A 119,127-nucleotide genomic window follows, 5' to 3' on the forward strand; every position below is an offset into this window, starting at 1 on the left:
TGAGAGCCAATCTAGCACAGTGATTTGAGTGTTGGATTAGGACTCTAAAAACTAGGATTTGAATCCCTACTTGACCATTAAAAACCCCTGGGTGAACTTGAGCAAGTCACACTCTCTTAGCCTCCCAGAAGATGAAAATAGCAAAAGTTCCAAACAACTCTTGCCAAGGATCCCCATGACAGATTCATTTTAGGATTGCCTTAATTTATAGACAATCTGATGATATACAACCACACTGATTCCAATCCTTCTCCTTTCATGTTAAGTGTGTGGGCTTTTAAATTGCACATCTCTTCCATTTGTACAACTCAGCTGAATTTTAAGTATCACACAACATATTGTGCTGCTTAAGTAAATCCCACCAGGTTTATGGAACCAGTCCCAGTAAGTATATATTACTCTTATGTAAATGTGTATGCAAATGCAGCTATAATTACAAAGTATTCTTAAAGGTGTTAATGTCAGGTTGTCACATGGGATGGTGACTCCCTTTGAGTTTTTGCTAATTTCAGTTTCTTGTCAGTTGCACCTTAGCTACCTTTAGTCTTGAATTTTCCAGTCTAAGACTGAAATTAGGCAGTAAATAAATAGTAAAGCATTTATGTCTCCTACAGTCAGCATGTGTTGATGACCATGCTATAATTCCCTTAAAAATGGAAGAGAGATTGTTCTCTTGCTGCCTCCAGACAAGTTGTGATTGATGACCTCATCACACTAGCGTTTTAAAAGAGTAAGGAAAGCATCTGCGCCCGCTTTCAATCCTGTAGCTGCCTCCTTCCTGCAGAATTCTGGAGCTTGTAGTTTAGGGCAGGGCCTTTGGAATTCATAGAATCATAGAATCATAGAATCAAAGAGTTGGAAGAGACCTCATGGGCCATCTAGTCCAACCCCCTGCCAAGAAGCCTTTGGAATTCTCAGCCTTTGGAATTCTCAGCCAGAATTCTGGGGCTTGTAGTTTAGGGACCTCCCTAAACTACAAGCCCCAGAATTCTGCAGGAAGGAGGCATCCACAGGATTGAAAGCAGGCGCAAAAGATTTACCTACTCTTTAAAATGCTAGTGTGATGAGGTCCCAGTTGTGATTATTAAAATTTTCATGATAGCTGTAGTACTGATAAAAGGCATTTTGTAAATATGATTCTAACTTAGAACAATCTAATATGTGGACATCTACCCTTAACAAATACAAAGTTGTTGAGCAATTTTCTGCTACTTATAACAAGGAAATAAAAACATTTTTGTGATCAAAGTGCTCCTGTAACAATAAATTGTGTTCGCCTGTTTCTAGTTTTTATACTTTCTAGTAGTCATTGCTTTGCTTTTATACCCCATGAAAAACCTGTTAGGAATATCAGCATTCTAGTGAGAGCCATCTCTTTCTACAGTTGCATTTTTTACAAAAGTGCATAAAAACGAACAGTTGCAACAAGTCTCTAAAGCAAGGAACTTCCACTGGATAATCTGCTCGAAGTTGACACTTTTCTAGGCATCACTATCATCTCTAGAGTGATTCTATGACACTCAAAGCTCTCTGCATATAAGTGAAACAGCATTCAACAAGTTGTGCATTACAAATTGGCATAATGTAATGCACTGTATAAAATATCATGTAGGCGCCTGTAAGCATAAGCTGTGTATTTCCCACATTTTAAAAAGAAAGGTTAATCTGATTAAAGCAGTTTCACTATCAATCAATGGAAAGACAACTAGCCATCCTACTGCAGACTGAAAATGTACTGCCATATTCATACAGTGACTACGAAGTTAATAAGATAACATAATCTGTAAATAAAATTCAGATCATTAAAAGTGAAAAGAGATCTATATTATTTTACATCAGCTTCAATTTAGATTTTTACATATACAAAGGAAATGGAAGAAAAATTCAGTAAGTGCAACAGGTACTGACAGTTAATGGAGGTACTTTAATTTGTTGAAGTCAAAATATTACAAGGGAACTTCTTTATATAATTAACCAAGTGACTAATTTTATGCAACGCATTTTAATAAAAAGTATTACTAACATTAAATGACACAAAGGACAATCTCCCCCCTCCCTTTGGTTTCTTTTAAACATATACCATTTTGTATATCCTGTAAAACCAGCAGTTAACAAGTATCAGTTTCCATAGATTTCTTTCTCCAAAGTTCGATCAAATTCTACATTAACAGTATATTCAAAGTCTGTCAAGACAAAAATCATGGGGACAATCCAGTTCTTCTCTGCACTATGTTGCTGCAAATATGAGGTATTTGGAGAATGACTGGATTGTCGCCTATGATCTTACCTTAAAAATACTTTTTTTCATGTTCCAAGAACATGCCAGTGTAATTAGTCTGTGTGCAAGTCTTAGAACAAAACTAGAACAGTTTGTTGTTTTACTGGATGCTTATAAACAAGTATCCTGAAGTAAGAAAGTGCTTATTTAATTTACTCTCATGGGGCCAAGAAGAAGAAAAAAGCATCACCAATAAGTATTTTCAAAATTCAACTACAGCTGTTTATATGCAGTCATCCTCTTGGCACTTGGATCTATCTAAACAAAGGTAACGTTTAGAAAGATGTGAAATAAAAAATCAAATAGAAATACTAGAATTCATTGTGCATAGTTGAAATTCAGTGTACTCTGAAACCACTGATTGTTCTTCCACTGAGTTTAAAAAAGACATCCATATCATCTTTGAAGCTCAAGAATACAGCACAAAGAACTTTTATGATGCTCAGTCAGGCACACAATTATCCTAACTTCTTTAGGCCAAAGAATGACATCAGAAAGGATTGTTATCATTCACTCAAAATAATGTTTGAACAGAATTCCCAAAGAAATCAAGAAGCTAAAAATAAACATGTCTTTAGAAAACACAATGTAGTCTATGCAAGGATGTTTCAAGTATCAGCAGTGCATGCAGCTGATTGACTATCACAATTCCCAAATCTCCTAAAATAAAGGTTTGGGAATATCTCAAGTATCCATTGTTGGGAAGCTAGTATCCATTTGTTTCATTAAAAATGTTTCTTCCTTATCATGCAACATAGTGATACTGATTAGGGTTATCTTTGTCTCTCTCCATATATTCTCTGTCTATGAGAGATTCAATCCGCTTTTTCAAATCTCCAGGCTGTTAAAAAGAGAATACATCATCACTGTGTTTAGCAATTCGGGGACAAAAGAAAGATAATACAGTATACTGTACCTATAGAAAATATCTAAATATGCTAATTTAACTGTAGCAACAAAACTTTACAATTGTCATATGCTTAAATTTCTATTTAATCTGACTTTGTCTTTGGGTGTGGGTTTACTGGCTTGGTTGAGAAAAAAAATCTGAACATTTCACTTACCTTCACTGGAAATTTTAGTTGATTATATAACTCTGAAACAAGAAGATTGTGCCCAAGGGTTTTCCTCATTTTCATTATACGAACGATGGCAGCATCAATCTGATACTGTCTGTCTTGAAAAACTCTTTCAGTTGTGCTAACTTGTTCCTCAACCTAAAGAGCAAGAATGCAAGATTATACAGTACCTTTCATTTCTTTTTCTGATGAGTCCACATGCATCCATATGTACACACACAAACATACCCCTAATGCCTTTGGTTGCTTACTTACTATACAATTATAATGCAGAGATAAACAATAACAACTCTACAGCTATGGTTAAAGAATTTATTTTCTAGAGTAAAGGCCATATAGAAACTTAACTGATTCCATTTTGTACAAATAACTGGAAAAACATGAGTTATCATAAAAATGTTTGGAATTTATATTCCTATTTAACAGCAGTCTGTATTGTACACATACTAAGACCCAGATTATATTTTAAGAATGACCCAAAGTAAAATGAGGTTTTATCTGTACTTTATTTATTTATTCTTTTTTATTCTTTTTTTATTCATCAATGTGAACAAACTATTTGCCTAATAAAATACAGTTTTAATTAAAAGTTTTCTGAATAACATTGGCTTAATATGGTGTTTATTTCACTCACAAATATGGTGAGTATTGGCTTAATATGGTGTTTATTTCACTCACAAAGCAACACCTATCTGGCTTTTTGTATTTAATGTTTTCAACATATAATTTGTATTAAGGAAAATTAACAACGTGTATCTAAATATGTTGCAATCATGACAAACCTATTAAGAGGAAGAATAGGAATGAACAGTCATAAAAATATGTATGGTCTGCATCAATCAAGCAAACATCACAAGTACATCTTCTAATTAGTTCCTCCTCAATGACAAAGATCTAACTATATTACATTATACTGTAGTTTATAAAGGATAATTGTACCCATGTTGTGATGAGGAACTTGACATTTACATTATTTTTACAGTTTGGCTTCCTAAATGATTGAGGTGACTATCACATGATTCAAGTGCTGGGTTGTGCTATACCTTGCACTCTGTTATGAGTGGTGAGGTGAAGATGAGATAGATGGGAAGGCGGTGTGTGTAATAGTATCATAGGCCAAAGGTTTGCAACATTCACATTTTAACAGGTAACGGAAATGTGACTACTTCAGTTACTTTTTAGAATCTTGAAAATAAAATCTGTCAATTACAATGTCAACTAACTACTTGAGAAAACTTGTTATTTGGGACTAGAAAGATCATAGTTTACAAATAACTTTGTAATGTTTACTCTATGCCAGTGATAAGTGTTTGATGCGTTCATACAAAAAGTGCATGCTTTGTGAATTGTTGCATTTTTACTTTATTTTGATATATATCCTGCCTTGTTCTTGCATAGAATTTAAGGAGGCTTAAAAGAAATATAAAATAAAAAGCTAAACTCTTACAAATACAAAAGTTTTTAAATCAAATAAACGAAACATATTAAAACCACAAAAATGGAACTTATCTTGCTGTGTCTATATGGCAAACATGCACTGTGCCTACTAACAGGTTTGAAATTGTATTGCTTCAATTTGCAAGCAAAATTCTGTCTTATGAATTAAGAAATATTTCTTGTACAAATCATCCCTGAACTTTAAGAGGCAAGTTTTGCATAAGAAAGACGAAAGTGTTCTGCTTTAAAACTGAAAACACCACAATTTTGTTCTATCAGGATACAGAGCAAACCAAAATTGCTCTCTATACACACAAATACACTAGAAATGCCATTATTGAATACATACTGTTTCCTTCATCTGGATTTGATTGATCTTTATTCTGAACAATTTATGCTTGAAATCAGCATTAAAGGTGAATTTGTCCCCGTCTTCAACATCCTTGCCTCTTGGACTTTTATTCAACACTCTCGCTTTACCACAAGCCAGAGACTGCAAGGTTCTTTTCAATTCACTTTCCTCTGTATAACGGGATTAAATAGTACACATATGATGTAGACACATTTATAATTACCATAGCAATTAGAGAAGCCAGGCATTCAGTTTTTAAAGAATCACAAATATATCATTGTATTTCTAGGATATTGCGAAATAAGCATATGGGTTTAGAATTTGTCTCATGGAGACAAATGTTACAGTCAAGACTGGTATCTCAAGAGCAACATACACACAATTGTGCAAATGAATTGGAGTGGTAAGATAATGCATCTATTGGGTTTAATGCCCCAAACAACCAGACAGCAATGTTTTATGAGCTGGAGAATTAATGAATATTCTTGGAAGTTTGAAATATTTCAACAATGCAAAAAAAAAAAGTTTGAGAGTTTTAAAAACTTAATTTACCACATTTACTCAACTCTAATCTGTACCTTTTTTTGGCTAAATTATATAGCTAAAATTGAGGTCTGTCTTAGAATTGCAAATGTAAACCTGCCTGCGCTCCTCCACCAGACTGGCCTCCTTCTTAAGGCCTTCAGAATTGAGGGGGTTGTTTTGAAGGCCTTGTGAAGGAGGCCATTTGGGAAGCTGCACCCCTCCATCAGGCTGAGGCTGGCAAGTCTGCCAACTTTAGTCTGATGGAGGGCACATCTTCCTATTGTCTATTGCCTGTTCTGAAGCAGAATGTGCAGGAGCTTCCCAACTGGCCTCCTTTAGGAGGCCTTCAGAACCTCCCCCTCAGTTTTTAAGGCCTAGTGAAACAGGCCAGTTGAGAAACCGTGCCCCTCCAGCAGGCTGAGGCTGGCCAACTTGCAAGCCTTGGTTTGAAGGTGAGAAAGAACATCCCCTTTCCTGTCAGCCATTTTGAAGCAAACTTGAACCTTGCCTATACCACTGGCCCTGTCTTCAGGGCGGGAGGCAGCAGAACAGCCAATGGGGAAGGAGGAACCATTCCTTTCTGCAGTCCCTAACTTGAGCACATTACATTCAACAAATCTTTTTTTTTTTTTTGGTCATGTGCACCTTCAAAATTGAGGTGTGCATTATATTCGAGAAAATACGGTAAATAAGGAAACAGGTCTTATACATATCTGGGATAGAAGAACAGCTTATACGAGGGGATAGACTAAAATTGAACTAAAAGCATCCAGAACAAAAACAAAGTTTGAATAGGCCTGTGGCAATGGTGGTACTCATTGTACCACAGAATGGAGCATTCTTGTTTCCACTATGCTACTAACCCACCCCTGTGGGTGAGTATACCCAACCCACTCACCCTTGGCTTGCAGCAGCACCTAATTCATTCTAGTGAGCAAGTGAGTCTTAGCAACCCAAGTCCATGTGAACAACCCTAGACATCTTTCCTCTGGATGATTCATGGAAGTGTATTTTGTCTGTTTGTTTGCTTTGTTCTGTTAGAAATGTAATATAATTGACTGGTTGCCCTGACACGACAAATAAATAAATAAAATAAATGGAAGTGGTGGTGGAAGAAATGCCTTACTGTCACTTGACTGGAGAAAAGGAGAGCGTGGCCCTGTTGCCACACATTTCCTGGATACCCAGCTCACATGCTGCTGCTACTATAGTGGTGGGTGGGAGCTTTGGGTGCAATCCACCCTAGAGCCAGGTTGAGCCGAATAAGGAGCAGGACAGAGATCAGCCGGCTGGTGGCCCTCCAAGTGCTGTTCATTTGCTTACTCCCCTGGCCGTTGAGCTCAATTCTGTGCAGTGGATACCTTGCTCCAGAGCTGAAGTACTACCTACCTATACCAGTGGCCATTTTAATTTCTTCAAAACTGAACTCATCTCCATCATTGAACATCAGAAACACCAATGTTTGAAAAAGTGACACCTGAAACTCCTTTTTCCCCTAAAATAGAAAAACAAACAAACATCATAATGTAATAATCCAACACATAAGGTATCTTCAAACATATAAGTTTAGTAGTATGGTAGATCCATTGAGTAATTGTTGTCACTACTTCCGCTCTTTCCATCTCTCCTCCTACACCCCCCCCCCCGGTTTATATTTTATGTGATAGAAATTAGGGTACATGAAGCTGGTTTGTATCCGGTAAGACCAGTGATTGATCAATTGACATATTATACTGACACTGACTGGCAGAAGCCCTCAGGTTTTCCAGCCTTGACCCTTTAGAAGCCAGGTATTTAACCTAGAACCTTCTGCATGCCTAACGTGCTCTACCACTACCATACATCGTCTTTTTATTAATTCATAAAGATCTCTAGGACTTTTTTTCAGATAGAAAAAAATGCCAGTGGCTAGAACTGTCACTTTTTTTACTACAACTTTCAGCAGTCATGCTGGCTGGGGACTCTGGGAGTTGTTGTCCAAAATAGTCATGTTTCCAAGCTTTTATTTCCTTTCTATGTTTACTGTTTGAAATAACAGTAGTTACAACAACAACAACAACAATTTATTACACGCCTGTCCTTGTGGCCGAGGCAGAGTGCAACATGGTTAAAACAGTGAGATAAAACAAAGCACTATTACAATACATATAACAAATATACACAGGTAAAATACAGATTAAAATTCCTGGATAAAATGCAGGTTAAAATTGACTGGATAAACCTGACGGAAGAGATAGGTCTTAAATCAACTCATATTATAATACTTGATAGCATACTGAGCATAAGGGGAGCTCTCTTCCTCAGAATTCAAAAGAATAAATCCTTTTGTCAATGCCATCTCATGTGACAGCATCCAAAGTGATACCAGTCCACTGGAAATAAAAAATCTTAATAAACAGAAATGTTCCAAATCCAGTCTGATGATCAGCCTCTGCAGCCTATGAATGGAGCAAGCTGAATCAAAGTCTAAAATCCAAATCCTGACTCGTGGGGAGGCTCTGCATTTTGCACAATACCTAGAGTACAGAGTCCTCATATTTCTAGAAACTGAAAAAGAAATGAAGGAAGAGCTGCTCTCTTTCTCTTTATGGAAAACGATTCACTGCAAATTATTTTAGGTTCTTGACTATGGTAATCCTTTTACAGCTTACATACTCAAATGTTTTCCACTGGTTGGCAAGATCATGCGTTGATCATGATCAAGATCATGAAATCTTTGTATATGAAGAAAGTAAAAAGTCGCTGATCTATGTTTTTTGTTGTCTAAAATAAGAATAACACACCTCTTTAAATTCTGCTTTCAGGACAGCATGTCCTAAACTTGTCTGCCACTGTAGCTTTCGACCACTGTGCTTTCCAAGATAAAAGGTTTTAAATACTTCTTGCAGTTTAACCATCTGTAATAACAGGCAGAAGGAAGGGAGAAATAAATAAGGCAATACAGTCAAAGACTTGTGTCTGTGTGAATGCACTTACACACCATTGTAAGGTTTAGATCTTTACACTAAAATGATATATAAATGGGCTATCAACCACCTCCCTTTCTACACGACAATCAATGAACAAACAAGCAACTAGACAATGCAAAACAAACAAGTAAGAGAATAAATGTCTGTTTAATCTTAATTCTTTATTATGTTTCAGATGATAGATATGAATAGAATTCAATGCTTTGTGCTTCAAGATAATGTGGTAACACGAGGCAACGGGGCTCTGAAGCGCCTGTCTGGTTGTGGAAATGGTACAGACACAACGCTGGGATTGCTGAGATAGTCATAAGACAAAGTCCAAAACAAATATTGTCAAACCTTTATTAGGCCAGCCAAAAGGCATGGAAATTTCTGTGCAAGTAATGCAAGCTACATGTCTGAATGCTCCCGCACAGCAAAACCTTTCATATCAGGATGAATGTTAGGCTTTCTTCATAATACAGTATGGACTACAATGTTAAATGCTCTTGCAAAGAAACATGCATGTTTAGAACAACCGGGCCACCCCCACAAGGCTTAAAGTATCAATCTTTCTGTACACACCTATATAATTGACAATGTTTTCCAAAGAGATGAACCCTTCCCCTTTTCGGCCAAAAAAATATATGAGATGTTGTGCGCCATTATGTACATACATGACTGTAGAGACTATAACAAATGAACAATCGTATCTTGTGATGTCCCAAAAGTTCTTCTTGAATGCTTACCTCTGGAGGCAAAAGGACATCCATGGGGGTATAAGTTGGCCAGTATCCCATAGTAAGTATATTTACTGTTAAGTCTATATTGCCTGGGTCACTCTGATTCTGCATATACTAAATAAATGAAGAGGAAACAAAAAGAATGGATATTATTCTAATATGTATAATAAAAATATAATTAGAACTCATCTATTTTTTATACCTAAAGTTCAATTTCATGTTATGAAACTATTACTTTTATCAAGTACAGCAAAACTGAATTCTCAATCATCTTTTTAAAAAGCCCTGAGTAAAATATAGCATATTTACTTTTGCTTAGCAAATACTGGCATTGGTAATCCATATCATTCTTTAAACAATGTTTCAAATCCCCTATTCATTGAAGGTACATGGAGTTCTTACAGGGGAAGTGTTCTCTGCTTCACACTTCACCATTTTCATATATTGGAAAAATAATACTACAAAGAATATATACACTATTTTAAAACTACTACCATAGTAGCATTTCTGTTAAGACATTTAAGGTGAATGCAAATGATTGCCATTTTGTAGCAGCAATACAAATGTTGATGAAATAGTCTTTTTTTTTTTTTTACTGTTCAAAGCTTGATATCAAACTTATGGTGGTCATAGAATGAGCATGTCATCATTACCACAAGAGCACTTATCAAGGGACATCATTCATGACAGGGCCTGCAACATTGTTCTAGAATCTAGATAGTCAGCCAAGTAAAGGCACTGAGTGCTATTCAGAACTCTTCCGGAGAGGAATAAATTTCAACTGTGGGAAATCTGTGAAAAGACACTACTCCCGCTTTCAGAGATACTGTGCTACATAGGACTAGAGTATTTTAGTGGTGGAGTATTTTATAAGAATATGTGTAGCAACACCCCAACTGTGGGACTCCTTTCCTAAGGGATTTAGGAGCTACTGGCTAAAACAATGCTGATCCGCATGGCCTTTAATGTTTGAAGTGTGTGTTCTTTTACTGTTTTAACATTATATTTAAAATGGTTTTTGATTTTTTAAATATTTTACTATTTTAATTGTTTTTGTCACCTGGACATCCCTTGTGAGTTAGGAGATGATATATAAATATCTTAAACAGACTAACCAACAATGAGGGGTCAAGGAAAATGAGTCCCTTCACTATCAGAAACCAAGAAAGTCAACTTCCTTTCTTTGCTTGCCTTCCTTCCTTCCCTCCTTCTTTCTCCAGTAACTTGAGATTCTGTGCCTCATGCCTTTCTGAATCACAGACCTGACTGACAGGAAATCATGCTTCTACAGAGTTGTGCTGTAGGATTTCGTAAATTTATGCATTCCTGTCAGAAAGTTTTGGCATTGGTGTGTGTACTTTTAAATGACATCTTTTCATAAACCTATGCAAAATTATTTTCAAAGTGTAGTAGATTAGGTGGCCCAGGAAGCTGAGACCCAAAAGAAAATGAAACAAGATTTGAATTGTAGCCTGGGGCAAAACACTCCACCCACCCAAGTCAGTAAAACAAAACAAAACAAAAAAAACCTCCTATTAAATTCTAATTATAACAGTACTTTGTTATGTCCTTGGCTTCACTCCCAATTTCTTTTTCACAGAACTCAATAGCTCAACTAGGCTGATTTGGTCATAACTATATCATTCCTTCATTTTATTTTTTGAAGTCAATAAAAGTCATACATTTTGATAAGGAAGAAGATATTACATATAACAAGCATGTTGCTAATAAGATAATATCTAGGCAATTTCCTGTATGATGAAACTGAAGTTAAAACGTACCTGTTTAAACTGAATCATAATATCTTTGGAGAGTTCCATATCCTTAAACATTCCTTCAAGTTTACTGGTGAAAGCAGCTCCACATTCTAGTATATAAACATGGAGGGAGAGATGCTAAGTATACACTGACTTTATTTAGCATTCATGCACATTATGAAGTCATCAAATAGTTCAGAAGCATGAAAAAAATCCTGAAACATAATCATCCGATTTACTTTTAAAAAGCATATCTAGTAATTCAGACTTAGGCAACCCGTGACAATGAACTGACCCAGACTTGGTTTTGGTTTTTTAACTGGCATGTTTAATTAATTGTTTTTAAGTAACTCTTTTAATGTTTTCCAATGTATCTGTTGAATGTTTTATGATGGTGATGGTATTGTATGGTGTTTGTTGTGAGACCACCCTGAGCACACACACACGCACACCCAGGAGTGAGAAGGGCAGGGTACAAATATAGGAAATAAATAAATAAATAAATAATCATATATGTGACATTTCGAATAAATGTTATTTGCTTCTATAAAGGCTCAGGTATAAAATTAAGGGGAAATGTTTGCTTACCATGCTTAAGCTTAGATAACATAGATTTCTCAGCATCTACTGAAGCACTTTTTCCAACCAGAAGCCTTTTGGCCAAGTCTTTTTTATAAAATGCTTCAAATACATCTTTACCTATTGGAAACAAGCCAAAATACTAGAAGTGAAATTTGAGAATTATCAACTCTAAACCACAACAGGAAAAAAAAAATCACAGTTTGCTCAATTTTTTATGTGTATAATGATTACCAAAGCAGGAATTGTGCAAAATGACTGGAAGGTTTTCTTCACTTCTTGACATTATGAAGTAACTCCTGCCTGCCCCTATTTACGTAACTGATGCTTCCTTCCTTCCTGTCTGTGATACTCGAAGTACATGTATATTTTGCTCTGCTATGGAGCAGTGACTTGACTTCTTATCTTTCATAAAAGGAACCAAATACTTCTCAGGATATGCCTGCTCAGCATTCTGCAAATCTCTAATTCATGCCAATGGAAGTGAATATTTGAAATACATTTTGGCAATACATGTCCCATTATAATGGTTTTTATCATTTTAATACAAGATTGGAAGGGGGCATGCAAAAAAATAAAACCGCAAACACATGCATGAAAACAGCTGATAAGGCACAATTTATCAGCTGTTTAAAAATGCAGAATTTAAAATACTTAAAAGACAGTAAAATTTTAAAATGTGTGGAGACATAAAACAGTGTTTTTGTGGTGACCCAAAGACATCAAGGCTAGGCATAACCACGGGGAGGGTATGCTAGAATACATCAAGCATTGGCATTCTAGGCAGCGTATAAAAACATTAGCTATTTAATTAATATTTAACTTAGCAGCAGTAGAACAGTGACCGAAGGGCAGGATGGAAAATGTCTGCAAGGAGGGCAGGGCTCTCTCCACTGGGAAGGAACGCAGAAAACCCCTTTGAAGTAGCACAACAAGCCTTTCTGAAATGTTATTTTCATATCTGGTGATGTAAATAGCTTTTCCTAAGCTTGGCAAAAATGTTTTACTTCATGCAGTATCAAGCCAGATATGACACTTTCATAAAATGTAGCCACTGCCTTAAAAATGCAAGACCTTAGGATCCAGTACCAACTTGACTCATTTTGCTCCCACTGGTTAGAGGAGTTAGAAGAGTGAAGGTTTATGTTTGTGGGGGCAATATCCTTCTAATCAGGGAAACCGATAACAGCCAAAAACTAATCATGTAACACTTCCTTCTATATGGATCCTCATTCAGAATACTGCAATAAAGGTTCACATAATAATTCCTGTACTGTATAGGCAGTCTCCAACTTACAAACAATATAAGTTCTGTAGGTTTGTTTGTAAGTCAAAACAGTTGAATTTGTTTGTAAGTCAAAACAGGTACATTTTTAAAGTGTAACTCCAGCCAAAATATATATTTGTTTAGCTTTGGATCACATAGGGAACGGTTAACAACTCATAGTGTTTGTGTTGCTGTGTGTGTCCCTGTTCAAAAGATTTCTGTCTCTGTGATAATTGTTGTAGAAACAAGGACTGGTGAAAATGCTTCAGTGGAGACACCTTTTCCCCATGATAACTCTTTCAAGAGTGAATTTCCCTTCCGAGGGATAGATTTCTCTCACTTCCTGTTGTCTTACTCCGTTCTTAAATATTACTCATTTGTAAGTAGGGTGCTTGTAACTCAAGGACTGCTTGTATTTTGATGTAATGTGAATATAACAAAAAAAAAAAAAACCACCTGAAAGCATTATGTTAAACCATTAATGGGCTCTCTTAGTCTCTCTCTACAAGCCCTTAGGACACATATAAATCAGGAATTTCTATAGGACATATATGTCAAATATCCTTTGTGTATACAAATTCAATAGTAGAGACAAATAATGTATATGTTATGAAAATGTTCAAAAATATGCTACTTACCATGGATAAATCTAAATATTATCATTATTTTGTCAAGGATTCTTTCCAGTTCTTCATCGGTTGCCTCTTTATTGCCTGCTCTCAGTTTTGAATCCACATACTTTGCTAAAAGTAATTAAAAATTAAAAAACTTAAAAGTAATTCTCAAATAAATCCACACATTGAATGAATAGTTTTACAACTAAATCAAACATTTTACAAAAGCTGAAAACACTCCATGCCAAAACTCACCATCTACTAAAATATGACACCTGAACAAACAGAGGAGATCCTGACAATCAAAGTTAAAAAGCTGGCAGAGGAAGGCTGTCTATATGTATTTGAATTCCATGACAACAATATGGCCTATCTTCAGAGTTTAAAAATTCAAATTATTGTCAGACTAAAGAAAAACAATGCAAGATAGAGGGAAATGAGGAAAAAAAACTTGATGAAAGCATAACAAATATTAAAGAGGTTAAATGTCCAGAAATATTTGAGAGATGATAATGAAGAAATCTGAAGTGTAGATAGAAAGAAGAGTTCAAACAGCTAAAAACAAAGCCACATATGACATGTGCATGTTTGTAAATAAACAAAAGAAGCTGGAAATATATTTGGGAACAATCAGATAGCCATTAGGGAGGCAAAGGACAGCAAAATTATACAAGCAGCTGAACTGAGAGCAAAGCCAGGCTTTTCAATGTGAAGTAACTGTTTAAAAAATCATTGCCAGGTTAAGTACAGCAATAGATAGCAATTAAGTAGCAGCCAAAGAAAAAGGAACAGATGTGAAAAGGAAAAGTGCTTGATGAAGGGGACAATATGTGGTGAAATTACAGTTCAATAGTTAGTATTCTTCAGTAGTATTATACGTTTGAAAAATATTGTAGTTTTCTTTTTTATGCCTTGAAATTAATATGTTAAAGCACAATGTATGAAGAAATGTTTGAGAAATTATGCTAATTAACGTGATGCATTAATTAAACACATGTTTTTCTCCTCCCTTCCTTCTTTGAACACCAGCTATGATATCTTTAAGCTTAAAGCATTCCAAAGTGTCTGGCTTGGCAGCCAAAACCAAGATTAAACCATGAATCTAAACTGAAGACGTAAATAAAAGCCACCCCCTTTGACTAGAACCAAACAAAAAGTCTTTTATATAAGAGAGGGATGAAAAGGGAATTTTAACAAGTAAGAAATACAGAGCTCACAAACTGATGTGGTCAGTGCCTTTCTTTGCTTGAGGTTTGAGATGGCCACCATACAAGTTAAAAACAAACCCAATGTTTTGTGACACAGGGAAACAATGTTAAATATATTAATTGAATTTTCATAAATTATACAAAATCCCTGAATGCATGGGGAAGGGCAATTATGTTATATCATGGCTTTGTGGCAGTTAATAAACAAGCTAACACCAACCTGCCAAGTTAGTGGAGGATTTAATTGTAGAATATGGTTAAAGAACAAATTGTTCCTAATCTGATTGGGTTTCCCCCCTGTAGGCTATCTTAAAGGAGTTGATAGGTAGGATTGGGCTCCAATCACGTCTCATCTAGATTGGGACTTCCGCAACATCAGTGTCTGTCAGCAACCAACTGTATCTTACTTTTTAAACCCTATTCAAGAGAGGCAGTGTTGAACTGGTGTCTGGGATCAGTCACACATAAGACGGGGACCAGTAAACTGAAGCTCATTCCTGTCAAAGTAGACAAACAGTTGGTGGATGATTTATCTAATCAGACAGAAAGTATTCAACCACTTCTAAATGGAGCAGCATTCCCTCAAGAGTACTGCTTCATAAACTGTGGGTCCTGACCTCAAATGGGTTCCCTTTAGCTCAACAACAAGAATAACAATAACAATAATTTATTTATACCCCGGCCCATCTCCCCGAAGGAACTCGGGGGGGGGGGGGGGCTCACAAAAGCATTCAAGGTGCTACACAGAAGAATAAAATTACATAGCACCAGAACAATACATAAATTAACTGAATACAAACAATGAGAAACATGAATTGATAAAATTAAGTTTAAAATGTCTAAAACACAGTCAAGCCTGTGAGTCATTGGGCTTCTTCAATCACGAACTAAAGTGCTAAGCAACAATGGTTGACGTCATCACATCACATACTCTATATGTGGGGTCAAGAAAAAAATGGCAACAGTAAAGGGTTTAGGAATGTCACCTAGTGCTTGTTTTAGACATTTACACAAATCTGTTAGCAACAACATGCAGTGTTTACACTTGACTGCAGAAAATGCTTCAGCTGTACTCCACAATAAGGAAAATCATCTTGTTTAGCAAGCCTTGCAAATGCTGACTTATTATAAGTAAATATTTGATTTTATACCTGTTTTATTATATACCTATATACCTGGGGTCACATAAAATTTCTCAGTTCAAAAGATGTCACAAATGGAAAAGGTTTAAGAAGCCCTCATTTAGAGGAAGATCTGAGAGCTGAATACAACTTTTGAAACTTTTCTCTTTGGTCAGCTATCAGTCAATATAGATAGTTACTGTTGTTATTGTCAGTGATAACCATAGATAGGAAGGTATTTAAATGTATTCAAACTATTAATACTCTGTACAAAACTGGGATGGACTGTGAAGACAGCTGTTGTATGAAACCAAGTGGAATGCTTGCTGGGAAAATGTCAGGAATATAGCAAGGCTTACATCTAGCTTTGCCCCAGCCATTGCTAAAATGCAAAACTTCTCCTAAGTTATGTATTAGCCCTATGCATTCAAAGATTCCCCATCCCAATATTCCTGTTTGACAATACTGGTAAACACTAACATAGAAATAAAAATGTTTTCATGGCCAATGTACTTTTCATGAAATGAAATTCTATTCTAGCTGCAATCCCTTCAGGGTAGAGATAACCTGGTCACTGCTGTCAAAGCTGTGACAATCCTCCCCAAATCATCTATCATTTTAAAAAACTGGGTTTGGAAGACTTCTTTGAAATACCACCTAGTCCAAAATACAACTACTTGAATACCAAATGGGATAGACCAAAAGAAGCCCATCCTTTCTTGTCACTTCAGAAACAAAGGCAACCAGAGAAATGACCTGTGGTATCCTATCTTGGGAAGGGTGACACCAAGGATATTCGCCTTTTCCCCACCTGCGTACTCACGTTTAATGCTCACCTTGGGGGGAGGGGGGGGGGCTAAATTACATTGCCAAAATTGAGGTGCAAGTTAAATTAGATGGTGCATTAGAATCAGACATGCAGAATCAGACATGTAAACCCATCTGTGTGAAAAGGCCTGGAGATACCCGGAACCTGCGGGCCTCGTGATCTCTTCTGTTGCTCCCTCTCCAGTTCAGTCCTATGCGGTTCACAACTGGTTTAATTGACAAGGCCTTCAAAACCTTACCCTTGGTTTTGAAGGGCCCATGAATGTGGCCAGTTGGGAACATTGTGGGGCTGGCCACTTTGCCAGGCTTGGCCTGATTGAGTAATGTGGCTTCCCAAATGGTCTCATTCATGCTGCCTGCCTCTCTGATATGCTATCCCTGATATACTATGCCTGTGTTGAGCATTACATTCAAGGGCAAATCCATACACACTTTAAAATTGCTCTGTGCATTACACTCGATGGTGCTTTATACCTGAGTAAATACCGTATATTCATTCAGAAATAAAATCTGTTATTTTTGGTTTCCCAAAATTTTTCAATGACTTTGTTATTATTTTGGTATGTTATATTGGTTTAACGGCCACCCAAAATGTATGCCATCAAATAAAGCACACCATGAAAAATCAGGGTCCAAATTTTGAAAATAATATCCAACACAGTAAGATCTGAACAAGAAAGGTGGATTAAATCATTAGATGTTTCCACTTCCTACTTTCCCCTGACCTCAGTTTCTTCCACAATATCACGATATGAGCCATAATTTTCAAAGCTTTGCATCAACATGACTATATTAATGAGTGAAGGCAAGGTGGTCACCATGTAAAACTATTACTATAGAAATGGATGGTGAACTGACTGTCCAGAATAAGACCCACCATAAGTAATGTGTCCTTGCATCAGAGACCTGAGAAGAGTTGTTTTATATATTTTCCCACAAACACCAACTTCTCTATCAAACTTTACCTGTAAATAAAAATCTACCACTGTTTATGACATTCTCTTCTTGTCAAATTACACAGAAGAACCTTTCTCTCTCCCCTGCTCTATCTCACACACATACATTTAGTGGGACAATTGATATGATCTTCTCTAGATATGTAGTGATTGGAACAGATGTCTCCCTTTTTCTCTTCCACGTGATTAACCCCAATAAAAGCAATAGAACTTAAGTCACCTCTGCCTCTTTTCAGCTTCCTTGAATAGGATTACATCATAACAGCACTGTTTCTTCCATGTGGTTTTCTAGGCAAGCGACACTGTAATCAGTCAGAATAAAAGCAAGCACAGATGCACAAGGAGCAGGAAGAAACATGCGTCTTAAGTATGCAGCTCACCTCCACATCAGAGCACACAGAGAAACAAAACTTAGGATGGAACAGGTTTTATATTGCCGTACTCCAATATATTTTAGCTTAACACCCATAACTATGGGGTTTAGAAATAATATGTTTACAGAAAAATATTGATACCTATCAGTTCTGCTGGTTTATTTGGTCTCTTGTTGATAAATGTTTCAAAAGATTCCTTCATCAAGTTTATACATTTCTCATTTTTCTGAAAACACACTTCTATGATATGATCCACTTTGTCCTTAAAATCTAGCAGCTCTTGCACCATATCCTTGTCTTTTTCAGGATTTACCACTATTGTTGTCCCAAAGTTCTGCAAAACAAACACTTTTGATAATCAAATGTCAGCAGTACTTACCTCTCGTATTTCTTAATGTTCCCCACCCTTGGAGGATTTACTGATAATAAAATTCAGTTCATCACAGTTGCTTTAATGCAACTGAAACTTTAGAAACAATTAAACATGATGAACTGTGCCTTATTTTAAGATAAAAGAACATTTAAATAGATTTATGAAAACCAAAACATACTTTTCTATTGAATGGTTCTAATTAAATGTAAAGGAGTGTTTCAGATGCAATGCTAAACCATGGTTGAACTTTTTGAGAAGGAACTCCGTTTGCTTTCACATGTCAGCATGACTGAGATACAGATTGGAAAGTTTGATTTCTGCTCAACCAAAAGCAGAATGTCATCCTAGACAATGGTTTAAATCTTAATGTGTTTAATCTTAATGTAGTTAAAAGAGTCCATCTCATAATTTATGGGCTTGTTTCCATTAATTATAGTTTAAAGTTTGAACAACGTATTTAACTGTAGTTACTCTAAAAGAGAACAGAAGTTTCCTATCTCTTCTCCCACATCTGAAAAAGAGAGAAGTATAGTCTTATGAACTTGGGGAAAGGGCAAGTTTACTCAAGTTTAGCACTGCATCCAAATGCAACCATCACTTGTAAACAACACAGTGAATATAGAAAATATGTATGTAAAAAATTAGAATAATGGCACACTTTGGATGATTTCTAAACAGATTTTACAGCAACGGACATTTTAAAAAAATTCGCCTCCTAGAGCCTAAATCCTTGTCAGTTCAAAACGTTCCGTTCAGTTTCTAGAGAAGAAAAATGCATAAAAGGAGCAATTGCAAAAATGTAACCTAAATTACTAGAACATAGTAACTATGACCAGTGGGAGCTTTAAGAAAATCTTACTATGTATCTGTTTAGGGTTCCAGCCAGGATCAACAACAGGATGCTATGAACTATAAGGACCTAAATCAATGCACCCAATTTCCACACTTTTTTTTTTCCATTGTGACTACTGAGTGTGAAGGACTCTTGCTGGGCTATTGGGAGTAAGAGTATTTATGGCATTTTAAGAGATTTTTAATATCAGAATTCACCCAGATATGCCAATCATCCATAGTGGCCTCATTCTGTCTTTCCTTCTAGGCGCACTACCATATCTGTTTGCTACTAGAGGGAGCAGAATAATTTAACCACCCCCCCCCCCCCCACAAATATAGCTTTTATTATATTGTCTCAACATACTCCACCAATTACAATAATTTCCAGTCTTGCACCTCAGACTAATTTGTTAGTGTGAACTGCCATTTATATAAAGGTAAAGGTTTCCCCTTGACATTAAGTCTAGTCATGTCCAACTCTGGGGGGTGGTGCTCACCTCGATTTCTAAGCTGAAGAGCCAGCATTGTCTGTAGACATTTCCAAGGTCATGTGGCCAGCATGACTGAATGGAGCGCCATTACTTATATACAGAGTTCTTTATATTTAATTTTAAATACTGAACTGCATGGCATGAAAAGCAGGTTTCTTTCTGGTCACCCTCCAGAAATATTCTCCACCTATAAAATGGAAAGCCATTTTCGTCTCTAACCTATAATGCTAATACTCTAGCGCCACTGCAATAAAATTTTATTACTTATACCCTCTTCCCAAAAGCTCTATGTGTCACCTGAAAACTAATTCTGGACAGTTTCTCAGCTGAACATTTTTTGGTTGCACAGGGGGTTACAGTAAGAAGCAGCTCCACTAGCAGAGTTATCCCTATGACCTGGCATTTTTCTTCTTGAAAGCAAGACAAAAGGCCAAATTGTGGATATAATGAAACCATTTGGGTCTTCATTGGTCACAGACCTGACTGTTACATCATCTGAAATAATCCAATAAGTCTATACAACTTCTTAAGGTTTCAAACTCTTTGTCCTTTTTTAAATTACCATATATACTTGAGTATAAATTAAGTTTTTCAGTCCCCTTTTTAGGCTGAAAAAGTCCCCCTCAGCTTATACTCAATTCAAGGTTATTTATTATTTTACTCTGTTGTTGTTATTATTATTATTATTACATTTATTATTTTACTCTATTAGTATTGCATTTACATTATTTTACTCTATTATTATGTTATTACATTTATTATTACCTTTATTATTTTACTCTATTTATTATTACATGTATTATTTTTCTCTACTATTGTTATTATTACAGTTATTATTTTACTCTATTATTACTGTTATTACTACACTTCCATTATTTAATCTATTATTATTATTTTTATTAATTTATTATTTTACTCTATTATTATTGGAAGGATACGTGAACACATTTACATTGAAGAAGGTTAGAATAATGGTTTAATCAGAGTTGGACAGTCTTATCTTAAATTACAGCTTTATGTAAATATTCAAACACATTTAACATACTGATGCCTCAACTAATGTAATTTCTTTGGTATCTATTTTTATTTTGAAATGTACCAGTAGCTGCTGCATTTCCCACCCTCGGTTTATACTCATGTCAATACATTTTCCTGGTTTTTTGTAATAAAATTAGGGGCCTCGGCTTATATTTGGGTTGGCTTATACTCGAGTATATACATGCTCAGCATTTCTTGGCCTTTTTGGATTTGATATTACAAAGAGCTCTGCAATTATGGATTTGTTCAAATTTAAACTTATTTGGTATCTAAAGCAAAATAATGGAAGATTTTAAATACCTTGATGTATTCACTCCAGTACTGTAGTAGGAGCTGTTGCCCACCTTTTACACGGCTGAAAAGCTGGCACATCTGGGTCAGATCTGCTATTCTGTTTTCATCAAGCAGATTATCAAGTCCTAAAATAAGTGACACTGATTTTGTTTGGGAGAAACTTGGTTTTTTGTGTGTAAAGGATTATGCGCATGCATGTATCACACAGATGATATACATATGTTTGTTCTATTAATTTAAAAAAATGAAGAAAGGAGTTAAATAAGAATTGATATGCAAATAACCCCTAAAATGTTAGACTACTACTGGGAAAAATCCAAGATACTGATACTCAGGCCGTTCTGAGTCCCCTTTGTGGGGAGAAGGGCGAGGTAGAAATGAATGAAATAAATAAATATCCCACATTTCCTTAATAGCAGCTGTTTTGCAAACAACATGAAGGATTTTGATAGGAAAAATAACCAAGTGGAGCACTCCTTCCATATCCACCCATGTCCTCCTTTCATTAATAAAACTTATACATATGGAAAATTTTAAACTATCACTGTCCTACACAAGACATTGAAAATATTTAATGAAATATAAATAAGAAATAAATAAACTGGATCTGGCTATGACTCTTTAACCCAGTGCTGGTCAGACTATTTGATGTGTGGAATTAGTAATCTCTTCCCTTCCACCCCCTGCCATATGCCAGGGAGCAACAATCATTTGTTCCCATTGGCTATAACTGTTTCTTTCTTTCCTGGAAGTCTGCCATGGACCAGCAGCTGACAGCTCACCACCACTGTGAATAGCAATGGCTTAGCCTACTAATGCTGTTTTCCTTCTCTCTTTCTCTCAGCTCCCTCTGTCCTCATGAGCCTATAAATCATTCTCCTGGTCCAGATTTTATGCATCAAAAAGATTTATTTATTTATTTAATATGAATATGTAACACCGTTTTTCTGACAATTAATGTCTTTCATAACAGTTTTTTCTTAGCTCTTTCCATTTTGCTATCCATATAAGAATTATGTCCATCCTATGATTAAAATTACAAATATCTATCCTTTCAACCAAAAATCTGTCCTGTGTAATAATCCTAGGCTTTAGAGTTAGAACATTGCATTGGAGAAACAGTTACAGTTCTATACAGACATTAGATTTTGGAAGTGGTACTTCAGAATTTTTACTGGGATGCTACTTTTTTTAATACTCTAATTATATCAGTTGTTTCACACACAAAAATTAGCAATGGAAAAATAGTAAACATGTTTATGAAGCAGCAGCTTAATTTCTTGACATTTTTTATAATGTTAGAATGTGGTTGACAAAGATTGCCATTTAATTTCCTCCTGATCTCACTGCTTTAAAGAAAATGATCATATAGCAGTTGGGAAGTTTTTTCCCTTAAAATCAGGAAGGTTTCTATTCATCACAAAGCAGTGCCTAAGTGCAACTGTTGAACTAACATGAATAGGCAACCCACTTTTCTCCAGAAGTTTTGGACTACAACTCCTGCAACCCTGACCACTGCCATTGCTGTGAGAGCTTACAGAAAATCTAGTTCAAATTATTTGGGGAACACCAGGTTGTCTACCCATGCTGTAAAGCATCAACCACAAATTGGAATGTTGTTCCAAAGAAACAGCCTGAGGAACACACACCTTCTCTCTGTTCCAGGACAATAGAAATTTGTGTTAATTTCAGTAGTAGTTTTCACAAGATTGCATATGAAACAACACTGCTGGCAACGTGTTTACAGTTCCTAGGTTTACTGCTTTCATTAATCATCATGTTTTATGAGCAGTATCGATTTCATGCATAATCTTTTTTGTCACTAAGCAAAAGTGGCAATTTGTGTTCAGCCACCCGTTAGGGCAAGTAGAGTACCAGCTGCTAGCTAAAAAAACAAAGAAAAGTACCTTTTTGCAAAATAGCTGTTAAATGTTCTCCCAACAGCTGCCTTTCCACACAAGCAATTAGTGGCTTCCTGTTTAAGGCAAGAAAAAGAACATATGGATGCCCGTACATTGGGAGAAAGACTCTTTTGCAGGTGTGCATCCTCTTGGTTACATATCCAAGGGAGGGAAAGGCACTATACTTTTGGGTAGATATATACAACTCATAGGTATATATCACTTCTATGTTAAGCCAAAAATGCAGAGCAATGATACATTAGGCCTAAAATACTAACAAAACCACCAAACCATTAAAATATGGAATCGTGACTATTTATTTTAGTGAGGTTGTACCCATTCAAACCAGAAACATAAGCAACCTTAAATAAGCCATTTTATTGTTATGTTTTGATTCTAAAGTATTTAATACTTAGATTGATATAGATACCAGATTTAGTATTGTACACTGATCCTCTACACAAGCAAACACTCAAACTATTTTACTGTGTTTTTCTATAACAGTTATAATGTGTCCTTATATCAGAAAAATGAGTTGAAGAGAAACAAATGAATATCTGTGATTCCGGGGGTATGAGCCTATACTAGCAGAATATAAGGGGAAATCCTTATTTTTCCATGTAGTAGTAATGTTTTTAACCTTTAAAATATCCAAATACAGCTAGCAATTTTCCTTGATTGGGGGTGGCCATATTTTGCTGTTTTACTTATTGGCAAAGAACTCTTGTTTACAAAGGTTTTCATGGCCGGAATCACTGTGAGTTGCTGTGAGTTTTTTTGGGCTGAATGCCCATGTTCCAGGAGCATTCTCTCCTGGCATTTCACCCACATTTATGGCAGGCATCCTCAGAATGTCCCACTCTGGACATTCCACAGATATATAAACCTCACTTGCCTCGTTTCCAATAGACCTCACAGCCTCTGAGGATGCCTGCCTTAGATGTGGCTTTGAGAGTTTGTGACTTCCTCAATAGGTTTACATGGCAAAGTGGGGATATTGAGCCCTGGACTCCCAAAGTATTAATCCAAGACTCAAACCATTATGCCACAACACCTCTGAAAATGGTTATCTCTCTCCATATACTATGAACTGACAGACAGTAACTTATGCTCCTATACCTAGACAAGAATGTTTTTTAAAAAACCACATTTTTAAATATGAATTTATAAAGTGGTTTCACTAATGTTGCTTTCTGATATATCACTAACATTTCTACAATGTTCTACATAACCAATTTTTTAGAGAAACAAAAACCTTGTACTCACTGTGTGCTATGGTCTAAATATGTTACTACCCTATCTGCTTCTTCTTCCAAACGTTTGTTAACGTGGTGGAGATATTCTGGTATCTGTAAAAAAATAAAAATTTGGAATAGAAATTCTTAAAAAGGGGGAGGGGGTGCAGCATATTAAAAAGATACCCTTTTTGAGCCTGAACTATAAATAGTAAAACCACATGTGCCAAGTTCTCAACCATTGTTATCTTATGAAGGCATGTAAATAATAGGTCCTGATCACTCTCGTCATTAACATATTATCTACATTAAATCTTAACAGATTTTCCAATCACAACTGAACGCAGGAAGACTATCAACAATATAAGGAAAGGTAAAATTGTTACAATATAAATGTTTTGTTACTAGTAGTTCATGTACCAATGACAGCAACAAGCAGACTCAAAACACAGAAACAGCAAATTACATCAGAATTCCACAGCACTTCTCCATTTCAATAAGGCTAAAGACAGAGTCAACATTTTTTGTAATAAAGAATCAGAATTATCCACCAGGCAAATTCAGGCCAAACAACCTCATCTTCAGGGCTGAATCCCACCCCTTAACAAATCCCTACAAGTTTGCCCAAGCTGAATCCCACCCCTTAACAAATCCCTACAGTGTTGCTTATTCACAACACTGATTAGATGGCATTTGTAATGCCAACAAAAATAATATGTTTTGTTTTCTGTATTTCTTCAATAATTAGATCCATTTCAAGTTCAACCACACTCAAGAGAACTGATACATATTATACTTTTCTTAACTGAGGGTGCAGTTTGACGGCTTAGTAATCCTAATGTTGATTTGGAATGGGCTATTCCAGATTGGTATCAGGGGCAACTTCACTGCTGACTGCCACGATGGCTCTGGAACTACATAGCAGCCACACTACATCTCACTGCACAGTGGCTGCATGGGTAAACGGTAAAAAATCTGGCCCACAATTAATTAATTAATTAATTAATTTACTGTATTTGTATACCGTCCCTCTCAGCCTTCCAGTGACTTGAGGCAGTTTACAATGCCACCAAAAACACAATTACAAGATAAAAACGTTAACATCAATAAAATCATAACACTGTAATAAAATATAATTCAATAAATACTCATTAAAACAATGTCCAGTCCCATCATGTAGTTGTTCCATTCTTATGTCCGTTACTCAGTATTCGCAAATGCCACTCTAACCTTGCCCCCCCCCCCCCGGCACCAAAATTGACACTTTCCTCGAAGCCTGGAAAGACGATGTTATCCAGCACAATAGGGAGATGGGGAAAGGGAAAGTGGAGGAATCTCTCCCCCCCCCCACTCCCATCTCCTTGGTTCACTGCATAGTGTCATTCTGGGTGCCAAGGAAAGTCTACCTCCAATCTGCTGCTTGGTGAGAGCACTGCTGAGGAAAGTTAGAGGGGCCAAGGCAGTGCCTGGAGATGGCATCTAATCAACAGTGTTGTTTCCTAAATATGAAGAGGCACAGTTGATTAGATAGGACCAAAGTTGCTGGATAATCTGGAGCTTTGAGAAAACTCCAAATTATCAAGCAACTTCAGTTAGCACGTGTCCAGGCTGTTTGAAGCCATCTTGGCCCAAGTTACTGCCAGATCAGGGTGACGCCCCTGGTGATGCAATGCATTAAAACTCTTGTGCCAGGAGGACTGCTGACCTAAAGGTCAGCGGTTCTAATCTGGGAAGTGGGGTGAGCTCCCATCTGTCAGCTCCAGCTTCTCATACAGGGACATGAGAGAAGCCTTCCATAGGATGGTAAAATATCCAAGCATCCCCTGGGCAACATCTTCACAAATGGCCAGTTCTCTCACACCAGAAGCAACTTGCAGTTTCTCAAGTTGCTTCTGCCACAAAAAAATCTCTATGCTTCCTATAGTGACCAATGGAGCTAATCCAGCTCTTCCACGAGTTAAAGGGCATGTAAAGATGCACCCAGAGAGGTTTTACTGGTAGACAGAGAGATGAAAAGATGGAAAACTGTACATGATGTGGAAACAAAATTATTCTAGTTGTTTATATAACTTTTATACAACCTGATTTCCTTCTGACAGAATCACCCAAACATCATGAAAAATCTTTTAAATATTCCCAGCATATATATAAAAGTTATAGTTGTAATACAATAACTTGTCAGCAGACACTTCACATGTGTACAGATGTTTAAGTGATTCTGACTCAAGGGATAGCAGCTTCACTTAGACTTTATGTAACAAAGAGATCAGGCTCCTTAAAATTACTTCTCAAAAGAAATTCATACCTCTCTTTCTTGCATCAACCTTTGGCCTTCTGCAGTATATAGTCGGTTTGTATCTTCTAAAAACCTTGGCTCAAATGAGTCTTTGTAAACCTATTTAATGAAGACAGTTTATTAAATTACTATCTAGTCATAGCAGCAACAGATATCAAGCAATTTCTATAGATTTCTATAGGTTCCTTCAATATGTTAGTTTATCATCTTTCATTCATTCTGAAAAAATCTATGTCTTAAGAAATAGTCCTAATTAGAGCAAATGTCAGTTGAAGTTTACAATGACTGGGCTTGTTCATAATGTACATACACTTCAAGGACTTCCCCTTTTCTTTATAGAGTGTAGCCAAAAAGAGGAAACCAGAAGAAGTCTCAAGTTAGTTTGTTTTCTCTAAATTATTTTTTAAACCAGTTATTAGCCCACATTTCAATAAAAGGGCCAATTAAGTGAACTAAAATGCATTATACTTACTTGTAAATCAGACAGCATACTCAACAGACTTCGTAATAAGCTTCTATCTACAGCTTCACCATTCCGTTCTCGTTCAATCAACAATAAAATTCCATCAATAGTTTTAGTTTGTACTAGTTTATCACTAATAATATGGGATCTGAAAAGTTCTAGCCCCATATCCCTGTAAAAACATAAAAGATTTGTTAGTGTTCAACTTAGTAGTAAGGTGCTTCGTCTGTAAACATCTTTATTATATTGATAAACATTAGATACATATCTTACATTATGCTTGTGTTCCACACATTAGTTAATAATTCACTCAATTATAATTTTATCTTTAGCTGTCTGCTGGTTTGGGGGTGTGTTACTTCGGTAACTACATGTTCCTTAGACACTTTCATTGAAATTGTGCTTGGGACCAAAACATTGAAGTGTTTACTACTGGGTAGTAGAGAGTACTCTAAAGGGGCTAAAGTGTACTCCATAACACACAAGTTTCACAAGTTTCACTAGTGACTTGATAGACTGCTCAACATCTTACCCAGACATGTAAAAAAAAAACTTCAGTCCCCAATATTTAAAATATTGGGCAATACAAGGAAGAACGCTAATTAGATAATAGTTAAGATACGGAGACAAAAACAAAGATGAATCTTTAGTAATTAATTTGACAGTTATTTTCTTACCATTGTCATAACATAAATGTTATGGAGATATGGATAGGATCCATTCTGGGGACTGCTGTATCCCACTCCCCAAAAATGTGGGATATCAAGAAATTTGAGGTGATGCTTCAGGCTCCAGCCTAGCTGCCACATATCCCAGTGGAGGAAATGACCTCCATTTTGATACCTGCCCAGTAGTTTCAAGATGAGGTCATAAACTAAAAAGCAGATAACCAATGACTGAACCCTAATATAAATCTGTGTAAACTGTAGACACTGAAGGTTGTACTTCGTTTTAATCTGTCGTCAGCAATGCCCCTCTGAGCTACTTCCTAATTGGCATAGGTGCAAACAAATTCAGATACTGTACCTACCATATAGAAGGTAGCATTGAATTCTGAAGGACATAAGTACGATCCAAAAATAGAAAAATACTTCTAATCATGATCTGCAAACAAAAATTTGAAACAGAATAAGTTCCCTTTTTATTTACTCTGTTTATGTTATACATGGATAATATGCATTTCCTGATTTTCTATGCATTATCAATATTCATAATTATTCTTCATTCAGAATGCATCTCAAAGTAATTTGCGCTTTTAAATAAAACAAGAAGTATCATGGTATCATAGCAATTGTCTCTTCTTTAGAAACCTTATATTTTTAATGCACCTTAGATAATGTGCTTTATATTGTGCTTTCTGATTTCTGTCTGGAAGCTGCAGCTGGTGTACAATGTGGAGTCTGGATGCTGTGAGTTTGCTGAAAGCTGGGTAAAAATAACATCACTGTAAAATCACCTGCCCTGACTGTCTATTAATCACTAATTCAAGTTTGAGGTCTGTTTACTAGTATATGAGACTTAAATTTAGGGCCAAGTTCCTTCATCTCCTTCCCAAATACAAATCTCTAAAGTTACAAAGCTCCCCAAAGACTGGTTGTATGGGGACATATGGCAAATTTCATCTGGCAGCAACTTGATAGCAGGCTCTTACTATAGTTTTAATGTAAACAACATTCATTTGAATGGTTCTATGAAGAAATTCATGAATCGCAGCAATAAAAACTATATAAATAGAAAATGCGTTACAAGTTACAAGTAGATACATTTTCTGAAAATAAACAATGTTGGACTACGAAGAATATCAATTGGTATGTATTTTTGGTGTTGAATAAACCTCTGCATTTTTGTTTACAGGTGTAATAAAAGAAATATCAAGCACTGCAAAATGAATAAATTGAATTGGGATGTTTTAATTTTCTTGAGTATTCTGTTGGCTACCTATAATTCAAACAGTAAGTACCACAGTCTATATCTATAATTACCCAACAATGATAAAGAATCATATCCTTTTCAGCTTGTTACTACTTTCATTCTTGCTTTTAAGCATCAGTAGAAGCAGGCTTTCCTTACAGTGGCATCTATTCTGCGAAATGACATCACCAAGACAGTTGTGACATGGTTTAAGAAACCTATTAAGAAATTTATCTTCACCCAGGTTTTCCTAGACTAATGATGCTGAGCAGCTGTTGAATTTTGTGCTGTTTTACAGTAAATGTAACGGATGACGACTTATATATATGACTACATTTTCTAAATCTTTTGCATCTTCTATGGAATCTTGATCTGCTAATGTAAATTATTTAGTATTTTTTTTAGATAGTGTAAATACTCAATGCATTGCTTAATTAAATGCTTATACTGTAATTTATAAATATTTCACTACAGATATCAGCATCTTTTCTGCCATCTTTCTGTATTAGAGTGGATTTGTCAAATCATCTTCAGATTTGTGGTCTATTATGGGAATCTGAAAAAGTTTGTTCTTTGTGCACCACAATGGCAAGACTTCTGTATAACACTGTCCCAGACTGCTCTTTCCCATTGAATTCTTATTTGCCACACACTCCATCATCTTCTGTTACCAACAAGCAAAGGAGGCTGAAAGGAAATACTGACTTGCTACATTAGACCCCAGAGTCCCCTTGGACTCTGCCGTTTGCAGTATCTACTAGATTCTATACTATTATACCTATTTACTTGGAAGTCCCGATTGTTTTGATAGTGTTTTCTTCCAAGTATTTAGATTCAGGATGTCTAACAGAAGGACACAAAATTTATTTTAATCAAAAACAAAAATGACACACTGTGTCTTGATTTGTTGATTTGTTTATGTGTTTTGGTCAGCAAAGGAAAGAAATTAAAATTTTCCTAGTATAATCACTGTCTTTTGCAGTTCAGGATGAATATTCAGCTCAATCTTCTGTGAGCCAAGAAGAAAATATATACCCAATATGGTTTCCTTCCTACTTCTCTGCCCCATATAGCACATTTTCCTCCAGGTTCTAGCAGAAAACATTTGTTTTCCCTGTACATACCCATCTTCTGTTCTGAGAAAGTAGGTATATAACAACAGAACCAAAGGTTTCGCAAAAATAATGAGTTCATACACCATACACGTCACATTTGAACTCGGTACTTTTTGGCAATCTTATTAAAACAATACTGCTTGAGAAGGAAAAAAACTTTAATTGAGTTGGGTTTTTTTAGTGGACAAAAACAACTTTAATTCAAACCCTTAAGGAGACTTCACACATTTCCTATCAGCAAATAGCTAGTTGTTAATGAGCTGCAATAATGTGCAACTGAGTTCTGAAGCCAACTTGCTGGAGTCTACACCACACTGTTATGTAATCTCTTATTTGTAAAGTAAGGTGACAGCTCAAGAACTCTGTTTAGAAAACTGGCTGCAGTTATGGGAAATTGGACACAGCCGACTTAAACCGAAGTAAATGAAAATCAAGTTACTGCTGCCCTTATGTGCCTTGAGATCAGCTTTGACTTATGACTGCCCTATCATATTCAGAAACTTACCACTGTCTTCCTCATTGGCTGAGAGAACATGACTTGCTTAAGATAACCCAGTGAGTTTCCATGCTGAACATGGGTATGGGCACTAGTTTACAAGAGTCCCAGACCAACACTTGTTGCATTGGTCATGATTAAATATAACTATGAATCTAGCTCACAGTAAAAGTAAGACACTGAAACACTGAAAAAATTTGGAGTTCAACACTGATTAAACACCATGGCTTAATGCTATGGAATTCCTAAGAGTTATAGTTTGGTGAGGCATCAACACTCCTGGGCAGAGGAAGCTAAAGATCTTATAAAACTACATTTCCCAGGATTCATAGAATCATAGCGTTGGAAGAGACCTCATGGGCCATCCAGTCCAACCCCCTGCCAAGAAGCAGAAATATTGCATTCAAAGACAGATTGCCATCTAGCCTCTGTTTAAAAACCTCCAAAGTATTGAAGCATTGAAATTAATGTGGCTCCAACTGTATTAGCACTGGGATTGTGGTGCAGCTGGCTGAGTGTCAGCTGCATTAAGATCACTCTGACCAAAAAGTCATGAGTTCGAAGCCAGCCCGGGTTGGAGTGGGTTTCCAACCAATTGTGTAGCCCGTTGTCAACCTTTGCAACCCGAAAGACAGTTGCATCTGTCAAGCAGGAAAATAAGGTACCACCTTAAAGTGTGGAGAGGCTAAATTAACTGATTTATGAGGCCATAAAGACTTCAGCAAAAGCATGCGGGGAATGAGGAAGTACTTCATCAGTGTCGCAGATGGACGATGAAAGCGACAGCTCCCCTGGCGGCCAGAAAAAAGTTAAATATCCTCTGTCTGTCTGTATATGTCGTATGTCAAAATTGGCATTGAATGTTTGCCATATATGTGTACACTGTAATTCGCCCTGAGTCCCCTGCGGGGTGAGAAGGGCGGAATATAAAAGCTGTAAATAAATAAATAAATATAAATAAATATCAATTCTACAGAGTAGATGCAGCCATGAGTGAGAAACTGAACTAAATGTTAAGACTGTAAGGAAGTGAACTCAATGCACAGTTGTGCAAAGCACAGAAAACCCAATCATTCCTCTATCAATAATGCTACAGGCTTTTTCTTAAGTATCTACTTAATTACACAAGGACTGTAATAGACTGAATTAAGGCATTAGTACAGCTTTCCCTTTACCTCAAAACTATAGAATAACAGCAAAGAACTACAAAGGTCAAAGTTGATTAACCAGTTTCATATAATATTACAGCTAACATCAATTTCCATGTTTAATCTTTGTCCACCCTTGTTTGATAGTCACACATTGAATTGAACTGCCCAAAATGTCAAGCCAAGTTAATGGACATTGGCCGTGAACTGAGGAGAAGCAAATCTTCAATATGACTGAACTTTGGATTATTTTTTAAAGAACACACAATGCACATGACCTACCATTTGCCTGCAGTGATCTTGCCAGCATTTGTTTATTTTCTTTAAGGACAGAACACTATCAAGAGAATCTGTGCTGAATATATTAAGAAAAACTATTTTGAGACAAGGTATCAGTAATCATGTTTGCTCAGTGAAACACTACATAGATTTGAAAAAGAAGTTATAATTGCAACTCAAATTCTGAACTATAATTTCAAACTGATCTCTCTCAAACTAGAAGGAAGAATACCTATATTTGCACTGCAATATCTCTATAAAAAGAGACCACAGTTAAATTAAAATTCAGAGCCTGATATAGACTTGTATAAGTGCTATAAAAAGAAGAAAATAGTTGTTTCTGAGCAAGGGAAACCACAGCATCTATAGATGAGCAAGAGAAACTACAGAACTCAAAATTGTTCCACATTTTCAGATTGACAGATTGGTCTGCACTTTGGAACACAATATAATGCCAACTAAGCCAATTCCTATTGACCTTATGTGAAGATCCAACAATATGTGGAGAAAACTGTCTCACTTCAACAGTTTTGCAAAAAGAGGCTACATTCTGTAAATGATAATGCACACATCTAAATTTTATAAACAAATGAATTATGTGTATTTGATATACCAGAAATTCTGGATAATACTTCATGTATCTGATGAAGTTGGATATAGACCAAAGAAGTTGATGCTATAATGAACTTGTTAGTCTTTGTGACACAAGACTCTGACACTCTCTGTGTTTAGATATAAAAGGATATTCCCTAAATAGAAGTATTTGTGCTTTCACATGATCCTCACAAACTTGTCTTAACTGTCGGTACAGTGTAGGCGATGCTTTGTAAGAACAGACATTTTCAACGGCCTGGAAAACATAAACAACATAACAGTAAGTTAAAGAAAATTAATGCAGTCTGAATAAATCATAATTCTAGAAATATAATTAAAATGGGACATTGTATCTCCCCAAGCCACTATAACAAAAATATTCATCTTGTTAATATATTTTCTTTAAAACAGCTTTTAACTCTTACTTGGTAAAGCTCTTCAAGATTATATTTAATAGATGTGCTAGTCTGAATTGCTCTGACTGCTTCATGAAGTTTCTGCCATGTTTCTCGAGTATAATTATCAGGCAAAGTGGGTCGCTCTGCAAAACAGACACAGAACTACTTTAACACATACAATAGTTTTCCAGTTTTATATTTTAAGAAATGACCATAATAATTCAGATTTAGTTGTTTGTAATACTGTACAATATTTTGATTTTCATAGAGAACTGTGAGCTTCTGGGAAATGCAAAATAAGGATAGAGCTTTAATATTGGGAGTACCTGTACAGTATTATATATATTTGATAAGTGATTTGATTGCGTGTGCCTGAAAATTTAAAAATATAACTGAATTAGTTAAGAACATACACAATTTAAACTTCATATAATAAAGTTAATATAAATCAGAAGCATTGTTCCATGCAATTACCCTGAAAAATCATCACCTGACTTCCTAAAGCATCACTTCCAACCATGTGCTTGAAAGGCATATAAATTAATAAGTGCTCTTTAATGTGCACAATCTGTATCAAACATATTTTGCAACAGTGTATTATAATCTCTTTCAAAGGCTTACGTCCTACTCATTTGCTTGAAATTAACTCTACTAAATGCAGAGGGATGTAATCCCAAATAAACATGTACAGGATTAGTATACACGTGTAGAGCTGATATATATGTGTGGTTGGCACTTTATCCCATTTCTTGAACACTTATGTTATAATCATTATCTCATTAAAGAGATAACAGGTATAGCTTTCCAGAATAAATCTGGGCCAGAATTTCCCCCCAAAACACCAGACCCAGGGAAAATACTGGTTGATTTTGGAAGCTAAGAAGTGTCAGCCCTGATTAATACTTGGATAGGAGATCACCTATAATCACATTGACTAAGAAACCCGTATGAATTTCATTGGGTTCTTATTAATTGACAGGTGCTGCACACAACCAGCACTTCATCCTACTCCTTCATAACTTTGAGCCATTTTCCCATTTAAAAGATGTTTAAGATGTTTTGTGCATCTGTCTCCTCATTCACAACCACATGTTGTATCATCTACAACGTTTCTCAAACTCTGCTCCTCCAGATGTTTTGGAGTTCACTTCCCATAAATCCCAGCGGTTTACCAGCTGTTCGGAATTGTGAGAGCTGAAGTCCAAAACTTCTGGGGGAGCACAGTTTGAGAAACTCTTATCTACAGAAACCACTGTTAAATTTTCAGTCCAAACATTTGCATGGTTCTGCATAATTAAGTCCCAATATATTCAATGGGATTTGCTCACCAACTTGTACAGGGTTGCATTCTATTCTTTTATGCCTTGTTCTGCATGGTTAATTTCATTAGATTTCAAACCAATAATCCCCTTTCTATATGTGATTATTTGTTTGAAAAATAGGGACAGATTCCTAATTGTCAGGCCCTTTAAAGAGAGAGAGAGAGAGAGAGAGCTTGATATAGTCTTGGTGATGTATGGTAATAAATAACCCTGTCCAACTGCTTATTTTGATTTCTGGGAGGTGAACTCCAAAACATCTGGAGGAGCAGAGTTTGAGAAACATTGTTGTAGATGATATAACCAAAACATGATTATATATCCTTTAACTTATTTCTAATATGACAAGACACCAAAGGGGGAGGGGACAGGGAGGTGTTTTTCTTTCTTCCTAAAATTAAAGAAATCTTGTTTTATTAAAAATTTTGCAAAGCCAAAATTCAGAGAAGTGAAATATCTTGTTTGGATTTTTATCTAGAAAGATTAGGCCAAGGCTGCGGTGACAGGTGTTAATTCATGTACACTTTAAGTTTACATGGCTAAGTTCCTCCTGGGAATATTTTAAACTCTCATACATCAGACGGTGTCCATTATTTCTAATCTGTTAATGACTAAAAGTATGAAACCACTGGGTTCCATTTAGAGTGAATGAACTAATATATAACACAAGGATATGACATTACACATTGTGACTGTAACAGCTGTTGGCACATGGTAGATATAGTACTCAAAGGCAATTTACCAAGACATGAGTAACAGGGGAACTAAAGATAGAACCCAAAATCTGCCAGAACAGCAATGCAAACTACTATAATTTTGAAAGGCAGTGAGAGTGCACCATTTGAAGCCTTGCTATATGTTTCTACACTTGGGGGGAGGGGTTGAAAAAGGCCACTGAAAACCACTTAAAGGCTGAGATTCAAAGGTAGAGAGACAGAGCCATTTGTGTAGCAGCAACCCACTTGAGGAAATCTTATTGCAAGTCACTTAGAGAAGTTCCTGTTTTAATGTACGGTACTTTATAAAACTGATGAAGGCAGTACTTCTCTGCCAGGTTTTCATATTACTCTCTGGTTTTGAGTTCTGTTTTTATGTAATCAGGTTTTCTTGTATATTTAGGGCTGCTGGGTTTGTTTTGTAGTATGATGCAGTTGTATCCTATTATTCTTAACTGTACATTGCCTCAAGTGCTCAATGACTGGATGGGCATCCAAAAATATACTAAATAAATAAATAAAGGGAGGAAAGGGCAGCAAATGTCACATGTCATCGAACAGAGAGGCCTGTGCTCTGTCAGGTGCTGATCTGACCTAGGCACACTGCCAAGCACCTTCTCTTTCATTCCTGTATGTTAGGCCAGGGGAAGTTGCTAAGAATCCTTGATCCACCTAACAAAGAACATGTCCTCATGACACTATGTGTCTCTATTACTCCTTGCAGTGAGGCATATTTGAAAGTCTGGATTCAGCGATGCACACAAATGTAGGTGACAGATCAACAATGTAAGAATAATGTGCACATCTAAGTTGTGACTCAAGTAAGTCAACAAAACTGCCTTTTGCAAAAGAGGCAAACCTCCTGATAGACATGTTTTCACAAATCCGTTTCAGCATTTACATCTTCAATCCACATATAAAACCAACTTTCCAGAATGTAGTGTATTTCTATCCAATGTAGTTGAAAGTGTTCATTTTGGTTTTTGTCTTGGAACAGAATGCTGGATACTCAAATTGTGAAAATTGTAAAGGCTGTCTACGGTGACATTAGTAGAGTGTCACCAAGTTGTGACAAATTATTTTATCATTTATTGAGTTTTTGATTTGTTTATATGTTTATTGTGCGCATTGAATGTTTGCCACTGTGTATTTTGTTGTAAGCCGCCCTGAGTCGCTTTGGGGAGATAGGGCGAGCTATAAATAAAGTTTCATTCATTCATTCATTCATTCATTCACAAAATTGTAATGACATCCATAAGAATGTAATTGGAAGGAATGGACAAGGATTTACTATTTCTCTTCTATTACTATTAATAGAACTTCATCTCAATCAATGAAGTGCTATTAAGGCTGCTGGCACAGAGAGATAAATACATACTAGAATTACAGTGTCACTGTAAGAATACAACTGGAGACACTGGAGAAGAATTGGTATTTTTGCTCTCAACCAATGAAATGCTAATAAGACTTGACATACTACAAGATCACCTGGTAGGTGGCAACTTCATAACTAACAGATTTATTTTGGTGGATGCGTCCTGAGCTTGAACTGTCTATCCCAAAATATAGTTTGAGCATTTACCTTATCTGAAAAGCCGAAATGTTCCAAAATTGTTCATATTTTGGCTAAAATAGTAACATTTTTTGCTTTCTGACACATTATTTTATGTATAAATTAAGTAATGAGGTGGATATGAAAGAAACAAATATAATGTTTAGTCTCGGATCCCATCCCTAAACTATGTCATTATATATGTTTATGTAAACACAGATGCAATAGGCTCTCAGCTAACTGGCTCCTGTAGGGATTGGTAGATGCTGGAAAAAGAAGTTTCTGGTTGTTTGAGAGTTACTAGTAAAAATAGGTCTAGCGAGAATATCAAGGCAGGAAATCCCACATTATCTGAGTGTGGACTCAGATAACCCAGTTCAAAGCAGATATTGTGGGATTTTTTGCCTTGATATTCTTGAATATAGGGCTATGTGGAAGGGCTTGGGTGTGGACTCAGATAACCCAGGCCCTCTACAAAAGCCTATATCCCATAATATCAAGCCAAAAGATCCCACGATATCTTTGTGACTTCATGGACCAGCCCACGCCAGAGCTCCCTGTCAGTCGTCACCACCCCCAGCTCCTTCAAGGTCAATCCAGTCACTTCAAGGATACCATCTATCTTGCCCTTGTTCGGCCCCTCTTCCTTTTTCCTTCCATTTCCCCCAGCATCATACCCTTCTCTAAGCTTTCCTTTCTTCTCGTTATGTGGCCAAAGTACTTCATCTTGGCATCTACTATTCTTCCCTCCAATCAAGTCAGGCTTTATTTCTTGAAGTATGGACTGGTTGGATCTTCTTGCTGTCCAAGGCACTCAGCACTTTCCTCCAACACCACAGTTCAAAAGCATCTATCTTCCTTCGCTCAGCCTTCCCTGTGGTCCAGCTCTCACATCCGTAGGTGACTATGGGGAATACCATTGCTTTAACTATGCGGATCTTTGTTGCCAGTGTGATGTCTCTTCACTATTTTATCAAGATTGGTCATTGCTCTCCTCCCAAGAAGTGAGTGTCTCCTGATTTTCTGGCTGCAGTCTGCGTCAGCAAGAATACTGGGGTGGTTTGCCATTGCCTTCCCCAGGGAACACGCTTGGTCTGACCTCTCTGCCACGACTGTCCCATCTTGGGCGGGGTTTCACTCGTGACATCATTGAGGTGCTCAAGCTCCAGCGCCACGACAAGGCGGTGATCCTTTGCTGGAGCCACATAGCCATATATCCCAGAAAATCCCACATTATCCGCTTTGAACTGGAATATATGGCAGGGTGGACTCTGATAACCCAGTTCAAGGAAGATATTGTGGGATTTTCTGCCTTGATACTCTGGGTTATATGGCTGTGCAGAAAGGCCCTCAGATAATGTGGGATTTTCTGCCTTGATATTCTGGGATAAAGGGCTGTGTGGAAGGGCCCTGAGTCTATACTGCCATATATTCCAGTTCAAAGCAGATATTGTGAGATTTTTCTTCCTAGTTGTTGTTGTATTGTTTAATTATGATTTTTAAATTATTGAATTGATGTTGTGTATTTTATGTTTTACTAGCTGTGCCCTGCCACGCGTTGCTATGGCCTATAGTAAAACTTATCAAAGTTGAGGTAGATATCTGGACTATTATGAAAGAGAGGTACCTACCTATTCCTTCCCCCTTTTCCTCCCCCTTTCTCCTTTCTTCCTTCTCTACCTCTTTCTTTCTTTCCTTCTTTCGCTCCTTGGTTTCATCCTTCTCCCTTTCCTTCATTCCCTCCCCCTTTCTTCCTTTGCCTTTCTTCCCTCCCTGTTTGCTTCCTTCTTTCTCTTTTTATTTCCTTTTATTTCACCACCATCATAACAATAACAATAATGCATTGCATTGCCTCTGGGACCTGACACCTCTCCCATTCTCCCAGGGTCTAATAGGAATAATAGCATAATAGTAATAGAAATAACAACCTTTACCCGCCACGTGTTGCTGTGGCCAACTTTCCCTCTTTCTCTCCTTCTTTCCTTCCTTCCTTCCCTCCCATCTTTCCTTCTCCTCTTCCTTCTCTATCTCTTTCCTTCCTTCCCCCTTTTTCTTTCTCTTCTGGTCTCTTTTCTTCCTTCTCTCTTTCCTTCTTTCCTTTCCTCCCTCTTTCTCTACATCTTCCCCCTTCCTTCACTCCCTCTTTCCTTCCTTCATTCCCTTTTTTCTTTCCTTCTCTCCTTCCTTCCTTCCCCCTTTTTCTTTCTCTTCTGGTCTCTTTTCTTCCTTCTCTCTTTCCTTCTTTCCTTCCCTCCCTCTTTCTCTACATCTTCCCCCTTCCTTCACTCCCTCTTTCCTTCCTTCATTCCCTTTTTTCTTCTCTCCTTCCTTCCTTCCCCCTTTTTCTTTCTCTTCTGATCTCTTATCTTCCTTCTCTCTTTCCTTCTTTCCTTCCCTCCCTCTTTCTCTACATCTTCCCCCTTCCTTCACTCCCTCTTTCCTTCCTTCATTCCCTTTTTTCTTTCCTTCTCTCCTTCCTTCCTTCCCCCTTTTTCTTTCCCTCCGTCTCTCATTTCTTCCTTCTCTACGTCTTTCCTTCCTTCCCCCTTTTTCTTTCTCTTCTGCTGTCTCTCTTTTCTTTCCTTCCATCTTTCCTTTTCTTTCCTTTTCTTCTTCCTTCTTTCTCTAACTTTCCTTCCTTCCCCCTTTTTCTTTACCTCCTTTTCTCTTTCTTCCTTCTTTCCTTCCTTCCTGTCTTTCCTGGATTTTGACAGGGCGGGAAGGGGCGGGGTGGGGTTTGGAGGTGGCGTGAAGTAAAAGGAGGTAAGATTGGGGCAGGGGAGTGATGGAGCGTGGGGTTGTGTGTGTGTGTGCGGCAACGGGAGGAGTGATGGAGCGTGGGGTTGCGTGTGTGTGTGCGGCGGTGGGGGGAGTGATGGAGCGTGGGGTTGCGTATGTGTGTGCGGCGGCAGGAGAGTGATGGAGCGTGGGTTTGTGTGTGCGGCGGCGGGGGGAGTGGGGTTGCGTGTGTGTGTGCGGCTGCGGGGGGAGTGATGGAGCGTGGGGTCGTGTGTGTGTGTGCGGCGGCGGGGGGAGTGATGGAGCGTGGGGTTGCGTGTGCGTGTGCGGCGGCTGGGGGAGTGGGGTTGCGTGTGTGTGTGCGGAGGCGGGGGGAGTGATGGAGCGTGGGGTTGCGTGTGTGTGTGCGGCAGCGGGGGGGGGTTGCGTGTGTGTGTGTGCGGCTGCCGGGGGAGTGATGGAGCGTGGGGTTGTGTGTGTGTGTGCGGCTGCCGGGGGAGTGATGGAGCGTGGGGTTGCGTGTGTGTGTGCGGCTCCCGGGGCAGTGATGGAGCGTGGGGTTGCGTGTGTGTGTGCGGCGGCGGGGGGAGTGATGGAGCGTGTGGTTGTGTGTGTGCATGCGGCAGGGGATGTGTGTGTGCGGGAAGCGGCGCGCCGGTGCTTGGAGTGGGCATGGCTTCTGCAGAGGGAACGTTGGCCGGAAGGCTGTGTGCATGCCCAAGGAACTTGCGGCTGGGCGCCAATGCGCATGCTCAGTTGTTTTGCCATATTGTGAGTGTGTTGTTGTGTTGTTTTTCATTTTGAGTAGATATGTTTGTACCTTGTTGGTTGTGTTATGGGCATGGGAATTTTGGTTAAGTTTTGTTGGGTTTTTTTAGTTTTGTTGTTTTGCCGTTTTGTGAGTGTGTTGTTGTGTTGTTTTTCATTTTGAGTAGATATGTTTGTACCTTGTGGGTTGTGTTATCGGCATGGGAATTTTGGTTAAGTTCCGCTGGGGGGTTGTGGAGTTTTGTTGTTTTGCCGTTTTGTGAGTGTGTTGTTTTTCATTTTGAGTAGATATGTTTGTACCTTGTGGGTTGTGTTATGGGCATGGGAATTTTGGTTAAGTTTCATTGGGTTTTTTTAGTTTTGTTGTTTTGCCGTTTTGTGAGTGTGTTGTTGTGTTGTTTTTCATTTTGAGTAGATATGTTTGTACCTTGTGGGTTGTGTTATGGGCATGGGAATTTTGGTTAAGTTTCGTTGGGGTTTTTTTGAGTTTTGCTGTCCCGTTGAACCAACCTAACAGATTTATATATATAGATTATGTATGTATGCATGTATTTATTTGTTTGTATTGAATACTAGCCGTCCCCTGCTATGCGTTGCTGTGGCCCAGTCTGGTGATCTGGAAAATAAAGTAACGAGAAAGTGTTGGTTTCTAATATATATAATTTCTTGATGCTTGTGGGTAAATAGTATTTCTTGCTGTTTCTTCGTCAGTGTTGATGTGGAGATTGTCTGGTTTGCCTACTCAACATGCAACATATCATTGTCCTTTCAAATCTATGATATTATATCTCTGTGTCTGTGAATCATATCTATCTATTAATATCTATGGCTGGATGGCTCTTTGTCAGGAGGGCTTTGATTATGTTTCCTTGCCCTGGTGAAGGGAGTTGGAATGGATGGCCTTAAGTATTTTCTGTTGGTCATGGGGGTTCTGTGTGGGAAGTTTGGCCCAATTCTGTCATTAGTGGGGTTCAGAACACTCTTTGATTGTAGGTGAACTATAAATCCCAGTAACTACAATTCCCAAATGTCAAGGTCTATTTCCCCCAAACTCCATCTGTGTTCATATTTGGACATATGGAATATCTGTGCCAAGTTTGGTCCATATCAGGCATGTAGCCGGGGGGGGGGGGGGGGGCTTGAGGGGCTTCAGCCCCCCCCCCCCCCCACGAAATTCTCATGGTGGTTCGCGAAAAGGCCTTACTGGTGCATTATTTAAACTGTTATGTTTATTCATATCATGATCTGATCACCATACTCAATATATCCCATATGCATGGGGGTATTGGGGTAATGGTTTGCTAGGCTAGACCCTCTTTCACTCAGACTCAGCCCCCCCCCCGAAACCCCCCTGAAAAAAAATCAGCCCCCCCCCCCCCGAAACGAAATCCTGGCTACGGGCCTGGTCCAGGTCCATCATTGTTTGAGTCCACAGTGCTCTCTGGATGTAGAAGAACTACAACTCCCAAACTCAAGGTCAATGCCCACCAAAGCCTTCTAGTGTTTTCTGTTGGTCATGGGAGTCCTGTGTTCCACGTTTGGTTCAATTCCATCGTTGGTGGTGTTCGGAATGCTCTTTGATTGTAGGTGAACTATAAATTCCATCAACTACAACTCCCAAATGACAAAATCAATTTTTTTAGTGGTTGTCACTCCTTGGGTTAGTAGGTGTCTTGTAGCCAAATTTGGTGGCAATTCGTCCAACGGTTTTGGAGTTATGTTAATCCCACAAACGAACATTACATTTTTATTTATATAGACTTGCCATTTATGAGACTACTGTCTAAAACAGGCATGGCCCAACTTGGGGGTCCTTCAGGTGTTTTGGACTTCAACTCCCATAATTCCTAACAGCAGGTTGGCTGTTAGAAATTGTGGGGGTTGAAGTCCAAAACACCTGGAGGGCCCAAGTTTTGCCTGGTCTAAAAGGTGTCCCCAAAGTTACCACACCTGATCTATGGGTATAAGAGGACTTTGTTCAGTCTTCCTCAAACAGAGACTTTCAGGACACCTTGTACTCCAAAGTCCTGCCTACTCTGTGGCCAGGCTCCACCTGTCGTGTTGAGAATGGTGCAGAAGGCCCCATTTCGCCCCCTCCCCCAAAAAGAGGTGTCAAGAGTTCTCCACAGCTTTTGGAGGCCTTGCCCTTCCTGAGGGGAGAAGGGCCGGAGGACGGCGAGCGGAGGAATGCCGAGGCTGAGCTCAGCAGTAGGGCAGCCCGGGGCCCACACCCACCTCGGAAGTTTTTGATGACCAGCTTCTTGGAGGTGGCGGCGCCGCTGCGGCCCCCGGCCAGGGAGGCGGCCTTGGTGAGCCCGTTGGTGTGCCCCACCAAGGCCGACAAGTGCCGCTGCTGCTGCTGCTTCCTCTGGGGCTCGCCGGCCATTTTCGGGGCTCAGTGGCCCTGGGGTCCTCCCTCCCGTCCGGCCCTGGGCCTCCGGGAAGCAACCAGGCGCATCTCCTCAGGGCCGGAGAAGGAAGGGAAGCAGGCGGGCAGGCAGGCCTTCGCGGGGAGGAGGGAGAGAGAGAGGCCGTCCTTCGCGGCGCCTCACAAAATGGCTCCTCCCCCTCCTCCTTCGCTGGAAGGAGGGATCACGGCGGGACAGAGCGGGCGCCTCCTACACGGTGGGACTGACGCGCCTTGGCACCGCTTGGAATCTACTGAATCCTGGGAGTCGCCGCCGCCGCTTGCTGTCTTCGGCAGAGGAGGCTAAAGAATAAAACCCCACAATATCTGCTTTGAACTGGAATATATGGCAGTGTGGACTCAGCCCCCTTCCACACAGCTCTATATCCCAGAATATCATGGCAGAAAATCCCACAATATCTGCTTTGAACTGGGTTATCTGAGTCCACACTCAGATAATGTGGGATTTTCTATTTAGTTATTCTGAAATATAGGGCTGTGTGGAAGGGACCCCAGAATATCAGGGCAGGAAATCCCAACTTATCTGAGTGTGGACTCAGATAACCCGGTTCAAAGCAGATATTGTGGGATTTTCTGCCTTGATATTCTGAGATACAGGGCTGTGTGGAAGGACCCCCAGAATATCAGGGCAGGAAATATAATAATAATAATAATAATAATAATAATAATAATAATAAAAATAAAATGAAAATGAACAAAATCTGGCTACCAGTATTAAAAAAACTCTAAAATTACAACAGCACAAGAACAGAGAGGAAACAAACAAGGGCATCTAATTACCTCTCAACAAAAGTTTGCTCCAGGCACTGTCAGGCCATTATATGCTAATCAAGGTAGTCAGTTGAAACATTCACACCTAGCTCCAGCAGACAAGAGTACTTTGTCCCACCCTGGTCATTCCACAGATATATAAACCCTTTTTCCTAGTTCCAACAGACCTCACTACCTCTGAGGATGCTTGCCATAGATGCAGGCGAAACGTCAGGAGAGAATGCCTTTAGAACATGGCCATATAGGCCGAAAAAACCTACAACAATCCAGTGATTCCGGCCATGAAAGCCTTAGACAGTAATAATAAAACTTTATTTATACCCTGCTACCATCTCCCCAAGGGACTCGGTGCGGCTTACATGAGGCCAAGCCCACAGTACATCAATAAACAAAAGCAATAACAAACAAAAGCAATACAATTAATATAAAACACATAACAAAAAAAATAAATCAACAGTAACACACAAGTATTTAAAACCAATGGCCAGGCCAAATGTAATAGATTAAAATTAAAAATAATGCTGGACATGGACAAGGTGGGATATAACTGGGTAGAATTTTCAAGGAGAGATGAAGGAACGCAGTCAGTCCTAAATCAATGGTAAAGTGCATTTTGAGGGCAGATTGCTGAGGATTTTCCATATTATGGGAAGGCACACTGGAACAACCACGTTTTCAGGCTCCTCCTAAAGTCTGCCAGAGTTGGGACATGTCTGATGTCCTTGGGAAGTGAGTTCCAGAGTTGGGGGGCCGCCATCGAGAAGGCCCTCTCCCTCATGCAAAGGAGGATATCCCATTTTATCTGAGTGTGGACTCAGATAACCCACTTCAAAGCAGATATTGTGGGATTTTCTGCCTTGATATTCTGAGATACAGAGCTGTGTGGAATATCAAGGCAGGAAATCCCACATTATCTGCTTTGTACTGGGGGCCCTTTGACACAGCCCTATATCCCAGAATATCAAGGAAGAAAATCCCACATTATCTGCTTTGAACTGGAATGTATGGCAATGTGAACTCAGATAACCCAGTTCAAGTAAGAAAATGTGGGATTTTCAGCCTTGACATTCTGAGGGCCCTTCCACACAGCCATATATCCCAGAATATCAAGGCAGAAAATCCCACAATATCTGAGTGTGGACTCAGAAAACCCAGTTCAAAGCAGATATTGTGGGATTTCCTGCCTTGAGATTCTGGGATGTAGGGCTGTATGGAAGGGCCCTGAGTTGTCTGAGTCCACACTCAGATAATGTGAGATTTTGTGCCTTGATATTCTAGGATATAGGGCTATGTGGAAGGGCCCCCAGAAAGCAAGCTTGCCTTGATCTCAGCCACCCATGTGGAAGGGGATATCGAACAGGAGTCAATAAAGGGATACCCTCAACCAGTTTTGAAGATAAATGGGTTCAAGCCCAGAAAACATATGTTGCCGCAATAGATCTGTTAGTTAGAAACCCAAAAACCACAGCTGCCTGTCATTGGATCTGCTGGAATTTGTTCTTTAAATCCCCTGGAAAGCTTATAATGCTCCTCAAATGGAGATGCCCTGGGAGGCACATGGCCTTGGGAACAAACCTGTTGAGCAAATATGATTCTAGAGCGTGTCACATTTATTGCTTTTGGTTTAAAGGTCAAAGCAAAAAAAAAACAAACCCAACAAAAATATAAACAAAGGTATACCCAGTAGATTTTACTCTCTAAATTGGCATCAATTGATTATTTGAATGTGTTATGCTTTCTATTAGTTTTATGTTTGCTTTAAACTTATGTGCTTTAACTGGTTTTATGTGTTTTTAGTTATATGTTGTATTTTAATTCTATGTTGTACTCTACTTTGAGCCTTAATGAGATATGGGTTAGAAATAAGTTGTGTCAAAATGGGTTGCTGTGAGCTTTCCTGGGCTGTATGGCCATGTTCCAGAAGCATTCTTCCCTGGCATTTTGCCCACATCAATGACAGGCAAGCTCAGAGGTTGTGAGGTCTGTTGGAAACTAGGCAAGTGGGGTTTATGTATCTGTGGAATGGCCAGGTTGGGATAAAGAACTCTTGCCTGCTTTAGGCAAGTGTGCATGTTGCAATTGGCCAGCTTGATTATTACTGAATGGCCTTGCAGCTTCAAATAAGTTGCTGTTATTGAAATTCAATGTGCTTGGGATTATTTTGGGGAGGGGCTTTGCTAAAGGTCCTTGAATAAAAGCAAGAAAATTACAATGAGGCAGTTTCCAGGCTGATCCTGTTTAAGGTAAACAGGCAATTTTGAGTCAACAGGTTTTTCATAAGATTTTGGCATAAATCCAGCTGGGTGGTTGTAGTTTTTTTGGCAATAAAGCCATGTTCTAGAAGCATTCTCTCCTGATGTTTTGCCTGCATCTGTGGTAGGCATCCTCAGAGGTTGTGAGATCCTCACAACCTTTGAGGATGCAGGTGAAACGTCAGGAGAGAATGCTTCTAGAACATGGCCATACAGCCCAAAAAACCTGCAACAACCCAGTGATTCAGTCCATGAAAGCCTTTGACAATACATTAAACCCATCTGTTATTCACAAAAGGCACCAGATTCCCATCAGAACTTGGAAGCTAAGCAAATTCAGCCCTGGTTAGTACTTCGACAGGAGAGTGCCAACAAATCCTAGGTGCTGTGGGCTATATTTCAGAGGAAGGAATTGGCAAAGCCACCTCTGAGCAAAACTACAACTCCCATAATTCCGTAGCATTGTGCATTAGCAATTAAAGTGGTGCCGAACTGTCTTTAAATCTACATTGCAGATGCATCCTAGATCTCACCCAATACTTATTTATTTATTTACGACATTTATATGCCGCCCTTCTCACCCCAAGGGGGACTCAAGAGTGGCTTACAAAATATAAATACATATGTATTGTTGAAGGCTTTCATGGCTGGAATCACTAGGTTCTTGTAGGTTTTTTCGGGCTATAGGGCCATTTCTCCTGACGTTTCGCCTGCATCTATGGCAAGCATCCTCAGAGGTAGTGAGGTCTGTTGGAAATAGGAAAATGGGTTTATATATCTGTGGAATGACTGGGGTGGGGCAAAGAGCTCTCTGCTGAAACTAGGTGTGAATGTTTCAGCAATATATTATTAGCATAGTACTTCAGGAAATACTTCAGGAAATAATGCCCGACTGCTCATTGGAGGGAAGGATAGTAGAGGTCAAGATTAAGTATTTTGGCCACATCACAAGAAGAAAGGAAAGCTTAGAGAAGACAATTATGCTGGGGAAGATGGAAGGAAAAAGGAAGAGGGGCTGACCAAGGGCAAGATGGATGGATGGTATCCTTGAAGTGACTGGCTTGACTCTGAAGGAGCTGGGGGTGGTGACGGCCGACAGGGAGCTCTGGCGTGGTCTAGTCCAGGAGGTCACGAAGAGTCGGAAACGACTGAACAAATGAACAACACAAGATCAATATTAAATATTACTATATTGTACTATACCATTATATTGTAATATTATTAGTAAAATTACATATAATAATAATAATAAATTATTATTATTATTATTATTATTATTATTATTATTATATTGCATTGGAGCCCCTGGTGGCGCAGTGGGTTAAACCCCTGTGCCAGCAGGACTGAAGACCGACAGATCGCAGGTTTGAATCCGGGGAGAGGTGGATGAGCTCCCTCTATCAGCTCCAGCTCCTCATGCAGGGACATGAGAGAAACCTCCATGGATGATAAACATCAAATCATCCAGGCGTCCCCTTGGCAACGTCCTTGCAGACGGCCAATTCTCTCACACCAGAAACGACTTGCAGTTTCTCAAGTTGCTCCTGACATGACAAGAAAATTGCATTATATATTATAAATACTATATGTATATTCAATATATTATATTATATTGCACTATATTCTATTATTAGAATAGCACAGGAGACAAGGTGGAACTGGAATTTTAAATGCATGGATGAAATTATGTGCAGTTTCGCAGGCAGACGCCTGGCGTGAGCAATAACAGCATATATTTAGCACCACAGATCCTATCGTTGGCACCCTATTTAGCCTGCAAGCAGCTCCTGCAAGCACTCCAGCAGTGCATGAACTCAACTGAAATCCCTCTCGTCCTAAGCCGCGAATCGCGCGCTGCTTGCCACTTAATAGGCTTTGCCCTGCCACGGGATACAGCTTGGCCACGCCTCCTCCGAGCCGCAGCAAGAATAAGCCACGCCCACCCGCTCCGCTTGCATCGTGAGGCGTTTGTTGTGGCCGGGCACGTCACGTGCCGAGGAGAGTGGGCGGAGCTTTTGGGGCTTGGCAGCCAATCAGCGAAGGAGCGGGATTTCCGTCAGCAGAAAGGAAGTCCCCTTTTGAGAGAGAGAGAAAAAAAGGTTCCGCTTATCTCTCGATGAACCTTCTTATGGACCGAGGCTGGCCTCGTGGCGACGCACCTGTGCAATCGGGTTAACGGGTAGGCAAAGAGGATAAAGGCGGTGAGTGTGTGGGTAGAGGGCAGGTGTTGTGCGCATGCGCGTTCTTACAACATGGCGGCGGGCTCTTTCCTTATTTCTGAAGCATGACATTCCGTTCGACTTTTTCAGGCCCCAGAGGCTGGAGACACAAAGCCCTTTAAAACGACTGAACACTTCTTTCCTTTTTAAACAAATGTTCATTGAGATTTGTGTGCCTTTGCTGTCTGACTCGCGCCTTTTGAAAAAGATGGCATTGAGCATGTGCAGAGTGCCAGGAAGGACTAGTCGTGGCAGGGGGCCCTTGTCTTTCAAACAATGCGATCCTCTGCTTTCTTGGATGTCATGGTTTCCAACGAATCGTGCCTTTTCAAAATATGACAGTCTCAGCTTAGACTCCCTAACTTCTAGAGCTTTGTTTTATTTATTCTAGGGTGTTATTCATATTTTATTTGCTCTAGGAATGGGGCCCATTTATTTAAATGTTTTACTAATCCATGGTACCCACAGAGCTCCTCTCCAGCACATCTCAAATGACTTCATTCTTTTTCTCTCCAATTTCTTCACAATCATACATAGAAATGGAAAATACTATGGCATGGACAATCCTGACTTCAGTGTGCAATGATATATCGTTACACTTCAGGATCTTGTCTCCTTCATGATTGCCCTTTCCAGAGCCTAGTCTTTTTCAGATGTCTTGACTCCATTCTGAATAATAATAATAATAATAATAATAATAATAATAATACTTTATTTGTACCCCACCCTATCTCCCCGAGCAGACTCAGGGCTGTTTCCAACAAAAGTAACAAATTGGCAAACATTCAATGCAAAAAAAAAAAACAAAAAAAAAGCTGTGGAACTCCCTCCCTGCTGAAATTAGACAGGCGCCTTCCCTCATGGCCTTCCGCAAGGGCCTGAAAACCTGGCTCTTCGAAAAGGCCTTCAACTAAGTGCTATGCTTTGGAATGACCACCGGAATGGACTATGACTACGAGATTGATTATGACCCAAACAAGACGAAGCGGATTTTTAGTTTAATTAGCTGTGTGTTAGTAAGATGTGTGTTATGGCCCTGAATTTACTGTAACTGTTGTCTTTATGTTCTATGTTCTGTACACCGCCACGAGTCGCCTTCGGGCTGAGAGTGGCGGTTAACAAGTGCAAATAATAAATAAATAATAATAAATAAATAAAAACCCAACTATGATAAATCAAATCAAAAACAGTGAATAAAACAATCTCAAACTTATAGAACTCAATAAAAATAATACATAACTGAACTTACCTAAATATAATATAAACCATCACACACAATTTCCACAGGCTGAAGTAGATGTCCAATATCTAGGCAAGGATATATATAAAGGTTTTCCTCCTCTCCGTATCCTAAGGTGCATAAATGAGTTTTTAAAGGAGAGGAGAGTGGGGGCTGTTTTTATTTCTTTATGGAGGGAGTTCCAGCAGAGGGGGGGGGACTACAGAGAAGACCCCCTCTCTCATCCCCACCAACCATGCTTGAGACGGGGGTGGCCACGTATCCCTATATCCCAGAATCTCAAGGCAGAATTCCCACAATATCTGCTTTGAACAGGATTTTCTACCTTGATATTCTGAGATATAGTACTGTGTGGAAGGGCCCCCAGAATATCAGGGCAGGAAATCACACATTATCTATAATAATAATAATAATAATAATAATAATAATAATAACACTTTATTTGTACCCCGCTACCATCTCTCCAAGGGACTTGGTGCAGCTTACATGAGGCCGAGCCCGAACACAACAATACAAGCAATAATCACAACAATACAAGCAAGTAAAATAAAAACATAAACAATAAACATATAACATTATCAATAAGACAACATACAATTAAAAACTGTGGGAAGGCCAAATGTAAAATTAAAAATTGGAAATAGTGCTCTAAGTGTGAACCCAGATAACCCAAGTCACCCTTGTCCTTATTTTTGTTTTCTTGGGGACCTTCCACATAACCATATAACCCAGAATATCAAGGCAATAATCCATGATACCTGCTTTGAACTGGGTTATCTGAATTAACAGTGCCATATAACCCAGTTCAAAGCAGATAATGTGGGATTTTATACAGCCATGTGGAAGGGGCCTTGATATTCAGCTGTAAATCTGCCTTTACACTTTCTTCTTTTACTTTCTTCAGTAATTAGAGTCATAAAAGGCCCTTCCACACAGTCCTATATCCCAGAATATCAAGTAAGAAAATCCCACATTATCTGAGTGTGGACTCAGATAACCCAGTTTAAGGCAGATATTGTTGGATTTTCCGCCTTGTATTCTGGGATATAGAGCTGTGTGGAAGGGCCCAGAGTTGGAAGAGACCTCATGGGCCATCCAGTCCAACCCTCAAATCTTTGTGCATTTTTGCTAATAGTATGGTTCACCTGCACATCTGAAACTACTGGTGTTCTTTCCTCCAGATCCTTCCTCTGAATCTAACCCTGCTCTGATATGTTCAATGTACAAGTCAAACAGAAAAGGTGATGATCTGACACTTTTCTGATTGGAATTCATTCATTTTCTCATATTCTGTTCTACCAGTAGTCTCTTGCCCTGAGTACAGGACAGTCAAATGTTGTAGCATACCCATTTCATTTAGGTGATCCATATTTTTCCATTATCAAAGATTTTGCTATGATCTATAATGCACAGGTTGATTTGTTTCTGATATGACCATAGAAACATATCTGCTAGATATTGATTACAAGGGGATGCTGGTGTATTTGCATTTCCATCTGGGAGGTCTAAAGCAGTGTGTCCTAAGATACTGAGCCAGACATTGATTCCTAGAATCATCGGTCAGATGGGTGCTGATAAAGGCCATCATCTGGAGAGGCCCTGCTCGCGCTCCCACCTGCATCGCAAGCACGATTGGTGGGGACGAGAGAGAGGGCCTTTTCGATGGTGGCCCCTCGACTCTGGAACTCACTTCCTAAGGACATCAGGCATGCCCCAACTCTCGCACTCTTTAGGAGGAGCTTGAAGACGTGGTTGTTCCAGTGTGCCTTCCCAAAATAATGACCCCATAGCACTTTGTCCTCCAAAACACTTTATATTGTTTTAGGTCTACCTGTATGTTTCCACAAACACTCCATCACTTTTTCGCCCATGTCCAGCATTATTTTTAAATTTTAATTACATTTGGCCTACCCATAGATTTTAAAGTGTGTTGTCCTATTGTTAATGCTTATGTTATTGTTTTATTGTCTTGTTTGTTTTTAAATTGCTTGTATTGTTGTTATTGCTTGTATTGTTGTATTCTGGGCTCGGCCTCATGTAAGCCATACCGAGTCCCCTGGGGAGATGGTAACAGGATATAAATAAAGATGATGATGATGATGATGATGATGATTGCCTCTCCAGAGTATTCTCCTATGAATGTTTTAATGCTGCTTTCTCAAGGTTTGATTTGATTATAACTTACTTGGGCTTCTCGGTTTTGGTAGGCAGCGGGCAACAGGAGCTTTCTACTGTTGTTATAACAAGACTTTCCAGACCCTAATTAGTGAGAACATTGAACAAATGTTTACAGTGCTATTAGGGTTGTAGTTCATGCTGACTTGTAGCTGGTGCTGTCAGTGGCATACACTCAGATTTCTTTATGTGTGTAGTCCAAAGGAAGCACTCAGGTAAGGTGGCAAACATTCAGCCTGGATGGGAACCCTGTCGTTTCCCATCCAGGCTGAATGTTTGGCACCATACCTGAGTGCTTCAGAAGTAGCTAGGCTCCAGTTCCCATCAGGCCTGCCCATATAACCAATTATCAAAAATATGGGAGCTGTCAACACGTGGAGAGCCATATGTTTTTCAGAACTGCATTTTACAAAGGTTTGCTCATACAGATACAGGAACTCTGAAGTTGTGAAAAGAAGACATGCCACATACATACACTTTCAAGATTGGCCGTGTCCATAATAAATTCACATAATTTTTATTCTGCACTTTCAGCATAAACATCTTTTTTGAGAAAGTAGCAAAAATCAAAAGTAGAAACCTAATAATAATTCATGGGCGATCATCTTCCAGAGGTAGTCCTGGCAGTGGATCCACATGGCCTTTCACAATGAGGACATATGTTTCCAGATGGGAAGATGCTCACTGCAAGGGTTTGACACTCCTTCCTCCTTAAAATCTACCGTACTGGTGGTAACAGCTGACCTCCAGTAACATAATAATGATTAGGATGATATTAATAGTAATGTAAGTATACATCTTCATCTGTTAACAAGGCCTGGCTTAGTCAAAGTCATTCTTTTTTACAAAAGTATTTGTAGCCCTCACCCAGCCCCTTTTTTCTCCCCCGCTCCCAATCTTGGGCAGCCTACTATAGTAACAAGTATTTTTTTATTGTTATAGTGACCGATACTTGTATTTTTGTTATCTTTTCAGTAAAAAGTGTGTGTTCACTTTTGATCTAATGGCGCACATCAGCATAAACCAATACTTGCAGCAGGTAAGCATATTTTAACCGTTTTTCATTGGATGTGGTTTAACTGTTACAATATCTTTTGTCCCAAAAACCTCTCATCTCACTAGTTGTACAACAGATCTTCAGAAACAAACAGTGCTTTGTAGGAGATACACTGAAACAACGGGAACATGTAATATTTAGACTACTGCAACATGCTCTATTGGGTTGCCTTTGAAGACTGTTTGGAAGCTTCAAGTGGTCCAACAGGCAGCAGCTAGATTGCTCACTGGAGTGGGGTACAGGGATCATACAACCCCCATGTTACGCCAACTCCACTGGCTTCCAGTCTGCTACTGAGCACAATTCAAAAATTTTGATTTAGCCTATAAAGCCCTAAACAGTTCTGGCCCAGCTTACTTGTCTAAACATATCTCCCTCTATGAACCATCTTGGAGTTTAAGATTTTCTGGGGAGGCCCTGCTCTCGGTCCCACCTCCTTCACAGGGCCTTCTCAGTGGTGGCCCCTCAGCTGTGGAATTCCGTCCCAAGCGACATCAGATTAACCTCTTCCGTCCAGACTTTAGGAAAAAACTGAAAACTTGCATGTGGGACCAAGTGTTTGGATAATTGATTAGTGCACTATGTGAACATGGAATTGTGCAATGATAACTGGAACGGCCTGGGCTATGATATTGGATTATGTGATTTTAATTATTTTAATGTTGATATGTTTTTAGCGGATGTTTTAATGTATATGTTTTTATTTGCTGGATATGTATTGTGTGTAATGTATGACATCGAATTGTGACTCTATGCGCTGCTCTGAGTCCCCTTGAGAAGGGAGGGATAGAAATACGGCAAATAAATAAATATTAGTCCTATTAAAAACATTTTATTTGCTAATTTTCACTGAGGCTGCAGCACATTAGAGAAAATTTACAGAAATAAAGTTTCTGAATAGTTTTTAAAAAACTAATATAAGTAATTCTCATATTTCTGAAACCATTTAATCCTGGCAGTTACATTTGGGGCAACTTATTTTCTCTCTCACTTAGTCAAGAATATGTTATTCATTATTTACTATGCCTTTTTTGAGAGAGAGAGAGAGAGAATAAGAGGGAGTGCTGGTATCAAGTAGCAGTTAAGTAAATTATGCAACTAGTAGCTACATTTTAGTTTCAACTCAGCCGCAAACTCACTGCTTAGTCTTAAATCAACTACTGCCCTTTAGCTAATGTCCCTCTGTCTTCAGTGTAGAATAATATCGCTCTATCTCACTAGATAGTTGTTCTTGACATCCATAGATCTTTGCAAAAGTACAACTCTTTGGATCCTGATTTTTTTAAGGAGAAGTATTGATAATTAATATATTCTAAATTCTTATGATTTATATTTCATTAGCAAGAAACAGATTGGGTGAAAAATTACTTTAAATACTTATTTCTGTACTTGTTGTTTATATATTTTCTCTCTCTTAAAATAGACTCAAAGCAGCTAACAATGTTACAAAATAAAATTAAAATGTGCAATTTAAAACCAAAAACATAGAAATAGAATTAAATACTTAGCATTATTCCCTCACTGACATATTTCATTGACCACAGTCCTCCCTCCTTTTGTTAAGCTTGAGAAGACTAGTACTGAAGTCACAGTGCTGCCTCATGGGAGAATACCACATTCTCACCTCGGTATAAAAGTACAAGTAATCAAAGATAATTTCCTATTGCTTTAGTGATAATGTTAGTGTTATTACATTTGTAACACAATATTTATGTCTCCCCCCCCCCCACCCCATTTTCCAGGTATTAGAATCTATTGACAGCAAAGATGGATTATTTTGTGCAGAATTGGTATCATTTAAACATCCTCATGTTGCAAATCCTAGGCTTCAGGTAAGTGATGGAGGATATAATCTATACACAACTACCTGAAAATTAATATTGTTGACAGACAGCCTTTGAATAGACATATGTAGATAGAATTGGAACTGCATTCACAGTTGATTTAGCCCAGCTGTGTGGCTGTGTGGTAGACTGAAGTCTTCCGCAGCACGGTAGAATACAAAGTACTTTATATGTAATTATTAAACATTTACTAGTATAGTAAATGTTTAATAATTACTGACTTTTTCTGTTTCTGGTTTCAAAATGTAATCTCTCATTGATAAACACTGAGCAAATATATATAAAGTCCTGGAATAGTCAGTCCTGGACCATGCTATTTTTAATGAAAATTGATGTATTGTATTACGTTTGTTACCAAGGCTACATAGTGCCCTTTCTAAGGAGTCTGTTACAGATTGCATGGTGCCCCTGGTGGGGATTCTGTCATTTTCTTTGCTTTTGAACAGGGTCTTTTGAAGATTTCCATTTATAGGCCATTTTATAACCTTTATGGATAATTTCTCCTTGGGATTTAAAATGGTAAGCTTGCTCTCATGGATCTGAACATAATCATTCACGTGCACACCATCTCTTGGAAGGTTTTTAGAAAAGCTTAATTTTTAAAAGGTGTATTAATACTGTGTTTGTTGTGTAAGACAATGCTGTCCTGTTTACAAGTGAAGAACTGTCTCCAACTTGAGCCAAATGGCCATAAACCTAGAGCCAATTACCTTCCTCTCAGTCTGACTGTTCTTCATATTCATTTATGTCTAACAAGGTGTTCTTTTTTATTGTATTTATTTTATTATTAGCTTTCATCTCCAGAAGAAAAGTGCCAACAAGTGCTCGAAGTACCCTATGATGAAATGTTTGCTGCCCACTTAAGGTAACAATCATGGTGAGGGGAAACAGCTTGAATTCTCATTAATCCAAGCAGCCGTCTATAGCAGAAGTATATTTACCATGGAGTAACCCCATTTGAGCATAGCAAGGCACTTCCTCCAGAACATAAAAAAGAATTTGCTTGGAATTAAAACATCTTTATTTATTCATTCATTTATTTATTCATTTATTTGTGGTATTTGTATACCACCCTTCTCAACCCTGAAGGGGATTCAGGCAACAATTAAATGCCATCGATAAAAACAGTATAAAACATCAAAATTGACCCTCCCCTGATAAAACATTAAACATAATTAAACACATCACATAAAATAGCATTGCATACCACACAACACATAGCCATTGTCCTTAAACAGTCCTGGGTCATTGCACTTACAACTTTAACTTTAAATATTCCTGTGCATAAAAACATGACTTACATCTCTGGAATAAATTAGCCATTTATTTTCAATAGCTGCATTTTACTTGAGCATTCCTTACCTGAAATTGTTCACATGTGTGGCTGAGATAATAATATTTTGGTGGTTTGATGCACACAAACTTTGTTTCATGCAGAAAATTATTTAAAATGTTGTATAAAATAATCTTCAGGATATGTGCATAAGGTGTACGCAAAATACAAACTACAAGAAAGGAGATTCCATCTGAATATTAAGAAGACCTTCCTGACTGTGAGAGCTGTTCAGCAGTGGAACTCCCTGCCCCGGAGTGTGGTGGAGGCTCCTTCTTCGGAGTCTTTTAAACAGAAGCTGGATGGCCATCTGTCGGGGGTGCTTTGAATACAATATTCCTGCTTCTTGGCAGGGGGTTGGACTGGATGGCCCACAAGGTCTCTTCCAACTCTATGATTCTATGATTTCTTGTTTAGACTTGGATCCCATCTCCAAGATATCTCATTATTAGCATATGTGAAAATACAGGTGCAGGCAGTCCCAAAGTTACAAACAAGATAGGTTCTATAGGTTTGTTCTTAAGTTGAATTTGTATGTAAGTCAAAACAGGTATATTTTTAAAGTGTAACTACAGCCAATATATATAGATATAAGCTTTGGATAGTATAGGGAGGGGTATAGTATTTGTTTTATTTTCTCTGCCCCAGTTCAGAAGGTTTCACCTCACTTTCTGTCCCTGTGATTGCTGGATTTTGAAAAAATGGCTTGCAGAAATGAGGATTGGTGAGAAAGCTTCAACTGAGACATCTTTTTCCCGTGATAACTCTTTCAGGAGTGAATTTCCCTTTCAAGGAGTAGATTTCTGTCGCTTTCTATTGTCTCACCTCTGTACTTAACTATGAGTTGTTTGTAAGTCAGATGTTTATAACTCAGGGACTGCCTGTATTCCAAAGTTCAGAAAAATCCCAAATACTTTTGGCCTCTACCATTTCAGGAAAAAGGATGTTCAACTTATATAGTGAACAAATATGATTGATATTTACAACAAGTTTTTCCTTCTATGAAAGCTGTAGACTCATAATGAAGTAATGGTAGAATCAAAAGTAAATGCATTCTAAGCAGCTTTCTGAACATTCTGTTCAATCAGAAAGCTTACAACAACATGTGTGGCACATTTTCAAAGATTCATGGTAAAGCAAGAAATCGACCATAAAAACAATGGTAGACATAAGTTATACTGATTGTTAAACCAGGAAAAATGAAAGAATTTAGTATCTTACTATATTCTGTATAAGGTGTAGCCTGATTCTGTGTATACTAGGCATCATTTAATGACTTTTACTATTTTTCTCTCTTCTCTTGATAGATGCACGTTTGCAGTTGCCAACCATGATTTTGTAGAAGCATACAAATGCCAGACTGTTATAGTACAATATCCTTTTATCTGGATTTCATTCAAGCAGAGATTTCCAAACTCTGTCATAACATCTTAGAGTGTTGACTGCACTATGTACGTGTGTCACGTGAACATACTCATAGATGCCAAAAGTCTTGGAAATGTATGTTATTATCTTACAAATCATGCATTTAAAAAAAATATGAATGAAATGTTTTCATGAGATACGTTGTGTCCCCATATAATTTGTTATTATAATTTATGTATGTATCAATATCTCTTATAAGGGGTAGTTTTAACTTCTTGTTTGCTAGTAAAACTGAATTACTGTGCCATGAAATTATGCATGCCTAAAAAGGGTGTCACTAACATGAAATGTTTGGAAAATTATTTCTACACTGTAAAAATATTATTATTATTATTATTATTATTATTATTATTATTATTACCCGTCTCTTGTGGCTGGAGGGGAGTCGCAACATAGCTAAAGAGATCCCACTTTCCAAGATGTAATCCAATCCATCAACTGGGGCAACCCAACACAATTCTCCACTCCTAGATTAAATGACATTCCCCTTTTGAGAAGTGTGTTGCTGTTTAATGCAAGTGGCATTTTCTGCATGAAGTACCTTTCACCATCCCAAGTTGGTGTGGAAACTGCAGCTACTTCTAGAACATGACTTCTAGCTTCCATGTTGTGAACAATTACAATATTCATGAGGTTGCTTCTTGGCATTATTGTTGATCTTTGGTTTCACAGTACACTGCTATGATATTGAATCACTTGTATCACTAGAAATCACATTGTATTACATTTCCCTAAACTTTACACATCTTTCCTGAGAGCTTTTCAAGCACACAAAGAAGAAAATTGGTAAGTGTCTGATTAACATAATTATATGGTTGGAAAAAGGAATATTTTGTACCTTAACATATGTTACCTCTTAACACAAAAGCATGCTTTGCCTCTAAGTAAATAATGTTGGTTCTCTTGATATCAAAACATCATTACATAAAGTGATGTTTCTAGGTATTTTATCTAAAATTGTGCTCAGGGCAAAAAAAAAAAACCCTAAATATATAAAGGCAGTGGTTGCTTACTGCCCATCTGGAAGAAATAAAAGCTAAAGAGAAAAAAGGGACTTGATTCTGTCTCTCTTCGTTCTTTATAAACAATACTCAGAAAGAGGTACCCAAGAAGGCTGAGAAACAATAAATGTATCTATAGCGGCCTGAGGGGTTGTATTCTATTTTGAACAGGAATTTAAACAAGAAGCAGCTTCTTTGATAGATAAATAAATACATAGATGGCATGGAGTTCAGTAAAGAAAGGTATTGTGAACTCCAATTGCAAGCTCAGTTCAAGTGTTTCAGTGTTTGACACTGAAAATGTGATCTGCTTGTCAAGATCTTTTATACAGCCCTATGGCAACTCAAAAAGAGAGACTAACTATAGCCCAGACTAGAATACGGAGTGCCAGTCATGTGCCTTTTGAGTACCTCAGCACTTGGGAAGCATGAGCTTTTTCTAGATCCCTAAGTGTTTTCAGTGCACCAAGATAAATGGCTCTCAAAGGCAAGAAGTTGTCTCTTGATATAAAGATGAATATGTTTGTGTTTCTTGCCATGCTTGCGGTATATTATTAATTATTTATTATATAAGGAATAATAAACCTTTGGTCCTTCAGATGTTTTAGACCTCCGTCTCTTACAGTGAGCCATTCTGGATTGAGTTAATAGGTTTTGTAATCAAAAATATCTAGAGGCTGCAGATTCCTTACCACCTTAAAGTAGTATGTTTATATCAGGAATCCATTATTTGCACATTAACAATATTTAATTTGTTTTCCAGGGCTTTGCCTATTATGTATGCTGTAGCACTTGATCTTCGGATTTTTGCCAATAGCGTAAGTTATAATTGCTAGGTGACAAGGAGAATACTGTGGGTGAAGGATGCCTGGACATATTTGCACACACATAAACAGTTGATGGGCCTACATTGTCCAATGAGAGCTGGCTGAAAGCAGCCACGACTATATCTTCTTTAGATTGGTTAATGAGATGCCTGAAAAGAAAATGCAAAGTCATCCAGGAAGAAAAGAATAGGCAAAATTCCTGAAAAGAATCATCAGTTCAAGTTTTGTTACATTATGAGACTTGTTTGTTGTTGAAACTTTGGGATACGTTTACTCAGAATTGTGGGGTTTGAGAAGGCCAAAGCACATTCTTCCTGGTTTATGATAACCTTGGGAGCATCTCCACTATAGAATTAATACAGTGACACCACTTTAAGTGGTATGGCTTAATATTATGGAATCATGAGTTTAATAGCTTGATGAGACACCAGCACTCCTTGCCAGAGAAAGCATAGGATTGAGGCTTGTCAAACTGCATTAATTCTACTATGTAGATGCACCCTCCAAAGTTTTACTTTTTTATTATTTACTTTTTTAAGGAACTAGGAGTACAATAATTATTGTATTTATAAGAACATATTGAGGTCCTGCAAATAATTTTTAAAGGACTCTGTGATTTAAGAACATATTAGTAGTGAGAGAGAGTTCAAACAATCTATGCTGAGCTGACAAACTTTTCAGAACTATGGTCCTTCTATTGGCAATGTGTTCTAGCCTCAGTTCAATTAGCTGTTCCTGACAGGGCAAGCTTGTCCCAAGCAGCAATTGTTCTACTCTTAACTCGCAAAGATGACCAAGAACCAACGGAGCCAATCCTTGGGCAACTAAACTATGCTGCACCCAAACCTCTAGGGATGTGATAAAGAGATTAAACTGTTCTCCCTTATCTTGTAACTACAGCTCTGATCTCTAAGAGTTAAGGATCCGACATAAATTCATCATGTCCTCTTTCACTTGGCCCCCTTCTTCCTCCATTTTTGACTCTTCATAAAGATCTTCTGGTTACAGCAAGGCATTTCTGCCAGCAAAAGAGCATTGGTTCAAAATCTACAGGCAGTGGACCTTTGAGTCAGGATTGCATTGTTTTACAAGCCATTGTTTTCTTGTGTACCATGGCAGGCAGACCAACAGCTAGCAAAGAAAGGCAAAGGCAAAATTGGGGACATGTTGGAAAAAGCTGCAGAACTCCTGATGAGCTGTTTTCGTGTATGTGCCAGTGATACGTAAGTAATGCTCATCTCTGGATCCAAAAATAAATCCCAAGTCTACTAAGATTATTTTCCTGGTTTTGTAAAATATGACATAATTTCAGTATACAAGCCACGTGTTAATAGAAAAGAATTGTGAAGTTGCTTATACCTTCTAAAATAAATAGTGGGGGGAGTTCTTCCTCTTTTGGCACATTATTAACCATTCAGAGGTACAATTTTTTTATTGTGAGGATGTTTTCCTCACTCTTTCATTTGTTTAATTTAAAACAAATGGAAAACATTTCTCACATTTATTATCATCCAATTCTTTTGGATTACAGCTTCCATAATAACTGATGATTGGCCATAGTGGAGTTACTAGTTGTAGCTGTAGTAGTAGTAGTAGTAGTAATAATAATAATAATAATAATAATAATAATAATAATAATGCTTTTATATCCCATCACCATCTCTCAAAAGGGACTTGAGGTGGTTTACAAACGCATTTGGAAGTGCAACAAAATACAATAAATATATGAACATATAAAACAATCACAGTGTAAATATATGAAAACAAATATACATAAAACTTAATATAAAACCCCTACTGATTTAAAAGATTCAGTAAAACGCAGCAGTGGCTGTGGATATAAAATTGGCTGTATTCGATATCAGTCTCTTAAAGTGCCAGAGTGAGAGGAGTCCCTAGATCCTCAAGTTTTAACATTGGAGTTCTAATCATTGCCAAAGGCCTGTTTGAAGAGACATGTTTTCAAGTTTGTCTGAAAATATTGGAGAGTGAAGGCTAGCCGAATTTCTCTAGGGAGGACATTCCAATGCCGGGGGGCCACCACCAAGAAGGTCCTCTCCCCTCGTCTCCACCAGCTGTGCTTGAGATGGAGGTGGGACCTAGAGGAGGGCTTCTTTGGAAGATCTAAAAACCCTTGCTGGTTCATAGAAGTCTAAAATGTCTGAAGGGCTCCAGGTTGGGGAAGGTTGGTGCACAACTCTTCCCTGCCTCTCAAACTCATTTTATCTTCTGCTGATCCAAGGACACACAGTATTTTTTCAGATCAGAAAAAAATAGTTATTTATCCAAAGTCTGTAGTATTCTATTAAGTATTGTTAACTTGTTGAGAAATTGTCATGACTTGCTGTTACTTCATTCTCTTGAATACCTATTTCCCCCAAACATTAAAAGTTTATGAAAAGGATAATCCTTTGACCTTCAAGTATTTTGGACTGAAGTTTCCTTAACAATTGTGCTGTGGAACTAGGAACTGTGAAATCCTAATCTTGTAGAATTTTAATTCATAGAAATACGTTAATGCTTTGTTATTATGATTTCTAATTTAATTCTGTTTCTAATTATTGTTACAGTCGAGCTGGCATTGAAGACTCCAAAAAGTGGGGCATGTTGTTCTTGGTGAATCAACTTTTTAAAATTTATTTTAAGGTACGCAACATTATCTTTGTCCAGATTATCCATATTTCTAAATCTAGTCCAATGTTGTGTATAGTCCTCCTTTGTTAACATCACTGTTGTTTCCAGATCAACAAGCTTCACCTCTGCAAACCACTGATAAGAGCAATTGATAGCTCTAATCTTAAAGATGAATACAGCATGGCACAGAGAGTTACCTATAGATATTATGTTGGACGGAAAGCCATGTTTGATAGTGATTTTAAACAAGGTACTTTTTCTAACCTTTTTTCCCCCATGGGTTATCTTTTTGGTGCACATTTTCTGTTTGTGCATCTGTTGTATGGAGCATTATCAGTGTTGCATTGATTACTCCCACTGAACTATTGTGTATGGATTCAAGTTATTCTTTTAGTCATGGTTTTCAGAACCTTTTCAAAATGTTCGTTTCGCAAATTTATATCAAAAACTTAGTTCTTCCCGGTCAGAGATGTAAAATTATGTTTTAGTGCTTTTTGTGAAATGGCAGTTAAAAAAAAAAGAAAATGGGCAGCAGATGATTATTTCAGCAGGAAAACTTAACTAAGTATTACATATGAAGGAAAAAAATCCAAAATGATGCTTTGACTTTATTCAACTAATAATAATAATAATAATAATAATTCAATATTATAATTCTACATTTTAAATTACATGTAATATTACTAATAATATTACAATATAATGATATAGTACAATATAGTAATATATAATACTGATATTGTACTATGCTGATAATACAATATATTGTATGTATATATATATATTGTAAGCCTCCCTGATTCCCCTTCAGGGTGAGAAGGGCAGCATATAAATGTTCTAAATAAAACTATACATATTTGCTGGTGGCATCTCTTATGTGCTATTGTGCTAAATCTTTTTCTCTGATTGCAGCTGAAGAGTATCTATCTTTTGCCTTTGAGCACTGCCACCGCTCCAGCCAGAAAAATAAAAGGATGATCCTGATTTATTTGCTACCAGTAAAAATGTTACTGGTAAGTGACATTTCAGCACATCGGAATTATTGTGTCATGCTGTGGCATTTTCAGAGGTTGAGGCTAAAGCTTCCAGGCATCCAGGATTAGTACAGTTCATGAGATGTCTGTGCAACATGTGACCCAGGAAGCTGAATGCACCCCACCAGCTATGATTTGTGCCCTGCCATGTGCTTGATAACTTTTCTCCATTTGTAATTCCATATAAACTCTAAAAGCATAAAATCAGTTATGAAACTTGAGCTTTGCATAATTGGATTTTCTGTTAACAACAAGTGCTTCAAAATGTTGCTTTTATTACTAGAGCTCCTAGAATCCCCCAGCCAGCTTGACTACTAGTTGGAAATTTCAAGGTCCTGTAGTTTCCTGTCATAAGGGGTAAAGGTCTGCACTTACCTTGTCTTCTCTTTCGGTTTACATTGAGGGCTAGCACATTACCGTATTTCATAGATTCTAAGACACCACTCATTGTAAGATGCACATTAATTTCAGTGCTCACTAACAGGAAAAAAGCTTTATTTGTATATATAAAAAAGCACCTGAAAATCTTAAGATGCACCCCATTTAAAAATGTTCATATGGGGGGAAAATGTACATCTTAGAATCAAGGGAATACAGTAGATACCCTTAGATACCCTAAGTTATACCAATAATATATTTCTAGTATGATTAGTTGCTTATCTATTTAATAATGTCACTCAGTTTCAAATTGTGTTTGGATTTCAGGGCCACATGCCAATGATACAACTTTTAAAAAAATATGACCTCATGCAGTTTGCAGAAGTCACAAAGGCTGTGAGGTAGGTTGCTTTATTAAAGGAATGCTTGTAGTCTTGTAGGGAGGGGCTGCCTTTAGTAAAACATTAAGTTGTATATATTTTATAGAGTATCTAAATTAATTGCTGAGTAGCACTAGGAAGCATTTGTATGGATCCCAAGAGAGCAGGATTTCCTTGGATGTTGTCTAGGGATACATCTAATAATTAAGCAATATTCTTTTTCTGGGGTCAACAGTGTGAGATGAACAAAGTTGGACATGGTTCTGGCTAATCTAACTAGATAAAATGTATCTTCAGACAGGCCATAGCTAGCAGACTCCATCCCCACTACAATCCCCATGTGCCCTCAAAATATTTCTTGAGAAAGCATTCAGAGCCAGCATTGTCACTGCTCCAAAGGGGAGATGTAGGGACGAGAGAAAGGGAAAAAAGCTGTTATGAAAACCAGGTCAACGCCTGATACAGTGCTGAGCTCTGAAGCCCAAAGAATCATCTCCTTTGTTCACTTATCTAACTTTAGATTGCAGAGGAAGTTTTGTGTATATCAACATTATTTACTGACTTACTGTTATTTCTTCAATGAAAATCCAGAAAGATCACAGGCTCAGTACACTCTTGTTCCCATGTTTCATATCTGGTATGTATTTTACTTGAAACTTGCTTTTTAAAAGGACTAATTTTAACTCCCTTAGTGAAGGGAACCTTCTTCTGTTGAATGACGCTCTGGCGAAACATGAGACATTCTTTATACGTTGTGGGATCTTCCTTATCCTTGAGAAGTTGAAAATAATCACCTACAGGAATCTCTTCAAGAAAGTGTAAGCACTAGCAGAGTATAATTCTTTCTGTTTAAAATTTCAGTCTTTTTTAGTTTTGATTTCATTAAAAGAAAGCATTTTTATTTGAAATTATGTTTGTTCATTTTTTTGTTTTTCCCGTAAAGACCTTCAGAAACATTGAGAATACAGACTTTTGGGGTCTGAACAAATAGCATCATGTATTTTCCTATCTTTAGATTACCATTGGTTCCTTTTACCTTTAAGCATTAAATCATTATGCCCCTAATTAGAAGGTACTGTTGTTTTCCTCTCAATAAGTTTAATACGTGAGTTCAGATTGTAGTAGCAGTGCTTTAATTGCTGAATATTTTGTAAACGTGATTTCATTTCCAATTTATTACTGGATTAATATGATATGATATTGAGTTGTTGGTGATGTAAGCCATTGCTACTGAAAGCAATGTTTCCAGAAAAGAAAGAAACATTTGTACGAGATGAGCATAAATTTACTGCCAGTCTCTGGGAAACTAGAAAAGAAATGCTGTTCTTCCACTTCAGATAGTTTGAGAAGTCAACACAGCAAAGCCTTGTGGCCTTCCTGATGTTGTGAAAGCCTTAATGCTTGCTAGCTTGGTCAATAGTGAGGGTAGGTTGTCCACATTGTAATGAGTCACTGTGATGTTATGGGTGTACTAGAGAAAATAAACTCAAATATGGTTATGTATTTGAGATATAGCATATTTAATAATGTAAGGATCTTTTGGGAGGAGGTGAGAAAATTGAACAGTGGTTTGCTGAATATTTAAAGAGATTTTTAAAAAGAAGCTGGTGCATATGACAAAGAGAGGGAGTTTATAAAAGTTAGGAATACAGGAAAGAGAAACATTAATTATAGTTAGTTAATCAGATTTTATTAGAATTTCGAGTGTTGAATAAATAATATTTAACTGTAGGTTGAAGTTTTGTTTCATAAGTCACTTTTGAAAGCTACAATAGTGGGTTCCTGTGAGTTTTCCAGGCTGTATGGCCATGTTCCAGAAGCATGATGTTTTGCCCACATCTATGGCAGGCATCCTCAGAGGTTGTGAGGTCTGTTGGGAACTAGGCAAGTGAGATTTATATGTCCGTGGAATGTCTAAGGTGGGAGAAAGAACTCTTGTCTGCATGAGGCAAGCGTGAATGCTGCAACCAGCCACCCAACTAGCATTCAGTGCCTCTGCAGCTTCAAAGACCAGCTGGTTGCTGCCTGGGGGGGATTCTCTGCCAGGAGGTGCCAGTTGGCCCCGACCAACTCCTGTCCAGAATTCCCCTGTTCCCTGAGTGCCAGTATGGTTTTGTGAAAGACAAGAGAAGTACAAACCTGATGTATACTTCAACTCTCTTTTCAGATATTTGTTACTCAAAACTCACCAGCTATCTCTAGATGCCTTTCTGGTGGCCCTGAAATTCATGAAAGTTGATGATGTTGATATTGATGAAGTCCAGTGTATTCTAGCCAACCTCATATATATGGTAAGCATCAGGTTTCATTGCTGTAGCATGGATGAAAACACAACAGAAATACATTAAGGACTGTCGTGGGCAATAGGCCTACTTCAGAATAATTAAATTGGACCCAGCCTTAATTTGTACTTAGAATAGACCCACTGAAATAATCAGGACGTTGCTTCTTCATGATTAACTTGAGCTCGGAATAATTGATTTCAGTGGATTTATGACCAGGTTTGAATCAAGTTCATTAATTCTAGATTCTGTTAATAGTATTTAATGTGTAACAAATCATAGCCACTTGTGTTTTGAGAAGAGTATGGAAGCTGGATGCTTCTTAAGCCAGGGGTTTTGTGTAACATGATGTCTGTCATCCTATTAGTGGCATGCACATGTGTAAGTTAACTCTATACCTGTGTATTTTTATTTTGAGGGGATTGGTGTAGAGGTTAGTATTCCTTTTCTCCCTCCAAAGCAGCCAATTCACTCTGCTCCACATAGAATTGGAAGAGATCACAAGGGCCATCTACTCCAACCCCCAGCCATGCAGGAACACACAAATAAAACAACCCAGACAGATGGCCATCCATTCTCTGTTTAAAAATCTGTATGTGAAACTGTGGAGGATCGCAGCCAGTGTACATTTCCCATTTTACTCAATACTAAAAGAGCACATATATGGGTGGTCCCAAATATCTAAATAAAATATACAGTATATCAGATATGGAAACAGTCACAGAGCCAGTAGCATTCAAAGTATTGAAAAGGGACTACACATTACAAAAAGCTGGTTTTTAATGAATGGCCCTTCTCTCCCTGCTATCCTTTTGGCTAAGCCGGAAGGGGCTTTGAGTTCTAAAGGCCATTTTAAGTGTATGTATTGTATTTTAATTCTGTTTTACCACACTGTTGCTATTTAATTGCTTTTTAAATTTTGTATTTCACTTTTAAAACGTTTTCTAGTGTGAGATTTTTAGCCGCCTTGAGTCCTCACAGAAAGGCGGGGTATGAATAAAATTAATAATATTAATATTATTTTATCCAGGCAGACTTTTAAAGAAGAAGGTTTTTAAGATCAAGTCAAGGGATGCTGTGTTTTTAGCTATGAATAGGCTTTCAATCAGTTTAAACTTTATTTTTAATGCTGTTCATGTTAAATTCTATTTTCATGTTTGTATATTTTTAGGTTTTAATTGTATTATATTTATTGTGAGCCACTTTGAGTCACCTTTTTATAGAGAAAAAGTGAGATCTAAATTATAATTCCTCAGACCCATTATATCTCTTCTCAAGAATGTATCCAATAACAGTTTCATTATAATTTGACACGTGTAATCTCTTCAGTATTTCCTTAACAGTTTTTTTTCTTTTGGTACCATAGTGCTGATTCAAAATGATGCCTGTTACCCTTTAAACGTATCTCACATTGGCTTCTTTGCTTGTAGAGGTCCTTCCACACAGCCATATAGCCCAGAATATCAAGACAGAAAATCCCACCATATCTGCTTTGAACTGGATTATCTGAGTGTATACTGCCATATATTTCAGTTCAGAGCAGAAAATGTGGATTTTATTCAGTTGTGTGGAAGGGGCCTAGGATCAATGTTTTAAATTTTTTAGCATTATCTACCAGCAGACACATTAGTCCCCTCTCCATATGTGCCTCACCCTCTCTGCCTATGCAACCGATATTTAGAGAATCCCACACAAGATCATAAGTATATGCATATTATTTATTTTATACATTTAGTGATCTTATTTATTCTTATAGAAAGCCTCAAACATAGCTGAATGTGCATGTGATGCTTGAAATTTTGTGTTCATGATCTTAGATTTATGACACTTCAATTTGTGTGTTTTCTTTCTGTGTTAGGGTCACATTAAAGGCTATATTTCCCACCAGCATCAGAAACTTGTTGTCAGCAAGCAAAACCCATTCCCACCACTTTCTACTGTCTGTTGAATCTGTAATGACCAAAATGGAGATGTACTACTATTAATATGGAGTACTTTGGGAACATGTTTCTTTACAAAAGAATCACAGAACTAATCTGAATGCAGAGGTGTCATCACAAGGAGTTTTTTTGAGTGTGACAATACAGATCCTTCGCGATACCCTCCCCAGATGTATGGAGGAGTGAAAATAATCTTATATACTATTCTGCACTCTCCCAGCAAAGGAGCTTCCCCTATTCAAGGTCTTCTGTGGATATAAGAAGCCTTGTCATTGATGGAACATAGATTGTGGATCCAAATTTATGACTCCTTTCAGCAAGCTACATTTTTTAAAGAAAACACACTATTTAAGTTGCACTTTTTGCTGATATCCTTCTATCGAGTTCTGTTCATAAAAGAAACTGTCACAATTATAAGTTTCAACTATTTTTTTATCCCAATAAAAGATAATTTTAGTATGTGTGTTAAAATGAAAGATTTTGTGAGGAATAGAAACTGTTCATTTCAACAAAACCTATTTTATGAGCATGTTTAAAAGTATCTTTTAAAAAAATATTAAAAATATTTTTTTCATGAGCTTGTTTTCCTCATGAAATATGATCTCCATGTTAACTTCAAGCCAACATCTTTTGGAATCAATGTACTAGATTAAAGCGTTGACCATGCACATTGAAACCACTAATTTAAGCCAAGTTAAAATGGCAGTTCATCCCAAGGGAAGGGAAATAGTGAATATTCATATTCAACCCATAGACTTTACATTTAGTGTCACTGTTGAAATGAAAGGTGGGAGGAGGATTAAATAGTTTCAGGTTGAACCTTGGACCCTCTTAGGGTTTGCTGGAAGAAGATATAGGCAAAACAAGTTGACAATTTCTGCAATTATAAAGCCAGCTACTTTCATACTTGTTTTCATCATGTCACTGCATTTTACTGAGTTGACTGAAACATATTGATTTAGTCAATTTATATCTTGCCTTGCTTCCAACATAAAAGCGTAATATAATAAAATCTGTTAGTATAACATTTATAACCCTTAATAACAAAAGTTAAAATACAAACTAAATTTCTATTTAAAACAAATTAAAACTAGTGCTAAAAGACACTTTAAATCAAATAACACTATATGCACTCCCAGTAAAAACGTTTACATGTCACATTTACTAAAAATCAAAAGCTTCCTTGAAGAAAAAGGTCTTTACATGCCAAATGAAAAAATAACAGAAAGGGGACTGACCAGACCAGAAAAACCCATTGATGAGATACTTGCCAGATCTATCTTGAAGTGCAGTCTGAAATCCCATCAAACACGCACATCCTCTTTGAATGTTGAATTTATCTCAATACAGCTCAGAGGCACCAACAGAAGTTTATTATGTAGAATTTAGAGTGAATGTTAATTGTTTCAATACATCTTGGCCAAATAGAAGAGAGGAATATATCTGGTTCCTTAAAATATTCACACAATATTGTGAAATAAAGCAACATTTAACAAAAAAAACTAGCTGTTGTAAGTTTTATTAATGAAAAGCAAAGAAGACAGAGTAATTGTGATAAGAGCTTTATTTTAATACTTATACATAATATTTACAACTAACTTGTGCTTTAATACATGTGAATTCTACATTTGCCATACTTTGTCGTAGTTTGCCACTTTTGCGTTTGATTAGTCCATTATCCGTTTAAACCACATCTTATACCTTGTTGTTTTGGTGAATATAAGTGTTTCCCACATACTTGCTTCTGTGGCCCGGGGTTCTAAAATGCCAGTCAGAAACCAGGTGCCCTTATAGTCCACGGCACTAAAGCTTCCTCCAGCCAATAGTTCACCTGCTCCCTCATTACTGTATCCACAGTATTCCCTGGTTATTAGACTTCTGTTGAGGATCCCTTTGCATTCATTTTCATTGAGATATGAAACAGACTGCTCAGCGAATGGATCTGTTGACTGGTTTACCACTACTTTCCAGCCACTCAGTGTAGCTGCCAGTCTTGAAATCAGCACATGCTCTGCAAAATCCTTTTCTGGAACACATATGGGTAGGTGGTAGATGTCGCAATTAATGTGTCTGCTGAGTTCAAGTAATGCCAGGTTGTTTTCTCCGGTATTACTCTCATAGCGGATATGTATATTCATTTGTTTCACACTTATCACTTGTCTACCTCTTTGCAGCTTGTTGATTCCTATACAGATAATATTCTTATTAGATGCCAGAATCTAATATTAATCATCCAAATAATATTAATCATCCAAATCCTTTCAAAGACTTCTGTCAATAGATTCATTCTCATTAGGCCTTAAAGGTCTAATACTCAACTGATGTTACATGGTTTGTTCTGAAACTCATGTGAACAGGCATAGCAAGCAATGTAGCCAGACATCCCCTTTCCGGTGGAGCAGATGAAACAATATAGGATTGATATGAAGACATAATTAGCTTTGACCACAAAATCAACAACCCTTTGCACTTCCCTGCACGTTTGCCAAATATGTGTGAAGCAGCTGGAACATCCTCCAGGACATACTTGATGAAGGCAAAGTCTCTATAAATGGAAATTCACTCACATGAAATTAGCAGGCTGATCATCGTATAGAGCCACATAGACCTATGTGCATCTTTCGAGGTAGCTGTGTTGGCCACAAGCCTATATGCAAGTGTTTGAAGCTTTCAAAATCACACAATGGAGATAAAACATTATTTGACTACTTACCAACTACAACAGTGACAGGAGAAAGTAGTGCACATTCAGCTGTAGTCAGAACAAAATTGGTTTTCAGTAGAACACCTCCACATAACAATTTTCCTTCTGCATTTAAGAGTAGAACCTTGAAAGCAAAAGAGATAATAGTTAATGGAAGTCTTGCTTACTTGCAAATTGCTTTTCCCCCTCCCTTCACTAGAACCTTTGGCATGCCATCTCCCTGAATCTCACAGCCAGAATGGCCAGTGATCCTACAACCTTGGAAAATTAGGGAGCAGAGACTTTTAAAAAAGCCATTTTCCTACAAAACACTTCATAAATGGAAACTACTTGGAGGAACTACGATCTTCCTGAGATGGCCTTTAAGGTCATCCAAAGTATTTGGGTCACATATGAAGTTGGACCCAGGCTCATAGATGAGTTGTGAAAGCAACAACATTTTAGAGCACAGCCGCCATTAATGTACACAAAGCACATATAGAAATATTAAATTTAACTCTAGCAAACCTGCAATAACCCATTGATGGTTTGACAAGGACTCTGAGAGACATAGTTCAAATCTTTGCTCAAACATGGAAACTCTTTGGATGAATTTAGTTAAATTACACACTCAGCTTTAAGGAAAGACAATGAGACATTTTCTTTTCTTACCAAAAAATTCAACCACAGTTTTGCTATAAGTTGAAATCAATTTGAAGGCAAATGGCAACAAACATTGTCTATATCTCATGTTCAGAAAGAATGCCAAAAGTAATGCAAGGACAGCAGATCTTTTTTAATAGCTAACTTACTACTTGCCTGACCTGTAGTGCCCAGACAAGCGGCTTCAGCTGCTGCAGTGAACAAATTTTGTTTTACCTTTCACAGCCAATCCATATCATTTTTCTACCCAACAATTACCAAACATTTGTTTTAAATACCTGCCAAGGGAATCCTCTATGGTTCTTTTTGGTTGCATTCAGCTGCGTTAGTATGTAGTCTTCAAGTCTACCGCATGCACACTTGTCTAACAATGGCAAGTAAAAAAGAAACACATAAAAATCCCAAATTCATTAATCTATTACTGCCTTCAGAAGTAACTATGGTAGAAAGACAAACCACCTGTTATTTTTACAATCCAAGTCATAGCTCATGAAAACATGTTTGCTATTGGGTTGTAGGTTTTTTGGGGCTGTATGGCCATGGTCTAGAGGCATTCTCTCCTGACGTTTCACCTGCATCTATGGCAAGCTTCCTCAGAGGTAGTGAGGTCTGTTGGAACTAGGAAAAAGGGTTTATATATCTGTGGAATGACCAGGGTGAGACAAAGGACTCTTGTCTGCTGGAGCTAGGTGTGAATGTTTCAACTGACCACCTTAATTAGCATACAATGGGCTGACTGCAGATGCAGGCGAAACGTCAGGAGAGAATGCCTCTAGACCATGGCCATACAGCCCAAAAAAACCTACAACAACCTAGTGATTCCGGCCATGAAAGCCTTGGAGAATACATGTTTGCTATTGTTTCTATTCAGTAGTTTTACAGTATAATATCTTTCAAATTAGTGTTGCTTTTTTGTCAGTGGTACACATAGGCATAAGCCCATCTTACCCTACACAACTAACTAGCAAATTTATGGTTGTTGTTGTGGAGGGACAAATTCACTACTTCAATCAAGCATTGATCCTGATACTCCCAAGGCATACTTTCTTCCTACAATAGTTTTTAATGGCTCTTGGCTTATTTCAGTCTCTTAATTATCTTATAATAAATATAGTTTTCTCTCCCTTAAAAAATACATACCCAGTGGAATACATGATCTCTTATCTTGCCCAAGTTCATAGCCTTCTGCACATGAACAGCGGACAGTGTTCGCTTCTGGATAGCAAAAGTGTTGACAGCCCTCATTCATTTCATGACGACATTCATTTTTAGCTATATAGAAGAAGATACATTTGCAACTAGAAGTCAACCATGTTAATATCAGGTTATAGGAATCAAACAATATCTAGAGGGTCACGTGACATATGTCCCTTAACCTGTGCTGTTTGCTAACTTTTTTATATGTACAGTATTTAGTTTTTGTTGGAACTAAGACAGAAGCCCATACTAACCGTTTGTTTGCATAGACTATTATTCATTTGCCAAAACATTTCTATTCTAGCAGAAAGTAACTTAACAGTATTCCCTTCACAATCTTCTAGGAAGTGAATGGATGGAATAAAGAACACAAGAGTATTTTACCAAAAGCACAGTTAATTCCTTCAAAACCATCTGTACAATCACATGTGTAACTGCGAATGCTGTCCTTGCACACACTATTATGCAGGCAGGGGCTTGAGGAACATCTTACACCACCTGCAAAAAAAATTATGTTAGTCAGTGTGATTGGAATTGCCTTAAACAAACTACTACCTCCTAAATTCACTTCATAAATTTCTCATCAATGAGTTTCCCAAATTGCTCCTGACATGTAAAAAAATTCAATAAAGTTAGCTGAATTGCTTCTTAAATTAGTACATTAATATCACTTTCTATTGCTGACAATGCCAAAATTTAAAGCTCCTGGTTTGGGAATCTAGACCTTGGCAAGTGAGATATAACTTTCAAAGTAATCTGACTTTGTAAAGATGACAGCTCCTCCCAACCCTGCTGCCCTTCAACATCGTACAAACCTCACTCCTACCTTCTTGCTGGATGCTGTGCCTGCAATAGAAAGCATTCCCCAATCATCTCACTTGCCAAAATGTTATGGCCGGCAATGTACATGTTCCAATTAGAGGAATCTCGTTTTGCTCATAATTGGTCTTGGACTGAAGGTTAGTCATGCTAATTTCTAGGTTTTAAGAAAATGAATGCCTCTTTCCAATCCTTATAATAATTGCAAATATAGAAATTGGAGATAAAGCTTAAGTTGAGACACCTTTTCCCCATGATAATTCTTTCAAGAGTGAATTTCCTTTCCTGGGGTACATCTCTTTCACTTCCTGTTGTATCACCCCTATTCTTAACTATGAGTCATTTTTCAGTTGGATGTTTGTAACTCGGAGATTGTCTATGCTCTACTGTGGATAGTTTAAGTAACCATTCCCCAGCCATCCAGAAACCCTCCCCAACTCATCAAAAGAACCGAAAATATAAATGTAAGAGGTACCTACCAAAATAGCCAACCCAGAACTGGTCCTAGAGACGAAAACACATTTGGTTTACTTGGAATGGTTAATACAAAATGTTTAATTATACTCCTGTCTTGGTTGTTATGATATAATCTGGAATTGTACGGGAAAAATGCATGGGGCTAAGATGACTGCTTAAAGTTCTTTAATAGCAACAAGGAGTCTGTTATTAGTAGCAAAATCTACAGGGCCACACATTATAACTACCATATTTAGCCTATCTTTCAAAGGCATAAACATAGATTACAAATATCCTGATATGAAAATGGCAGACCCAGTTAATCCTGTGCTCTCCAATGTTCTCAATTGCATTTAAAATGTCCCAGTTTTTCAGTCCCACTTCCACTTTGTTCTTGGCTTACTTCAGTCGCTATATTAGGAAAAGAACTATTGAATCAATGGTGTTTACATAAATGTTGATTCACCAAATTTTGACTATTTCAATTGTCTACTCTAGTCAGGACTAATAATTAAATCAAGGCTTTAGACTGCAGATGTAATGATGCAATCATTTATGATTTTATACTAGTTTAGAAACCTATACAATTTCGGGTGAATTGTTGATTCAAGAAATCTTATGACTGAGGCCATACATTGTTTTCCATGGCAGGATTGATTGATTAAACTATTCATAAGGGGAAATCTGAGAAGACTCCATACCGTGTTTTCAATATCTTCAAATGCTTCTCTTGCCTCTTCATATGAACATCTTTCTTCAAGGCATTCTCTTTCCAAATTACCTTCAAAGATCTCTTCAAGAAACATAGAAGAGCCACGCTTTGATCTTGCAATAACTTTATTGGCATCATTGTTTGATAGAAACACTGAAAAAGAACAAATGGAAAATTAGATTTTTACACACAAACTTGTTGCGGCTCTGCATTGTGTGCAAAAAGATTAACACTTGATTTCCTGAAACATCTTTTCTGGGATACATGTGACTGTGTCAAATGAATATTTAGAAAGAATAAGTGCTGCTATGTGTCTTCCAAGTCATTACTTACTTATGGCAACCCTGACAATGTTATCATAGAGTTTTGTATGAAGAAGTTAATCTATCTATTTTAGTCTGACCAAATTTTACTGTTCTCTGACTACAAATGCACATCAGTCCATCTCTTGCAAACATGGTGAAACTTATTTTTAGAGTCTGCCTGAAAATTACTCAAAGGTTTTTGAATATATTTTCTCAGCATTCACTTTTTATCAGTGTTTTCCCCTAACTCAATGCATTTCCACTTATCCCCTCCCCTCATGTCCTTGTCTGTATTTTCTTGTAATATATCAATTTTTGTGTTGCAAACAAAACTGAAAATTTCTGAAAAATGTGGATTTTGATAAGCACATTCAAGAAAAGGGTACTATTTTGGGGGTTACCATGCCATGCATTCAGCCGGATTTAACTCAGTTTCTAGAAATATCATCATTTGGCCTAAATTCCAATCCATTAACAAAAACTCTCCCTCTTTCTATTATAGCTCTAAATGTGATGGCATTCAGAGAAAGGAAAAATGAGCCTGCAAAAGAAAAAAAGAAACAAAATGTTCTTTTAAAAGGGCTATAGCGATGATTCTGAGCTATTTTACTTTGAGAAATCCCATAGATTGCTCTGTCCTTCTGGATTGTGTTCTTGTTTACATGTAAGGGAATGTATAAATAGGTACCCGAAGAGTAGAATAAGGCAGGACATAAGGAAGAGCCAAATAGTGATAATGCACCCAATTAGGGGGTAGATTTTGAACTATAGTAATCCAAAGCTCATTTTAATGCTAAAAATTACACCCAAGAAGATTTTAGTATGGCAATTTTCTATCCCTGTTGGTTGTTAGGGGATGTGAAAACAAACACACATATGCAAAGGTATTTGCGCATTTTCTGTGCAAAAGAAAACAGGGCCAGAAAATATTTACTGCACAAAAGGACTGAGAACAAATTTTGTGCAGAATCATACCAAATGGCAAAGATTCTTGTCAATCAAGGATTCATCTTGCCAAGTATTCCCAATGTTTGAGAAATATGGTTTTGGACTTTTTAAAAATATTGCTTTTAATTGCTATAATGCGTGTTTAAGATTGGTTTTCTGAGATATATAGTGATGACCCATGGTCACAAGGTAAATATGAAGTAGGAACTTTAGCTTGTATCTCTTTGTTCTAAATCAGTGGTTCTCAACCTTTCTTTGACCAGGAACCACTTTGACCAGGGACCACTCTCCAACATTAGTACCAAAAGGGTTATGAATCAGTTTTTGGTCAACTTTAGATTTGGTTTGGTTATTTGAGGCACTGATTCAGAAAATTGCACATCAGCTCTAGTTTCTGATACAGAACATATGCCATCCAGTAATCGCCATCTTCTTGCCCTCAGAAAACCATATTTAGTCAGCCTCGGCTCTATAAGAAGGCTTTGTGAGACCAGTTGCTCTCACTGAGGCTGTGGACCATATTTTATTTATTGCGGACCACTGGTGGTCCACGGACCACAGGTTGGGAACCACTGTTATAAAGCCATCACTACCAACATTATTCTCTAATAGTTCTTTAAAAATGGTATCAAGGTTCAAACAATCATAGAAAAAATACAGTGGTTAATACGTTAAATTAATTGGAATGAAAATTAATAATATGCATAGTTGTAATATTTCACATAATATGACAATTAGGTGTCAAGGGTTAGACATTATCTCTTCTTATGAGCTGCTATGGTACTTACACAAACCATAACACTGGAAAAAGCACCCATGGTATTGATAAATATTATACAAGCAAGAACATTGTTTTCAAAATATGTATCATTGTTATGACTTCACATCCAGACACTCTGTATTGGCTTGCTATTGGCTTGTGCTGGTGACAGTTGCGATCCAAAAGAACTTTATCATCTCCTGCAGCACAGGAAATATCAAGTCTGAAGTAGCTCATGTTTCATTGTGAACAGTCTTATATGGACCAACATGGTGAATAACTGGCAACATATGAAAAACTCATGTACACTTACGTTACGCACATAACTAGAACAGTATTTTCTGTACTGGTTCAATATCCTAAAGGTAACTGATCTCATCTGATCTTGGAAGCTAAGCAGGGTTAGCCATAGTTAGAATTTGGATGGGAGACCACTAATGAATACTGGATGTTTTAGGTTATATTTCAGAGGAAGGAACTGGCAAAACCACCTCAGAGTATTCCTTGTCTAAGAAATACATATGAGAGTCACAGAGTCAGTATAAATTGACAGGCAACTTGAAAGCACACACATATATGCAGATTTAAGTGTAAGCAAAGTTTGAGTGTGTATGTTACTGTGTTATAAATACTATATTCTTACTGCGCAAGTTTTGCAACTGAGAATGCAGTCTTATCCATTGTTACTTTGGGAAAAGTCTGAATGAAAACAGTGTGGTTTGCTTCATAATAAAAATGCACTCCTATTTACTTTGAAGTTGATACAAGATCTTTCAGCGTTTAAGAATTTAGTCTAAGCAAGAATACTTTCGAAGTAGCACCTCTTTTAATGCCTAGTTTCCAATTTCTATTTTTTTAATTTTCCCCCTAGTCATTAATAATGACACAAGCTAGTTCTGCTTTCATGGAATCAACAGCTAAACATTAACGATAACCTGGAAGAAAAATATTTAGGAAAAAGTTAATTTGCGACTGCTCAGATTAAGCAAAAGTAATTCATTTGGCTTCTTTTCTCACTTATTTAACTACAGTGTGAATGATATGCCTTACCTGTCTGATTTGCGAGATGAAAAAAGAAAGCAGACAAAAGAAACCATGTCCAGCTGTGAGTTCCCATTTTTCTTTCCCTGCAACAGCTCCCTAAAATGTGGTTGCTCAGCAGCAGGTATTTGGCAAAGTTACTAAATAAGCAAAGTTTAAAGTTCAAGAATGGTTAAAATGATAACATAGAGACTAATACAGGACCTGGTGTCACTAACTTGCAGCTTTTTACATAGAAAGATTGATTGAACATACAAGTGTGAAATTAAAATATCTATGAACAGACTTGAAAATAAAGAAAAAAGAACAGAAGTGCTTAAAAGAATAAAAAAATACATTGGAAAGTGTGTCTCTCATCTTCTACATAGCTTTGCCAGATAGAATAGGGAACGTATGACTCAGAAGAAGCCTAAAACAAAGGGCAGAGTGGAAAAGGAATGTGTGTTTCCCCTCTTTTATGTTTTTGAAAAAGTAGGTATAAGGAATTAATTATTAGCCAAAGCAGATACAAAATCTTTTCTCACCATCATGGGATGATTAAACACAACAGTGACTCTTGAATGAAAACACATCTTGACTCCATTATTTGAGGTAATTATCGTTATCACTTACTGTAACCACCATCATTTTTGTAAAGCACACATTAACTAACCAAATTCAATCCACATATTAAAATAAATAAAACATCAGGCAATAAATATAAGCAGGCCAAACCTTGTTAGTGTACCTGCAAAGTCAGATGTGTACAGGAGTCACTTTCCATTTGAAAAAGAAATCCACAAAGTTCAAAATTTCTACAGAATTTAAGGATATCTTTCCCTCCACATTTTCTAGGGTATATCTGCACACTGTAGAAATGATTGAGGTTTGAAATATTACTTTAATTGTCATGATTCACTATGATGGAATTCTGGGGATTGTAGTTTGGTGAGGCACTATCACTCTTTAGCAGAGAAAACTAAAGACAGCTCTCATGTTTCTAAAGCATTGAGTAATGGCAGTTAAACTGATGTCAAACTACATGAATTCTACAGTGTAGATGCACCTCTAGTTGTAGTGATTTCAGCTAGGACCATGGATAGAAACGTCCATGTCCAGTGAGCCTTCACTAAAGCAGGTCATCCAGGACAGAGTACAGGCACTTCAGGTAGAAGGCAAGCTATAGAGGTTTATTACAATTTGGCCAAAAAGGATGCAAGTATAAGCAATAAGCTTCAAAAAGTACAGGCATAAATTTGCAGAAAAATACACAACATGTTATACAGTTCTGGCAGGCTAGGATCCATGCTCAGATTGGCTATGGTTTCCCCTGACATCACAACCTGCAGGAGGAGACGTCCATGGTGGGAAGAAAGACAGTTGGTAGATAGTCAGTTTGAAGAACCAATCCATTGTAGGTACACCCCCTGGGAGGGCGCGAACCTGGAGGATATGGTGACATGGATATGCTGATGAGTCCCTGATTATCTCAAGTGTCAATTTCTGTGTGAAACAAAGGATGCAAGACTCAAAAGACAAAGGTGGGAATTCTAGGCAATCAAATGAACAAACATCCTGAGCTCATCTTGGTGAAAAAGAGGACCATCTGTCTGCAAACATACACAAAGGTTTTCATAGTTAGCTGACTTTGGAAATAGCTAGAGGGACCCTGACCATAGTGTCTTTTCCCAAGGGATTATGTAAACTGGGGGCATGGAGAAGTAGATGCCTTTATTACATTTTGATACATACATTTTACATCATTTATACACTTTATATTTTTAGAAATTGAGACAGTACATAAAAAATACACACCACACAAAAATCATCAAGTTGATACATTTATTAAAGAGTTAGATTTGATAGAGTTTGTTGGGCACAGCTGCTGCTGAGTTCATCCCGGAAACTCTCGCAGCTTTGACATTTTGTACCTTTGAAGCCACATAAAATGTTTATTGTTTAAAAAATTAAGAAAAAAATCATATATCTTGCTTGGAGTTCCTTGATGGCCTATAAATATTTGGGAGGGGGTGCCGTGGCTCAAAAACATAGTCAGTTCTACAAAAGTTAAGTATAGACTAGCAGTTTTTATATCAGAGCAAGTTCTACTGAACTAAATTGAGCTAATGTCTGAATAGATATAACTGCTTTGTTGATGTTGTAAATGGAACATAGCTCTGCAGAGAGAGAGAGAAAATCTCAAAGTTACATAAATAGTAAAACCTCTCCCAATGTTGGATCAAAAGTTACGTTCTTTTTTAAGGAACCATGTGGTTTCATGCATCTGTACACCATGCACAAGGAGAAGATTAGTAAATCAAAAAGGAGGATTGTGGTAGGGCAGTAAAACAAAGCATTATTAGTTTCTGAGGAAAATCTTTAAAATAATTGAAATATATAAAAATCAGAACTGAAAGGAGGAGGAAAACTATTTGCAAAGCAGTAATGCTTCTACACAATATTGATCTCACTTTAGGAAAATAAGATGTGAAGATAAATCTATGTGTCTATCAGAAAGACAAACTAGAAGATTGCCGTGTGCCCTCTTCTGGGGGCTTTGTGGTTCAAAAGTGGTCTCCTCAAGAAAACCTTTCTTAACTGGAAGGCCTTTACCTTCCCTTGATTTTTAAAATTTGAATTTATTTCCCTTTTCATTTTTGCTTCAAAACAGATATTGTGACCACAGTGTACAAATTATTTCATTGCAAATCTAGATGAGGCTGTAGCAGTTTACTTAAGCTTTTGTAATGAATTCACTGAAAGCTGCTTTTGCACTTTGAACTCAGTCTGGATCAAGCACCAAAGCAAGCAAGGACAATGGAGGAGAAGGAAAAGAAAAACTGGGAATGTTAAAACATCAGCTGAGAGAGCAGGAAAGCAGATGATTAATTGTTGCCTTGTTTGCCAAAGGACAGAATGTTAGACTGCACAGCTTTATGTGACATTTAATAATATGTACTTCCCCCAAGATCTGTAATAAGCATGTGCAGTGTATTTTTGAATGATGATGACAAATCAAATAAGTCAATACTTACAGTTTAATATATTGTTTTATTATTCATTTTGGCACACGTGGCAATATAAAATATTTGCAAAAGAGAAAGGCATTTGAAAATATGTCCTTCCAAGGCCACCATGCAAGCACTGTGATGATGTGTTGATATTATCAGGGATATACCATACTAGCTGTGTTATACTCTCAAGTTATTTGTTAGCTTGCAGGGTTAGTAATTATATATGTATTTTCACTAAAAGCCTTCACCATATATTTCTCATCAGGAAGGGATTGGCTGCATAATCTATTTAAAAGTATCATGCTATAATACCATGGTGTCTAACCTTTGGTTCTCTAGGTGTTTGGAATTCCAATGGCCAGAAGCCCTGGCTAGCTTGTCCAATGGTCAGGAATTCTAGGAGCTGGTCCAAAACACCTGAAGAACCAAAGGTTGGACACCACTGCTATAATATCTATCTTGGTCTTAAGGAACCACCATTTTTTCTTTTTCCTGCAGTAGAGTGATACCTCTACCCTTTTGGAGATTGTTTTATTGTAATGACATACTTTAATTATCAGCATCTAATTCTGGGAGAAAAGGGAGAAAGGTCACCAATTACTGAAAGCTTATTACTGTGCCATTTAAGTTTCAAAATTCCATTATAAGCCATATGAATCTATTAAAACTACAGGTCTCTGTCTTCTTGAGCAGTTATGAATGCACAACTCTGAGCATTCATGACTATTTCACATTCATAATTCCTACCTCTGCTCTAGCTGTGACTACGACAGTCTCCCAATGCCAATTTACCAGCAGCAGCTACTGTGATCAATAGAAACCAGCTGGCTGATGTTTACAAACCTCCTCATGCAAGTGATATCCAGCGTACAGGGGAATTGTGACAGGAGATCCACTTCTGCCTGTTGCAACAGAGATTGTTCATAGGAGGGTGGGAAAGCTACCTGATACTCACGTATAAGTCTAGAAATTTTAGTCAAAAACTCAGCATCCAAAACCTGGGTTGACTCTTCCATAGGCCAATGTTAGGACTGTATCATACCTTTTTTTTTTTTTTTTACAAAGGGACCATGCCCCTTGCTGAACAGAGTGGTGAACAGCAAGATCTTATTCCATCCAAGAGAACCTGAAAAAAGCACTCAAACCCTCTACTTCCTGCCTTTTTAATGCCTGAACAAGGAAATGGTAGTGTTGGCCAGGGAGAAGTGGTTCCATGAAATGCCATTTATTCTTGCCCCTTTCCATGGAATGACCCTTGACGTCATATCAAAATTCATAATTTTGTCCCTCAAATCAACCTTCAACTTATGAGATCAACTTATACATGTGGATATAAAGTATATCCAGAGCACCTGGGGAACAGACCTTTGGTGAGCATAGCAGCTGCTAACTGGTAAGTAGTGGTTACACATTTGTAACCGTCCAAGAGGATTCTGGCCATAGTACAGAAGATAAAAGATTCAAAATCATATTTCTTAGACTGATAGATACATGAGGGACTTATGCTAGAGTGAGATTATTTACTAAGCTAAGTGAAATAAACATGGATTTCATAATGCATAGATGCTATGAAATGAAAAAAATATGCCTTCAAAGTAGTATGCTGAAGATCCTTAACTGGGGTGAAGAACGTCTGGCATCTAGACATTTGGTCTACAACTTCTGTGTTCTCCACCTAGCCTAACCAACTTTGTCCTCCACCTAAGCATAACCAACCTGGGGGTGGCCCATAGTTCCGCCCTCCTGTTCTAAATTGAACTATTTATTCAATTCATACAGCAAAATGCTTGAGAGAAATATGCCATTAAATGGTGTTGAGGACACATCAGTTTTCTTCTTGCCTGGCTGGCTGTGGTCTCTGACGTATTATTCTCCTCACCCAGCCTATGAATTTGGACACCTTTGTATAAATGCCGTACTTGTCCTCCCTTGCACACCCTTCTCCCCAGCTGATCACACCTGTAACAAAGTGAGTGCCCTTGTATTCAGTTACATGAGGACCTCCACTGTCTCCCTGACATGCATCTTGAGCCAGAGTGCGATAGCCAGCGCAGAACATATTTTCAGTGATTACAAAATTACTTGACAGCTTGCAGGTATGCCTATCGATGTAGGGCACTCTAATCATTTGAAGTTTGGAGGCTTTCCGGCCTTTTTCATGGAGACGGCCAAAACCACTGACAATACCAGTTGGTTGACTCATGAGGACCTGATTGGCAAAGTCAGCTGTGGGAAGACATGCAGGGATCACAAATTCGGAAAACTGAATTGGGTTCCTCAATTGAATTATAGCGATATCATAGTCATAGGTTGCCAATACAAATTTCTGATGCACATATACTTTCTCCACAGTGTGAAGAGTTCCTGTAGTTCTTGTGTTTGTATCCACCTCCCCTGTAGGGAACCAATTAAAGAGAATGAGTATATTATGAACAGATTAATAAATTTATCTTTAACTTTTTAAAACATGCCATTCACATCCCACTGTATTTTCACATCTTGGTTAGTGAACTCAGATTAAACCATGTTACCTAGCTGAAGGAATGGGAAGCCATGATAGAAAGTATCCAGTGTGAAACACTCACTTTCTGCTTAATCAACTATTTGGCTTAGGCTTGATCTACACTGTCATATAGTACAGTTTGGAATTGTGTTGTATGGTCAGTGTAGAGCAGTGGTTCTCAACCTGTGGGTCCTCAGATGTTTTGGCCTTCAACTCCCAAAAATCATAACAGCTGGTAAACTGACTGGGATTTCTGGGAGTTGTAGGCCAAAACACCTGGGGACCCACAGGTTGAGAACCACTGGTAGAGCCATGTAATGTAGTGTAGATCCTCCATTCGTCTTCATTAGTTTGCCCGCATCTGCTCAGATACTGCTCTTGGTTTATCCTCCAAAAGATTGGGAATATACTATCAAAACTAAACAATGTGAAAATATCAATTCATTATGCTCAAACACAAGAAAGATGACCAGTGCTTTATATATATATTTCCTTTTTATCATACATTAATTTAAAAGTATCCAGAATGTTTTCTCTAATGTACATTTTGTATAATATACTAGATATCCTGAATGCCTTTGACCCTTATCTGAGAAATATGGCTAAAACTTAAGCTATTTTAGATACAATACACTCCCCACTTCATGAGTAAATTGCATTGGTATTATGTTTGAAGAAAGCATCATAAAAATGTTTCAGAATTTTAATACTGTAAACAGAATTTTACTTTTTGTATGGTTATTATTACAACAGAGACAATATCTACTAGTTTGGTTAGCCTTCTTTCAACATAACACACTGGAAATCTAGGCCAAAGTCAAAAATAATATTAAATGTGGAATAGATTAAACATGTGTGATACTACAATTAATTTTTGAGATTGCAAGAAGAGAACAATTCTGTAGTAAGAATGAATCCCCATAGTCCTCATTCAGTGTGTAGTAAAAATGAATCCTCGTAACCCCGTTAATAAAAGTATTTTTTGTAATTAGCTATCTTTGAATATAAGCTATGAAAATGAAAAATACTTACCTACAACAACTTTAATTGTTTTTGTTTGGTTTATGCAATGAGCGGCAGTAAGTACATGGATATGGCTTAGAACTGTTCCTCCGCAAAACCCTTCTTCCTTTTCATCTAGCAGGAGTGCCTGAAAAATAAGACAAGGTTGTGTTTTTTATTGAGATATTTACCCCCTCCATGGATTGATTCTTTGGTTTATTGAGATATAGTGCTATTGTATTTTGTGTCCCATTCATCTAGATCAGTGCTTCTCAAGCTATCCGATGTGGGGGACTGGCAATTTTTTCCTACTGTGCCAGAGACTGAATAAAATTCACTGTTGGAAATATACTTGACAACTTTTTAGAGAGGACTAATTTACAAGTGAATTTACAACTGTGCAGGGGTTGCACTGTGGTACAGGTATGTTTGTGTGCAAGAAAGACAAAGGAAAGGTTTGGATTGTGTCTTTCTAGTTCTGTATTCATGTGATAAACTATCGTGCTTCACAGATATGGTTCTGCCAAGTCTTTAAGAAACAATTCAGACCCTAAAGATTTTCTCCATTAGCCACTTCTTTCAAGGTTGAAACACATTTATGTGTTACAGAAAACTGTTGCAACTTTATTTGGCATATCTCCACTTTCTATCTTTGTTCCCACATTTCTAAACTCATGTAAGTGTGCTTTCACGTTGCCTGTTGACTTATGACAATGGCATGAATTTCATAGGAGTTTCTTGGGCATTGAATACTCAGAGGTAGTTTTGCCAGTTTCTTTCTCTGAAATGTAGTTAAAAGCATCAACTATTCATTGGCATAACTGCAAAAAATTGCAACCACAGCGGTTTCATTAAATGTTTTACATTATGTCTTAATTTAGGCTTAATATTTCACTACAGTGCACTCTAGTTGTATTGTAATGCAAATGGTTTGACTTATTAAACTTTGGATGAATTGTTTATGTATGGCTATGTTTTGACAATATTATCAAAATAAATAAATGAGAATAAATTGAGATACTATGGGAACTTTCAAAGTTTTTAAGATACAATTTCATTGCATGGACATTGCACAATTGTTTGGATGTCACTTTATATTTCCTTACTATCTATCCTCTCTGCCTCCCCTCAGAACATTACTCCTAAACATCATTAACTTGTAAGACATAGGGTAGGCCTAAGGGGCTCCACCATAGATATTGATTCTAAAAAGGACTCTGTGTTGGAAATATCAAACCTTCTTCAATCCTCCACTAATAATTTGTTTTGTATATGATTCTGTTTGCTTACTGTATTGTATATGTATGTTCTGGTATGCAGCTTTCCCTTTACTATGTGTTTCTTGAGGTTGTGGGAGGGGCTGCAGACAACATGGTCAGATCTGAGACTACCCTGAGCTCAGACTCCATTTTAGACTTCAGACTCCATTAGAGGTCAGACTCCAGAGATGTTTTAGACTTTGGACTGTTAAGATTATAAGAAAGATGTCCTGTGTTATCTGCACAGAGAAACTACTTCAAACCTATCTGTAACTGGATTGACAAGTTATGTACCTGTATGCTGAATACAAAAAGGTTGTGAGTAAACCAGATATGTTACTTTTAACAAAGTCTACTTCATTTATGTCTCTTGAGAGCATCATACAGAAACAAGATGATTTATGGGAGAGTAGATGTTTTTGGGCACTGAAAAGAACACTTCTGAAGAACTGCTATTTTGTGCATTGGCATAATCTCTATTCCTAACGCATAAGAGACAACCAGGTTATCAGTCTAACAGCCAAGAATCAAATTGCCTTGCATAAGTACATGTGGATATATACCACTAAAGAGATGATTTTACTCAAACAAGTTTTTGGCTCTTCTCTGGAAGATCATGTTTTTACAAAAAGGTATGATTTTCAAATGGTTGTGAATGCTATTTTTCTTTAAAAGTTTATGGAGATTCTGGTTTTCCAAAAGGTTATGATCTCTAAAAGGTCATGCCTTTCCAAAACTCTGTGAATCAATAAGGTTGGGAATTACTGTGTCAGAATATTTATTGCCTCTTTAGAAGCATATACAGAGACATTGAGAGAGAGATAATAATATTTTCTATATCACAATTTAAAGTATGGGGCTATTCAAAACAAGTAACTGATGAATTAAATCAGGAGTCATTACCATTTATAAAGCAAACTAATGTACCTGCCAGGGACATTGACCCAATTCACAATTGGACCCATTAACAATCCGCATGTTAAGGTCAGAGTTGATATCCTTCTCATTGAGTGCAGTTCCATCCTGGGACGGCAGATGGGGAACCACATTAGTGAAATTCTGCGGACCATCGTAAAAATGTTCTTCAGGAATGGCATCATAGTCGTAAGTGCTGGGGGTATAGTCAAGAAAGCTTGCTTCTCTTTTTGCCTTTGACTTTGTCCTTTTGATTTTACCGCATGGATAATTAGCTGCAAAATCAATGTTGGGAGTTTTAAGAAGTGAGTGATGCAAACAAGACAGGAAACAAAAAAACCAAAAAAACCTAAACCTTTCCAATGTTTGTGTGCAGGTGAAAGTATTTATTTTGTTAGAGATCAGATTCAGGCATATGAACAGGCCCAAGGAAGGAAGGGAATTAGAAGCCAAAGGAGGCTGAGAATCAGCAAAGAGTCTGGGAAGTTAGGATGCAGCAATCCAGGAAATCCAAAATGAAATTGGATTTCCAGAAAATAAATTAGAAGAGTGGATGAGGTGTGCATTTGGGGAACAGCAATATGCTGGTTATATTTGTTCAGGAAATGTGCAAGTCAGTGCTTGAATTGTGAGGTGGCGGTGTCACCAAGTGTTCCCCACCCTGTGCCCTACCCAATGGGGAGATGGACAGAGTGGGCAAAGCTATCCTAAATGCTGAACGCAGGAGAGATCTGGTCCATTATACCAGGGAATGTACTAGTTCTCCTGAAATACTGTTCCCATAGAAGTCCTTTGTTAGGGGGTATCTGGCCTCCCCTGTGAATTTCAGTTCCCCAGCTCTGAGTTATGAATTCGCCAATCAACCAAGACTCCAATCCTAAATAAATTAATTTGAGAATATGCCTCCCTGGACTGCATAGAGTTTACTTTCAAATAAAGAATGTTATTCTTTTTTTAAAGTGTCTTTTTCTTTTAGTACATCTTGAAAACCTACTGATGAAATTAACAAAAGCAGAACAAAGACATATAATTAACCTCAGATTTCAGTTCATCTCATAAGAGATTCCCTTTGTTCCCTGCCTTTCGCTGCATCCCCACTGTTGGGTAGACATTGTTGAGAAGTGTGCTCTTTAGTATAAAGAAATGGATAAAAAGGTGTTCAGCAATGTTATTTTTGAATTAGAAATTCACTTTGCTGGACTCCGGAATTCCATCAGAAGGTTTGCACTTCAACAAAAACAATCTAGATTTCAGAAGCACTATATCAAACTTTAGACAGCAGCAATACACACACACACACACACACATACACACACACATATGTGTGAAAATGCGGTTAAAAGTGACAACAGAAAAGCAAGTTGTTGCAAAGTAGTACCATGCATTAATACCTGTGGCAACACAGGATTGTCCATCGTTGTCTAAGATATACCCAGCTGTGCAGGAGCATTCCACAGTATTTTCTACATTTTTACAGAACTGCCCACACTCTCCATTATCCACTTTGCAGGATTTGTATGTGACTGCACATAGAGGAAACACACGTGAGCATTGAAAACAAACACATCTATGTTCTGTTATTATTATTATTATTATTATCTTTATTTGTACCCCGCTAACATCTCCCGAAGGACTCGATGCGGCTTACAAAGGCCAAGGCCTCAATACACAACATAACAATACAAACCTAAAGCAAATTAAAAACAATTAAAGCAATATTAAACAACAAAACAACAAGCAATAAACAATACACCAAAACACAATAAAACTGGGCTGGGCCAGAGTAATGGGTACAGAATTAAAAGTGCTGATGTGACAGGTGATATGTAAGGATTATAGGGTAAGTGCAGTGTGCAGTGTGCGGCAATCTTAGTTCTAATAAAGTGCTTCTGGGACTTGGTATTGGAGATACTCTACTAGACTCTATGGGAGGTTATGTTTGGAACTGATAGTTGTTCAGTTTCTGCTCTGCCAATCTATTATTTTGCTTAAGCAACTCACTACTGTCTCTCACATTTCCCAATGTCTATCATTGGATAAATGCAGTAATTGCTGGTAGATTACAAAGGGTAACATTGAATGGATTCTTAAACATGACTTCAAAAGCGTAGTCAGGAACTTTATTTTAATTTTCTGTGTTTTGTTGTTTTTATACATACAATTGAAAGTGTTGGATATCATTTTAATGGGATCCTGCCATGCAGGAAAGAGTGATTTAAATCTTCCCTCTCCAACTTCAATGTCCAATTATTTTAGACTAGAAGTTCCACAGTTGCTCATTGATCATAAAACTCTCCCACTGAAGTGGGGCTGCACTTAGCACAGCAGATTAAACTACTACGTTGCAGAAAATCCTGCCAATTGAAAGGTTGGCAGTTCAAGCCCAGTTCGGTGTGAGCACCCGCCATCAGCCCCTGCTCCTTCTCACCTAGCAGATCAAAAACAGAAATGTGAGTAGATAAATAGATATCGCTTTAAAGTGGGGAGGTAATAAAAAGTCATCCATAAGAACATGCTGGTGATTCAACTGGCATAAAAATGCAGCTAAATTTCTCATTCAAACTATTTTAAGCTACTTTGCATTTTTTACCAGGAGAAAAGGCAAAGTATACATCAAACAAACTAATAAATAAAGACCACTTCAGTCTTAAACATCTGGAGTATGTCTGCTGGCTTACTCCTGGCCTAAGAACATAATCTGAGCAATGGTCTGTCACAATGTAAGAATCACTTCAATCCTAACATTCACTTACTGTATTCGCAGTTCGGTCCATCATAACCAGCCAAGCACGTGCAGGTGTAGCTATTCAGGCCATCTTTGCACGACCCTCCATAATGGCAAGGGTTTGAGCTACACTGGTCACCATCTAGTACAGAAAAAAATAATAATCAGATGTTATAACCCAAGATGTTAAAATGTTAACACTAGGAGATAGCTTTCATATGTTAGAATTATTTTCTTGAAGAGAAAATAATGATTGTGAATGCTCTTCCTCCATCGTCATCATCATCATCATCTTATATAGTACTATCACTGTACAGGGGGCCTGTTGTAAGTTTTACAATTTAATGTACAGGGTTAGTCAAAATGCATAGGCCAATAAGCCATTCAATTGAATGGCTTATTGGCCTATGCATTTTGACTAACCCTGTATTTGACCTGGAACCAGGATCAATCCACTCACTGCACTGCACATATCTGGCACAAAACTTGCATAGGACAGGTATTTATATTCGGAATTCAAAACTTTGCGTAATTTCATTCTGGAATTCTGTAATGTGTAGCTTAACAAGGTCTTCAGCCTTCCCAGCCAATCAGTGCTATTTCTTTCCCAAACTACAACTCCCATGATTCTATTATACTTAGCCATGGCAGTTAAAGTGGTGTCAAACTGCATTAAATCCACAGTATAGATGCACCTTTTAAGCTCCCCGAACTTGTCCAGCTATAGCACAGTGTCTTTCACTATGCCCCTATTGAAGCTGCCAATAAGTTTCCAGTCCCAGTTCAAAGTGTTGGTTATCACCTATAAAGTCCTACACAGTTCGGGTCCAGCTGATCTTTGTGACTGCATCTCTCCTATGAACCGGTATTAGATTCTATGAACACAGAAATGCTGGACCACCATGTCAGACTACACAGAGAAGCCACTGAAATACACAAGCATGTGGACAATTGCAACAGAAAGGAGGAAACCATGAAAATGAACAAAATCTGGCTACCAGTATAAAAAAACCTCTAAAATTACAATAGCAAAACAACAGAGAGGAAACAAACAAGGACATCTAATCACCTCTCAATAAAAGTTTGCTCCAGGCACTGTCAGGCCATTATATGCTAATCAAGGTGGTCAGTTGAAACATTCACACCTAGCTCCAGCAGACAAGAGTCCTTTGTCACACGCTGGTCATTCCACAGATATATGAACCCCTTTTTCCTAGTTCCAACAGACCTCACTACCTCTGAGGATGCTTGCCATAGATGCAGGCGAAACATCAGGAGAGAATGCCTCTAGACCATGGCCATATAGCCCAAAAAAACCTACAACAATCCAGTGATTCCGGCCATGAAAGCCTTCGAAAATTCTTTGATTCTATGATTCTAACTACTTTGAATATTTGTCATGCAGAATAAAATTTAAAAATCACTTAAAATTGTATAAAAGATTTGTATGGGGTGAAATAAAACCAAACCCAAACAAAATTCTTAATTTCTTACCTACATAATTATTCCAGAATTCATTCTGATGAGAGAGAGAAAACAACAGATGTTAAGAGGATTTTATTACAAAACTAATAATACAAACAAAATTTAAGACAATTCTTTTGAATAAATCATAACTTATGTTATGAAGTTATTTATAAAAACTTTTAAATTCAAAAATTAAAAACCTTTCCTTCATTTTCAGCAAATAATCAAACTCTCCCCTTAAAAAAAGTAATATGCCATTTACCTGCTTCCTAATATTTAATAAGTAGTACTTCCTTTTATGAATGGTAACTTGGATAACAACAGTTCTTCATTTACTTTGTGGTATTCAGAGGCAATGTTCTGTTGTACTTGCAATACAGAGTGATTGACTTTAATATCTCAAAAGCACAAGCACAACATATCATTGTTAAATAATACTAACTCATAACCAGGTTATGACATTCGTAACTGAGTTATGCAGCAATTTTTCTAGAAAACTCAAAATCACGAATACTTTGAAGGAAAAAATGAAGTTTTCACAGAGGATATAAATGTATACCCAGTTAGACATTCACAGTATGTGAAAGTTTGGAACTTAAGACAGCTTACAAAAGTGAAAACAAACATTAACTCTAGTCTAATGCACCATTGAATCTAATGCGCACCTTAATTTTCAAAACCCTGAAACCAAAAAAAGTGTTTGCTGCTGAATGTAATGAGCAGCAGCAAAAAGTGCACTCTTGTAATTTGGTCAAATGCATTATTAGGATTGATTCATTATAAACAATTGTGTTAGAACACAAAAGCTTCCAGCAACAGCAAGGAAAACCTATCTATGCTGTAGAATGAATCCACTTTAATTGCCTTGGTTCAATACTATGGAGTCATGGAAGCTGTAGTTTGACAAGGTTGTGAGGTGTCTCTGCCAAAGAATGCAGATGGCTCACCTTATTACAAATGCCAGTATTGCAGAGTACTGAGTCCTGGCCATTTAATTAGAGTTGACGTCCCTTGAAGAGAAGCTTCAGGTGCACCTGCTGAAGCAGCTTCACCTTTTGCTTTGGCACAGCACTAAGATTACTGTATGACATGAATCTAATGGGTGCCCTAAATTTGGCAGGGTGATTTAGCAAAACAAAAAAAACAAAAAAAGTGAGCATTAGATTCAAGTAAATATGGTAGTTAGAAATTCACAGCAAACTAAGGTTAAAACACAATAACACTACAAACCCCGTAGCCATGGGACTGGTATCTGCAGTTTCACTTATTTACATTTGCCCAAAAATATCCTCCTCCCCGCTCTCACCTCTTGATGTGTCACTTTCTCATGTCAGGAAGACTGTACAGAGAGGCTTGCACTGTTCCAGGCCCCTCTGGTAAGTTTGAGGAGTGAAATAGGGGACTGGAGTGGGGGGGGGGGGATGGCATCCTTGGTCAACCTTTGTTTGACCTGAGATGCCATCTAGCCACTCCTACCAGGAAAGCCCGGGGTTTGGGTTGGGGGTGGGGACTATAATCCAAGAGGAAGACGGTTGTTTTAACCCGCTTCCTCTCAGGTTTTAGCTGAGTGTAGAAGGGCCCCTAGAGTCCAACACTCAACCTTGGATCATATTACCATTACTATATTATGACAAAGCAAACCCATTTGTAAGCTTGTCCTTACTGTTTTTTCATCATCTTCAAAAGCTTCTCTGGCTTCTTCCCTTGAGCACTTCTCTTCATAGCATTCTCTTTCAATGTTTCCTTGCTTGAACTCCTCAAATGCTGAATTTGCACGTTTTCTTCTTTCCAGAAATTTGTGTGCAATTTTACCTTGTAAGAACACTGGGGAAAAAAAGCACTGTCATGAAACAAAAGCTGAACAATGGAGCAATGTATAGGATGATCTCAAACCATAAGGTACTGTTTCATGTTACTTCTTGCAATAGAAATGCACTCCATAGTATAATTGTGAGCAGTGTCTGCATAGCAAGAGTAAGCAAGCACCTATTCTTATATTTGCCTATCAAATGGAGACAAACCCACAAAACCTGTTTTAGCTGTGGTAGTGCTGCCTTGTTACTAGGCAGAAACTGGCTGTTTGTCACATAGAAGGTCTTCCTCCACATTTGAAGATTCCTACCAACCGGAAAAAGTGATGAGAAACCCATCCAAAGTGATAGTTATCTTTTTAAAAAATCTGCACTTCCACAGTACACCTAAATGCATCCTAAGATGGGGTTTAAAAACCCATTTTGGTACATGTTTAAGTCCCCACCCACCCCCCAAAACCTGGGTTTTCTGGGGGGGGGGGGGGGAGTCTAGATGACACCCTGAAGCCCCACAGAAATCCCTCAAAATAAAAAAAACCCTTACTGGGCCACCATTAAGGTGGTCCTTGCATCCTCCTGGTGCATAGGAGTAACGTGCCAGGAGAGGGGAAGGAGGAACATTGTGCCAGGAGGACGTCAGGACCACCCTAATGGCAGCCCTGTATTTTTTTAATTTTAAGGTTGTTTCCGGGGGGCCGGGGGGGGGGGGACAGGTTGGTACCCTCCTGCAACTTTGGGCTTCAGGAGCCCAAAAGATATGAGATGGCATGAGGACTCACCCTGGGTAGTTCCAGTTGGTTTTGAAACTATCTGGGGGTCAGTCCCCACAGGCCCAATACCTGATTAGACCTGGGCCTTTCAGGAAGGCTCGGATTTAATTGAGCATTTGATTAATTCAGAAAAACCAAGGTTATTCATAAATATTTTGTTTTTTTTATGGGGGTGTCATTTGGATGCCCCCAGTAAAAACCCATACATGCCCCGCTTTTTGGGCCTGTTTAGATGGGCTCTTAAAGCTTGCTTTTTCCTTGTACCTTGACCAGTGAGAGAGTACCTGCCATTCAAAATGTAACTGCATTAATTTCATGCTACTTAAGTAGTCAAGGTTCTAGCCCAGTGGTTCTCAACCTGTGGGTCTCCAATAGGCTTGGGCGATTCAGTTTGTCAATTTCGTTATTCGTTATTAATTCGTATTTAAATTAGCTTACGATCCAATATTGAGCCATGCAGGAATAGTGTGAGGAGTAATTAAGAATCGAAACAATTTTTCCAATTTTCATAATTATTTCGTAATTATTTCGTAATTATTTCGTAATTATTTTCGTATGTCTGGTGCAAGTTTTACAATCTCGCATTTACCCCACTTCCGGTTCTTTGCTCTGCTGCTTCCCTCCTCTTTCCTCATGCTTCTTCTTGCCTCACTCTGGGATGCACTGGGCTACCTTCCTTCCTTCCTTCCTTCTTTCCTTCCTTCCTTCCTTCTTTCCTTCCAGCTGGCAAATCCCACATTCCCCCCTCCCTCCTCTTTCTCCTGGCATCCTTCTTGCCCAAAATTTCTCATTACTTTATTTTTCATACCCTCACTCTATGCCACAGGAATGCGTTGCCAGGTACAATTGGATTGTGTACGAATTGGATTGTGACTTTAATTATGAGATGTTCTGGTCTGTATTGGTGGCCCAATACTATGTATGTATATGTATGTATTTTATAGTGTAATTTTTATATTAAATTGGAATATTGTAGTTTTTAAATATGCTGTAAACCGCAATGAGTCGCCGTACAGGCTGAGATATTAGCGGTATACAAGTGTACCAAATAAATAAAAATAAATAAATAAATAAATACAGCTAGAATATAATATAATATACAATTATAATATAATATAATATATAATAATATTATAATAATATAATATATATATATATATTATAATACTATTATATTATAGTATTGTATATTATATTATATTATTATATAATATATTATATTACTATATTATTATATTATATTATAATTGTATATTTATTTATTTATTTATTTATTATTTATTATTTGCACTTGTTAACCGCCACTCTCAGCCCGAGGGCGACTCGTGGCGGTGTACAGAACATAGAACATAGAAAAGACAACAGTTTACAATAGATCAAGACCATAACACAACATCTTACTAATACACATTAATATAATATACATTAATATAATATAATAATATTATAATATAATATACAACAATGTAATATAATAATATTATAATAATATAATATAATATAATATAGTTGTTGTTTGTTTTATCACACCAACAGTCAACAACAAAGGGAGAGGGAAGCTTCAGAAGTTCCCCCTGTCCCATTTGGAGGTTTTTTTAGCATATTGCGCAATCACGTCCGCCATTAACGAATCGATTCGTAATTTTACGAAATTTCGTATATTTCGAAATTTTTAAAAGGAAAATTTCGGAATTCTTAAAAAAAACGAAACGCAAGGGCCCCCTAAAAACAAAACAGTTTAGAACCAAATTTTTCCATGGTTACCCAAGCCTATATTGGCCTACAACTCCCAGAAATCCCAGTCAATTTACCAGCTCTTAGGATTTCTGGGAGTTGAAGGCCAAAACATCTGGGGACCCACAGGTTGAGACCCACTAAACTGCCATTACAGGCAGTCATCAAGTTACAGACAAGATAGATTCTGTAGGTTTGTTCTTAAGTTAGATTTGTATGTAAGTTGAAGTAGGTATATTTTTAAGTGTAACACAAGCCTATCTATCTATCTATCTATCTATCTATCTATCTATCTATCTGCATGCATCCCTGTGATAGTTGGATTTTGGAAGATCTGGCTTTTTGTGGAAACAAGGATTCACATTCATCAAAATGGTGCTATACTCTAAATTCCGGGCCGCAATTTGCAGTACCTTGCAACTTTGTGCCCATGTAAACAGTTGGGTAGATTCTGGGATGGTACCGGCTGCAACTGTTTACATTACACTATGTTTCCAGCCTTCCTTTCCATTACCTCCTGTTCTCCGTGCAACATGGGTCCTGCTGGTTGGCTGTCACTTTACATTACATCAGCAAAGGTGACAGGGCAATTGGGAAAGGGAGAGGGAAGAGGAGGAGGTGATTCACCCTCTCCCCTCCCACCAGTGTGTTCTTCCAGCTGACATTACTGAAAGTTATGGGTGACTGGCAGGACCTATGTCATTCCCCCAGAGACTGCTGCAACATAGAGTATGGGAGGGGATGGTAAGAGTGGCCATCCAGTGGTGCCGAACCAGTTTCAGTGCCAGTGGGTCTTCTGGATTCCCTCCCGCCTCTGTTGTGGCCAGGGTGAGTGGCTGTAAGAACCATCCCAGGGACAATCTTCCATGTGCTATGCTGGATTGTTCCCAGGCTGATAGGTCAGTCTGGGTCTGTCCCGAATTGGGAGGAAAAGCTGATGTATCAATAAATAAAAATGATGATAAGAAGAGTGTAGGGATCCTAAGAACCTCTTTTCAAACTTTTATGTTCAACAAAATCCTATTCCCTCTGCCATGTTTTACCTTCTCTCTTGTGACCATGAGTCTATCCCCCACTTTATTGCTTTTGCCATCCTCTTTCTCCATCCTTCTCGATCCTTACTTTCATCTGCCTAGTACGGTATTGCTGGTTGAATTGTTTTGTCTCATCTAAATCCTCAGGACTACCACTGTTAGCTAGTCAGCCACAATGTCAATCAATTTCTCTAATTGTCCACTGGATTCAAAACACAGTCCAATTTGCACAGCTCCAGCTCACTCTCCCCCTTTAACCTCTTCTTTTTCAACTCCAACAGCCTCCTATTCTTTTTGTCTGTGAATTCTTGGAATGTGCTGTTGCTCTGCCAGTCTTGACCTTTTCGTTTTCACCTGCTACAAGCTGTCATTCCCCACCCCTCTCATTGCACTCCATTGAAAACACTAAAGTTACACATTCTCTTTTCACTGCCTGATCCAAAGACCTCTTGCCGTTGTTTTCCTTGACCTCTCTGCTACCTTAGATAAAGTTCTTCATTTTATGGATCAACCACTGAAAATGTCCAGTGCAAGAAGTCATTTCCTGCCTTTCCTTCTATGAGGGCTTCTTAGGGATCTGCTTGTTTTGCTGTGCTCTCTCTCCTTCTCGCTTGAATGACCTTAGCAGACACCATTATTTTTGTCTGATAACCAACTCTATTAATACTTTAAAACCCATTATCTCTGCATACAAGTTTGTCTTATACAGCAAACCTACTACTTGACAAGGAAACCTGCAATGGTTCAATGGTTCTCAACCTGTGGGTCCCCAGGTATTTTGGCCTACAACTCCCAGAAATCCCAACCAGTTTACCAGCTGTTAGGGGTTCTGGAAGTTGAAGGGAAGGGCCTCCTTATATTTACCTTTTGGTAAGTTGGGACAACCACCCACTCAGCCACTATGCATTCGCAATAGTTTGGGTGGTAGCAATCTAAACTGCACTGCCATATTCTGGACACTGGAAGATTGAATGCCCCATTCTTTCTAGCAGCAATTCACAACTGTCTGTAGATTTGCATATTGAGCCACCTTGCTAACAACAATTGAACTGATCTGACAAATAGATTTCCCTGCCATTGCAAAACCAAAATTTTCCAAGGTTGAACTCTATTTTGTCTAAAGCCTTCTCAGCATATGTCAACACCATCACTACCTTTTTTGTTGACCAAGCATTAAACCTTAACCCAGGGTCCTTCCACACAGCCCTATAACCCTGAATATCAAGGCTGACAGTCCCATAATATCTGCTTTGAAATGGGTTATCTGAGTCCACACTGCCATATATTACAGTTCAAAGCAGAAAATGTGAGATTTTATTCAGCTGTGTGGAAGGGGCCTCTGTGGATTGGCTCTTCTTCTGCTTTTCTTCTCCCATTCATTCATTGAACTGTAATTTCTCTCTGTGCAACACTACAAAGTCTATGAATTCCTAGTGCAAACTCTGGTCCAAATTCTCATTATCTCCCTATTCCGACTGCTATATCTTCTGTTTTATTTTTTTCTTTCATGAGCCAAGGTCTCCTCAACTCTATTTCCAAATTCTACTTTCAAAATAGTATCTTTTTCAGTGCTCTATATAGTCCTTCTCAGAAGGCGCTGTTTGCACTGGGAAGGAAATCCCCCACTGGCACCAATGCAAATAGCAGCATCAGAGAACAGATTATATTTGTTAATTGTCAGGAAATAATTTAATTACCTCATCTATGGCTTTTGTGATTCCAGTATTGGTCAGTGACTTTTCACTGCATTAAAAACATGCACATTAAACGTGAATATCAAGTATGCTGCCATTGCAATAACATCTAGTAAACCTGTACCCTAAAGTAATTATGTGTTCAGAAGTATTTCTTTTCTGATTTCCTGGCAATCAGAACAATTGAAAAATGGGGAATTTAATACAATTTGGGGTGTGTCTCCTTCCTGATGCTATCCTTTCTCACCTTTTCTATTTCCTCTGCCAATTAGAAATGCAGATTGTCTCAGGCCCCTTCTACACTGCTATATAAAATCCAGATTATCTGTTTTGAACTGGATTATATGGCAGTGTAGACTCATATAATCCAGTTCAAAGTGGATAATGTGGATTATCTGTTTTAATAATCTGGATTATATGGCAGTGTAGCTTCAATTACCTGTAAATTACACTATGATACAAAGTATTCTTATGCAACAACTAATTATAATTAAATCAGTGTGATAGACCTTTGAACTAAAGGATTTCAATACCTGGATCTGGTATTAAAATACAGAGACCTCTTTTTTTCTGAAAACAACATATTGGGCCCTTCCCCACAGCCCTATATCCCAGAATATCAAGGCAGAAAATCCCATATTATCTGGGTGTGGACTCAGATAACCCTGTTCAAAAGCAGATATTGTTGCATTTTCTGCCTTAATATTCTCGGATAAAGGGCTGTGTGGAAGGGCCCCCAGAGTATCAAGGCAGAAAATCCCACATTATCTGCTTTAAACTGATTATCTGAGTCCACACTGCCCTATAACCCACTTCAAAGCAGATAATGTGGGATTTTATACAGCTGTGTGGAAGGAGCCATTGAGTCCAAATATTTACAAGGAAATTTGTTATTTGCCAGAATGACTCTGCAGGTTTTTAAAAAATGGTACACAAAGTTTCTAGAAGTTACATTATTTAGATTTTTTTTCATGCACAGGAGAACAAGTAGTTAAATTTACTGCTGTTTTCAGTGGTCTGTTGGGTTCAAGGACTTCCCCATTTTTGTTTCATTTTGTACATCAGCACTCTCCTTCACTATGCTTTCAAAATTTTAGTACACAAGATTTTGTTCTCTTTCTCTGTAAAACATCATGTAAAATAGAGTATCTCATTCTGTTGTAAATCATTCATCTATGATGGGATCCATGGCAAAGAAGACTTTAGGCTAATTCCTATACTATTTGTTTTTATTCCTAAATAGGATTGTCTTATTTATCCTCTCATGTCTTCCACTTGCCACTGGCTGTGGAGATATTTCTACCATCTCACAGAGAAAATTGTATTCTCGGAAGCAGATTCTACACCGTCATCTACAAATTTCATGCATAATGTAGTTGAATAGAAAGAAACAGATTCATATGTTAGAAGCGCACACTAGTACTTTATTTTAGCTGGCTTATCTTAATTTTTTTAAATAAACTAATCCTGTATTTTAGTGGTTCCTATTGCAAGCTCCCTAAGAAAGATAAGAGGTATGAAAAATAGTAAATAAATTTATTAGATAAATAAAAGACCAAGACTCTTTCATTGAAGGTTTGTCTTAATCATCCTGATACAAAAAAGAGAAATCTTTCTTATCCCAAGGAAATAAAATGACTGGCATAGACAAGAAGCGAAGGGAATGATCAAAGTTCTCTTACCATTTCTTTCTGCCTTCAAGAGACTTGTCAGAAAACTGAAGATCAGAATGAGAAGCAGCTGGTTAGCCATTGTGCCTATTGAAGGGAAACAACACTCTGTTCCTCTTCAGGATTAGTTGTGAGCAAGGTTCAAGCAGCACACTTCCTCTTGTTATGCTCGCGCCCTTATCACACATAACAAATGTGTTTGTATTTGGATATGGGTTCTTCCAATGGTTGGACTGACTGATTGGACATCCTGGTCTTTTCCAAGTAAGGGCATAGTCTGTAGCAGATTAAAAGCATGCAATGGTGCTGGTGCCTCTTACCCCTGCTGTTTGGCTCAGATATTTAAGCATCGAGGAAGTACGCCAAAAGTTCAAAAGCAGCTTGCATTTACTGGAATTCTCTCCCTACCTCCCTTCCTCATACACATAGACACTTTCATGGTGGAAATTCAAAACAACTCTGCACGCAGAGCAAGTGGTTCCTCCTTTCCAAAAAAATAATGAGTGTGCTGATAAAATATTTGAAGGGAGTGGGGGAAGCAGCAGAGAGAGAAATGGGAAAAGTGCAGAACACTGAGTGCTCATTCTACATTTTGTATCACATTCCATGGATGTAAAAATATTAACATTTCAGCCAGAAGGATGGGCAGCTGGTTTGAGCCAGTTTTGAAGAGAGATGATTGACGGAACCGCATACCTATGTGTATATATATATGTGTGTGTGTATTGTTTGCTCACTCACTAGGTTCAGACAAAAAATAATAATTAAGTATCAATTCCCACCAGAGCTAACTTGCTGTAAATGCTTGTATTTGTAATTAGAATATACATGTGTGTGTGCCAAGTCTTTTCTGATTTATGAGGTGATATTATCACGGGGTTTTATTAGTCAGTTTTGTCTTATTCTGAGAGTTGTAACTTGCTCAAAGTCACTCAGAAGCTCTCCAAGTCTAAGCAAGGATTTGAACCTTGATTCATGGAGAGCTAAGAGCCAGCATACTATGTTATAGTGATTTGAATGTTGGACTAGGACTCCGGGAGACAAGAGTTCAAATTTCTGCTCAGCTATGGGAACCACTGGGTAGCCATGGGCAAATTACACTCTGTCATCCCCAGAAGAAGACAATAGTAACCCCTTTAGGATCAAATTAAGTACTACAAAATTTGAAGGCACACAACAACAGAAACTCTAGACCAGTCCTTAAATCCCAACAATATGCTGGCTCTCTGGTTTAAAACATGTATTGGGGAAAATTGTATAAGAAAATTAAGGACAAACATACTCCATCAATGTGCACAGTCAGCACTCCATACCTATGGATTCTGTATCCATAAATCCAATCATTCATAGCTTGAATTTTTTTTAAATCCCCCAAAGCAAAGTTTGAATTTGCTATTTTATATAAGGGATATCATTTTTCTAAACTATTATATATAATGAGACGATCATCCACAGATGTTGGTATCCACAGAGGTCCTGGAACCAAACCCAGCAGAAGCCAGGTGCCCACTGTATAAAGCTCTGCTGATCTGGTAACACCAGGCCACTGGAGTACATTTTTGGGAGCATGGTTGCTGCCATAGGAATGAAGGGACTTCTGCCTGTGTAATCCAATTCTTGATATTTGGCTACAAGGAGAGTGAAAAACCAAATCATTCCCATTATACTCTGGTGCATGAGTAGTGTAATACAATGGCGCCACAATGAAGCAGCTTACATTTCTCTCTGGCCAGAATGAGACAAACAGCATTAAAGTGTACATGCATAAAGAAATCAATAAAAGGAAGAGTTAATGCAGATACAGTCTTTAATTTAAATAAGAATGCTTGAAAAAACCTGAACAAAGAGATATGAGAGAAGCACAACTTAGAACTGTTTGAAATTAGGAATCCATACTCTTATTTATCCATGGAATATATTTAACCACATTTGTGTAAACCCCATATGTGCCCTGTGCTGCACATCCCCTACCCCAACTCACAATCCCTGTTAAAAACCAGGTATCCTTGTACTCGGTGACATGAGGTCCCCCACTGTCACCCTCACAAGAATCTTTTGTTCCATTAAGGTACCCTGCACAGAACATGTTGTCCGTAATACTGAAGTTAGTGTGCCGAACGCATTCTGTTTTATGGACTCTGGGGACCTGCACTTGCATCAGTGCAACTGAAGTAGCCCCACCGTCCAAGAGACGTCCCCATCCACTCACAGTGGAATATTCAATATAGTTAAGTATATTTGCAGTAAACCGTTGTGGAGGCAAGCAGATGGGCACCACGTGATCTGTGAAGTTAACCGGTGCATTTAATCGCAATAAGGCAATGTCGTTGTCTACTCTTTTTGAAGAGTAATTTTCATGGATGATTATTTGAGCCACCCTTCTTTCTTGTTCACCTCCATCCACACGATCTACCCTGTATTCACCTAAAAAATTATATCATTAAGACAATGGTTATCAACTTTCTAAACAAAATAAAACATTCAACAACTTACAACAGAGGTCCTCAAATTAAAGTCCACAGCCTGCCAAGGTCATTTCCTTAATACCTGCCCTAAACTTTAGGCTCCCTGCTATCACCACTGCTGCTATTCATGTCCGCTACCATCTCCACCCTGTTCTTGCTCCTCCTTTCCTTTCCTTTTCCTTTTCCTCTCCTCTCCTCTCTCTATCTCCTTCCAAAACAGAGGTATCCTTTACATCTCCTTGACTGTTTGGGATGATAACTCCCTAATGCCTTACCATTGCCTGGGCTGTCTGGTGCTAGATTGCAAAAATATAAATAAATAAAATGGTACAGAATCCATGCAAATGTGCTTTCCATTGTGAAAGTTGCCACATATTTGTTTGTCATATCCTTTCACGGACTGCAGTCAACTTCTCCATTGTTATATATTTTAAAGGCATTACAAGATTCCATAATCATGTCTTTATATGTATTTATTTAAAATATTTACTAATTCTCTAACATACTAAACTTTAGACAGTTTTTCCCATCTACATAAATTGAGGCTGCAGTAGTTTAGCATGAAATAGCAAGCACTGGGTTGTTGTAGGTTTTTCGAGCTGTATGGCCATGATCTAGAAGCATTCTTTCCTGATGTTTCGCCTGCATCTATGACAGGAATCCTTAGAGGTTGTCAGGTCCTCACAACCTCTGAGGATGCCTACCATAGATGCAGGCAAAACGTCAGGAGAGAATGCTTCTAAAACATGGCCATACAACTCGAAAAACCTACAACAACCCAGTGATTCCAGCCATGAAAGCCTTTAACAATAAATAGCAAGCATTTCTTCATTCCATTCTCCTTTTCTCATTTCCATCAACTTTCAAAAAGTGAGTAAAATTGTACTCACCTAGTCTAATTGTGAGTGTTTGGTAGTGTATATGCACTAAGCAATGGGCTGCTGTAACTACCCAGGATGGAGAAAGCAGAACACCGCCACATTTCTCTTTCCCATCAACTATTAGGAGAACCTAAAAGTAAAACAAAAAATCACTTGCAAATGCATTTACAATGTATGATTTACAAAGCAGTTAAGGATGAATCTGTCCAATTAATATGATTAATCTATACCAGAGTTTCTCCAACTATGCTCCTCCTGAATATTTTGGACTTCAGCTCCCACAATTCCTAACAGTGAGTAAGCTGGCTGGGATTTCTGGGAGTTTAAGTCCAAAACAACTGGAGGACCAAAGGTTGGTAACCACTGATTTAGAGTGTTGGTAGAATACATTTCATTTGTTAGATTTTTATCTCTTGTGACATGACAAAAGTATATAAAATTATGCATGGTGTGAAGCAATGATTCTGGAAATTAAACTAGATCTTGGGACATTTAATGAATCTAAATGATTTGTGGCAGACAAAAGGAAGTACACCTCCATACACAAGTAAACTATGACATTAGTTCTCATAAGATGTAGTAATTGCCACCAACTTGAGTTAAAAAGAGGTAAAACCTTATTCTGGGTATGTCATAATGTCTAGGAAAATAGGCAGGATATCTTGAATATCAGTTGCTGGAGAAACATGAAGGGTCGGGGCAATATTGCCTTCGTATCTGAGTTGTAGGCTTCCTAGAAAAATCATGCTAGCAAGAGTGGGAAACAGGATACAGGACTAGATGTGTGTGGTCCAATCCAGCAGTTAATTTTTCATATCCGTATGACTTATAAGAGCACTTAGGAAGGCTCAAGCTGTATTGGTTTAAGTGGCACAAATTGAGCCTAAATCCCATAGTTACTCCTAACTAGAGTAGACCCATTGAATGTAAGTGCGATGAGGAGCAGCTTAGATATATTTAGTTTGGGGAAGAGAAAATAGAGATGATAACCATGTTTAAATATTTGAAAGGATGTCAAATTGAGGAAGGGGCAAGACTGTTTTATGCTTCTCTAGACACTAGGACACAGAGCAATGGATTCAAATTGCAGGGGGAAAGATTCCACCTAAACATTAGGAAGAACTTTATGATAATAAGAGCGGTTTGGCAGCGGAATATGCTGCTTTGGACCATGGTGGAGTCTCCTGCTCTGGAGGTTTTTAAGCAGAGGCTGGTTGGAAGTGTTTTGATTGTGTGTTCAAAACAAATAAGCATGGTATTGGGTTGGACTGGGTGGCTCTTGCAGTGTCTTCCAGCTCTTATAATTCTAAGAATCAATGGATTTTACCTAAATGTTGACTCATCATTCAGCAATTGCTGGAATGGGTCTACTGTAGTTGTGGCTTTTATGTGCAAATGAGTTAGATGAAAAGATTTGTTTTCCAATTGGTCATGCCTTCCTTTTCGCTAATGCACTCTGAAAAGCACATCAGAGTTTGATAAATGCTAATCTGAAATACCTTTCATGTGAAATTATTGGGAGAGGAAATTTTAAAGACTGATTCAGATACATTCAGACTTCCAGAAGATCACACATTATATTAAGTTTATACCTCTTAGGTTACAGTGATAGTAAAGGCAAATAAAATAACAGTAATGAGAACCAGCATAGCGCGGTGGTGTGTGTTTGACTAGGACACTGGGAGATCAGGGTTCAATTCCCCACTCTGCCATTCAAATCCACTGTGCGATTTTGGACAAGTCACATTTTCTCAGCCTCAGATAGAGAAAATGTCCTGTATCCTGTTTCCCAACCTTGCATTCATTCTATAATGTAGATGCACCGCTAGAGTACACTAATCAGAACAAGCACTAGATGGTAAGTCAGACTTGTGTAAATGGAATTGATTCAATGTGTCTGCCCTAGCTGGGACCAGTAATTAGATTTAGGCCTTTGCCTTCTAAAAACATTATGTGGAAACGAAGGAAAAACAGCAACAGCAGCAACTTACTTGCCATGGACATTCACCTGGAGGACAAGTATATCCACCTACGATTCTTCCCTGCCGACTTGGCTTTTTTTTGACCAGAACAGGTATTTTCCCACAAGGATACTCAACTGTAAAAAGATGTAGATTATTATGATATTATTAAATATCATACACAGCAGATTATTTTTAAGGTATTATTTTGAGCTTTATCACAGAGGTGATGTAAAAAAGTTCAAAACAAATAAGCAAGCTTTTGAATAATATTCATCATACAAAGGGGAAAATGTCAGCTCCTCTGGGAATCAGTTTTCCATCTGCTAGATCTATCATAGGTCACACACTCTTGCCCCAATGAAGCTGGAGGCAGTCAGAGGTCCATTTCGGGTTCTAACAAACCTATAGTAAACTTGTCCTCCCTTTTGTTCTAAATCTAATCCGATAGTAAGAACTGTGTTAGGCAGTAGAACATGCTCCCTCGGAGCATGGTGGAGTCTCTTTCTCTGAAGGTTTTCAAGCAGATGCTAGATGGCCATCAGTTGGCAATACACATTCATTGTGTATTTTTGCATGGCAGGGCATAGGACTGGATGGCCCTTGGAGCTCTTCCAACTCTGTTTCTATGAGAACAAGCCCTTAAGATCTGCAATTGTCAGATCTGGCTGTAATGACACATGCCTTGATTATATCCTATTTCGATTATTGTAATTCTGCATGAGGTTGACTTTGGAAACTTCAGCAGGTCATGTATAGACTCAATTCCACGTGCCTGTCATACAAAGCTCTATACAATTTGAGTCAGGCTGTCAAAATATCATGTTTCCTAATATCAGTCTAAGATCCCCAGAGGAAGGCTTTATCTAAATCCCATAACCATCATAGGTACATTGCGTGAAGATGCAGGAGAAGGCCTTCTCAGTTGCTGATTCCAGACTGTGGAGTCTACTCCTTTAGGAAACTAGATTGACCCTTTTCTCTGTTGAGTTTTTGCCAACAGGCAAAGTCTTTCTTGTTTACTCAGCACTCCGATTGTTAACTGGCTGTTACAGAGGTCTTATAACCAGGGTGTGATACATTTTAAAATATTGTCATTATTATGTTTTAAGTACTTTAAAATGTTACATTACTGATTATTTGTTTTAGAAATCCAATTTGAACCTTTCTTATCATTTCAAAGATATGCCCTTCTGCCCCCATGCAGGTCTCGCATTCATTCTGGCTGTCAAAAGAAAATGATGCTATAGCTGAGGGGCAGAGCATATGCTTTCCATGGGAGAAAGTTCCACCCCTGTTATCTGTGTAGGAGACAAACCCCTCCTGGAAATCTTGAAGAGCTCCTTTAAGTCACTGCAGACAATATTGAGCTAGGCTGACCTAATTGTCAGATTGCAGATCAGTTGGTTTTCATCCAATGCTCATACTACACACTTTCCTATTTTATTGTATTATAAATTACTTGAAAAGCCGCATCTCCACATATAAACCAGCTCAAGCACTGTGATCTGTGGATGAGGAAGGCTCTGCTCTCGGTCCCACCCTGTCTCAAGTGTGGTTGGTGGGAAAGAGAGAGGGGGCCTTATTATTACTATTGGGCACCCAGTGGCATAATGGGTTAAACCCTTGTGCCCGCAAGACTGAAGACTGACAGGTCGGAGGTTCAAATCCGGGGAGGGCGCGGATGAGCTCCCTCTGTCAGCTCCAGCTCCCCATGAGGAGGTATGAGAGAAGCCTCCCACAAGGATGATAAAACATCTAAACATTCGGGCATCCCCCAGAAGCGAGTTGCAGTTTCTCAAGTCGCTCCTAACACAAAATAATAATAATAATAATAATAATAATAATAATAATAATAATTTGAAACAGAACAAGATTAAAACACAGCAAACAAGATCACTATGCTGTCTGTTGTATTGGATCCCACGTCAGACATTTCCCAGATTCTGAAATGCCCCCTCCAGATTTTGGAATATCTCTGAAATGGCATAGAGCCATTCTTGTGTGTCTCTCCAGCCTCCAGTAGATACTTTTTCTTCGTTTTTGAAAATAGGCATCAGGTCTTTTCTATCCTCAGTCTCTCAGATCTTCATTTGCTGCTTGTATTCTGTATCTGATGTGAGGCTGGAGAGAGACTGAGGATCGGAGAGACTGGTGATAAAAAGAACCTGATACCTATAATGAAAAGCAAAACAAAGCAAAAAGAAAAAGAAAACTCCGAGGGAGGGCCTGCTTGCTATCTGTTTCTGCTTCCTGAATGAATGAGTAGAGTCACCACTACCATCATCACCTCAAAAATGGAATGGGGTGGTTGGCAGCAAATAAAATCACACCTTGGAGAATTTCCAATTTCCAGATTAGGTATTCTCAACCTGTATTTAATTTTAAGTTATAACAATGACTTTTCTTCTTTCTGTACTGTTTTCTACCAGGAAAGGAACATTCCCAGTAAAATGCTACTTTAATAGTATTGTCTTACCTTCTGGAAGGCAAGACATTTGGTCACTTGCCAATCTGTACCCTTCTGCACAAAAACACTGCCGTAATGTAGTTGGGCTGTCTACGCAGTATTGATCACAGTCACCATTGTCATAAATGCACTTTAGTTTAGTTTCTGGACCTAAAGACAAAGTGGACAGGAGGGTGCAAACTTGTGAGTTCATCATTTTGTAAAAGGACTTGCAATATTGGTGGTCCTAGTCTAGATATAGAGTTGTCAAAGATGAAATAAAAAAGAAGCAAGAGGACAAAGATATATCCTTGACTTATCCATAGGTCATATCAAAATTTTGGTCCTAAAATCTGCCCTCAACTTATACACAAGATCAGCTTATACACAAGTATATGTATATATAGTAGTCTGTAGTCATTGGGTTCTAAGTTTTGTATCCTTACAGCCATTCCTCCAAGTAATGCAGCTACTTATAAGATATATCATTTTTTTGGTAGGAGGAGTTTAAAGGGATTACATTTTCAAAGTAACATAGTGAGTGAGAATGACACAATCCTTTTAGATTGGGGGTTGTAATGAATAATGTAGCCTAGTTACTTTCAATGTTACATGTTTTGAAAGGATCTTCCCATACAGTTCATGACATTATTTAAGTATGTACGAGTGAGTGAACAGAACATACATTATCTGTGGGAGATGGATGTGGTTGGAAAGAAGAAAAGAGATGCAGCAGATATTAACTTTATAATCTTTTAAGGCACCCTTTTCCAATTCCCCCTGTATTTTACCAATTTCACAGTTTCTGCCCTCGTAATCTATAGGACAAATACAAATGTAGTTCTGGAACTGGTCACTACACGTCCCCCCATTCTGGCAAGGATTGGAGTCACACTGATTAGGATCTGAAAAAAACACATACCCAATGTCAGTAACAGTTCGGAACATGTACAGTATGCAACGTTGATAAATAGTTTTGATACAAGCCCTCTTACCTGTGTAGTGTGTCCAGAATTGCATCTGAGCAAAAGAGGGCAGAGGGCAGGGTGGGGGGAGAGAACAAAACAATGTTATCAGCAACTTTGTTCATAATTTTTAAAAACTTCAGTAGATTTAAAACCAAATCTTTAACTTTTGTAAATTGACTTAAGTCCCGGGCAAGGAAAAAAGGCAGATGATGATGATAGTGAGGGTGATGATTTAATTTCACCTTCTCTTGCATAGATTTAAAACTAGGGATAATTTATTTATTTATTTATTTATATCCTGCTTTTCTCCCAAAGTGGCATACAGCATGTAAAATCAAGACATTTGCAAACAAAAATATGAACATGAAGCCCGACAAATAAGTATTTTTCAATTATTATTCCTACAGTCATGGTATTTGAATGGCCTGCAGACCCATCTAGACAACCAGGAACCCAACTGTTATAAGCATCACAAAGCATCCCTGACAAATGCTCATCCAACTTTTGTTGGTTTGTGTGTGTGTGTGTGTGGATGGCATCTAATTGTTGCCGGTCTGTACGCCTTCAGGCTGAAATGGACAGGATAGAAATGATGCAAATAATAAATAATAAATAAACTCACAAGAAAGATGCTCAGACTGCATCCGAATACACTTAGGACCTCATCATACATGCCTTCGGAATCACCACAGATCATGGCAAATCTGGCAGTGCCCAAAAAGGGATGTGGAGAACCCATTGCCCCACGCCTTGCATCCTCCAACTTACCCTAGATCCCACCCCATGAGGGGAAGCGTCCGCTGCCCAGCTTTCCCCCATTAATCCCAATGCAACACAGGAAGCCTCCCTTGTTGCCGCCTGTAATGTTGTAATTTCACTCCAACAGGGATTCTGCCAGTTATTAGAGGCAACAAGTAATCATTCAAAAATTAACTAGTTACTAAAGTAACACATTATAACACAATACTCTTAAGCAGTGACTAAAACCATGTACCTTCAGTTTATCTTCACTGATTCCACTTACTGGTCAAACACCACCTCTCCATCTCTTCTGAATCCTTTCCAATTTAGCTTTCTTCTCACAAACACAAGAAATTTAATTTTCTGAACCGTATCAGTTCATCTTACAGACACAGGCTTCTGTCATTAAATATTCATTTGGATTGAAAACCATCCCACCAAGATACATGTGAAGGAAATTAGTACAACCTTTAAAAAATCACAACTGTAGAAAAAACACAATTTCCCTCCCTAATGCCCTGTTACTTACTGTCCTTTTGTCATCCTTGAATATTTCCCTTGCTTCTTCGAATGAACACTTCTCTTCAAGGCATTCTCTTTCCAGTGACCCTGATTTGAATTCTTCAAAGAAGGAATTGGCTCTCTTGTTCCTTTGTAGTACATTGCTTGCTTCCTCGTGCTTTAAGAAGACTTAAAAACAGAAATCATTGACTAGGTACTTCATCACACTAGAGAATGAATCCACTTTAAAACCCGTTTCTGCCTCCTCAGAATTCTGTGGTTTGTAGTTTAGGGAGGCGCCTTTAACAGTCTCACTAAACTAGAAACCCCACAATTCTGCAGGAGGCAGAAAACGGATTTTAAGTGGGTTCATTCTCTAGTGTGATGATGTTTTAGGTGCATTTATCATACAATTATCTGGAACATCTCCATAGCTGAGGAAAGTAAAAAGTACAGCTGCACTGAATTCCTTATACTTTGTTCATGATGGTAAATATCAACAAGGTTACTCCTCATTTTCAGCATTGCAGGGACATAGTTTAACTACTGTTCATCTTATTACAGTGCTCTCTATTATCAACTCTAACCTTCACCACAAGTTCAGTCGATGAGCTGCTGATGACTGGCACTTCTCATTCGCTTCCGCTGGCTTCCCACTACATGGCAGTGATACCAACTTCCTCCACGAAAAATCCCTGCGAGAGCTACATGCCTTGTAACCTTACTTTCTTGATAACTTTCATATTGTCTATGAGCCGCAAGCATAAAGTGGGACATGAATATATCTCACAAGATCTGTTTTTTCTTCTTCCGTAAATAAGCACTTCACAGAGAATACACACTTCAAAACTTTAAAACTGTTTAAACAACTATTCGATCTTCTAAAGTCACATTTGTTTTGCTCTGTTGACAGTATATACTAAGTAAATTTTATTTTAGATTGAACAAAAATACTTAATTTAATTTTTGTCTTACTGATGGCACTCACATTTTGTGATCAGAGTTGAAGAAATACCTTTTAAGACATTTACAAATATTTCTAAGTGAGTATTAACTAAATTAGTAATTAGAGTAAGTTAGAGATTGTGATGGCAAACTTTATCAGTCAACAGTTTGATCAATTTATAATCCCCTAATCGATTAGGACAAATTTCAGCTCCTTTAATCTTAAGTTATTGGTGGGAGGGATGACACAGTTACATCTAAGTGTGTTGTTGTGCTTATCATTCTGCTTTATCAATGAATCTTATTAGGCAAAAATAAGAAAAAGGCACAATATAGTAAACATATAATATGTTTATATAAGCTTCAGGGGTACTAAGTCTTGCCTGCAAGCACAATTAAAAATAAATACCAATATGCTGAAAACTGAGTAAGATAGAGATGTTTCAGCAACAGCTTGCATTGATATTGTTTTGGGGCTCTTCTGCTCTAATAGTTTAGAACCCAAGAGGCCCTTAACTTTAACCTTAACAGCAGACATCTAAAAACTATAAATGTATCAATGTCATAAAAATAGCTGGCTTAGGAATGAAGTTATTTGGCTGATGTTTAGAAATTTCAGATTTCAAGGTTTTTTGGACTGGCTTTACAATTTCCAAAAGAAAGACAACCAAACTACAACAAAATAACAGTTCAGCATTATATATTAGAACAGTTTTCTGAGTCATACCTGCAGCCTGTGAGATCGGATACACCAGCAAAAGACCTAAAAGCAGAATGTTGAAGTGACGGGAAGCCATGATGAAACTAAAATGCTGTGTCCAAATAGTGTACTGATATTTCAGCAAGAACTTTGTGACCAAAGTTCTCTGTTCCAGTGGCTACAGTGGGAGGAGGGGTACAGAGAGACAGAGGAGGGGGGGGGGGGAACCAAAGCCATAACACAAACATAGCTAAAAGCAGAATGGAGAAGAGTTAGTGTTTTGGATTACAATGCCCAGAATTCCCTAGCCAGTCTGGAAAAGCAGACATTGCTTGATTTAGAGTGCATCTACAAAGTTAATGCAGTTTGACACTAGATTAACTGTCATTGCTCAATGCTATGGAATGATGGGAGTTGTAGTTTGGCGAGGCAAATTACAGTTTTAGCAGAAAAGGCTAAAACTCTTATAAAACTGAAATTCCCATTAATCCAGAGCCTTGAGCTATGGCAGTTAAAAGTGGTGAATTGATTCTACATTGTAGATGGCCCCTTCAGAGAGAGAGAGAGAGAACAGGGTTCAAATCACAATTAAGATCCTAAATGGAAGATCAGATACAGTGTCATAGAATCACAGAGTTGGAAGAGACCTCGTGGGCCATCCAGTCCAACCCGTTGCCAAGAAGCAGGAAAACTGCATTCAAAGCACCCTCGACAGATGGCCATCCAGTCTCTGTTTAAAAGCCTCAACCACACTCCGGGACAGAGAGTTCCACTGCTGAACAGCTCTCACAGTCAGGAAGTTCTTCCTAATGTTTAGGTGGAATCTCCTTTCCTGTAGTTTGAAGCCATTGTTCTTCTGCATCCTAGTCTCCAGGGCAGCAGAAAACAAGCCTCCTTCCTCCTCTCTATGACTTTCCCTCACATGGCAACATGTCTCCTTCCAGCCTTCTCTTCTGCATGCTAAACATGCCCAGCTCTTTAAGGTGCTCCTCATGGGGTTTGTTCTCCAGACCCTTTATTATTTTAGTGGCTGTTGCACTCCAGGACAGGAAAAGGCCCTCTGATTTTAAAACACACCACACGTTGAGTGAAGAAATAAATCCTTTTTATTGAAGCTTAGTAAAATAGCCAGTAGAAAGAAATGCTTGTAAGAAAATAGGAAAGTTCCAGAAAGTAAAAGGTCAGTAAAATGCAGTAACTTAAAGCAATGTCAACAAAAGATATAAAAGCAATCCAAGGCAGTATTTATCCAGATAGGAATCAACAGGATGCAAAGACAATCCAAACACCAAAAGGCTAGAAGTTTCCACAGGAACAAGACCCCTTGAACAGGATTTCCACGGCACATGAACTTGATTTCCAAATGATGCCTGATCTAACAGGTTTTCCTTTGAAGCAAACCTTATATCCCCAAACCCAGAAACTGGTTTCGTTTCCCCCCACCCTTGGCTCTTATCTGAGGAAGCATTTCGGAGCAACGTAAACCTTGAGTTTGTTGTCGGTCCTGGATGAACTCCAGCCACCTGTTTTTCAACTCCCTTTCTGGCTGCTCATTAAATTTTCCAGGTGTCAGATTGTTTTCCAAACCCAAATCTTGAGAGCTCACAGAGCGAGGGAGTAAACCATCATCCATATATCCAGCAGGAATATTCTCATGAGAAACTGCCCTTTGCACTGGAGCTTCTCTGTCATTGTCTGCAAGAAAATCATTGACCAAACCATCTCCATCTTGCACCTCAGCCTCGGCACCACCATTTACCTCATCATTGCTCACAGCATTGCCCACATCAGAAGCATCATGATCCTGGAACACAAACACAGGCTGATTCCCAACAGTCACCTTCCTGTAGACACCTTCCAGCTTGTCACTTGTGGTGCTCATAATTGGACACAGTATTCCAGGTGTGGTCTGATCAAGGCAGAATACAGAGGTAGCATGACTTCCCTGAATCTAGACACTATACTCCTAATTATGCAGGCCAAAATCCCATTGGCTTTTTCTTCTATATTAATCACATTGTTGGCTCATGTTTAACTTGTTGTCCACGAGGACTCCAAGATCTTTTTTCACATGTACTGCTGTCGAGTTAGGCATCCCTCCATTCTGTACGCTTGCATTTCATTTTTTTTTGTGGCCTATAACACTAAAAACAGCCTAAAGCTAAATTATGAAAACTCATAACACCAGGTCGCCAATAGCCATCTCAAATTGTAAACAAATACATTAATTAGAATAAACCTTCATTTGATTGTGAAAGTACAACAAATCAATGGCCAAGATCTCCTTATGGATGGAAATCAAGGTTCAGTGACAAAGTTCAGTGACTGAGACTCTGGCCTCATCTACAGTGCCATATAATCCAGTTTCTGAATGCAAATTGACTGCACTGAACTGGATTATATATATGGCAGTGTAGATCTGGCCTCTATTGTTCTGTACATGTGGAGATAACATTGCAGAACTGTGTATACACTACCTTGAGAAGTTAAATATTTCATTACACAAGGCAGGTAAACTGGCACTGCAGTTGAACCATCGGATTTGGTGACAGTCACTAATTTACAACATTTTGTGCATCTTGCTGCCAGACTTCTTCCTCTCTGATTATCCCATCCCTAGCTATTGATAGGTAAAACTCATCAATTGTTCCCAGTCTCACAATGTTCCTTTCATCTGTCTTGGTGTAATAGGTCCTGTCTGTAAAGTGACATCAGAGGGTGGGATTCTCCAGCTTTCCCCCTCTCCTCCCTCATTATTCCCAATTTGCCCCTTTTCTGTTTATTTTATATTTCATAGATATATTTGCCCCCTTTTTTGTTTTTCATAACTTAAATTGCCCAACTGCTCCAAAATAAAAGTCAAAACGTATGGTACAGTGGTATTGCAGGAAGGCAGGGTGTAGTGAACTCATACCTTTGCTTTGTAGGCCGCAGCCTGGGAGTCAGTGAGCAGGCCTCCCTGTTGGGAGGGTGCTAAGGATAGCTGACATGTTGGGAAAGGCAGAGAGGCAAGGGGAGGAGTCAGCTAACTCCTGATTGGCTCAGACCCCTAGGGGAGGAGTTGAAGGAGTGTGTAAAAAAGGCTGTACTTTCTGTCAGAGAGAGGAGAATGATTTGATCTTAGAGAGAAATGGTTTTGATCTAAAAGAGAGAAGAGGGATTTGATCTGAGAGAGATAGGATTAGGATTTTCAGGCAGGGAGAAGAGAGTTGCTGAGTGAGTTAAGAATTAGGTTGATAGGGAATAATAGAGGGCAAGTGCTTCGGGGTACTTTGGCTTGGGTAGTCAAAGTGAAGGCTTGTTGACTTGTATTGAGAGAGAATACAAGTGGGTTTATTTTCCTACAGTGCAGAGCAGTCTAGAAGGAACCTAGTTACTCTTGCAGGTAGCCAGGGCGGCTGGTCTAAGAAACTTGTGTTATATTCTCTCCTTCCTAATGGGTACATGTTTTCCCCAATCCAAGAGCCAGTGTGACGTAGCAGTTTGACGATTGTACTATGACTCTAGAGCAGTGGTTCCAATCTTTTTTTTTAAGCAGGGTCCACTAGACCAGGGACCATTTTGACCAGGGACCACTCTCCAACATTAGTACCAAAGGGCTACATATCAATTTTTTGGTCAACTTTAGATTCTGTTTGGTTAATTGGGGTGCCAATTCAGAAAATTGCATTGGATAGACCAAATCAGCTCTAGTTTCTGAAACAGAACATATGCCATCCAGTAGTCACCATCTGCTCTCCCACAGAAAACCATATTTAATAATCTAGAGCTGATGTGGTCTATCCGAGGAGGAGGGACTGGTCAGTGACAGGGAAGGAGTGGCAGGTGGCACAAAAGGAGCAGAAATCAAATAAAGAGGAAGGAGGCTCGTGGACCAGATTTTCTTCCTTGCAGTCCACTGGTGATGTGCGGCTTAGAGATTAAGTTCCACTGCTCTAGAGACAAAAGTCTGAATCCTCACTCAGCCACAAAACCCATAAATCAGGCATAGGCAAACTTTGGCCCTCTAGGTGTTTTGGATTTAAACTCCCATAATTCCTAACAGCCGGGAAGCTGGCTGGGATTTTTGGGAGTTGATGTCCAAAACACCTGGAGGGCTGAAGTTTGCCTATGCCTGCCATAAATAAATGTTGTTGTTTATAGATGTGATCAGGGATGCTGGCTAAGTTGTATTTTATCAAAAGCTAGTGGATTTTTCTGATGTTAAGACCTAATATCAGCACTTTATTAAATCCACTATCATTTCTCTTTTCACATTTTCAACCTTTTTTTGAATCAAACTTGCTGAGAAAACCATTCTTCACCTTCACAACTGCTGTGCCAAATTACAAAAATCTTACACAATATCTGTAAGATTTATACACTTTGTTGTTGCATAATGACGGAAGCTACAGAATTACTGATTGCATCTTAGATTTATTCATTCTTCCTCTGCAATAGCAACATCCAGTCTTAAAACAAAAAACACATTTCACAATTTCTTGGAATTGTCTAGGTTCCTTGCACACACTGGCCCCCTCTTAAAATCATAAATTCGTTTTCCGGGCACGAAGTGCCAAAAACATGATGTGGGTTCCAACAGCTTATAAAAGATTGTGTTCCTGTTGTTCATTATGAAAGATAAGTAGCCCAATTTATACTCAAGCCTTCAAAAGTTTATGTCATACATTTATTGGTGTTTAAGCATGGTGTTCTTGCTACTAAATGGACTAACACAACTAAAAGAACAGCATAGTTCAATTTCAGAGATGTTCTTGTGAGACATATTCCACTGGTATGGCAGAGCCAATGGTTTAGGCTTCCAGAGAAAGGCAATGCAAATTCAACAAATAGAAGAGTTCTAGGTGTGAATGATTTATAATGTTCAGTTTTCAATGCCAGAAATTTGGAGAGGAAATTTCAACTTTGGGGGGCTATAGCCCCATGTTCCCCATAACTACACCTCTGCCTTACCATCAGTAAAAATAACGCAGGTGCCCTGTGACTAAGGGGTTTCATCTGACACTTAATATGGTGCTGACTCAAAAGCTAATGACAGAAATGGGTACTTGGTAAAGGAAAAGGTTTTCCCCTGACATTAAGCCCAGTTGTGTCTGACTCAGGGGGCTGGTGCTCATCTTCATTTCTAAGAAGAAGTACCAGCATTGTCCATAGACACCTCCAAAGTCATGTGGCCGGCATGACTGCATGGAGTGCCATTACTTTCCTGCCAAAGCGGTACCTATTGATCTACTCACATTGCATGTTTTTGAACTGCTAGGTTGGCAGAAGCTGAGGCTAACAGCGGGAGCTCACGCCACCTGTGACCTTTCGATCAGCAAATTCAGTAACTCAGCGGTTTAACCCACTGCACCACGGGGATTCCTGAAATGGGTAATCGTTTTATGTAATCCAGAGAGAACTGCTCAGAGTAGGAACATACAGATTTGCAACCTTTCATTTCCTCCTAAACATTCAGAATGTTAATCTTAAAGGATGGGCTGAATAAATAACCTTAGAACAGGGTACAGGATGCTGTTTAAGAGCTGCAATTCAGAGGAAACAGTTTATGTAAGCTGTGCCCTTGTAATATACAGCTGAGTGAGACTAACCTCAAGCCCTTTGTTAGCGATATTAGTCTTGCTCTATTTGCTTGGTTGCTGGGTCTGCAAGAAATTCATTTGGATAACATTTAGTAACCAGATTGAGTGTGCATGTGTGTGGACATTTTCATGTTATTTGCAACCTAGATTGATCTGGGTTGGAAGACGAAGCCAAAATCAATCTGATTTATGGCTGCACAAGCTTTGCCATTGCTATCAATAAAGATTGCCTGAGTTATTTTTAAAAATCCTTTCTTGGCATAAACATTTGAAAAATTCTATCCTACCTCTCCAAAGTGTCACTCTTTCTAGATCTTTTGGCACTAATTAAGGAAATTTGCAGATGACACCAAATTAGGAGGGACAGTTAATATGCCAGAGGACAGGATTAAAATTCAAAATGACCTGAACAGATTAGATAGCTGGGCCAAATGTAATGAAATGAATTACAACAAGGACAAATGTAAGATACTACACTTAGGCAGAAAAAATGAAATGCATAGGCACAGGATATGTGACGCTTGGCTTGACAACAATACATGTGAAAAAGTCCTTGGAATTTTTGTGGACCACAAGTTGAATATGAGCCAACAGTGTGATGCAGCAGCTAAAAAGCCAATGAAATTTTGGGCTGCATCAAAAGGACTATAGTGTCTAGAGTCCTAGACACTGTCTAGAGTTCTAGACACACAGGCGCGTTTGGTGGGGACAAGGGACAGGGCCTTTTCTGTGGTTGCCCCCCGACTTTGGAACACCCTCCCCAAAGACATCAGACTAGTACCCACGTTGGCAGTCTTTAGGAAGAGCTTGAAGACCTGGCTATTCCGATGTGCCTTTCTGGAATAGGAAAACTCCAGCATTATGTCCCAGAAGCACTTTTTTAGAATTTTAAGATTCTCTGCACATTGCACTTGCCCTGAAATTCAACATGTCACACCCAGCACTTTTTAATCTGTACCCATTACTTGGCCCGGCCCTAGTTTGAACTGTGTTATGGTGTAATGTTCTGTTGTTATTGCTTTGTTTTTGATTTTGCTTTGAGTGTTTTGTTATGCTGTTGTTGTGTTGAGGCCTTGGCCTTTGTAAGCCGTATCGAGTCCTTCGGGAGATGCTAGCGGGGTACAAATAAAGTTTAATAATAATAATAATAATAATAATAATAATAATAATAGATTGAGGGAAGTCATTCTGACTCTATTCTGCTCTATTCGGATTTGGTTAGATCTCACCTGGAATACTGTGTCCAATTCAGGGCACCACAATTCAAGAGGGATATTTACAAGCTGGAAGGTGTCCAGAGGAGGGCAACTAAAATGATCAAAGGTCTGGAAACAAAGCCTTATGAGGAGCATTTTAAAGAACTGAGTATGTTTAGCCTGCAGAAGAGAAGGTTGAGAGAAGACATGATAGCTATATATAAATATGTGAAAGGATGTCATAAGGAAGAGGTAGCAAGCTTGTTTTCTGCTATCCTTGAAACTAGGATTAGGAGCGAATTACAGGAAAGGAGATTCCATCTGAACATTAGGAAGAACTTCCTGACTTTATGAGCTGTTCAACAGTGGAACTCTGCCTTGGAGTGTGGTGGAAGCTCCTTCCTTGGAAACTTTTAAAAAGAGGCTGGATGGCCATCTGTCAGGGATACTTTGATTGCACTTTTCCTGCATGGCAGAGGGTTGGACTAGATGGCCCATGTAGTCTCTATGAAATAATTATATATCATTTTCTTAAAAACCTTTGTTTTCCCCATTCTGCTTTGTTCAAGCTTTAATGTTGACTTCTGTGAGATGTGTGCAAAATTCTCTAACAGCTATGCAACGTAGTAGACATTTTAGATGACATTTCTTAAGTCTCCTAATCAGCATATCAGTGTTGTGCCTTCTGTTGGGTTTCTGTAGTTCAAAAAGGAACTGTTTCAAGCACTGCCAATTCATGTATCTCCATCACTTGATATTTGTATACAAAATCCTAAAGCTTCTACACTTTCATGCCGCTGTACACATGTCGTCAATGGAGGCAGTTCATGCCTCCATTGACGGTTCCAGCCCAGCTTACCTGTCCGAACATATCTCCCCCTATGAACTATCTCGGAGATTAAGATTGTCCAAAGAGTCCCTGATCTTGGTCCCGCCTTCTTTACAGGTGTCACTGGTGGGAACGAGAGATAGGGCTTTTTCAGTGGTAGCCCCTTGGCTGTGGAACTTCCTCCCCAGCAATAATAGATTAGCCCCTTCCCTCCTGACCTTCAGAAAGAGGGAGAAAACATGGCTTTAAGATCAAGCCTTTGGCATATAACACACTGCAATAGATGGACTTGGATGTGTAATGATTACTGGAATGGCCAGACTATGATTGCAGATAATGTGGTTTTATGGTTTAATTGTATATTGGATGTATATTGTTTTGAAAGCATTGAATTATTGCCTCTGCTGTAAGCCACCTTGAGTCCCCCTCGGGGTTGAGAAAGGCGGGATATAAATATACTAAATACATAAATAAAATAAACATATTCAGTTCATATTTATTTATTTATTTGATGCATTTGTTAACCGCCATTCTCAGCCCATTAGGGCGACTCATGGCAATGTACAACACATATAAAAAGGCAATTTACAAAAAGGCAATTACAACAACATCTTAACAATATAACAATTACAAAGTTACACTAAATAATCCGCTTCATCTCATAGTAGAATCATAACCAATCTCATATTCCTTGTTCCATTCCAGTCATCTTTACCACATTGTTATAGCACTTAATTAAATGCCTTCTCGAACAGCCATGTCTTAAAGCTTTTTCGGAAGGACATAAGGGAGGGCGCCTGTCTGATGTCTGCAGGGAGAGTGTTCCACAGCCGGGGGGCCACCACCGAGAAGGCCCTCTCTCTCGTCCCCGCCAGACGTGCCTGTGAGGCAGGCGGGATCGAGAGAAGGGCCTCCCCAGACGATCTCAAGGTCCTCGTGGGCTCGTAGGCCAAGATGCGGTCCGAAAGGTATTTTGGGCCGGAGCCGTTTAGGGCTTTGTAGGCCAAAACCAGCACCTTAAATTGGGTCCGGTAGCAAATCGGCAGCCAGTGGAGCTGGGACAACAAGGGCGTTGTGTGCTCCCTGCATCCCGCTCCAGTTAGTAACATGGCTGCCGCGCGCTGAACCAGCTGAAGCTTCCGGGCCGTCTTCAAGGGCAGCCCCACGTAGAGAGCGTTGCAGTAGTCAAGGCGGGATGTGACCAGAGCGTGTACCACCGTGGCCAAGTCAGACTTCCCGAGATACGGGCGCAGCTGGCGCACGAGCCTGAGCTGTGCAAATGCTCCCCTGGTCACCGCTGAAACCTGGGGATCCAGGCTCAACGATGAGTCCAGGGTCACACCCAAGCTGCGAACCTGCGCCTTCAAGGGGAGTGCGACCCCATCCAGCACAGGCTGTAACCCTATACCCCGTTCGGCCTTGCGACTGACCAGGAGTACCTCTGTCTTGTCTGGATTTAATTTCAGTTTGTTCGCCCTCATCCAGACCGTTACAGCGGCCAG

The 119,127-nt window shown here is 38.2% G+C and overlaps 5 protein-coding genes across 6 annotated transcripts; 1 reads left to right on the plus strand and 4 right to left on the minus strand.

Annotated features, from left to right (window-relative positions):
* Positions 1 to 1,904: 1,904 nt before the first annotated feature.
* Positions 1,905 to 42,596, minus strand: CUL4A (cullin 4A). The gene is made up of 20 exons (XM_067466849.1): positions 42,262 to 42,596; positions 32,960 to 33,075; positions 32,686 to 32,790; positions 31,944 to 32,012; positions 28,022 to 28,095; positions 27,001 to 27,163; positions 26,538 to 26,627; positions 24,264 to 24,346; positions 23,004 to 23,071; positions 21,103 to 21,221; positions 18,208 to 18,400; positions 13,604 to 13,708; positions 11,708 to 11,818; positions 11,144 to 11,229; positions 9,369 to 9,476; positions 8,455 to 8,568; positions 7,061 to 7,166; positions 5,144 to 5,316; positions 3,343 to 3,495; positions 1,905 to 3,119 (listed from the first exon to the last, which is right to left on the minus strand). The coding sequence occupies exons 1-20, from the start codon at positions 42,410 to 42,412 to the stop codon at positions 3,024 to 3,026; spliced, it is 2,283 nt and encodes a 760-aa protein (XP_067322950.1). The 5' UTR covers positions 42,413 to 42,596; the 3' UTR covers positions 1,905 to 3,023.
* Positions 42,597 to 47,476: 4,880 nt separating this feature from the next.
* On the plus strand, positions 47,477 to 67,705 carry PCID2 (PCI domain containing 2). 2 transcript variants are annotated; one of them, XM_067466850.1, is made up of 15 exons: positions 47,477 to 47,678; positions 52,087 to 52,150; positions 53,911 to 54,000; positions 54,804 to 54,877; positions 56,653 to 56,718; positions 57,515 to 57,556; positions 58,535 to 58,589; positions 59,718 to 59,821; positions 61,169 to 61,244; positions 61,341 to 61,482; positions 62,145 to 62,245; positions 62,972 to 63,045; positions 63,717 to 63,842; positions 65,192 to 65,315; positions 67,165 to 67,705. In XM_067466850.1, the coding sequence occupies exons 2-15, from the start codon at positions 52,115 to 52,117 to the stop codon at positions 67,252 to 67,254; spliced, it is 1,200 nt and encodes a 399-aa protein (XP_067322951.1). In that variant the 5' UTR covers positions 47,477 to 47,678; positions 52,087 to 52,114; the 3' UTR covers positions 67,255 to 67,705. The 2 variants fall into 2 exon arrangements, with proteins under 2 accessions (XP_067322951.1, XP_067322952.1); XM_067466851.1 differs by having other exon boundaries at positions 47,477 to 47,656.
* Positions 67,706 to 68,792: 1,087 nt separating this feature from the next.
* On the minus strand, positions 68,793 to 76,923 carry PROZ (protein Z, vitamin K dependent plasma glycoprotein). The gene is made up of 8 exons (XM_060769636.2): positions 76,840 to 76,923; positions 73,766 to 73,929; positions 73,088 to 73,112; positions 72,174 to 72,287; positions 71,733 to 71,864; positions 70,871 to 70,956; positions 69,960 to 70,074; positions 68,793 to 69,431 (listed from the first exon to the last, which is right to left on the minus strand). Exons 1-8 carry the CDS (start codon positions 76,904 to 76,906, stop codon positions 68,914 to 68,916), a joined length of 1,221 nt encoding a protein of 406 aa, XP_060625619.2. The 5' UTR covers positions 76,907 to 76,923; the 3' UTR covers positions 68,793 to 68,913.
* A 2,917-nt stretch (positions 76,924 to 79,840) lies between these two features.
* On the minus strand, positions 79,841 to 99,096 carry F10 (coagulation factor X). Its single transcript, XM_060769634.2, has 8 exons — positions 98,420 to 99,096; positions 91,358 to 91,518; positions 89,722 to 89,746; positions 88,256 to 88,369; positions 86,894 to 87,025; positions 85,515 to 85,777; positions 83,359 to 83,476; positions 79,841 to 82,217 (listed from the first exon to the last, which is right to left on the minus strand). The coding sequence occupies exons 1-8, from the start codon at positions 98,487 to 98,489 to the stop codon at positions 81,649 to 81,651; spliced, it is 1,452 nt and encodes a 483-aa protein (XP_060625617.2). The 5' UTR covers positions 98,490 to 99,096; the 3' UTR covers positions 79,841 to 81,648.
* Positions 99,097 to 100,196: 1,100 nt separating this feature from the next.
* Positions 100,197 to 110,160, minus strand: F7 (coagulation factor VII). The gene is made up of 8 exons (XM_060769635.2): positions 110,046 to 110,160; positions 108,402 to 108,562; positions 107,159 to 107,183; positions 106,955 to 107,068; positions 106,194 to 106,334; positions 103,745 to 103,851; positions 101,763 to 101,883; positions 100,197 to 100,831 (listed from the first exon to the last, which is right to left on the minus strand). The coding sequence occupies exons 1-8, from the start codon at positions 110,113 to 110,115 to the stop codon at positions 100,290 to 100,292; spliced, it is 1,281 nt and encodes a 426-aa protein (XP_060625618.2). The 5' UTR covers positions 110,116 to 110,160; the 3' UTR covers positions 100,197 to 100,289.
* Positions 110,161 to 119,127: the final 8,967 nt, after the last annotated feature.

The sequence above is a fragment of the Anolis sagrei genome, chromosome 3, assembly GCF_037176765.1.
Source record: "Anolis sagrei isolate rAnoSag1 chromosome 3, rAnoSag1.mat, whole genome shotgun sequence".
In the NCBI taxonomy this organism is placed as follows: Eukaryota; Metazoa; Chordata; class Lepidosauria; order Squamata; family Dactyloidae; genus Anolis; species Anolis sagrei.

Bases quoted from the DNA above. Each gene is read 5' to 3' on its own strand.
- CUL4A (XM_067466849.1), bottom strand. From the start codon at position 42,412: ATGGCCGGCGAGCCCCAGAGGAAGCAGCAGCAGCAGCGGCACTTGTCG. The intron at 33,076-42,261 runs GTGGGTGTGGGC...TCTGTTTTGCAG, and splicing joins GGTCATCAAAAACTTCCGAG to AGCGACCCACTTTGCCTGAT. The intron at 8,569-9,368 runs GTAAGCATTCAA...CTGTTATTACAG, and splicing joins ATGTCCTTTTGCCTCCAGAG to ATGGTTAAACTGCAAGAAGT.
- F10 (XM_060769634.2), bottom strand. From the start codon at position 98,489: ATGGCTAACCAGCTGCTTCTCATTCTGATCTTCAGTTTTCTGACAAGT. The intron at 89,747-91,357 runs GTAAGGACAAGC...CTCTCTCATCAG, and splicing joins TTGAAGATGATGAAAAAACA to AATGAATTCTGGAATAATTA. The intron at 82,218-83,358 runs GTAAGTATTTTT...GGTTCCCTACAG, and splicing joins AACAATTAAAGTTGTTGTAG to GGGAGGTGGATACAAACACA.
- PROZ (XM_060769636.2), bottom strand. From the start codon at position 76,906: ATGGGAACTCACAGCTGGACATGGTTTCTTTTGTCTGCTTTCTTTTTT. The intron at 71,865-72,173 runs GTAAAATACTCT...TCTTCTATATAG, and splicing joins AGGAATTAACTGTGCTTTTG to CTAAAAATGAATGTCGTCAT. The intron at 69,432-69,959 runs GTAAGTAGTCAA...TTATCTGTATAG, and splicing joins TCCTGTCACTGTTGTAGTTG to GAATCAACAAGCTGCAAAGA.
- F7 (XM_060769635.2), bottom strand. From the start codon at position 110,115: ATGGCTTCCCGTCACTTCAACATTCTGCTTTTAGGTCTTTTGCTGGTG. The intron at 107,184-108,401 runs GTAAGTAACAGG...TCTTTTGCTCAG, and splicing joins TCAAGGATGACAAAAGGACA to ATGCAATTCTGGACACACTA. The intron at 101,884-103,744 runs GTAAGTTGCTGC...TTTTACTTTTAG, and splicing joins CAGGTGAATGTCCATGGCAA to GTTCTCCTAATAGTTGATGG.
- PCID2 (XM_067466850.1), top strand. From the start codon at position 52,115: ATGGCGCACATCAGCATAAACCAATACTTGCAGCAG. The intron at 61,245-61,340 runs GTACGCAACATT...TGTTGTTTCCAG, and splicing joins TTTTTAAAATTTATTTTAAG to ATCAACAAGCTTCACCTCTG. The intron at 62,246-62,971 runs GTAAGTGACATT...TTTGGATTTCAG, and splicing joins TACCAGTAAAAATGTTACTG to GGCCACATGCCAATGATACA.